The following is a 144,179-nucleotide window of genomic DNA, read 5'->3' as shown; positions in this document are numbered from 1 at the left end:
GGGGCACCCTCCACCAGGCCCCCACACATGTCTCCCAGCACCCCCACCCCCCAGCAGTGCTGGGCACCCTCCACCAGGCCCCCACTCTTGTCTCCCATCACCCCCACCCCCCAGCATCCAGGGGCACCCTCCACCAGGCCCCCACTCATGTCTCCCATCACCCCCAGCATCCAGGGGCACCCTCCACCAGGCCCCCACTCATGTCTCCCATCACCCCCACCCCCCCAGCATCCAGGGGCAACCTCCACCAGGCCCCCACTCATGTCTAAACCACCCCCACCCCCCAGCAGTGCAGGGCACCCTCCACCAGGCCCCCACTCATGTCTCCCATCACCCCCACCCCCCAGCATCCAGGGGCACCCTCCACCAGGCCCCCACTCATGTCTCCCATCACCCCCACCCCCCCAGCATCCAGGGGCACCCTCCACCAGGCCCCCACTCATGTCTAAACCACCCCCACCCCCCAGCAGTGCAGGGCACCGTCCACCAGGCCCCCACACATGTCCCCCTGCACCCCCACCCCCCAGCATCCAGGGGCACCCTCCACCAGGCCCCCACTCATGTCTCCCATCACCCCCACCCCCCAGCATCCAGGGGCACCCTCCACCAGGCCCCCACTCATGTCTCCCACCACCCCCACCCCCCAGCAGTGCAGGGCACCCTCCACCAGGCTCCCACACATGTCTCCCAGCACCCCCACCCCCCAGCAGTGCAGGGCACCCTCCACCAGGCCCCCACACATGTCTCCCAGCACCCCCAACCCCCAGCAGTGCAGGGCACCCTCCACCAGGCCCCCACTAATGTCTCCCATCACCCCCACCCCCCAGCATCCAGGGGCACCCTCCACCAGACCCCCACTCATGTCTCCTATCACCCCCACACACCAGCATCCAGGGGCACCCTCCACCAGGCCCCCACTCATGTCTCCCATCACCCCCACCCCCCAGCAGTGCAGGGCACCCTCCACGAGGCCCCCACACATGTCTCCCAGCAACCCCACCCCCCATCAGTGCAGGGCACCCTCCACCAGGCCCCCACTCATGTCTCCCATCACCCCCACCCCCCAGCATCCAGGGGCACCCTCCACCAGGCCCCCACTCATGTCTCCCATCACCCCCACCCCCCCCCAGCATCCAGGGGCACCCTCCACCAGGCCCCCACTCATGTCTCCCATCACCCCCACCCCCCCAGCATCCAGGGGCACCCTCCACCAGGCCCCCACTCATGTCTAAAACCACCCCCACCCCCCAGCAGTGCAGGGCACCCTCCACCAGGCCCCCACACATGTCTCCCAGCACCCCCACCCCCCAGCAGTGCAGGGCACCCTCCACCAGGCCCCCACTCATGTCTCCCATCACCCCCACCCCCCAGCATCCCGGGGCACTCTCCAACAGGCCCCCACTCATGTCTACCATCACCCCCACCCCCCAGCATCCAGGGGCACCCCCCACCAGGCCCCCACTCATGTCCAACTCATGTCCCCCTGCACCCCCACCCACCAGCATCCAGGGGCACCCTCCACCAGGCCCCCACTCATGTCTCCCATCACCCCCACCCACCAGCATCCAGGGGCACCTTCCACCAGGCCCCCACTCATGTCCCCCTGCACCCCCACCCCCCAGCAGTGCAGGGCACCCTCCACCAGGCCCCCACACATTTCTCCCAGCACCCTCACCCCCCAGCAGTGCAGGGCACCCTCCACCAGGCCCCCACTCATGTCTCCCATCACCCCACCCCCCAGCATCCAGGGGCACCCTCCACCAGGCCCCCACTCATGTCTCCCATCACCCCCACCCCCCCAGCATCCAGGGGCACCCTCCACCAGGCCCCCACTCATGTCTAAACCACCCCCACCCCCCAGCAGTGCAGGGCACCCTCCACCAGGCCCCCACTCATGTCTCCCATCACCCCCACCCCCCAGCATCCAGGGGCACCCTCCACCAGGCCCCCACTCATGTCTCCCATCACCCCCACCCCCCAGCATCCAGGGGCACCCTCCACCAGGCCCCCACTCATGTCTAAACCACCCCCACCCCCCAGCAGTGCAGGGCACCCTCCACCAGGCCCCCACACATGTCCCCCTGCACCCCCACCCCCCAGCATCCAGGGGCACCCTCCACCAGGCCCCCACTCATGTCTCCCATCACCCCCACCCCCCAGCATCCAGGGGCACCCTCCACCAGGCCCCCACTCATGTCTCCCACCACCCCCACCCCCCAGCAGTGCAGGGCACCCTCCACCAGGCTCCCACACATGTCTCCCAGCACCCCCACCCCCCAGCAGTGCAGGGCACCCTCCACCAGGCCCCCACACATGTCTCCCAGCACCCCCAACCCCCAGCAGTGCAGGGCACCCTCCACCAGGCCCCCACTAATGTCTCCCATCACCCCCACCCCCCAGCATCCAGGGGCACCCTCCACCAGACCCCCACTCATGTCTCCTATCACCCCCACCCACCAGCATCCAGGGGCACCCTCCACCAGGCCCCCACTCATGTCTCCCATCACCCCCACCCCCCAGCAGTGCAGGGCACCCTCCACGAGGCCCCCACACATGTCTCCCAGCAACCCCACCCCCCATCAGTGCAGGGCACCCTCCACCAGGCCCCCACTCATGTCTCCCATCACCCCCACCCCCCAGCATCCAGGGGCACCCTCCACCAGGCCCCCACTCATGTCTCCCATCACCCCCACCCCCCCCCAGCATCCAGGGGCACCCTCCACCAGGCCCCCACTCATGTCTCCCATCACCCCCACCCCCCCAGCATCCAGGGGCACCCTCCACCAGGCCCCCACTCATGTCTAAAACCACCCCCACCCCCCAGCAGTGCAGGGCACCCTCCACCAGGCCCCCACACATGTCTCCCAGCACCCCCACCCCCCAGCAGTGCAGGGCACCCTCCACCAGGCCCCCACTCATGTCTCCCATCACCCCCACCCCCCAGCATCCCGGGGCACTCTCCAACAGGCCCCCACTCATGTCTACCATCACCCCCACCCCCCAGCATCCAGGGGCACCCCCCACCAGGCCCCCACTCATGTCCAACTCATGTCCCCCTGCACCCCCACCCACCAGCATCCAGGGGCACCCTCCACCAGGCCCCCACTCATGTCTCCCATCACCCCCACCCACCAGCATCCAGGGGCACCCTCCACCAGCCCCCAACTCATGTCTCCCACCACCCCCACCCCCCAGCAGTGCAGGGCACCCTCCACAAGGCCCCCACACATGTCTCCCAGCACCCCCACCTCCCAGCAGTGCAGGGCACCCTCCACCAGGCCCCCAATCATGTCTCCCATCTCCCCCACCCCCCAGCATCCAAGGGCACCCTCCACCAGGCCCCCACTCATGTCTCCCATCACCCCCACCCGCCAGCATCCAGGGGCACCCTCCACCAGGTCCCCACTCATGTCTCCCAGCACCCCCACCCCCCAGTAGTGCAGGGCTTCCTCCACCAGGCCCCCACTCATGTCTCCCATCACCCCCACCCCCCAGCATCCAGGGCACCCTCCACCAGGCCCCCACTCATGTCTCCCATCACCCCCACCCCCCAGCATCCAGGGGCACCCTCCACCAGGCCCCCACTCATGTCTCCCACCACCCCCACCCCCCAGCAGTGCAGGGCACCCTCCACCAGGCCCCCACACATGTCTCCCAGCAGCCCCACCCACCAGCAGTGCAGGGCACCCTCCACCAGGCCCCACTCATGTCTCCCATCACCCCCACCCCCCAGCATCCAGGGGCACCCTCCACCAGGCCCCCACTCATTTCTTCCACCACCCGCACACCCCCGCAGTGCAGGGCACCCTCCACCAGGCCCCCACACATGTCTCCCAGCACCCCCACCCCCCAACAGTGCAGGGCACCCTCCACCAGGACCCCACTCATGTCTCCCATCAACCCACCCCCAGCATCCAGGGGCACCCTCCACCAGGCCCCCACTCATGTCTCCCATCACCCCCACCCTCCAGCATCCAGGGGCACCCTCCACCAGGCCCCCACTCATGGCTCCCATCACCCCCACCCCCCAGCATCCAGGGGCACGCTCCACCAGGCCCCCACTCATGTCTCCCACCACCCCCACCCCCCAACAGTGCAGGGCACCCTCCACCAAGCCCCCACACATGTCTCCCAGCACCCCCACCCCCAAGCAGTGCAGGGCACCCTCCACCAGGCCCCCACTCTTGTCTCCCATCACCCCCACCCCCCAGCATCCAGGGGCACCCTCCACCAGGCCCCCACTCATGTCTCTCATCACCCCCATCCCCCCAGCATCCAGGGTCACCCTCCACCAGGTCCCCACTCATGTCTCCCATCACCCCCACACCCAGCATCCAGAGGCACCCTCCACCAGGCCCCCACTCATGTCTCCCACCGCCCCCACCCCCCAGCAGTGCAGGGCACCCTCCACCAGGCCCCCACTCATGCCTCCCAGAACCCCCACCACCCAGCAGTGCTGGGCACCCTCCACCAGGCCCCCACTCATGTCTCCCACCACCCCCACCCCCCAGCAGTGCAGGGCACCCTCCACCAGGCCCCCACACATGTCTCCCAGAACCCCCACCACCCAGCAGTGCTGGGCACCCTCCACCAGGACCCCACTCATGTCTCCCATCACCCCCACCCCCCAGCATCCAGGGGCACCCTCCACCAGGCCCCCACTCATGTCTCCCATCACCCCCACCCCCCAGCATCCAGGGGCACCCTCCACCAGGCCCCCACTCATGTCTCCCAGCACCCCCACCCCCCGGCAGTGCAGGGCACCCTCCACCAGGCCCCCACTCATGTCTCCCATCACCCCCACCCCCCAGCATCCAGGGGAACCCTCCACCAGGCCCCCACTCATGTCTCCCATCACCCACAGCATCCAGGGGCACCCTCCACCAGGCCCCCACTTATGTCCAACTCATGTCCCCCTGCACCCCCACCCACCAGCATCCAGGGGCACCCTCCAGCAGGCCCCCATTCATGTCTCCAATCACCCCCACCCCCCAGCATCCAGGGGCACCCTCCACCAGGCCCCCACTCATGTCTCCCATCACCCCCACCCACCAGCATCCAGGGGCACCCTCCACCAGGCCCCCACTCATGTCTCCCACCACCCCCACCCCCCAAGAGTGCAGGGCACCCTCCACCAGGCCCCCACACATGTCTCCCAGCACCCCCACCCCCCAGCAGTGCAGGGCACCCTCCACCAGGCCCCCACTCATGTCTCCCATCACCCCCACCCTACAGCATCCAGGGGCACCCTCCACCAGGCCCCCACTCATGTCTCCCATCACCCCCACCCCCCAGCATCCAGGGTCACCCTCCAGCAGGCCCCCACTCATGTCTCCCATCACCCCCACCCCCAGCATCCAGGGGCACCCTCCACCAGGCCCCCACTCATATCTCCCACCGCCCCCACCCCCCAGCAGTGCAGATCACCCTCCACCAGGCCCCCACTCATGTCTCCCATCACCCCCCCCCCCAGCACCCAGAGGCACCCTCCACCTGGCCCCCACTCATGTCTCCCATCACCCCCACCCACCAGCATCCAGGGGCACCCTCCACCAGGCCCCCACTGATGTCTCCCACCACCCCCACCCCCCAGCAGTGCAGGGCACCCTCCACCAGCCCCCCACACATGTCTCCCAGCACCCCCACCCCCCAGCAGTGCAGGGCACCGTCCACCAGGCCCCCACTCATGTCTCCCATTACCCCCACCCCCCAGCATCCAGGGGCACCCTCCACCAGGCCCCCACTCATGTCTCCCATCACCCCCACCCCCCAGCATCCAGGGTCACCCTCCAGCAGGCCCCCACTCATGTCTCCCATCACCCCCACCCCCAGCATCCAGGGGCACCCTCCACCAGGCCCCCACTCATATCTCCCACCGCCCCCACCTCCCAGCAGTGCAGATCACCCTCCACCAGGCCCCCACTCATGTCTCCCATCACCCCCACCCCGCAGCACCCAGAGGCACCCTCCACCAGGCCCCCACTCATGTCTCCCATCACCCCCACCCACCAGCATCCAGGGGAACCCTCCACCAGGCCCCCACTGATGTCTCCCACCACCCCCACCCCCCAGCAGTGCAGGGCACCCTCCACCAGCCCCCCACACATGTCTCCCAGAACCCCCACCCCCCAGCAGTGCAGGGCACCGTCCACCAGGCCCCCACTCATGTCTCCCATTACCCCCACCCCCCAGCATCCAGGGGCACCCTCCACCATGCCCCCACTCATGTCTCCCAACACCCCCACCCCCCAGCATCCAGGGGCACCCTCCACCAGGCCCCCACTCATGTCTCCCAGCACCCCCACCCCCCAGCAGTGCAGGGCACCCTCCACCAGGCCCCCACTCATGTCTCCCATCACCCCCACCCCCCAGCATCCAGGGGCACCCTCCACCAGGCCCCCACTCATGTCTCCCATCACCCCCAGCATCCAGGGGCACCCTCCACCAGACCCCCACTCATGTCCCCCACAGCCCCCACCCCCCAGCAGTGCAGGGCACCCTCCACCAGGCCCCCACACTTGTCTCCCAGCACCCCCACCCCCAGCAGTGCAGGGCACCCTCCACCAGGCCCCCACTCATGTCTCCCATCACCCCCACCCCCCAGCATCCAGGGGCACCCTCCACCAGGCCCCCACTCATGTCTCCTATCACCCCAACCCACCAGCATCCAGGCTCACCCTCCACCAGGCCCCCACTCATGTCCCTCATCACCCCCACCCCCCAGCAGTGCAGGGCACCCTCCACCAGGCCCCCACACATGTCTCCCAGCACCCCCACCCCCCAGCAGTGCAGGGCACCCTCCAACAGGCCCCCACTCATGTCTCCCATCACCCCCACCCCCCAGCATCCAGGGGCACCCTCCAGCAGGCCCCCACTCATGTCTCCCATCACCCCCACCCCCCAGCATCCAGGGGCACCCTCCACCAGGCCCCCACACATGTCTCCCAGCACCCCCACCCCCCAGCAGTGCTGGGCACCCTCCACCAGGCCCCCACTCTTGTCTCCCATCACCCCCACCCCCCAGCATCCAGGGGCACCCTCCACCAGGCCCCCACTCATGTCTCCCATCACCCCCAGCATCCAGGGGCACCCTCCACCAGGCCCCCACTCATGTCTCCCACCGCCCCCACCCCCCAGCAGTGCAGGGCACCCTCCACCAGGCCCCCACACATGTCTCCCAGCACCCCCACCCCCAGCAGTGCAGGGCACCCTCCACCAGGCCCCCACTCATGTCTCCCATCACCCCCACCCCCCAGCATCCAGGGGCACCCTCCACCAGGCCCCCACTCATGTCTCCCCTCACCCCCACCCACCAGCATCCAGGGGCACCCTCCACCAGGCCCCCACTCATGTCTCCCATCACCCCCAGCAGTGAAGGGCACCCTCCACCAGGCCCCCACTCATGTCTCCCATCACCCCCACCCCCCAGCATCCAGAGGCACCCTCCACCAGGCCCCCACTCATATCTCCCATCACCCCCACCCACCAGCATCCAGGGGCACCCTCCACCAGGCCCCCACTCATGTCTCCCACCACCCCCACCCCCCAGCAGTGCCGGGCACCCTCCACCAGGCCCCCACACATGTCTCCCAGCACCCCCACCCCCCAGCAGTCCAGGGCACCCTCCACCAGGCCCCCACTCATGTCTCCCATCACCCCCACCCCCCAGCATCCAGGGGCACCCTCCACCATGCCCCCACTCATGTCTCCCAACACCCCCACCCCCCAGCATCCAGGGGCACCCTCCACCAGGCCCCCACTCATGTCTCCCAGCACCCCCACCCCCCAGCAGTTCAGGGCACCCTCCACCAGGCCCCCACTCATGTCTCCCACCACCCCCACCCCCCAGCATCCAGGGGCACCCTCCACCAGGCCCCCACTCATGTCTCCCATCACCCCCAGCATCCAGGGGCACCCTCCACCAGACCCCCACTCATGTCCCCCACTGCCCCCACCCCCAGCAGTGCAGGGCACCCTCCACCAGGCCCCCACACATGTCTCCCAGCACCCTCACCCCCCAGCAGTGCAGGGCACCCTCCACCAGGCCCCCACTCATGTCTCCCATCACCCCCACCCCCCAGCATCCAGGGGCACCCTCCACCAGGCCCCCACTCATGTCTCCTATCACCCCAACCCACCAGCATCCAGGGGCACCCTCCACCAGGCCCCCACTCATGTCTCCCATCCCCCCACCCCCCAGCAGTGCAGGGCACCCTCCACCAGGCCCCCACACATGTCTCCCAGCACCCCCACCCCCCAGCAGTGCAGGGTACCCTCCACCAGGCCCCCACTCATGTCTCCCATCACCCCGATCCCCCAGCATCCAGGGGCACCCTCCACCAGGCCCCCACTCATGTCTCCCATCACCCCCAGCATCCAGGGGCACCCTCCACCAGGCCCCCACTCATGTCTCCCACCGCCCCCACCCCCCAGCAGTGCAGGGCACCCTCCACCAGGCCCCCACACATGTCTCCCAGCACCCCCTACCCCCAGTAGTGCAGGGCACCCTCCACCAGGCCCCCACTCATGTCTCCCATCACCCCCACCCCCCAGCATCCAGGGGCACCCTCCACCAGGCCCCCACTCATGTCTCCTATCACCCCCACCCACCAGCATCCAGGGGCACCCTCCACCAGGCCCCCACTCATGTCTCCCATCACCCCCACCCCCCAGCAGTGAAGGGCACCCTCCACCAGGCCCCCACACATGTCTCCCAGCACCCCCACCCCCCAGCAGTGCAGGGCACCCTCCACCAGGCCCCCACACATGTCTCCCATCACCCCCACCCCCCAGAATCCAGGGGCACCCTCCACCAGGCCCCCACTCATGTCTCCCATCACCCCCACCCCCAGCATCCAGGGGCACCCTCCTCCAGGCCCCTACTCAAGTCTCCCACAACCCCCACCCCCCAGCAGTGCAGGGCACCCTCCACCAGGCCCCCACACATGCCTCCCAGCACCCCCACCCCCAGCAGTGCAGGGCACCCTCCATCAGGCCCCCACTCATGTCTCCCATCACACCCATCCCCCAGCATCCAGGGGCACCCTCCACCAGGCCCCCACTCATGTCTTCCATCACCCCCACCCCCCAGCATCCAGGGGCACCCTCCACCAGGCCCCCACTCATGTCTCCCACCACCCCCACCCCCCAGCAGTGCAGGGCACCCTCCACCAGGCCCCCACACATGTCTCCCAACACCCCCACCCCCCAGCAGGCAGCGCACCCTCCACCAGGCCCCCAGTCATGTCTCCCATCACCCCCACCCCCAAGCAGTGCAGGGCACCCTCCACCAGGCCCCCACACATATCTCCCAGCACCCCCACCCCCAGCAGTGCAGGGCACCCTCCATCAGGCCCCCACTCATGTCTCCGGATCTCTGCTTCTAAATGCAAACAAATCCTGTATGCACCAGAGCTTGCATGAGAATCTGACATCATTCGCAAAGGACGGTTTCTCAGCAAAGCACAAGGCACCCTTGTACTGTGCAGGGGACCCCACTTCAAATCTAGCAGTATTGCAACCAGAGATATCTTATGGCAATTGACAAGTTCAGGCTTTTTGTGTTTTAATCCACTGTTTATCGTTCACAGCCTCATGCCGGGCATTTTATCCTCCAATTCACTAGTTGAATTAGAGTCTGATATCCCTTCATACACACGCACTATTCGACTCGTGTTCAGGACTCCTCCCATACAATATCCCGTTCTATTTCAATATTATGTAGCGTATCTCGGATGCTTTTGGCCCTCATTGCCAAAGCACCTGCTTAGTCAAGATTTAGGGGAGGAGGAAGCAGGGCCAAATATCAAAAGGATATGTACTGTGCATTGTAGGGTATTTTGTGGAGATTTGGGGCCTGACGGTATTTTATTACCGCCGAAAAATAACTTAGCAATAATCACTCCTTGTATTCAGATTTGGCCATGTGCAACAATAATACAGTGGACATGCATTATTTCAGCACCTAGACATGCATATTTGGTATGCGTGGTTGGTATGCGTGGTTGGTATGCGTGGTTGGTATGCGTGGTTGGTGGTATTTTGGTGAGCATAATTCCCTTGTTTTATTTGTGGCCCCAATGTCCAGAATCCCTTATCTTTGCTTAGATTTTTCGTGTAATCACTAGAGAGACCTCAGACCTACATTTTAGGAATACCACATTTTCAGTGTTAGTGTTAGTGTGCCACCATGGGCGATCTCACTGACTTATTTACGACAGAGAGCTATATGTGATAATTTTGTGGTAATTTCCACTACCTTATATACGGTAGGGAACTATGTTCAGAGAGTCCCTCTTCCCGTTGGCTCATGTACCTCCAACGAGCTATGCTACAAACAATCACTCTCAACTGTCCATACTGAATATGATCATGCACACATCTGTCTTAAAATGACAATTGCATTGTTTAAAAATCTCCCCTCATCATCAGCACTGTATTGGTAAATAGAAGACACACCACCCGTCTAATTTCAAATATTTTTCTGTATTATAAAAGTTGCATTTAAACACGATCTCACTCTTTACAGAAATAAATAAAACAGCACATTAACAGCATTGTCTGTAATACACTGAGAAAAAAATGGCGGAGAACAGAACACAATTTGCAACATTAACGTGTGATTAAGGCACCGGAATCTCCTTTCCTACTCTGACTGAACATTCTCGTACACAGTCAGCTCCCACACTTATGTAATTACCTTATCTGTTCAGAGTTTTCTTCAGCTGTTCTCTTTCTGAATGTGGCTCCCTTGAAGATTAACCCCAGTGAAAAGGAGCGCCTTTCCTTCTCAAACCGGGGTCATTGCCTGGAATTCTCAGCTTTTGCAGATAGGAATGCTCCAACCAGGAAAAAATAGGTCCTTCTCCCTGCTCTGCCAAATCTTGACTGCCCTTCTCTCTCCTCAAACTCCCCCCAGCAAAACTCTGATCACTCCCTCTAGCATGATACTTGCTATGACGCTGCTCCAATCAGAATCAATCATGCCATCTCCTCCTTCTCTACACAATGGCTCATTTTTATAGTAATACTTTGTAACCAACTGATTTCCTGTTCTTTCGAGCCCTTTTGCTTCCTGAATTTATGCGGACAGGGCAGCAGAGAAAAGAAAAAAATGGATGTGCGTTTAAAAGTTCACTTTCAGAATAGGCCTAATTCTGCAGTGGAGACACATTTTTATTAGTGGATTATGTTTCATTAGTCAGGTTAGTTATAAGTAATGTTAGTTATTATTTTCAAATGTGTCTCTTGCACCATAGGCATTTCAGGTGAAAAATAGTGTGCATTTTTGAATGTGCACGTGTGCTTTTAACTGTAAAAATAGATTTGCATCTTATATGTTAAAATCGTTTTTGACTGAATGGCCTGTCTTTCCTTGTTAATCTGGTAACACATATAGCAATGCACCGCACCCTTGTGGTGGTGCTGCAGAAAAATTGCTACCTCTGCAGTAGTGCTGTACTCTATGCTGTTTGCTACCTGTGCAGTAGTGCTATACTCTGTGCTGTTACACGCCAAATATCCTTACATACCCTCCTTTTGTTTTTAGAATCTGGCTACGATCTAAGCCAATTCCTAAAAATAATTTGTTCTTTTTCTTCTTTTCACAATATAGCAATCCAATAAAATGAATATTCATGTGCATCAATGAAAAAGTTGCAATCAATACAGTATTCATCTGAGTTCATTAGTTTACAAAATGTTCTACATTTGCCTTCTCAGTGGAAGTGGCATTACTCTAAGTTTAGATTTTTCAAGTCAATTAAAAACAATGAAATAAAACAACTAACCAAAACAAATAATTAATATAACAAATTAAAATAAATAATTAAAATAATAAATACGTGGAACTCCATATGTCAGCACTCTTGTCTGTCTCTGATATGTCCCGACCAGCGATGTTATTTGGTTCATTCGAGTACACTTTCATCTTGGCAATCTTAGATCCATAGGAGTCATTTTTTTTAGCATTCTGGTTATCTTGTCTTCACCTGGAGGCAGGCATCTTTTGGTCTTCATCCAGGGGACTCCAGGACTCCATCGTCTCCCGTGGCCTCTGATCCCAGAACCTCCGACCAAATAATGTTAATTTTCTAAATCAAATAGAAAATAAACAAATTAAGTACATAGCACAATACTAACTTCACCCTTTTGCCAAAAATAAAACATGCTTGGTAAAAATATTTTGTTTTTTTTTTTTCCTGAAATTAAACACAAGTTAAAAGAAAACAAGCACACATAAACAGCATTCAATATTTAATACATTTTCTCTCTGCACACCAACCATGAGCTTCCGTTATATGTGCATTTATTTATTTATTTATTTTATATTATATATTTTTACATATACTACAGTGTTTATGTGCCATCATAACAATCAGCTTTTTAACTTTTTTGTCACTGCCTCCTGATTACACCCATTTATTTTCTCTTTTTGTGTTCAAGGGACTTTATCTGTTTCTACATGCTCAAGCTGCCTGATCTCATGTCTGGGATGGCATGGTTTGATTTGATTTACATGGACAAACTGCTCTATTGCTGTTTCACCTTCATTTTTCAAAATTTTATACACTACAGGAGAGACCTTATCTATAATTCGAAATGGCCCCTGCCAGGCTGCTAGAAATTTAGAATTTTTCTGTTTACTTTTTCCAAAATGAAACTTGTATACCTGATCCCCTACACTGTATTCCTTTACTGATGTCTTTTTATCATAATACGATTTTGCACTGTCAGCAGCTCTTTCCAGATTTCTCTGCACAAAAGCAAATGCATGTTGCAAATGCCTCCTCAGTTCATCAATATATTCATGAACTGTGGATGCACTCACAAGGGTTTGCTCATGTGTTCTGTATAGTAGGTGTTGTGGTAACACCATTTTCCTACCTGTTAAGACCTCATGGGGGCTAACACCTGTTGCTTTGGCAGGAGTCGACCTGATTGCCATCAAAACCAATGGTAAACGCAAATCCCAGTTGGAACCTGCTTCTGCCACAAATTTCTTTAAAATATCCACAACAGACCTATTGCTTCTTTCAACTGTACCTGAAGACGCCGCCCGATATGCGATATGTAGTTTCCTTTTCACACCTAGTATTTGCCATACCTTACTCATTAGAGTACTTTTGAAATGACTTCCTCTGTCTGACTCAATTCTTTGTGGCAACCCAAACCTTGAGAACACATGGTTCACCAGCAATGTGGCTGCTGTTTGCGCACTACAATCTGGTGCAGGAATGCATTCAATCCACTTCGACATCAAACATACCACACTCAAAATATAACGGTGTCCCCTGCTCGACCTTTTTAAAGGACCTACATAGTCTATTTGCAAATCTGACCATGGGAGAGTTAGGCCTCTTTTCATCAATGGTGCTCTATGCATTGGTGAAGCAGGTTTAAATTGGGCGCATACTAGACATCCTCTAGTATATAATTCAACATCTTGGGACATATGTGGCCAGTAAGCATAATCTTTTAGTATTTCTAATGTTTTTTGTGAACCTCTATGGCCTGCGGTTATGGCATCATGTGCATGGTGTAGCATTAGTCCTCTGAATGAAAGGGGTACTACCCACTGTATTTGTCCTGTTATGGACTCTCTAATCATGAGTCCATCCTGTAATCTAATTCGTGTTTTGTTCTTTAATAACACCCTCAACTCTTCTTTTCCCATACAGTCATTTTCTGTTAAAGGATTTAGTTCGGGATCTATCAAATGATTATAATAGATTCCCAAAATTTGATCATTCTTTTGTGCCTCAATCAAATCTTGGTCTGGCGTGTCATGACTCCACTGCACCACCGGTTGATCTACCTCCTTTGGTGCTTTAGAACGTGTGACTGCATCAATTTGTATTTCACCCATTAAATAATCAATAGGTAGCAATTCTCCCATCACAGCCCCAATCTTAGCCAGGTGGTCTGCCTTATCATTTCCCTCCTTATCCTCTCCTGGTGTTTTTAAATGCCCACGAATTTTTCTCCAGTATATTGTTAACTCATTCTCTGACACCAATTTGTCTATGGCTTGTATCATTTTTCCATGCTTGAGTGGCTTTTTGTTATATGTAACCATGCCTCTTGCTTTCCAACCAGGCAAATACTCCACAAAGCTATTCCGTGCATAGTCAGAATCAGTCACCAGGACAATTTCACTGAACTTTTTATCAACTGCAGTAGCAATTGCTTGATAAATGGCTGCCAATTCCGCCACCTGACTGCTCCTATCTCCAATCCTCATCCCTATACTGGGGACACCTTCAAATTTCAACCAGACATTTCCTATTCCTGCCACTAACTGTTTATTACTGTCATTTTCAATGTGAAAAGCACAACCATCCACATATACAGTTGGCAAATCCTTGCATGTTTTTTCATCAAAAGCTTTGTGTGGTGATTGTTCAAATTCCTGTAAACTAGTTTCTACTTCCATTTCATTTGGTATTTATTCAGCTGCACAGTCATGTAAGTCAGCTAACCCTTGAGCAATTGGGTTCTTTTTATTTTGTCCATATCTCACTTCTACGGGAAAACCTTGTAATGCCAGCGTCCATGAAGTGATTCTGGATTGCGCTAGATTACCTGATCTAATTCTTTTACTCTCTAAAAATTGCAAAGGTTGATGATTTGTTTCAATAATTACCTTTTCTCCCTGTACAATGGGGCGGAAATGTTGTAGTGCCCACACAGTGGTTAATAGGGCCTTTTCACATTCATTAAATTTCATTTCAACTTGGGAAAATGCCTTACTTGCATATGCAATGGTTTTGTGATTCAAATCGTGTTTTTGTGATAACACTGCTGACATACAATGTTCAGAAAAACCTATTTCTATAAAGAAATCCCTGTCCTTTATGGGGTATGCTAAACATGGTGTCTTTACAAGACATTCCTTTAATTTAGCCACTGCATCAGACTGCCCTTCTTCCCACTTCCAGGGAGTATTCAGTTTAAGCAGTTTAGTCAATGGTTGAGTGATTTCTGCATAATTTTCAATGAACTTTCTGTTATAGCCTGTCATCCCTAATAAACTTTTTACTCCTTTCACATTTTTAGGATCTTTTAATATTTGTATGGCCTCTATTTTCTTCTTTTGTGGATTTAGCCCATGTTCAGTCACTTCATGCCCTAGAAAGTTCACTTTTTTCTTGCACCATTGTGCTCTTTTGCAAAGATACTTTGGCGCCTGCTTTCTGCAATTGGCCAAGTACATGTCTTATTTCATCAAAATGGCTTTTCAGGCTTTCATTTTTTATCAGGACATCGTCCACATAAACTATTGTTCCTCTTTCCGCTGCATCCGGCATGGCCTTTCTCAAAAATATGCCAAATTCACTCCCACTATTGATGTACCCGAACGGAGCTCTAAGCCAGGCATATTGAGTCCTGTCAAATGTAAAGGAAAATAAATGTTGTATCTCCTCTGCCAATGGCACGCACCAATATCCAGAGGTGAGATCTAATGTGGTAAATACATTTGAACCATGTACCTGAGCTAGGCCCTGATCAATGAATGGCAGTGGCCATCTAGATATTGGTACTCTTTTATTTAACTCTCTCAAGTCTGCACACAGCCGCCATTGACCATTTGGCTTCAATACACCTAAAATAGGTGTATTGGATGTGCTATGAATGGGCCTGATGATTCCCCGTGATTCCAAATTTTTAATAATCTCTGCCAATGATTCTAAACATGCCAGCGGTAGTCTATACTGGCGTACAAACACTGGGTTTCTGCTACACCCTTCTGTTAGTGTGGCCACATGTAAATCAGTTAAACCACAATCATAAGCATCTTTTGCAAATACATCCTTAAACTCCATAAATATCTCCCTCAGATTGTCCCTCTCTTCATTGCTTTCACATGCATCCGCTAAGGAGATCTGCTCTTCTACCATTTTGGAAAATTCTGGAAAATCTTCTGGTAAAGAAATCTCGGCGCTTTTTTCTAACTGTGTGGCTGTGTCTTTTTGTAAAGCTGCCACTTTTAAATATTTTGGCATATCAGCTTCCACTTCAATGGGCTGATTTTCTGTTTCATTTTCATTTAAATTAAATATTATGCAATCCTCTTGATGGCAGCACACTGTCTCATTTGAATCATAAGGATACACAGAATGAATTTTAAATATTCCTTTGGGCTGAGAGTCCAGGTGTTCTGGCAACTCGCCCTTGGCATCTACATATTTTTCAGGAATATTCCCAATCACCATGTTATTTAAATCTGCCGTATAATGTGATTTTTGTATGGCCATTCCTAATGGGGAGTTTTCCTCTAAATGAATATCCTGACAACCTTTATTATTTACCATGATTTTTACAGATCCCTCACCAATGTCTACCAATGGAATGTATTCATAATCCAGGCCTTGCTGTTTTATGGATTCATTCAGGCATACAAATGCATCAGAGCCTTTCATCTGCTGTCCATTTTTGCATTTCAGTGTTATTGCAAACTGTTTTGTAAATGCAGGAATAATAGTATTTTTCCTCATTTGTAATTCGATTGCATAAGGAACCAGTTGTGCACAATGATAAGCCCTTCTTTTGTCTTCAAATTCACGTGCCGGACCACCTAGGCGTGACCATATTTTTTTGATTAAGGAAATCTAACACCATACACATTCTGTGCATGATGTCATTTCCCATGTAAAATTCATTTTGTGCTCCACTCACTATCCATACATTATGGTAAATTGTTTTCTGCCCAATGCTAATTTTAAGCATGCATCTGCCTGCAATTTGGTTTTCAAAGTCTGGACTGTCCAAGCCAGAAACATATTGGTTTTTAATCCTAAATCTCGGGATTTCTTCCCTTTCCATTATTTTTTGCAACAATTTCTCATTAATGAAACTCCTTTCATGTTCAAGCGCTAAAGTGGCTTTTATTGTTTTAAAATAATCATTTAAAAATGACACAATCAGCACAAAAGTGTTCGATACGAAATGCTTCCTGTAATGACAATTGCTTTGTAACCATCTTCCTTCCATTGTAACCAGACTATGTATGTATTCATGTAACAGCGCCACGATGCCCCCGGGCTGATGTGCGCTTTAAATAAATCTGAATAAATAAATAAATAAATAAATAAATAAATGTATACCAACATGAACCCATGGTTGCTCATCTTCCATGTGTATTTCTGCCAGAGTGGTAATGTGTTTTTCTGAATCTGTTTTAGGAGCAATATTCTGTTTGCACGTTTTCTCTTTTAGATAAAAACATAATGTGTGCTCATCTATGGCAGTCTGCCAATCTTTCCTTGGGTCCAAGTATATTTGTACAGGTAGTTTTTCATTGTCGCTCTGCATTTTGTCTTGACACATTAATATGACAGTGACACTAGGTATGCAGCTATTCTGGAGATATACCTCCACAGCATCATTTGTTTTGGGAACGGTGTGACATTCATTTATATTGCTTTTTTGTGATTTTAGTTTCTTAGACCTCAATGGTTTTTTGGTTAAGGACCACAGCACTCCATTCACCCCATCTATGAGAGGAGACAATCTTTTCAGGCAATCTGTCCCCATCAGAAATGGAATTTCACAAATAGATGTGATCAATACCTCTTGTTTCATTCTGTGCTTTCCTATTTTTATGTCAACCTCAGTTACACCTATGATGGGCACCTCCTCCCCATTAAAGTTATGCACTGGGCCTTGATTTTCCTTCACTGTGATCTGACTCTGTGGGGGTCTCCCTTCATTAATACTCTTTACCAGCTCCTTGGACATAATTGTGGCCTGTGCGCCAGTGTCAATCATAGCAAAGGTGTGGCATTTTTCTTCTACAGTGATGGGTGCATAATATCTGTCCTCAACTTCCTCTAATACACATAAGAAATGTGAATTCTTACTGATTTCAGGGCTCACCTTTCTCAGGTCTTTTTCACTTTTGGCTAAGCACATTGGTAAATGGAAAGACATTTTCCCCTCCTTTTTACCCATTTCTGCGCGAGATTTTTTATTCATTTCTCCATGATCAGAGGTTTTTTGGAGTGTGGCCACTGTTCGCCCATCCATCTGGGTAACATCAGAGACCACATTACAATCCTCCAACTGAACATGTGTAACAACATCATTCAGCAATTTGTCATTTTTTAATTCTGTGCATTTGTGATCATTTAGTGTGATACCAGCCCTTTCAGCCTCTTCAAAAATATGTGGCTCAAAGAATTCTTCAGGTGATTGACTTGTACCCTCCTTGTGAGTATTTCCTTTTTCTGTCTGTGTTTGGTCATTGTTTTGCTTGCCCAGGGAAGGAGCTATAGCATCCCCACTTACTCCCTGTTCACTGGTATTCCCCATGCATGAGTCATTTTTCTTAAATCTGTTCCTTTGTTCTTTTGGAATTCCTAATGTTTCTTTTTCATTTGTGCAAATCTTTACTGTTTTATTTAGCTCTAAGTTAAACCGTACCTCTTTTTTAGAAGTATTTGCACTTTCTGTCACAATTTCATTTACTGGTACTTTCATTTTTAATCCATTAGGCATCTCAGAGTCGTTATGCAAAATTATATCAGAGCAATCTGTCATTTTGGCACTGCAGTTATCATGAGTACTTAGTCACTTTTCGGAAGCCCCCCGGTCATTGCTATGGCCATCAGCCCCCTCTTTGGAAGGTTGTTTTTGCGCTGTATAGAGCTTTCCTATTTGCTCAGCTAACATTTTCACTTGGGCCTCAAGGCACTGGAACCTTTCCATCTCTCTAGGATCCTCTTTCTGTGGCCTAGGTCGATATTGGTTGTTTTCCCCCTGATTGGATCTATTCTGATACCTCTCAGGTGATTGATGTCGGTTGGGATGGTTTCTGAACTCTTGATTCATTTGTGGAGGGGAGCGGGTTGCACCCATCCTTTGATTATAGTCCCCTGGTGGGGAATCATTGTACTGGCGTGGACTGTAGTTCACGTTTTGCCTCATGTCCTGTCTCTCAGATTGTGGGTACTGGCCCCTATGTTGATTTCCATTATCAGTAAATCGATCCACATATCGGGGCCTATCCTGATTACCATATATCATGGTGCTGGGATCAAATCTGCTCTGTGTCCCCAATGACTGGTAGGGACCATCATTTCTTTGATCTTGATTTTGTCTCTGGTTATTGTTCATACCTGCTATATCAGGCCGGTATCCTACCCGGGGTCTGTCCCCTAAATACCTAGGGCTGATGTAGCTCTCTCTATTACTAGGATCATGTGATTGGAACATTGGTACAGGAAATGGCGATCTTTGTTGATTACCCCTTTGTTCAGGTGTCACATTATTTTTACCTTGGCTTTGAGCAGACTCAAGGGACATTTTGGCTGACCTGATTTCCATTACTGTGGCTGAGGGTTCTTTAGATTTAGGTCTAGTATCTTTCATGTTATCACTTTCTCTACCCTGACAATAGAGTACCTCATATAGTTTTGTGCTTTGATGTACAATCCATTCAAGGGACTTGTCACGGTCAAATTCACGGACCAATTGGGATATGATGTCTTTCTGTAGCCCATAGAAGTATGCAGTTTTAAACTCATTGGAATTTGAGTCAAAAGATACATCAAAGCGAGAAAATGCTCTTTTTAAGTCTTGTAAAAATTGGCGAGGGGATATATTAGGTCCAGCAGTAATTGTGTACGCGACTTTCTTTGCCTCCTGCAATGACTGAAAAGGAGAAAAATGACGCCTAATTTCTTTTTCAAACTCCAGCCATGTCATATTCTGCTGTTCATTTAATCCCCTTATGATGCTGGCCGTCGGGGCATCTAAAGTTAAATGAAAATATTGTCTGTACTGTTCCTTAGGTATCTGGAGTGCTTTAAAAATGTCATGCACCGCTTCTAAGTGATCCTCAATGCAGCATTCACCTCCCTTTTTAAATGGTTTGATCAGGGCTTTAATGGATTTCATTATTTTTATGGGGCTACTTGTTGCAATGCATGGAATTGCACTATTTTGTGATTCACTCCTGTTTTCAGGTGTATGAGATTAATGGCCGCCCCCAATGGGAGTATCAAATCCCCCAAGGGCGCTGCAACCAACTTCAGTCACCGGCCCAGTCACTGGAGCACTAGCTCTTTGGGCAGAGCTAGAATTCACCTCCACTCCATTGAATGTGGTACCCTGCCGCCTCTCCTGGGACCTGGGAATGCACATTTGCTGTTCTAAGTCCTTACACTTTTTAAGGAGTCTGTTGGCTTCATCTTGCAAATAGTTGTTTTCACCATTCATTTTATTAATCACCTCCTGCATGTTGCACATTTGCATTTGGCATTCATTGAACTCTTTATTTCTCTTGCTTTATTTCTCTTGTCTCTTTCTTGAATCATTTTAATCATTTCTTGTTCTGCATTCTGGAGATCACCTTCTTTTTCACAATGTTCTTTTTGTAAAATCTGCATTTCTGAAACAACCTCATCTTTATCCTGCCTAATGTGATCCACTAAGGCTTTTAAGTGTGCCAATTATTGCTCACTATCTTCAAATTGTTTCTTGCTTTTGGATAACTGAGTATCAAAGTCTCTGCATTTTAATTGCATGTCTTTTTGGCATACATCCAATTCTGCTCTCAACATTTCCTGATTTTTACTTGCCCCATCTAATTCAGTCTTTAACCTGTTAATTAGCTGAGTATCATTCTCTTGCATTCGCAGGGACTTGTTTAAAATAAACCATATTTTGCCGCATAGCCGTATTAAACAGTCTTTCTCTGCACTTTTATCGGCTGCATTCAATAATCTTGTAAGGCAGACCTGAATTAAGCTGCCTTCTGCAAAAATATTGTCTAGTTTTTCATTCTGCCCCTCACCCTGAATGCGGTTACTCCATTCTAACGTGCTATTTGACGACCAATTCCCATGTGCAAACAACTTTGCCTCTAAATATTGCACTAGATCTGAGAATGTGGTTTCCCTTTGTGACATTCTGAAATTCGTTTTTAGTGGCACACTGTTATTATAAAATGGGTTCCCTTTAATGTGCAAATGGCAGTGTGAGACACACTTGCCACGCCCAGTAGGTACTCTATGATCACTTTCCCGGCCTGCAACGCACCATAAATATGTAGGGTATTTTGTGGAGATTTGGGGCCTGACGGTATTTTATTACCGGCGAAAAATAACTTAGCAATAATCACTCCTTGTATTCAGATTTGGCCATGTGGAACAATAATACAGTGGACATGCATTATTTCAGCACCTAGACATGCATATTTGGTATGCGTGGTTGGTATGCGTGGTTGGTATGCGTGGTTGGTGGTATTTTGGTGAGCATAATTCCCTTGTTTTATTTGTGGCCCCAATGTCCAGAATCCCTTATCTTTGCTTAGATTTTTCGTGTAATCACTAGAGAGACCTCAGACCTACATTTTAGGAATACCACATTTTCAGTGTTAGTGTTAGTGTGCCACCATGGGCGATCTCACTAACTTATATACGACAGAGAGCTATATGTGGTAATTTTGTGGTAATTTCCACTACCTTATATACGGTAGGGAACTATGTTCAGAGAGTCCCTCTTCCCGTTGGCTCATGTACCTCCAACGAGCTATGCTACAAACAATCACTCTCAACTGTCCATACTGAATATGATCATGCACACATCTGTCTTAAAATGACAATTGCATTGTTTAAAAATCTCCCCTCATCATCAGCACTGTATTGGTAAATAGAAGACACACCACCCGTCTGCTTTCAAATATTTTTCTGTATTATAAAAGTTGCATTTAAACACGATCTCACTCTTTACAGAAATAAATAAAACAGCACATTAACAGCATTGTCTGTAATACACTGAGAAAAAAATGGCGGAGAACAGAACACAATTTGCAACATTAACGTGTGATTAAGGCACCGGAATCTCCTTTCCTACTCTGACTGAACATTCTCGTACACACTCAGCTCCCACACTTATGTAATTACCTTATATGTTCAGAGTTTTCTTCAGCTGTTCTCTTTCTGAATGTGGCTCCCTTGAAGATTAACCCCAGTGAAAAGGAGCGCCTTTCCTTCTCAAACCGGGGTCATTGCCTGGAATTCTCAGCTTTTGCAGATAGGAATGCTCCAACCAGGAAAAAATAGGTCCTTCTCCCAGCTCTGCCAAATCTTGACTGCCCTTCTCTCTCCTCAAACTCCCCCCAGCAAAACTCTGATCACTCCCTCTAGCATGATACTTGCTATGACGCTGCTCCAATCAGAATCAATCATGCCATCTCCTCCTTCTCTACACAATGGCTCATTTTTATAGTAATACTTTGTAACCAACTGATTTCCTGTTCTTTCGAGCCCTTTTGCTTCCTGAATTTATGTGGACAGGGCAGCAGAGAAAAGAAAAAAATGGATGTGCGTTTAAAAGTTCACTTTCAGAATAGGCCTAATTCTGCAGTGGAGACACATTTTTATTAGTGGATTATGTTTCATTAGTCAGGTTAGTTATAAGTAATGTTAGTTATTATTTTCAAATGTGTCTCTTGCACCATAGGCATTTCAGGTGAAAAATAGTGTGCATTTTTGAATGTGCACGTGTGCTTTTAACTGTAAAAATAGATTTGCATCTTATATGTTAAAATCGTTTTTGACTGAATGGCCTGTCTTTCCTTGTTAATCTGGTAACACATATAGCAATGCACCGCACCCTTGTGGTGGTGCTGCAAAAAAATTGCTACCTGTGCAGTAGTGCTGTACTCTGTGCTGTTTGCTACCTGTGCAGTAGTGCTGTACTCTGTGCTGTTACACGCCAAATATCCTTACAGCATCACGCCTCGCAAGCGCATACCCCATTTCCTTACTAGATTCTCTGTCACTCATTAGAATAGCGCGCATCACAATCAGACATTACGCGGTGTGCACTTCTCCATGCCCTCGTGATTATCTCTAAGCGCTGATGGCTGGCCACAGCGTCATCCGAGTGAAAGGGATTCCATGAACCTTTCATATGAAAGCTTTCCAAGCCATTTCAGCTACTGCAATGTTAAACTTCCTGATACACAGTGAATTAAAAGAAAGGACCCTTGAAAAGTCACGTTCACTTCGGAATGTATTCAAACATGTACTTTTACAATGGCAATTTCACAGTTTCAAAAGTAAACCTCTCCATTTTAACCCTCTTCTTGCTTAAACGTTAATTAAAAGTTACACAAAATAAAAACATAGGAGATTTCTGGGGCCATAAACTCAGCTCACCTCTTCTCAGTATTTGTTTCCTGCTGGAGCTTAACAACTTACCCGGTTTAGAGTCTAAATCTTTCAGAAAAGAGATTGCTTTCAGGTGATCTGAAAAAGAGTGCACCACTCCATCCACAGTGACTCTTATCACAGCTGGGTAAACCATACAGTAGGACGCTTTTTTTATCTCTTGCAGGCCTTTATCCTCTACAAATAGTTTTCTCTGTGCCACTATCTCTTTACTAAAGTCATTAAATAACATACTAGTACACTTTGCACCCCACTTAAGCACACCTAATTCCCTGGATCTTATCTTCTCAACAGCATTTATTTCACAGGATATCTCAAAATCTATCACAACTTGTTTTCCAATGGGAATCTATTCTTAATTTGTTTTCTCATATGTTGAACCAGTTCAACTTATTTACAGCTAATAATGAGGTTTACTCTGTTCTTTGGGCTGCTGTGACCTCCATAGTAATCAAAAAGACATTAGTTGGAATGATGCATATACAGCAATCAGTCTTTACTAGGCTGCCCTTCTAAATCAGTAAGCCACTTGTTATCTTACATCTTGTGATAGACAACCCGGGAAATATTTTAACCTTTCTTCTCATTCCAACTGACCCTAATTAAGTGGGAAGGTAGTATCTGCCCATAAGTGGCATGTTCTAGCACCACCTAAGTAGTCAGGGCCCTTACCTGAGTACCAATTAGACCTCAATGAAAGGAGTGTGGTATCCCATTTAAATACAATGAGAACAAAAGGTGAGAGAGCAGAGCTAGTGATAACCCCAAGAGGTATATATATATTACACGTCTCATGGTAGCAGCCGTGTAGTTATGGTTAAGTTGCTGAACTCAAAGGAAGAGCACTTTTTCCGCGGCTTATAACATCGCTCCACCTGGACGAATCCTCACCAAACTTTGCAAAAGAAGTATCTGGCCGGCTCTGAATTTGGTCACCAAGTTGAACAAGTTTTCGTGCGGGGGTGGGAAAGGTATACGGGGGATCCCAACACTTTTTTCCCATAGACTGAATTGGGAAAAACGTTGTGCACGGCTACAGGCCGAACGGCTGGTCGGATTTTTGGCAGATTTGCAGCAGGAGTGGGGGCTTGGGGCAAAAAGTGTGCTTTTGTGTGTTTGGTGGAAATCTGACCAGTACTTTTTTTGCAAATTATTGAAATGTACATCCCAAAAATTTGTTATAAATGGGTCTACTACACGGACCCATTTCCCTATTTACTCCACAGACCGAAGTGTCATTGGCCTGTGGTACGCCTTGATGTAGGAGAATGTTGGACACAGCAGGTGATTGGCTGGAGGGAAGCATGCCGTGCGTCAACATTTTTGGGAAATGCTGCCATGGTGTATCAGAGGACAGTGCAGCGGTTGAAGGGTGTATAAAATGTACTGTACGGCATGTGTTGGTGGCAAGAAGGGAGGGAACGGGTGGGGGAGAGAGAAGAGGTTCATGTGAAATATGTGTGTAGGTGGAAAAAGACAGAGGAGTGCCTGTAGTATTTGTGCATACTGCTTGAAGTCGTGGGTACCTACAAAGGTGAGTACTTTGGGCCTCATTATGACCCTGGCGTTGGACCATGGTGCTATTAGCACCATGGTCCATGCCGGATTCCGCCATGGTGGATGGTGGAATTACCACCCCATTACAAGGTTGGCGGGGCGGTAATTCCCCATTCACCATGGCCCCTTCCCCATTCCCATTTTTGGCCCATAGGGCACAATGGGAATGGGGAAGGTGCTAATTACGGCACCGTAAATTACGGTGCCGTAATTAGCACCAAGGTCGCTTAGCAAAAAGCAGGCGTTAAAGTGTGAATCTGGCGTTAAGGGTTTAACGGCGCCGCAGCCTTTTACGGCGCCGTTAACCCCTTAACGCCAGGGTTGTAATGAGGCCCTTTGTGTGGTGATTGGAGGCAGGTGCCGCAACGGCCACATAGAATGTGGTGCCACCTGTTTGCGGCCACCTCTTTCCATGGTGAGTGGTAGCAGGTACATTTTATAAGGGGAAGAATTTGCACATGACATAGGTTGGGTGGGAGTGCAGGTGTGTGTTCTATGCGGATGGAATGCAGTAGTTGGGCACATGGTAGGATGCATGGTTTAAGGAACTTGCATTGGGTTTGTGGAAGGATTACAATATTGGCTGCATGTTAGTGTTGCAAACTGAATGCAGCTACTTTGGCAGTGGCACTATAGTTTGGGAATGGAAGTGGGGCCGGCCATAGTATGTGAATGAAAGTGCACAGGGGTGCAGGAGACAGTGGGCTCATTACAAGTTTGGTGGTAGCCTTGCCGTTAAAACGGGCATGCTGCCACCAAACTTGCAATATTTTCCGGCACCCGCCAATGGGCGATTCTTGGGTCATTACGACCCAGCCGGACCCGGTAATTGCCCATTTGCGGGCACTAGAGAAAAGACGCTTCCCATTCCCGGGTGCATCTGACATGCTGTGCTTGCGGGTGCCTTTCTGGTCCAAACTGGCAGGCAAAAAGGCACCCGCGAGCACAACTCACAGTTTGCCGGTTCGTGAACTACGGTACCAGCAAGCTTACCAGTACCATAATTCCCGGACCGGCAAACTTGTAATGAGGCCCAGTGTTTTGTTCCTACAATATGGTAAGTGGTGCAATTTGTTGCTATATAGGTACATGGCAGTGCGCATGTTGGGTAGTAGTGTGGGTGGTACTGCTGTGTATGTGGATAGGCAAAGTTGGTCACATGGTCAAATGTATGGTGCGATTATGCAGCAGTGACAGTCTTGAAGGTCTACACTGTTGGTTTCATGAGCGAAGGCTATAGGCCGTAGGCCATGCACTGAAGAGGCTAGGACTGTAGGACACCCACGGCCCAAATGGATTTCAGAATCTGCAGCAGTTACAGGCTTTTGAATGGATGGTGCCATTATGTAGAAGTGAGACTGTTGAAGAGCTTGACTGTTGGGTGCATGGCCGAAGACCGTAGGCCGTAGGCCATGTCCTGAAGATGCTACGACTGGACTGACACGGTAGTAATGCATTTTGGAATCTGCAGCAGGTAGAGGGTGGTGACCTGTAAAGAATGGGTGTGTAGTACATTTCCAACGCTATAGAGCAGAACAAGTGGGCTGCCATGCCTGCATGTTTGGTTTTGCAGTTGAGGACACTGTTACAACATGGTAAAGTTTTTGATGTGTATTTGGAGATGGTGATGTGAAACGTGATGCAGTGTGGAAACTGGGTGCTGGGTCTCCATACTGTCACTATGGAAGAGGATATGGTAGAAGTGCACCTGAATTGTGCTTGGTAAATATGCTGTGTGCTGAATTGTTGCACTAGGGCCAATGTTGTGAAACAGTTGTGGTTAGGTTGGTAGTGGCACAATATTTGGTAAAGGGTTTGGGCAGCTGTGGTGGAGGCTGTGTTGGGAGCATGGCCAAACACCATAGAACAAAGTCCATACACTCAAGAGGCTAGGACTTTAGGACATACACGGTAGTAATGCATTATGGAATCTGCAGCAGGTAGAGACTGGTGACCTGCAAAGAATGGGTGTGGAGCACATTTAAGACGCTATAGAGCAGAACAAGTGAGCTGCTATGCCTGCATGTTTGGTTTTGATGATGAGGACACTGTTACAACATGGTAAAGGTTTTGATGTGTAGTTGGATATGGTGATGTGAAAAGTGATGCAGTGTGGGAACTGGGTGCTGGGTTTGCATATTGTTAGTATGGAAGAGGATATGGTAGAGGTGCACCTTAATTGTGCTTGGCAACTATGCTGTGTGCTGAATTGTTGCACTAGGGCCAATGTTGTGAAACAGTTGTGGTTATGTTGGTAGTGACACAATAGTTTGTGAATGGGTCTGGGTAGGGGTGGTGGAGGCTGTGGTATGTTTGTGGATTCTGCTCATAGCAACCTGTTTTAGTGAATGGGTGCAATGCAGAGGTTCATTATGTCATTGGCGAATGAGTGTGCATGTCACCTGTCTGCGGCCACCTCTTTCTGTGGTAAGTGGTGGAAGGTACATTTTAGAAGGGGAATTTATTGCACATGACATAGGTTGGGTAGGAGCGCGGGTGGCTGTGCTATGCGGATGGAATGCGGTGCTTGGGCACATGGCGGAATGCATGGGTAAAGGAAGATGCGTTGGGTTTGTGGAAGGATTATAATATTGGCTGCATGGATGAAGGCTGCAGACCATAGGGCATGCAGTGAAGAGCATAGGCCTTTACCATATTCACTGCAGTAAACCAAGTGTGGGTGTACATCTGGTGCATGGTGGTGCTTGCATAGTGTGGTGTGTGCACATTGATTGCAGTAGGCTAGTGTTGCAAACCAAATGTGGATACTTTGGCTGTGGCACTATAGTTTGGGAATGGAAGTGGGAACGGCCATCATATGTTAATGAAAGTGCACAGGGGTGCAGGAGAAAGTGTTTTGTTTCTACATTATGGTAAGTGGTGCAATTGGTTGCTGTATAGGTCCATGGCGATGTGCAGGTTGCGTAGTAGTGCTGGTGGTAGTGCTGTGTATGTGGATAGGTGAAGTTGGTGAAATGGATGGTGCTATTATGTAGCAGTGACAGTCTTGAAGGTCTAGACTGTTGGGTGCATGCCCGAAGGCCGTAGGCCATGTACTCAAGAGGCTAGGACTTTAGGACACACACGGTAGTAAGGCATTTTAGATTGTGCAGGAGGCAGAGGCTGTAAAGAATTGGGTGTGGAGTACATTTCAGATGCAATAGCGCAGGATAAGTGAGCTGCAGTGCCTGCATGTTTGGTTTTGCTGGTTAGGGCACTGTTACAACATGGTAAAGTTTTTGATGTGTAGTTGGAGATGGTGCTGTGAAACGTGATGCAGTATGGGCACTGGGTGCTGGGTTTGCATACTGTCACTAGGGAGTTGTGGTGCATGTGCTAAAGGTGTAGCCTATTTGGTGTATGGTCGAAGGTGGTAGGCTGTAGGCCTTGGATTGAAGAGCCTACGACTTGAGGAAACCCATGCCACTAATGCAATGTTGCCTGTGCATCTGGTAGACAGTAATGACCTGCAAAGGATGGTTGTGCAGTACATTGCAGATGCCATATAGCAGTGCAAATGAGCTGACAGGTGTGTATGTTTGGTTCCGAAGGTGAGGTAGTTGGTAGAATATGGTAACATTTTGGATGTGTGATTAGAGATGGTGCAATGAAAAGTCATGCAGTGTGCTCATTGGGTGCAGAGTGTGCATACTGGCAGTATGGCACATCGTATGGTTGAAGTGCAACTTCTATGGGTTGTTTACTATGATGTGTGCAGAATTGTTGAGGTAGGGGCAATGTTGTGACAATGTTGTGGTTAGGTTGGTAGTGAAAAAGTACTTTGTGAATGGCAGTGGGTAGGGTTCATGGAGGCTATGGTATCTTTGTGGATGGTGGTAATTGCAATCTGTTTTCGTCAATGGGTGCTTCATGGTGTGAGGGAGTTGGGTTGAAGTGCCGCTATGTATGTTACATTTGTGCACAATGTTAGCTGCCTACATGTTCATATGGATGCATTCACAGTGTTGTTGTGGGTGTGGGCAAGGGTGGAGTGTTGTGTGCATGCCAAAAGGTGTGCTGGGTGTGCAGCAAGATCATTGTGGATATAGGGTGTCCTGTAGGAAAAGTTTCTGGTGGAGGGGCTTTGGAAGCAAAGAGAACGTGTTCACAGAGAGTTAAAGGAGACATATGGAGCTGTGTACAGAAATGATAGTGTGCAATGCAGAGTTTCAGTATGTTATTGATGTAGGCATTTTTGAAAATGTAATAGTTGTTAATAGTTGCCAGTAAGGGACTGTTGGAGAAATGGAGTGCAAATGGAAGAAGTATTGTGTCTGATTAACTGGGGTGTGGCCCTAGCTGTAGCTGGGAAAGCGCATATGCCACTTCACCGGTTTCTTGGAAAATTCAAGTGCAAATGGAAGAAGTATTGTGTGTGCTTTACTGGGGCGTGGTCCTAGCTGTAGCTGGGAAAGTGCACGTGCCTCATTGCTTTATGAGCCTGGATCCTTTGAAAATTGAATTGTGGGATTCTCCAATGAGGATTGGAGGGTGTGGTTTACCTGAAGGGGCAGTGACATATTTACCGAACGGTAGATATTCTGAGGTTGGCAGACATGGAGAGACGGTGAGTGCTTATAGTCGGTCATAGCATTGTGTACGATCTGCATAGGTATGGCGTGGAAAGAGCCTTTCGATACTGACTTTCAGTTGGAAGGAGTTCTGTTTTTTTGGGCTACAGTTTATTAGTGGGTTTTCGGCTGCATGGATCTCCTTTGCAAATATGTGGCGTCTGTTGGTACTGTACATGTCGTGGTCGTGCATTTTGGAAGACTACATTTGGGGCACATGTCGTGTTTATGTTGGCTTGCTTATTTAAAGAAGTTGATGAGAGCTGTGATGCAGATATTTCTTCTGCAAATGTGATCTTCTCATCAATGACACCAATAGGACAATGGAGCATGCTGGTATGAGTTGTCAACATCTAGAGGTTGAGAGATGTTAGATAAACAGAAGCATGTGTGACTTTATGTGAAGTGTTGGGACGTTCTGCATGGACTATGAAGGCATCAATAACCTGCAAGAGTTCCAGTGGTTCCAGGGAAATGGCATTCTTTTTTACTTCCATTGGCAATGGTGTTGTGTCTACCACTGTGTACGAAACATTGCAGAGAATCCTGTAGAAATGTAAGATAACAGTTTATCTTCAGTGGAGAAAACTGTGAGGAGGAGATGCAAACAGACAGTGAGCAAAAGAGAGAAAAACAAGAAAAAAAAAGTATGAACGCACATATATAACAAAACATGACAAAAAGGAAAAAATATGTGTTTTTAAACACCATTCTAAAGACACAAACCCCACCCCTTTAGTTCATTCCCCCTACAACTCCCAACACCCTCTCAACCCCTTCCCCCTCCAGTGTCTAGCATGGTAATGCTGCACAATCCGCAGTACTTTGAGGATTAGACGTGGCATATCCAGTTGTTTTTAGGATGGCAGCTATAGCATTGCCACTGTGGAGGCAAAGCAATTGGGCAATGTGGTTACTGGTTGTGGTCATCAATGTCATTTATGATGTCATCTTTGATGTCATGGGTGTTAGTCCTTGCAGTGCACAGTGGTAGCGTGAGTTATATGTGTGTACCATACCATAACTTGCACATTTCTAGGGTTTTTAGGTTTTACCTGTAACCCTAACGACCCTGTAGCAATGTTTTTCCATTGAATTTCATAGGTTTTTAGTAGGGCACTTTAAGCATAATATTGCTTAAGGGTAGTTTTTACAGTAAAGGCAAAATGTTTTTAATAGTGCAACTTAACCATAACATCCCTTTAACAATGTTTTTTCTTAGTATACATATATATATATATATATATATATATATTCAGTGAAAAAACCTTGTTAAAGGGACGTTATGGTTAATTTGCGCTACTAAAACCTATGAAATTAAGTGAAAAAACTTTGTTAAAGGGACGTTATGGTTCCAAGTACAACCGAAAAAACCTTGAAATTCGCCAGTTATGGTAAGCTAAGCAACCATAACTCGCGCCACCACCGTGCACTGCTAAGACTAACACCCACGACATCAAAGATGACATCACAAATGCCATTGATGACATCACTGATGACATCACATGTGTATGTACTTTTCATGAAATATGCGTACAAGGGATTCTTATTATAATGTTGCGAAAAAAGTGTCAAGGATCATTGCAATAAATTTCATACCCTAATTAGTGCTTTAAACTATGCATTGATATAAATAGCATTCTATTATGGGGTTCTATCTAGTATACTAAGCTACTCATGCAGAAACATAGCATTGTGTGCAGTGCACAAGATGAAGGTATAATATTCATAATGTCAATATGTTGAATAATGAAATGATAATTGTTTTCTTAATAGATTTTTGTGTACTGTGAAATATGTAATAAGTACCTAATAAAACCCATGTATTACATAATTGCATTACTATAGACAAAACACAAAGAGACAAGAACACATACCAATATGGGTATATACAGGGAAAGTGAAGTTAGCAAAAAAACACTAGTAGCAGAAACAATTCATAACCTAACTGATTATTTTCATGCAAATAAATGATTGCTGTTTCAAAGCTGCTATTTACCCTATGTATATGTATCACTTGATGTGATTGGACCCTAAGGAAAGTAGTGTGAGTACAATGTATACAAATATGACCATATACAGGGAAAGTACAGCCATAAAAAAACAACAGAACTATCAGAAAGTGCTGATAAGTCTATTGATTATCTTTATGCACAAAAAGGATTGCTGTCTTTCAAGCTTGTGTCTTCCTCTATGTATATGTTTTATATGATGTGACTGGACTCTAAGGGAATTACTGTAAGAACCTACTTGAAGGATAGGTCTACAAATAAAATATTTTTTTTAGTTTCTGACTGTTACTGAAGAAAACCATGTGGCCTAGATATGTCAGCAAAAGAAAAAAGAGTGAGCCAGACATTTGATGTCATCAGTGATGTCATCAATGACATTTGTGATGTCATCTTTGATGTCGTGGGTGTTAGTCTTAGCAGTGCACGGTGGTGGCGCGAGTTATGGTTGCTTAGCTTACCATAACTGGCGAATTTCAAGGGTTTTTCGGTTTTACTTGGAACCATAACGTCCCTTTAACAAAGTTTTTTCACTGAATTTCATAGGTTTTTAGTAGCGCAACTTAACCATAACGTCCCTTTAACAAAGTTTTTTCATTGAATTTCATAGGTTTTTATTAGTGCAACTTAACCATAACGTCCCTGTAACACAATTTTTTTTTACTGCATTTCATAGGTTTTTATTAGTGCAACGTCACCATAACATCCTTTTCAATAGATGAAGACCACTAGCATCTTAGGTCCTCAAAGTGGGAACCGGCGTCCCGGTGCAGGAAGTAAAATCTTTTACCAAGATGGCCACCATGGAAAGGGAAGGTGGGGTGTATAAAGAGAACACAACAGGGCATGACCGGGGGGTGGGGGGAACAGGAGAGAGACACGGGGCATGAGCGGGGGTTGGGGGGCAACAGCAGGGAGACACGGGGCATGAGCGGGGGGTGGGGGGAACTTGAGGGAGACACAGGGCATGAGAGGGGGTGGGGGGTAACAGGAGAGAGACACGGGGCATGAGAGGGGGTGGGAGTAACAGAAGAGAGACGTGGCATGAGCGGGGGGTGGGGGGATACAGCAGGGAGACACGGGGCATGATCAGGGGTGGGGGGCAACAGGAGAGAGACACGGGGCATGAGAGGGGGTGGGAGGTAACAGGAGAGAGACACGGGGCATGAGAGGAGTTGGGGGGTAACAGGAGAGAGAGACGCGGGGCATGAGCAGGGGGTGGGGGGCAACAGCAGGGAGACACGGGGCATGAGCGGCGGGTGGGGGGCAACAGCAGGGAGACACGAGGCATGACCGGGGGGTGGGAGGCAACAGGAGAGAGACACGGGTCATGAGAGCGGGGTGGGGGGTAACAGGAGAGAGACACGGGCATGAGCGCAGGGTGGGGGGCAACAGCAGGGAGACACGGGGCATGAGCGGGGGTGGGGGGTAACGGGAGAGAGACACAGGGCATGAGCGGGGGGTGGGGGGCAACAGCAGCGAGACACGTGGCATGACCAGGGGGTGGGGGGAACAGGAGAGAGACACGGGGCATGAGAGGGGGGTGGTGGTAACAGGAGAAAGACACGGGGCATGAGAGGGGGGTGGGGGGAACAGGGCAGACACAGGGCATGAGTGTAGGGTGGGGGGAACAGGGCAAACACGGGGCATGAGCGTGGAGTGGGGGAGAAAAGGAGGGAGACCCAGCATGAGCGGGGGGTGGGGTGGAACAGTGGAGACAAGGGGCTTGAGTGGGGGGTGGGGGGCAACAGCAGGGAGACACGGGGCATGAGCGGGGGGTGGGAGGCAACAGCAGGGAGACACGGGGCATGAGAGGGGGTAACAGGAGAGAGACACGGGGCATGAGAGGGGGGTGGGAGGGCAACAGCAGGCAGACACAGGACATGACCGGGGGTGGGGGGCAACAGAAGGGAGACACGGGACATGACCGGGGGCCTGGAGGGGCAACAGCAGGGAGACACAGGGCATGAGAGGGGGGTGGGGGTAACAGGAGAGAGACACAGGGCATGAGATGGGGGTGGGGGTAACAGGAGAGAGACAGGGGGCATGAGAGGGGTGTGGGGGGTAACAGGAGAGAGATACGGGGCATGCGAGGGGGGCGGGGGGTAACAGGAGAGAGAGACACGGGGGGTGGATGATCGGGATAGAGACACACGGGGCATGAGCGGGGGGTGGGTGGGAGGGATCGAGATACACGGGGCATGAGCGGGGGGGTGGGAGGGATAGAGACACACAGGGCATGAGTGGGGGGTGGGTGGGAGGGATAGAGACACACCGGGCATGAGCGGGGGTGGGTGGGAGTTATAGAGACACACGGGGCATGAGCGGGGGGTGGATGGGAGGGATAGAGACACACGGGGCATGAGCAGGGGGTGGGGGGGAGGGGAGAGACACACGGGGCATGAGCGGGGGGCGGGGGGAGGGGAGAGACACACGGGGCATGAGCGGGGGGTGGGTGGGAGGGATAGAAACACATGGGGCATAAGCGGGTGGTGGGGGGTAACAGGAGAGAGACACGGGGCATGACCGGGGGTGGGGGGCAACAGCAGAGAGACATGGGGCATGACCGGGGGGTGGGGGGCAACAGAAGGGAGACACGGGCGTGACCGGGGGTTGGGGTGCAACAGGAGAGAGACACAGGGCATGAGAGGGGGGTGGGGGGTAACAGGAGAGAGACACGGGGCATGAGATGGGGGTGGGGATAACAGGAGAGAGACACGGGGCATGAGAGGGGGGTGGGGGGAAACAGCAGGGAGACACGGGGCATGATCGGGGGGTGGGGGGAACACGAGGGAGACATGGGGCATGAGAGGGGGGTGGGGGGTAACAGGAGAGAGACACGGGGCATGACCGGGGGTGGGGGGCAACAGCAGAGAGACACAGGGCATGACCGGGGAGTGGGGGGCAACAGAAGGGAGACACAGGGCATGACCGGGGGTTGGGGGGCAACAGGAGAGAGACACGGGGCATGAGAGGGGGGTGGGGGTAACAGGAGAGAGGCACGGGGCATGAGATGGGGGTGGGGGTAACAGGAGAGAGACACGGGGCATGAGAGGGGGGCAGGGGGTAACAGGAGAGAGAGACACGGGGGGTGGGTGATCGGGATAGAGACACACGGGGCATGATCAGGGGGTGGGTGGGAGGGATCCAGACACACAGGGCATGAGCGGGGGTGGGTAGGAGGGATAGAGACACACGGGGCATGAGCGGGGGGTGGGTGGGAGGGATAGAGACACACGGGGCATGAGCGGGGGCTGGGTGGGAGGGATAGAGACACACGGGGCATGAGCAGGGGGTGGGGGGAGGGGAGAGACACACGGGGCATGAGCGGGGGTGGGGGGAGGGGAGAGACACACGGGGCATGAGCGGGGGGTGGGTGGGGGGATAGAGACACATTGGGCATAAGCAGGGGGTGGGGGGTAACAGGAGAGAGACACGGGGCATGACCGGGGGTGGGGGGCAACAGCAGAGAGACATGGGGCATGACCGGGTGGTGGGAGGCAACAGAAGGGAGACACGGGGTGTGACCGGGGGTTGGGGAGCAACAGGAGAGAGCCACGGGGCATGAGAGGGGCTGGGGGGTAACAGGAGAGAGACACGGGCCATGAGATGGGGGTGGGGGTAACAGGAGAGAGACACGGGGCATGAGAGGGGGGTGGGGGGAAACAGCAGGGAGACACGGGGCATGATCGGGGGGTGGGGGCAACAGGAGAGAGACACGGGGCATGAGAGGCGGTGGGGGGTAACAGGAGAGAGACACGGAGCATGAGAGGGGGGTGGAGGGTAACAGGAGAGAGACACGGGGCATGAGAGGGGGTGGGGGGTAACAGGAGAGAGAGACACGGGGGGGTGGGTGATCGGGATAGAGACACACAGGGCATGAGCGGGGGTGGGAGGGATAGAGACACACAGGGCATGAGCGGGGGGTGGGTGGGAGCTATAGAGACACACGGGGCATGAGCGGGGGGTGGGTGGTCGGGATAGAGACACACGGGGCATGAGCGGGGGGTGGGTGGGAGGGGAGAGACACATGGGGCATGAGCGGGGGGGAGGGATAGAGACACACGGGGCATAAGCGGGAGGTGGGTGGGAGGGATAGAGACACACGGGGCATGAGCGGGGGGTGGGTGGGAGGGATAGAGACACACGGGGAACGAGTGGGGGGTGGGTTGGAGGGATAGAGACACACGGGGCATGAGCTTGGGATAGAGACACACAGGGCATGAGCGGGGGGTGGGTGGGAGGGATAGGGGCATGAGCGGGGGGATGGTGGGAGGGATAGGGGCATGAGCGGGGGGTGGGTGGGAGGGATAGGGGCATGAGCAGGGGGTGGGCGGGAGGGATAGAGACACACGGGGCATGAGCGGGGGGTGGCCGTGTGTGATAGAGACACACGGGGCATGAACGGGGGTTGGGGGGAGTGGATAGAGACACACGGGGCATGAACAGGGGTGGGTGGGAGGGATAGAGACACACGGGTCATGAGCGGGGGGTGGGTGGGAGGGATAGAGACACACGGGGCATGAGCAGGAGGTGGGGCGTGGGAGGGATAGAGACACACGCAGCATGAGCGGGGGGGCCGGAGGGATAGAGACACACAGGGCATGAGCGGGGGTTGGATGGGAGGGATAGAGAAGGACGGGGCATGAGCGGGGGTGGGTGGGAGGTATAGAGACACACAGGGCTGAGCGGGGGGTGGGGGGGAGGGATAGAGACACACGGGGCATGAGCGGGGGGTGGGTGGGAGGGATAAAGACACACGGTGCATGAGCGGGGGGTGGGTGGGAGGGATAGAGACACATGGGGCATGAGCAGGGGATGGGGGAGGGGAGAGACACACGGGGCATGATCAGGGGGTGGGGGAGAGACACATGGGGCATGAGCGGGGGGTGGGTGGGAGGGCTAGGGGCATGAGCGGTGGGTGGGTGGGAGCACTAGAGACAAACGGGGCATGAGCAGGGGTGGGTGGGAGGGCTAGAGACACACGGGGCATGAGCGGGGGGTGGGGGAGAGACACACGGGGCATGAGCAGGGGGTGGGTGGGTGTGACGGGCTAGAGACACGGGGCATGAGCGGAGGGTGGGTGGGAGGGCTAGAGAGACAAGGGAGCTTGAGCGGGGGGTGGGTGGGAGGGATAGAGACGCACGGGGCATGAGCAGGGGGTGGGTGGGAGGGCTAGAGACTCACGGGGCATGAGTGGGGGATGGGGGGAGGGACACACGGGGCATGAGCGGGGGGTGGGTGGGAGGGCTAGAGACACACGGGGCATGAGCGGGGGATGGGTGGCAGGGCTAGAGACACACGGGGCATGAGCGGGTGATGGGTGGGAGGGCTAGAGACACATGGGGCATGAGCGGGGGGTGGGGGAGGGAGAGAGACACACGAGGCATGAGCGTGGGGTGAGCGGGGGGTGGGCGGGAGGGAGAGAGACACACGGGGCATGAGCGAGGGTGGGGGGAGGGGCGAGAGACACACAGGGCATGAACGGAGGTGGGGGGGAGGGAGAGACACACATGGGGCATGAGCGGGGGTGGGGGGGAGGGGGAGAAACACACAGGGCATGAGCGGGGGTGGGGAGGAGGGAGAGAGACACACGGGGCATGAGCGGGGGTGGGGGGGGAGGAAGAGAGACACACGGGGCATGACCGGGGGGGTGGGGGGGAGAGAGACACACGGGGCATGAGCAGGGGTGGGGGGGAGGGAGAGACACACACGGGGCATGAGCAGGGGGTGGGTGGGATAGGGAGAGACACACACGGGGCATGAGCAGGGGGTGGGTGGGAGGGTAGAGACACACACGGGGCATGAGCGGGGGTGGGTGGGAGGGCTAGAGACACACGGGGCATGAGCGGGGGATGGGGGAGAGACACACGGGGCATGAGCAGGGGGTGGGTGGGTGTGACGGGCTAGAGACACGTGGCATGAGCGGAGGGTGGGTGGGAGGGCTAGAGAGACACGGGGCATGAGCGGGGGGTGGGTGGGAGGGCTAGAGACACACGGGGCATGAGCAGGGGTGGGTGGGAGACCTAGAGACTCACGGGGCATGAGTGGGGGGTGGGGGGAGAGACACACGGGGCGTGAGCGGGGGGTGGGCGGTATGGAGAGATACACACGGGGCATGAGTGGGGGTTGGGGGGAGGGAGAGAAACACACGGGGCATGATGAGCGGGGGGTGGGTGGGAGGGCTAGAGACACACGGGGCATGAGCGGGGGATTGGTGGGAGGGCTAGAGACACACGGGGCATGAGCAGGGGGTGAGCGGGGGGTGGGCGGGAGGGAGAGAGACACACGGGGCATTAGCGGGGGTGAGCAGGGGGTGGGCGGGAGGGAGAGAGACACACAGGGCATTAGCGGGGGTGGGGGGAGGGAGAGACACACATGGGGCATGAGCGGGGTTGGGGGGGACGGAGAGACACACTTGGGGCATGAGCGGGGGTGGGGGGAGAGAAAAACACAGGGCATGAGCGGGGATGGGGAGGAGGGAGAGAGACACACGGGGCATGAGCGGGGATCGGGGGGAGGGAGAGAGACACACGGGGCATGAGCGGGGGGTGGGGGGGAGAGAGACACACGGGGCATGAGCAGGGGTGGGTGGGATAGGGAGAGACACACACGGGCCATGAGCAGGGGGTGGGTGGGAGGGGAGAGACACACACGGGGCATGAGCGGGGGTGGGGGGGGGGAAGAGAAACACACGGGGCATGAGCGGATGTGGGGGGGAGGGAGAGAAACACACAAGGCATGAGCGGGGATGGGGGAGGGAGAGAGACACACGGGGCATGAGCGGGGGTTGGGTGGAGGTCGAGAGACACACGCGGCATGAACGTGGGGTGGGGGGAGGGAGAGAGACACATGGGGCATGAGCATTGGGTGGGGGAACAAACAAAAACATGGACATGCCGCACGGACATGAGTTTGTGCGGCATATCCCGCTCCTCGGCCCTCCGCTGGCCACCGTGTGCGATGGCGTGAGCGGGGGACTGGAGGAACAGGGGACACACGGAGCATGAGCGGGAGGTGGGGCAGACACGGGGCATGAGCGCGGGTGGGAGGAACAGGAGACAGACACGCTCCTGCTGACATGACAAAGCCTCTCATGCGGGAAAGAAACATGGCGAGTGTCTCTGAAGCAAGACGCACTGCACGCTTTCACCGCATCCAATGAGAGAGCACGTCAGATGTCCGCAGACATCACGCAAGCTGCTGGCCCAATCACCGTCCTGTCCGCGGAGCGAACAGGGAAGTCCGTCTGCGGACCGAACACAGATATCACTCATTTTTTTTGCCCTACTTTTTGGTCATTTTTAAAAAACTACTGGATGGATTTTCACCAAATTTGCAAAAGCATGCTTTCGTGACCAAGCCGCTGCTCCTGGTCCACATTTGGTGAAAATCCGTCCAGCGGTTTGGGCTGTAGGCACGAGCAAAAATGTTTTCCCATTCAGTCTATGGGAAAAACTGAAGTTTTGGGACTGCCCTATAACTTTTCCCCCCCTGCACGAATCCTCACCAAACTTTGCAAAAAAATTCAGAGTGGGCCATATACTTTTTTTGCAAAGTTTGGTGAGGATTCGTCCAGGGGGAGCGAAAGTAATAGGCCGCCCAAAAAGTGCTCTTCCTATGGAAACAGCAACTTAACCATAAATACACTGGCACTATCTTGGCAGTGTAATATATGTATATTTGTATATATATATATATATATATATATATATATATATATATATATTACTAACAAAAAGCATCGTTAAAATTCAATGGAAAAATGTTGTTACAGGGTAAACCAATAAAACAAAACGAAATTTGCCATTTATGGTAAGCTAAGCAACCATAACTCGCGCCAACAGTGTGCACTGCAAGGACTAACACCCATGACATCAAAGATGCGATCACAAATCTCAATGATGACATCATGACATGATGTTTGTGATGTCATCTTTGATGTCCTGGGTGTTAGAGTTAGTAATGCAGGTAGATGGTGTGAGTTATGGTTGCTTAGCTTACTATAATGGGGGAATGTGCAGTGGTATTTCGTTGCACTGTGAAATATAACATTCCTTTAGTGAATTTTTTTTACTGAATGTACATATATATGTATGGCAGGGAAGGAAAAGAAAGGGGCTAAACAAGTGATGTCGTCATTGATGTCATCATTGACATTTGAATTGACATTTTCCATGGTCTGGGTGTTAGTGTTAGCAGTACACAGGGGTGGTGGCAGGGTTGGGGGCTTAGTTTACCATAACTGTCGAATTTCAGGGGTTTTTCAGTTTTAATTTGATACATAAAGGGGAGGTGGAAAGTTTTTTTTTAGTGAAGTGTACAGGTTTTTGTTAGGGCAACTTAACCATAACGTCCCCTCAACAAAGTTTTTTTTGTAGTGAATTGCACTGGTTTTGGGGAGGGCAACTGAACCCTAACGTCCCCTTATTAAAGTGTCCTAAGGACACTGGAACTGTCCGTACAGTCAACATAGCATGCAAGCACATGCACAGTATAAACGAAAGGATTGCCAACATTGCACCAGTTCCTAACTGTCTGTCTCACTTGTGTCGCACTTTGAAGTACTTTGAGAACCCGAACACCGTCCGTAGGACACTTGTGCGCATGCGCATGTGTGATTCTTTGTATTTGCTGTCCAGGGGACTTTCATGAAGGGGGCGGATGTGTTGAGGACGTCATCTTGTGACCGCACCTACGCTGAGCGTGGGGACTAGTTTCCGCGGTTTGTGTTCTTCCGCAACACTAACAATGAACTTGTAGACACAAGGCAAAGTATTGTGGAGTAGGAAAATGTAATTTCACACATCCCAAACAATAGGCCACCTCAGGAGTTGCTGTGTAAAATTGAGTGTACCGCTTTGTAAGGATGAAGACGGTCACGAGGCACTCCCCTGCACCCCTTCAAAAGGCCACACCCCCGAAGCGCATCTTCATTGTCTTTCTAGGTATAGCAGATAGAGGTGCGTTGCCTTTACTGCTGTAGTGACGAAAAGGAAAAAAAATACTATGGCTTCCATGGCTGCTGTTGGGTTATTAGCCTCTGCACCTCCCCAAACCCGCCATCATCACCACCTCACAAAGGGCCTGCAGAGAGATATTTGGGTGAAGATGTAAAGATTGAGGAAGAAGAGGAGGAAGAGAATGAAGTGGAGGAACTGCACACTAGGAGCACTCGGCGGGAGTCGTCGGTGTGGCAGTTGTTTTCCGTTTATGGGAAAGTACCAAAAGCACGAGCGAACCTGGTGAAGTGTAACCAGTGCGATGTGGTGTTGAGTTGCGGGAGATTTGGAGCGTACAGTTTTGGTACGGCAACCATGAAGTGCCACCTCACTTCGTTCCACACTGCGGACATTCGCAAGTTGGTGCCATGTGAAGAGAGTAGTCATTTGAGTTCCTCCACAGCATCCTCGGAATCTGATCCTCCCACCACAAGAGACTCTCCTGTGGGGGAACGCCACCCTCCAGCTGCTTCACAAGCCATTTGCAATGCTGTGGACCCTTACCTTTCGAAGGTGACAGTAGAGTGCACGTATTGTGACGCAGTACTATTCAGGGGGGAGAAGATTTGCTCCTTACCTAAATAAAGATCACCCTTAATATTTCTCTGTTCAGTTGCCCTTTCTTACCCCCGTGGCTCGTGTCCCTGCCTTACACTCCTCTTGCCTCTTCTCCTAGTGTGTGGAGTGCTGTTAATCAATGAACGTAAAAACAACAAAAATTACAGAAAAGGCTCTTTTCAGAGCTGCCTTTCTCAGTGTAACAATAGAACTATGAAGTGAAGGCCATAGAGCCCTGCAGAGTTCAGCAAAAGTTTGCGGGCAGTCGTAGAGGGCAAAAAGGGAGGGTGCAAGGAGAGCAAATGCAATAAAGTGTACGTTAGGAGTAAGTGGCGGCTCTGAAAAGAGCCTTTTGGTGGAGTGTTGTGTGGGTTAAAAATCAGTGGATTGGGTAAAACGGATTGTCAAATAGGTTAGTGTGATTGCAAAAGAGGGCACAATGCATTTTGTATATTGTGAAGAAACATCTGATTGCCTGCATATGTGAGGTGGACTCCATCTCTGCGGAAAATGAAATTGCTACGAAACAAAATGTTTTCATTGTGGAAAGAGGACATACCAACATCTCTTAAAAAGGCAAACGCAGCCTTATTCACATTGCGTCTCGCGTTCTCCATTTGTGGACCAAATGCAGAAGAACGCAACAATGTTTGTCTTTGGGCAATACGGGAAAAAAGTATTTCACAATTTGGAAACATGTCCATGAGCTTCGTGAGTCCTTCCTTCATGGCAAATTGTAAAGAAATTCCAGATACATGGCCTAAACTGTTTCCGCCACAATGAATGATGAGTATATCTGGAGGACGCTCTCTCTGTAAAGTAACACAAGGAGGTACCAAGTCCAGCCATCTCATGGCACGCACGCCATGCCAGTGCACTTCTGCATGTGGAACTCCGAGATTTGTAGATAAACTGCAGCTTTCGGCATGCACCTTCAACCAATGTATCCATGAGTCTCCCACAATCCAGAAAATCTATTTTCAACCATGGAAAGCCATGGCTGTGTGGAGTCCTGTGAGGGAGAAGACGGTCTTACTAAAGTACGTTGGTCAGAATACACCTACTGAACGTTATGGACCAATCCCTAGCTCCACTCATTCTCATTTAGATGCAGCTCCACCCTTCAATCACCAATGGTGATATGTGCTGGCAGTTAACTACCGCCATGTTCACAGACATGTAGAGGAGCAGAGCGTGATGACGGTACATTAAAGTACTAATCCCCTTTTTCCCCTTTAAGGTATTCTCTGAGAAGAGCCTTATTTTTATTTTTGGCCATATATCGTACAGACATGTGGTATTTTATTCATTTGTTTGTGGTTTTTGTCATTGCTTTACTCATGCAAACATTACTGAACCTTCTCTAAAGCAAGCCTTATGTTCCAAAAGAACATCGCATTTCCCAAAGAGGATTGTGGAACGCAATCTCCTTCAAAGTTATGCGCATTGATGGGAGCAATGTTATCATGGCTACAAAAAAAACATACCAACTCCAGCATGAATGCATGCATGCTGTGATTGATGATGCACCTCCCGATGCTTTGATCTGAACAGAAAACAGAAGTGTTGGTCCATTGTAGTCTGGGGAGTAAAGCAGAAAAAATAACTTTGGATGTTGGGAAGATGGTCATGATTGCTTCAACCAACTGTGCCACATCTGCCAACAAAGTACGTGAAGTCAGGTATCCCAAGTGGCAAGCACCGTAGTGCAAAATTACCACATGAGGAGTGGTCATTCTACGCATGTCTCTGCAAACTTGCAGAATTGCCACAGCATCGGCATCAGTGTCAGCGCTCCAGACCACCTCCACTCCTCGCACATCGAAATGGTGTGCCACATGCCTACTCTCGGCATAGTGTTGTAAGCCTTGCACAAAAATGTCTCCGAGCAGCAAAACCCCGACCCGCTGCACCTCTGCCATTTTCAGTGTGTGCACAGTCTTTCGACTCAAAAGAGTAATGTGAACATCTGATTGGCTGATGGCTATAGTCGTCTTTCCATGCAGGATTAACTGTAGAAACCTGTATGTGACACGCCCTACCCGCGGACAAACGTTGCCTACGTGCGGCACGTAACTCTTACCCAGTCCTTCCACCCTTTCTACAGCGGTACCAAAGCGAGTCCATCATTGGACACAACTAAGCGGGCGCACAATCAGCCACCAATCACATAGAACCTCGCTAATTTTAACTCTGTCATCAACATTGCGCACTTCAAAATTATTCTTAATGGAAATCGCCTACAATTGCAAAGCACCTACTTTACAAGCTACTGTGCAAGGAATGCGAATTTCTACATACTTGCATAAGTATAGAGTACAGGTATGTTCATTCTAATCAGAGTACACATGGGAGCCTTATGATTTAAAATAGACAAAATAATGTCAGTAAATTTCCATAGGAAGCACATAACAACGCTCCCCCTGGTAAAGTGCAAGATTGCCGATTCACCATTAAACAAAATTGCACGACTGCTTAATTTCTTCTGCATAACCTGTACATACGTTGCAAGCACGGCTATTTAGGCATAGCTCTCAACCATTTTTGTGTGAAGTGCGGGTGAAATGAGCTGATTTTGTTTTTGGCGGGTGACACGCCCATTGGAATGAATGGCAGTGCAGGAGGCTTGGCGGGTGAGTCTGCCCTTTACAAGGCGGGTGACATCCGGCAAAAGCGTGTGAGTTGAGAAGTATAATTTAGGGCAGACCTTATTTTTGTATGTGAAAATGTTGCAGTTCTATCCTCTGTACTGCCAACAGCAATGCTACTTGCAATGTGATCGTATGAGAATAGTAATCGCTCCCGATTGTGGTGCTGACATGTCCTTCGGAGGGTCTCCCGATTTTTGCACATTGTGCTTTTCATTAAGAAGTACAAAATGTTTGCCCATCTACTACGTTGCGCTATCGCTTACAAACCTCTCGCCTATGCATACTACACTTTGTAAAGAACAAGGCATTTCCAAACCCCTAAAATTATAGATATTTTGAAGGACTTTGAAATACCGTATTGAAAGTAGTATACAAAGAGTGCGCAGAGAGAAGTGAAATGTGAACGTGGATTGGGTTGAAACATAAAAGTTGAATCGTATGACGAAAGAAGTACAAGTAAAAGCTACAGTATCATGACGGCTGAAAACACACAAATTAATTGATATTGTTTTTTTAATTCACAGTGAAGACTACTCTCCTGAGAATCAACAACATCTACACTGCAGATGACATATCCGAAGAAACCTTGTCATCTTGCACCAAAATGTAAGTACAGTACAACCTTCATATTGTAACTTCTCCTTAAAGAGGCTGTGTGGGCTATTTGTTTATTTTGGGCACCAAAGGAAGAATTCATTTGTAAACCATTCTGCCCACAAATATCCATTTATAGGACAAAGATTAACAGGTGTAACGGCTGACAAATGGCTGTGTGCTTGGTACTGAAATGACATAGGTAATCCGTAGAAGGTTAGATTGTGAAAATAAGTGGTGGTAGTAAGTTTTTGCCATTTTGGTTATTAATAATAGTTCTCGGCACTAGTAGGGCACTGTGTACTCACATCTAAAGCACATTGCACAACTATACAAACAGTAAAGTAGCCTTATCAAATGATAATTAGAGGTCACTGTGCGTTTACACACCGTGCCAAAGAGTTTCCCCATCACACTTATGCACACATGCACATAGCACACATACATTGGACCACAGACCAAAGATTTTTTTTTTCTCAACAGACACCAAAGAATGCCTTCCAAAAAGCAGCTCAGTAGAAAGGAACGCAGAATTTGAGCAAATAAAAATAAAGGTACCAATGTAAGCATCCACCTGTCGTAGAGTTAGGGGAGATTCTTGGTACAAACCACCTAATGCAATCGAGTAACATAATAAAAGAAGTCTGAACTACCGAAACTGTACGTCCTCCATCAAAAAGTATCACAAAACACAGAAATGATGTCAAAGAAACGGCTGCCAGTACAGCTAACAATGTTCCTAATAATCCTGATAGTGTAAGAAGAACCCATAGTAAAAAAAGTATTTTAGCAAAAATGTTTATCACAGAGTCCTTCAGAATCTACTAGGAAGAGGACCAAAGTCATCCTCACCTCTTAAAACGTACCATAGAAAGTTAATTCTGCAAACATTCGTGGACAGTGCAATCCTTCTCAAAAGAAAGTTGTTCATATTAGTGTTAAAAAGGATGAAAGCACTAACAAAAATATGTACCAAACTACAAATGAAACTCAGCAATAAACGGAATGTGAACAAAAATTATTTTTTGCATGTTTGTGGTGGTGAATGGAGTCACACAACAACCACAGACCATATTTCAATGAAGAAGCATACAAACAAAATAAAACAAACACAATTGCCATCCATAGCAGTGGACGTGGGTATGAGAAAATCAATATTACCATCATGGAACAAGAAACATTGCTCACAAAATTGTCTTCTGAAAACTCAGAATTACCTCTCGTTTCAGCAGAACCACACCGTCCATTATACAAATGGCTGTGCACATCAATGTGTGCCATTCCAAATAAAGCTTTCAAATCTTTACGTGTGTTTCTCAATCAATATGTAAAAGGTAAAGACAAAGGTAAAATCAAAGTGCTGCAAAATGTGGATATTTGTGTAGTGCGAAAACACACAGGACTAAAAGGACATTCACTAGCCTGCATTTCTGGGCCTATTTGCAAAAGTACCTTCCATGATATCTAAAGAATATCAGTACATCATTCTAAAGTAAGAAAGTTAGTGTATAAAATATATTGTGCAAAAAGTCCAGCTTCAGAATTAGGCAATTTAAATACCACTCTTCTGCATGGTACACCCAAATACTTTACAAGAAGAAATGGACCGTATTCAGAAAAAGTATTTTGTAAGTGAAAGCCACGTAGAAAATGCAACAGTTTTAGAGCATAGTAGCGACAATTCAGCATATAACAACTTTCTATTACACACATCCAGAAAAGAAATACTAAAATGTAAAAGGTAATCGGCTGAAGTACCAAACCATGTGTGTGTATGTTGCCATAGAACATTTTACAAAAGGAACACAAAAAATGTGGACATATCATACAAAATAGAAAACAATGAAGACTCTAAATAGTTTGAATTAGCTTTGTACCTTATAGCTGAAAGAAAATATGAAGTAACTGAACGTCTAATATGTCGCAGTTACTGTACTGCAAAATTAGACAACAACCACACTCCTTCACATGCAATTACAAATAATTTGGAATTGTTTCCATTACCAAAAATCCTACAACAGCTCAATTTGTTTGAGAGCATAATAATTCAAACAGTTCACCCATTTCAAGCAATTATACGCCTTCATCCAAAAACAGCAAATTTACCTCCCTCTGAATTGGAGAAAGGCATTTGAGGCAAAGTAGTGTACTTGCCATTAGATCTAACGGAAAATGTGCAAACTCTAGCAGTGGAACGTTCAATAGAGCATTCTTTAATAGTCTTGGTAAATAGAGTACCAATAAAGGACAAAAGAATTTGGCAACAATTAGTAGACTTACACAAAGTTACACAAGCATTGCAATATCTAAAAGACAACAATGAGTACTACAAGGAAATATTTATTGATGAAAGCTTAAGGCAAACAACTGAAATAATTAAAGAGCCATCAGAAACTGGACAATTCAAACTTCTGGATCCAGCTACAGTATCCGCTCTCTTAGACCATTACACAATTCATCCATTGTATTCGAATGAAAGTATAGATGATGCACTAACCAAATGCGACAAAGGGTCACCAATGAGTATTTGGGAAAAAAGTATAGAAGCACGTGCTTTTCCACTGCTATTTCCTACTGGCAAAGGTGGGAGGTACAATGATAGACCCATCCAGATTGGGGCATCAGAATACCACTCATTACGAATGTATTCCCAAAATCCCAGATTTAGACAAAATGTGGAATACATATTCCACCTACTCTACGAAAGTGAATTAGCAACACTATGTTATGGAGTTGCACACATTCTTAAATCTGGAATGCACTTTCAAAATATGTCAGCTATGCAGTTAATACAAAAAGTACAAGAAAAAGATGAGGATTTACAATCAAGTATAACAAATCTTTTGCAAATATGTGCAGTACAAAGGAATACTGGTTTAGACGGCACGGAGACGTGCATTGCATGATCAGAAACCTTGGACCACCAATTTGGTTTGTTACGCTAAGTTGTGCAGAATACGCATGGGAAGATTTGCATGAGTTCCTACGCATAGAAAACAGCAACAAAAACAACGTAGATATATTAACCCCTGGAGAACTTTGCTCTCTAGATCCAGTTAATGTCTCAAGATATTTCCATCATCGTTTGATTGCAATGCTACACTTTATTTGCAATAAAAGTGTTCCTCCCCTTGGAGAAGTGCAACACTTCTTTTGGAGAAAACAATATCAAGCGAGAGGAGCACCACATATTCACATGCTGTTATGGATCAAAGGTGCACCGAGATTTGGGCACGACAGTGATAGCACCGTTTTGCAGCTTATCCAAAAATATGTCACATGTGAAATCACTTCACAACAGAGTCATAGTGAGCTGCATGGGCTGATTTTACAATTTCAAAGACACAAATGTGGCAAATATTGTTGCTGTCAATACAAAAAAAAAGATAAATACTACACCAAATGCTGCTTTGGTTTCCCCAGACCAGTTACAGAAACAGGTGAAGTAAACAACTTCATGTCTTCAGTTTGATATAGTGTTAAAGGTAAATCACCTAAAAACACGTATTAGATAAAAAGAAGGGAAGAATCAAAATATATCAATGATTATAATGCAATCATTGCCCTATTATGGAATGCAAACATGGATGTTCAGTACGTTGCAGACAATTCAACTGCTGTTGCACGATATGTTACAGCCTACTTAACAAAAGCAGAAAAAACAGAGCTTCAAGACCTCTGGGATGACCTAGCATCAGACAAAACATTATCACAGAAATTGTACAGCCTAGGCATAAAAATGCTCTCTCATGGAGAATGTGGGGCCTATGATGCAGCAGATCGTTTAACTGGCACTGCTTTGTACGGAAAATCAGACAACATAGTATGGCTCAGTCTTGGTCCTGCAAAATCTAGAAAAAGAGTGCTAAAATCATATGAGGACATAGAAACTATTGCCAGAAATGATCCCAACAGCCAAGACATTCTGAAAAACAATTTACTGGACACATACTATCCGAACAGTAGTACCACTCTGGAAAGCATGTGTCTGTACCACATAGCTCAAAACTTTTCATACAAAAATAATGTAAAACCCGATGAAAGTTAACATGGATATAGAGTGACCGATTGTGAAGGGAGCTTAGTGAAGCTTAAATAATTATGTGAAGTTGTCATTAAAAACTCCTCAACAGAAAGAACTATATTACATGTCTCTTTTACAATTTTTCAAACCATGGAGAAAAGAGGAAGACATACTGGATAATTATGAGTGCCATGAAGATGCTTTCAAAACAAATGAAAGCACTATCACCGATGTTAACTTTATGCAGTACAAAACAATGTTACACAATGGGCAGCAACAAGAAGAAGAAATTCAGGCCCAACTAGATAAAGACTCTTCCGACAGTTGTCAACCTTCTGTAACAGGAAGTCAAGAGCCATTAGGACAACAACCAATAGCAAATGAGGCTGAAGTTGCTATGGCAGAAGTAGAAGACACCATGTATCAGTATCAAGAAGATACAGAGGACTTAACTGTGCAACAAGGAAAACTTAACAACGATCAGCACACCATTTTTGAAGAGGTAACAAAACAAATTGTGCATGGCGTACAGCACGAAAATAAAGAATGTACCTACCAAAATTACAAACCTATACTGCTGTACGTCAGTGGTGAAGCTGGATCAGGGAAAACATGCCTAATCAAAATTATTAGCAAGTTCCTGCAGCAATTCACAAACAACAAACTGTCAGCTGTTGTAACAGCCCCCACAGGTTTAGCTGCCTACAACATAGGCGGTGTGACTTTACACCAATTAGTACTGCTTCCAGTAGAGCATCAAAATAAGTTAGACTACTACAAACTTTCTGCAGAAGCTGCAATCGAATAACGGGGAGTATTGAAGCAAATGAAAATGCTACTAATAGATGAAGTGAGCATGGTCTCCAATCTAATGTTGGCTTTGATTCATCTCAGATTGCAAGAAGTACTTAAAAGTAATAAGGAAGAACTCATTGCTGGGAAACACATTATCGTTTTCGGAGATCTTCTACAATTAACACCAGTAAAAGGTGAACCGATTTTTAAAACCTTAGGCCACAAACTCTGCCGGAAAACCGTTGGTAGCATAGGTAATGTTAACCTTTGGCAACATTTCCAATACAAAGAATAAACTGAGAACATGCAGCAATCTGCAGATCTCACTTATGCCAACATCTTAAAAAGTATTAGAGTTGGTGTATTATCGCAAGAAGCACAAGCTGTATTGAAAAAGTGGCATGTACACGCACTTTATGGCGATAATGCATGCGCAACTGATGTTATGGAACAAATAGCGCGCACAAATGTCAATTGTATGGCCTTAATGCCAACTCTTGCAAGCTGTTTCAAATTCAATGAAACAATGCTAAAGAAAGAAATGTAAACAATAATAGAAATTAGTGCCACAGACAAACTAGACGTACATGGTTTGACAGTACCCATGTGTGAGCAAGCCACAACAAGACTAACAGGCCGATTCATGGAATAATTAGCGCGGCGCAAGTGGGCAAAAACGTGCGAATCGCAGTGGAATAGCGAAAATCGCAGTGCAATTGCGAAAATCGCACGAAAAGCAGCGCACGTCGATTCATGGAAGGCCGTGCGCGAGAAAACCAGCGGATGTGCGATAAAAAAGTGTGCGGCGCACGTTGGCGCACAGGCCCTCTAACAGCGTGCGCCAGGTCACAGCGAAAATCGCACAGGCCACAGCGAAATTCGCACATAGCGCGGCGCACGCAACAAAAGTAGGCGGAACACGGGCGTAACACTCGGAATGGGGAACAACTTGCCAAAACGTGGGCGTCACGGGGAAAGTACAGGGCACAAGTGCGCGGAACGCCCACACGCTCGCCTACAACACGTATTCATGGAATAGAATAGGGCAAAAAAGCGCACGCTCAAACCAGCGCACAGGCACAAACACGACCGCCACAAGAAAGCAGGCGGTAGCGTCTCTGCGGCTGTAAGAAATGTGCGCCAAAAGGTGCGCCAACAAATAGCACCTATATACTGCCATGATGAATGTCCCATACTGTGGCCCTCCAGGGAAAATGACGTGCAAAGGGGTACCCACAAACACGGACACCCGCTGACAAAAAATACGTGTGCGTGTATACCGGGGTGCGCGGGAAGTCTAACACGCGATTTCAGCAGGGTACGTGCATCACAGGGGTTCGCGTGAAGTTATTCACGCGATCGGGCCTGGGGGAGCGGGCTACGTGTATTTCAGGGGTTTGCGTGAAGTTTCACACGCGATCGGGTCTGGGGGAGCGGGCTACGTGTATTACAGGGGTTCGCGTGAAGTTCCTCACGCGATCGGGCCTGGGGGAGCGTGCTACGTGTATATCAGGGGTTCGCGTGAAGTTTCACACGCGATCGGGCCTGGGGGAGCGGGCTACGTGTATTACAGGGGTTTGCGTGAAGTTCCTCACGCGATCGGGCCTGGGGTAGCGGGCTACGTGTATATCAGGGGTTCGCGTGAAGTTCCTCACGCGATCGGGCCTGGGGGAGCGTGCTACGTGTATATCAGGGGTTCGCGTGAAGTTTCACACGCGATCGGGCCTGGGGGAGCGGGCTACGTGTATTACAGGGGTTCGCGTGAAGTTCCTCACGCGATTGGGCCTGGGGGAGCGGGCTACGTGTATATCAGGGGTTCGCGTAAAGTTTCACACGCGATCGGGCTACGTGTATTACAGGGGTTTGCGTGAAGTTCCTCACGCGATCGGGCCTGCGGTAGCGGGCTACGTGTATTACAGGGGTTAGCGTGAAGTTCCTCGCGTGATCGGGCCTGGGGGAGCGGGCTACGTGTATTCCAGGGGTGCGCGGGAAGTTCCACACGCGAATAGCCTGGGGGCGCGTGTATTCCAGGGGTGCGCGGGAAGTTCCACACGCGAATAGCCTGGGCGCGTGTATTTCAGGGGTGCGCGGGAAGTTCCACACGCAAATAGGCTGGGCGCGTGTATTTCAGGGGTGCGCGGGAAGTTCCACACGCGAATAGCCTGGGGGCGCGTGTATTCCAGGGGTGCGCGGGAAGTTCCACACGCGAATAGCCTGGGCGCGTGTATTTCAGGGGTGCGCGGGAAGTTCCACACTCGAATAGCCTGGGCGCGTGTATTTCAGGGGTGCGCGGGAAGTTCCACACGCGAATAGCCTGGGCGCGTGTATTTCAGGGGTGCGCGGGAAGTTCCACACGCGAATAGCCTGGGGGCGCGTGTATTTCAGGGGTGCGCAGGAAGTTCCACACGCGAATAGCCTGGGCGCGTGTATTTCAGGGGTGCGCGGGAAGTTCCACACGCGAATAGCCTGGGGGCGCGTGTATTTCAGGGGTGCGCGGGAAGTTCCACACGCGAATAGCCTGGGCGCGTGTATATCAGGGGTGCGCGGGAAGTTCCACATGTGATTTGACAGTGTGGGTCCTCCCAGGTGTACCCTGTACACCCTCCACGGCCCCTGCAGGCAGCCCACACCACAGGGGACTACCCTGCATCCCTGGTCATGTCCCGCAGGCAGCCCACCCACCATGAGCATGCCCCCCAGCAAAGGCACATGTCTCCTTGAACTAATGACCACCAACTCATGTCCCCTTGCACCCCCACCCCCCAGCACTGTGGGGCACCTGCCAGCAGGCCCCCACCCATGTCCAACTCATGTCCCCCACCACCCCCACCCCCCAGCACTGTGGGGCACCTGCCAGCAGGCCCCCACCCATGTCCAACTCATGTCTCCCACCACCCCCACCCCCCAGCCACCAGGGTCACCCTCCACCAGGCCCCCACTCATGTCTCCCACCACCCCCACCCCCCAGCCACCAGGGGCACCCTCCACCAGGCCCCCACTCATGTCTCCCATCACCCCCACCCCCCAGCCACCAGGGTCACCCTCCACCAGGCCCCCACTCATGTCTCCCACCACCCCCACCCCCCAGCCACCAGGGGCACCCTCCACCAGGCCCCCACTCATGTCACCCACCACCCCCACACCCCAGCAGTGCAGGGGCACCCTCCACCAGGCCCCCACTCATGTCTCCCACCACCCCCACACCCCAGCAGTGCAGGGTCACCCTCCACCAGGCCCCCACTCATGTCTCCCACCACCCCCACACCCCAGCAGTGCAGGATCACCCTCCACCAGGCCCCCACTCATGTCTCCCACCACCCCCACACCCCAGCAGTGCAGGGGCAGCCTCCACCAGGCCCCCACTCATGTCTCCCATCACCCCCACACCCCAGCCACCAGGGTCACCCTCCACCAGGCCCCCACTCATGTCTCCCACCACCCCCACCCCCCAGCCACCAGGGTCACCCTCCACCAGGCCCCCACTCATGTCTCCCACCACCCCCACCCCCCAGCCACCTGGGGCACCCTCCACCAGGCCCCCACTCATGTCTCCCACCACCCCCACCCCCCAGCCACCAGGGGCAGCCTCCACCAGGCCCCCACCCATGTCCCCCTGCACCCCCACCCCCCAGCAGTGCATGGGCACCCTCCACCAGGCCCCCACTCATGTCTCCCACCACCCCCACACCCCAGCAGTGCAGGGTCACCCTCCACCAGGCCCCCACTCATGTCACCCACCACCCCACACCCCAGCAGTGCAGGGGCACCCTCCACCAGGCCCCCACTCATGTCTCCCACCACCCCCACACCCCAGCCACCAGGGGTACCCTCCACCAGGCCCCCACTCATGTCTCCCACCACCCCCACACCCCAGCAGTGCAGGGTCAGCCTCCACCAGGCCCCCACTCATGTCACCCACCACCCCCACCCCCCAGCCACCAGGGGCACCCTCCACCAGGCCCCCACTCATGTCTCCCACCACCCCCACACCCCAGCAGTGCAGGGTCACCCTCCACCAGGCCCCCACTCATGTCTCCCACCACCCCCACCCCCCCAGCACTGTGGGGCACCTGCCAGCAGGCCCCCACCCATGTCCAATCCATGCCCCCCTGCACCTGGGTCCCAACATTCCCCAATCATGTCCGTAATGCCCATCCTCCCCTGCCAAAAGGCCCAACCAACTATCACACCCACCCACATATCAAAGGCAATTACATGTTACAACCCCAATTTAAATAATGCAATTGAACACATGTCTGTCACACACAATGGCTGCAAGTGAATGACAAAACACCCAACATGACATGCCTGAAAGCAATGAGATGATACGACACATTGAAGATTAAAAAAATAATATGTATTGAACAGCAAGTAGAATGGAAATGAAATAAGAAAAAAAACAAAACAAAACAAAACAAGATGAATGTCCAAGAAAATAATCTGAAAAATTAAAATAAGCCAATGAAGAACCATGAAGAAGATCATCCTGGGTCCATGAGCCCAACCAAATTAAACCTAACTATGACTACTAACTAAAAACTGAACTATATACAAAAAAGTGGTGCATTGTCCAATCGCAACCAAAAGAAAAATCAAAAAAACAAAGGAAACCTAACCCTAACTATACAACTATATACAAAGGCAGCGGGCTATTCGGACGGCTCACTGGTTGTTGTCATGGGCCAGGGCATCATCGAACTCCTGGTCAATGGCTTGGAGGCGGGCATGTTCCCTGGCCCCGAGGTCCCGCAGGGATAACGCAGTGTCAAGCTCAAACTCCCTGCGAAGACCCTCGAGGCACTCAGCCCGCCTCAGCGCCCTCCGCATGGAGTCCTCCGCCCTGACCATCGTGAGCCGTTCCTCCTCTGCCCGCTGCTGCTCCGCACCTATCCGCTGGCACAACCGCTCCCACACGGAAGCCACTCCCATTCCAGGGTTCTCCTGCCCTCCGGCCGATGCCTGCACCCCTGATGTTGATGGCCCCGAGCCATGATGCCTCCCACGTTGAGCCTGCTGCTGCCTCCGACGCAACTGCCTGTGCCAGCACGACGGCATCCAGGCTGATGGAAACCACCGACGCCGTCGTGCACGTGCCCTGCCCGATGATGCCGTCACATCCTCCATCTGCTGGGGTCCAGTTGCTCTGGTGTCCACCCCTGCTGGATCTCTGACTCCCGACTGTGGCAGGGATGGGATCCCCACCGAGCTGGCTGCATTGGTCGGGGCAGGTCCACAGGGGGCCCTGGTGGCATCTGGGCTGGAAGACTGCAAGGAGAACGACTGGTGGATAGCCTGCACAGAGGAGGAGAGGGCCGCCACATTGGCCAACACATGCAGGAAACCCCCGAACATGGCCGATCCCAATTGGGCCACGTCGGCACGGTGCACTTCGTGAAGACGTGCGTGCTCCTCCCGGGAAGCACGCACGGCATCACGAATCACAGCCGTGTGCATCGCGACCCCAATCAGGACCTTCTCCGCACGGCCAGGGGTTCCCACGTCCGCAGGTGGAGGGGAGTCAGGTGACATGGACATCCCCTCTACCTGCGGACAGGCCTGGGACGGGGCATCCCTGCTAGTGCATGGTGGTGCACTCACAGGGTCAGGTACAGCGACATGCACAGGCCCCTCCACGGTGACCTGTGCTGCCTCCTGCCCCTGGCCCTGGACTGCACCACTTGCACCAGCAGGGATGCCCCCACCAGGCCCCATGTGTGCCCCAGTGGCGGCCTCCTCCTCCTCTGTGCAAACCACCAACCTGGATGGCTCCTCACCGTCTCCCACCGTAGCAGGCCCCTGTGGGGGCTCACCCACCCCTTCCGCTGCAGCCGTGGGGGCATCCCCGCCGCCTTGCTCCACAGCGCCGTCTCCGCCCTCTTCTTCACTAGCCGCTGCGTAGAGGGAGACAAAGAACACAAGCATCAGGGCACTGTACAATGGTCCCCTAGACAGGAAGCAATAGCAGATGAGCACCACTGTCAAAGTACACTTCCATCATGTCCCTCCACAACACATGGGTCAGTCCAGGCAAAACACACAGAGTAACAGGCATGGTGCATGCCATGGACATTTCCATGCATGTCCAATGGACTCTTGAAACATTCAATGATATGTAACTCACATGCATCATGGCTCATGCCCATCACATGTACACAGTTCACCTCAGTCACATCCATCCTGCCCCAAACACACCAAACACAGCGGATACAAGGGTAATTTGGCTGCTTTACTGAATCTGTGCATTGTCACACACATGTGTCATGCATCCATGGCATGCACAAGTCACAGACACGCAGGTCAGGCACACAGACATGGCTACCATATATGTACCTGGCATCAGCACCCATCCCTCACCCCCACCCATGTTCAGGTACAGAGACTGGCATGCTCTCATGTTCAAAATCTGCATAGGGCTCCCCATGTGGCATTTCAACACATGCAACAACCATGTGCATCACACATCACTGGTCGCACATGCATTACCATGATGTCCCTGCACACATACATGCATACATGGCCTATGGCACACATACAGGCAAGTATCATAGAACCAGCACACCGCAACATGCCCTGTCTCACACAGTAATGCATGGACACTTACCGCTCAACTCCAGACGGGCCTCCCTCTCAAGGATCTGGGCGTGGAGCGCTGGGCGTACGCGTTCCAGGACCCTCATCTGGATGGAACTCATGCGGCCCCGGCCCCCCTCCACGAGGCGCCGGGCCTTCACAAGGGTCCTGGACCTCAAGTCCTCCCAGCGCTTCTTGATCTTCAGGACGTCGCGGGTTGCCACCCCCTCCGCGTTGATGGCAACCACACAGTCGGCCCAGATCCTCTGCCGTCCTTCCTTGCTGGCGCGGGACGATCCAAAGAGGGCATCATACTGCCCCAGGACATGCTCCACCAGGACACCAACTTCGATGACAGTGAAGCTGGTGCCCCTCTGCCCCTCTGGCCTGGGGTTGCCACTGGTGCCAGATGTGGAAGTGCCCGACATGGCAACCCCAGAGGCAGGTGTGGGTGGGCAACTGGGTCCTGGGGCTGGGCTTTGGAGCGATGTAATCCCAGTCGGGAGTCTTCAGTTCCAGCAGGGGTGGACACAGCAACTGGACCCCTGCAGATGGCTGATGTGCAGGCACCAAATGGCAGGGCACGGTGGCAGCAGGCAGGCAGGCAGGCAGGCAGCAGCAGATGGCACGTGGGAGGCTGCTCGGGGCACTGGGGGGCAGTAACTCGGCCTTCTGGGCAGGAGCGTGGGCTTCTGTGTGTTTTCGCGTGGCCAGCTTGATACGGAGTGATTTGGCACGTGAAAATCCTGCACGTCAGCGTGAAATCCGAGGAAAGGCCCTTAGCGCGTAAGCGCGTCAGCACGCATACGCGATTCTATTGGACCAGAGTCCCTCAGCGCGTAAGCTCGTCTGTGACGTGACTCGCACGGGTGTTCCCCACTCAGCACGTGATGACGGGGCACACATGGAGATACTGCACGTCAGAGTGTCATCGCGTGTAATTGGACAAAAGTGCGTGTACACGCGATTGGCCTATGTACGTGTATTTAATGGGTGCGCGGGCACTTACACACGCAAGTACGTCAGCGAACCTGTATCCCGTGGTGCGTGTGAATTTCCACACGCTTTTGGACTGGGAACTGGATTCCAGGGGTGCGCGGGTCACACGCTGTATCCCGTGGTGCGTGTGAATTTCCACACGCTATTGGACTGGGAACTGGATTCCAGGGGTGCGCGGGTCACACGCTCGCCTAGAACACGCGTAAAGCATAAATTTGCGGACTTTAACAATAACAAGCTCAGACGGCAGGATGAACATACCGTTCCTAGCAGCAGTGGCAGTGGGCTACCAAAGGAGGAGGAGGAGGAGGATAGTCAGGGCCAGAATATTCACACCCAGAACCAGCCTTTCCGGGATGCCTGATGACCAGGTGTATGGGAGGTACAGGTTTCCACCACACATCATACTGGACCGGGTGAGTGAGTGGGAGGATGACCTCACATCACCCACCCTGTGCTCCCAAGCACTCAGCCCCCTGGAGAAGGTCCTCAATGCACTGCACTTCTTAGCCACTGGATCATTTCAGCGGACAAGTGCCATAGTGGGTGGGGTGTCACAGGCCACCCAGTCACGCTGCCTACACCAGGTCTTGAACATCATCACTGCACGCCCATCAGTCCGCAGGCACATATACCTGCCCAGAACACCTGCAGAAAGGCATGCTGCCGCCCTGGATTTTTACGCTGTGGCACGATTCCCCAAAGTGCTAGGTGCCATCGACTGCACCCATGTGGCTCTACGTCCCCCCAGGGCATCTGAGCACATCTATAGGAACCGCAAGCACTGGCATTCCATCAACGTGCAGGTAGCATGTAATGCCAAGGGAATCATCACCTCAGTATATGCCAACTATCCCGGCTCCACCCACGACAGCTTCATTTACCGAATGTCCACCCTAAGCCGGGACCTAGAAGCTGGGCGGCATGGCGATACATGGCTGCTTGGTGAGTATGTATGCCACTGCACATGCATGCATGTTGGATACTGAGCAAGGTCACAACCCCACCAATGATACCAATCACCACCTCCACAGGGGACAGTGCCTACCCTCTCAGCCCCCACATGATGACGCCAATTCGGAACCCCACCACGCCACCCCAGGTAAGATATAACACAGCCCACATTACAACCAGGGGCATAGTGGAGCGCACATTCGGAGTGCTAAAGTCACGCTTTCGCTCCCTTGACCGTTCTGGCGGGCAGCTGTTATACGCTCCCCCAGTAGTGTGCAGGATCATAGTGGCAGCATGTGTCCTGCACAACGTTGCAACACGCCGGGGCCTGGCCGTGGACATGGTGGTGGCCCCACATCCCCAACCACATGCACAGCCGCTGCGCATGGGAGGGGAAAGGGCACGGGGGAGGCAGCCCGTACACAGCTAGTGGCTAATTACTTCACATAGAAATCACACCCCTGTGGAGAGCACACTGCCCTGGCACATTCCATCTGACAATCAATGATGACTCAACCTGACACTGATCCTGAATGTCTGGAGAATGAACCGGGAATACCATGTCAGCCTGAGATTGTTCACCTGGTAGTGTCACAATGTGTGCATCCCTACCCACACAGACACCACCAATGCAGTTTTGTGAAGTTACACATTGAAGCAGCTAAAATGAATACCCACTTGCAAAATGCAACAAGAGGACAGTGCCATGTCAGCCAACCCAACCCCAGCACCGCCACACGACACACCGTGCCATGTCATGCTAATTGCAGGTAAACAAAGTAATCCCCACAACATGACATCAGTCTCACTATGTACAGTGGCACTATTAGAAACCTGCAACACCTGAAGTGCTCACAGCAATGCCGGACCAACAACATACTTGAGCACGTAGTACCATTAACATGACATCACAAATGTTACATATTAGTAGTCTCACCACCTGGAAATGCCTGCACTCCCACCACTACCAACTGTGCAGTGTTGTCGCCATGTAGAGTTGTAGGTGCACTGCTGCCAACATGGTCCCCATCTCCAGACTAGAGGTCCTTGTGTGGACATGAGGAAGGGACCTGCAAATTGGGAGGTAGACACAGAAGAAGAGTTACACATCAATGCAACATGCAGTGTACAACACAACAGCAATATGCACTATGAATGTATACACAGTATTGACTACAGACTGGCCACACAGCTCATGGGAGTCCAACGTCACTGTGTAATTCACTGACACTTGGGCACACCCTTTGCAAGCCCATGGAAACGGGAAGAAGGAGGGGTGTGTGTGACTCAAACCCAAGCATCTGAACCAAATACATTACAAGCTTGCATGTGCCCAGCCACAATGCAGCGTATGCCCACAGGAACCACGGAAGCCAACAGATCGTCCCAAAAAAATTGGGAATAAAAGAAATCAAAATAAAAATAAAAATAAGAAACAATCAAAAATGGCCATTGATGGGCCCGGGGGGGTTGGGGAGGCCACCCAGGAGGTCCGAGGACAGGATGCACACCAGAACCCACCTGCGTGGATCCTGGGAAGATAAAACACCTCCATGGGCTCATGGCCCACACGGCTACCCTATTGTGGGAGTATCACTGCTGTCGCTATTATCACCCTGTGCAGCTGCATCCGGAGGTGGTTGCACTATGGGAGGCAGCCCACGCAAGGCCCTAGTCTGCTCCTCCATGGCTGCAAGCATGCGGGTGTGGTAGGTCTGGTTCTGGAGGATGAGTGTGCGGAGGTCCCCATGCAACAACTCACGGGATGCCCGGACCTCCGCCCTCGTTGCCTGCATCTCAGCTGAGAGCGTACGGGTGAGACGCTCCAGCTGATGTTCTGTCCTTTGGTGTGTTGAAGCCTCAAGCTCAACAAGAGTCGTCCTGAGGTGAAGGAGCTCCTGCCTCAGGGCTTCCCTGTGGCCCTGGGACTCAATGGAGATGGCCTCCTGCAGAGTCGCCAGTGCCGCCCGCCTGTCCCTGTTGGACCCCAACATGTCCTCCCTGTGTGACTGGCAGATGGAGTCGGTTGCCTGCTCTAGTCGCTCCATCAGCCTTTCTGGGGGGACAATGGAAGTGGCCACCCTATCCATGGCCTGAGCCATCATCTCGGATGATGCAGCCTGTTGGGTTGCCATACCGTAAATGGATTGCTCCCATGCGGTATTGCCGGGTGGCGTACGGCCACCACGTCGGCGGGCACCACACCTGTCTGGGGCAAGGCGAACTGCGCCTTGCTGTGCCGGCACTGCCTGAGGCTGCAGGACTGCATTCCCCCTCTGATCTGCTGGCCCAGGAACAGGATCAGATGTCGCTGACTGTGACCCTGCATCCGTAACCACCGAAGGCGTAGCTGCCAACACTGACATCCCCATGGAGGGTCCTGACCCTGGTGCAGGTGGGTGAGACAGAACAGAATCACTCCCTGGAACACTCACCTGCGACGGCACGTAGGTCTCATCCGAATCAACACCTGAGTACAGCTCGGGGGAGGTGCAGCCAGAGACAACCCTTGAGAGCACGACCTGCAGCACTTGTGGGTTCTCCCCCACCACCACACCACGTCCCTCACTGGTGGTTGGTCGGCCCTCGGACCCCTCCTGGGTCTGCACCATCTCCACAACCCCAGCAGTATCAGGTGCGTCTTCCCCTGCAAAGACATGAAAACAAAGAAATGGAAACAGGCATTAGCACCATGGCACACAATGAGGGCTGAGAAGCAAGAGAACCAGTACTTGATTGACACATGTCCCACATGACTAAAACCCTCCCATGCATGCACCCTTACTGCGTATGAAGTGCAGGCAAAAGGCACACACTGATGACACCAAGATGGAAGATGAACACATTTTCTGCATGCTGCCTGGCAGTGGCATCATACATTGGCCTGTGATTGCCAGGTGAAACACACATGCCATCACACAGATGGCATGTACCATTGCTATTGAGTGAAGATGGAGAGGAGGGCAGCACCTATTCATTCAGTCCAGTTCCCGCATGTAATTGCTTTTCTAATTCTAACAGGTCAGATTTTTCACCTGGAGCTGCCAGTCTGAAATGGTCCAATTGCACAGGGACATGTGTGTACAAATGATATCCAGGTAACAAAGTCACTCCACTTTACCATACCCATGTCAGACATGTGACTAGTGGACAGCGACATGCCTAGTGAAAGTGGTGGAATGCAAACAAACTGACTGAATGAACAGTGAAAAATAAGCAAATATGTTGTGGCAAGGTGACACTTCAAGGGCAACTGGCGTGCAGTTGGGCTAGATGTCTACTGTTGGCAGAAGGGATACTGCTATGGCCAAATGCAGCTGCGAAGGAAGGATTGCATGAAGCACATGGCTGACCCATACGACTCAGGCGCACACACTCTCACCTGGCACACAAACAGAAGCCCTCACACACACACCATGCACATGGATGACACACACATGCATGTGCACTCACCGGACAATGCCTCGTAATCAGCCAGATCTCCCACGCCTTGGATCTGTTCCTCCGTGACGTAGGTCCCAGCGACTGACTCATGTGGAGTGAGTTCCATGTCTACTACTGGAGACCCACCTCCAGTCACTAGAGTTGCGGCATGACTTGAGGCCAGCTTACTCTTTGCCCTGCGCTTTAGGTCATTCCAGCGCTTATAGCAATCATTGGCTGTGCGCCTCACAATTCCAAGGGCACTTACGATGTCCGCAACGGTCTGCCAGTGTGCCTGGCGTTGTGCAGGTGTGGTCTTGGATCCTGCAACAATGACCATCTCGTTGTCATGTCCGGACACATACTCGACAAGTGCATTCAGTTCGTCATCCGTGAAGCTGGGCTTCCTGTATGGGCCGGACTGTGTAGCCGTGTCTGGGGCATCAGCCTGTGCCGGACGAGCACTCTTCCTCTTCCGCTTGGAAGGTGGTGGTGATCCTGAGTGTCCTGCGCCGCTCTGGACACTAGGGGCAGGAGCCCTGGTGGACTCTGTATCAGTGGGATTGCACACTCAGCATGGGAGTTGGTGCAGGCATTGGCTCTAGTGTGATGGTGTCAGGGGGAATGTCAGCAGCATGGACTAGGACCAACACTGTCCTGGCTGGGTGTGTGAGGGCTGGGGAGGATGGAGCCGCAGCTGCCCCTGCAGCCTCTCCGCCCTGCCTCCTTGGTGCAGCAGATGACCTTGATGCCCCAGATCCACGTGGCATGATGGCATCAACGTGCACCAGCGCACGTGTCGTAGCCCTGCTGACCTGGAAGTCAGCCATGGAGTCAGCCAGGTCTGGTGCCACAATGGGCTGGTCCAACAAGGGCTGAGCATGGATGGTGTCAGCCACATCAGCCTCAATGGGAGGGGGGAGGGGGGGATTATGGGTGCCCGTGACTGGTCCTCCACACATGGGGGGACAGGCTCACCCTGCAAGTTACGACCACGTCCCCTACCGGATCCACCACGGCCACCACTTGTGGCTCTTCCACCTTTGCCACCCTTACGGAATCCTCGCCTCCCAGCCATGGCACGGATGTTAATGTGCGTATGGGAGTGGATGTAGACTATTGTCCTGGGCAATTGGGGGTCAAAGGGGTTGGGTACCAGATGGTAATTGTACCCTAGTGCTCTAGCAAGGCTGAATGTAACCCCTGGGGAAAGATGACGGGTCACGCAACGCACAGGAGGCCCAAAAAAGGGAGATGACGTGCACGCAACCCCTCCTAGACCACGTGTGCAGAAAGAAAAACCTGCACTACGCTGTGGCACCCAGAAACACAAGAATGAACGTATGCGTGTCACACGCAGCCTAGAATGACCTCTGAAGGGGTAGGCTACACACGGGGCAAGCACAGATGTTAGATACGTGCGTGACTCACCGTCTGCCTTTTAAACGAGCGTGTAAAAGGAGCACGTTTCGTTGGCAACACCCCCGCCAAAAGAAGATTTGTACGCTGTCTGAGGAGACAGGACAACAGTAGAAGGGAACACTGTTTGAGGGAACAGGCCCAGGTAAACCAGTAAAAGCGAAAGAAGAGAAAAAGCTGTCAGAGGTAACAGGGAATACGAACTTGAAACGCTGTGAAGTAAATCGCGTGTGAAACGACAAGAAGTACAGAATTCACCCACTCGCTCTCCACGAAAAGCACGTACAAGGAAGTGGTGTTCTACGCGTACCTTTTATACAGGCCCACACGTCCAACGTCACTTACGCGGCGTGTACGCGCTAGGGCCATTTCCACCAATTACACGCTTTGTCACTTCTGCGTGTAGGGACATTTCCTCCAATTACACGCTTTGTCACTTCTGCGTGTAGGGACATTTCCTCCAATTACACGCTTTGTCACTTCTGCGTGTAGGGACATTTCCTCCAATTACACGCTTTGTCACTTCTGCGTGTAGGGACATTTCCTCCAATTACACGCTTTGTCACTTCTGCGTGTAGGGACATTTCCTCCAATTACACGCTTTGTCACTTCTGCGTGTAGGGCCATTTCCACCAATCACACGCGATGAGACTCTGACGTGCAGTCTTTCCACGTGTGCTCTGTCATCACGTGCTGTGTGGGAAACACCCATGCGGGTCACGTCACAGATGCGCTTACGCGCTGAGGGCCTTTGGTCCAATAGAATCGCGTATGCGTGCTGACGCGCTTACGCGCTAAGGGCCTTTCCTCGATTTTCACGCTGACGTGCAGGATTTTCACGTGCCAAATCACTCCGTACCAAGCTGGCCACGCGTAAGCACACGGAAGACCACGCTCCTGCCCAGAAGGCCGAACTACTGCCCCCCAGAGCCCCGAGCACGCTCCCACCTACCATCTGCTGCTTCCTGACTGCCTGACTGCCTGCTGCCCACGTGCACTGCCATTTGCTGCCTGCACATCAGCCAGGGGTGCTGTTGCTGTGACCACCCCTGCTGGTTTTGAAGACTCCCGACTGGAATTCCATCGCTCCACAGCCCAGCCCCAGGACCCAGTTGCCCACCCACTCCTGCCTCTGGGGTTGTCATGTCGGGGCAAACACCATCTGTGACCACTGACAACCCCCGGCCAGAGAGGCAGAGGGGCACCAGCTTCAGTGCCACCGAAGTTGGTGTCCTGGTGGAGCAAGTCCTGGGGCAGTATGATGCCCTCTTCGGAAGTTCCTGCGCCGACAAGGAAGGACGGACTCGGATCTGGACTGACATCGTGACTGCCATCAACGCGGAGGGGGTGGCAGTCCGGGACTTACAACATGTTAGGAAGCGCTGGGAGGACTTCAGGTCCAGGACCCTGAACAAGGCCCGGCGCCTCTTGAAGGCAGCGGATGCCAAGGGGCGCCGGGGCCACTTGTCGGAAGAACAGATGGGGGTCCTGGAACGCATATCCCCAGCGCTCCACGTCCAGGTCCTGGAGAAGCAGACCCGTCTGGAGTCGAGCGGTGAGTGTACATGCATCCTGATTGTGAGCAGTGCGTGTGGTGATTATTCGGTAGTGTGCAGGTTGCACATCTGTTTGTATGGGGTCGAGTATGGGTGGGGGTGTACAGGGCCATGGGGCTGACACATGCGAGGGCTGTAATGTGTGAGACATGGATGGTGCTTGTGTGTGTAGGCTTGCATGGCAAATGCAGTTGTGCGTGCACACATGTTTGTATGTATGTGTATGTAAGTAGACATGTCCGTGATGTCACGCATGTATGTTGTATTGGGCTGCATGTATGAGCACTGTGTACATGTGCATGTGTGTGTATTTGACAAGGGTGCAACAGTGATGCAACATGGATGCATGTGACTGCGGTATGTGTAAGCCTGATTGGCAGATGTGACATGGATGCCCGTCTGAACAGTGCGACACTTGGCCGAGGTGTACACATGCATGCAAGTGTGGTGGTGTGTGTACATGTGTGGTGCACTTCCTGTGTTGCATGTGATGTCTGGGTCACCTTTGGCTGCTCATGCTGTTGTATGTGTATGGATGGTGGTGGCAGTTGCGATATGGCTGTGGTATGGCTCATGTGTGCGAGTTGCAATGACATGTGTGTTGGGGATTGTGATGACATGTCTGAGGTTTGCCAATGCCACTCATGTGCAACTGTCATGTGTGTATGTGTCCATTGTACAGTGCCCTGATGCCTGTGTTTTGTTTCTCCCTGTGTGCAGCGTCAACTGATGAAGAGGGCGGAGAAGGTGCTGTGGAGCACAGCGGCGGGGATCCGACCGCCAGCCGGAGACGCAAGGCCCGGCTCCCCTCCCGTGTTGTCATCTCGTCGGGGAGTGAGGAGTCCGGTGCCGTGTCCCAGGCCGCAGCTGCCGGGGGGAGGTCCAAGAGGCGGAGGTTGGAGTTGGACTCCTCGGCAGCAGAAGGGGCAGCTGGGACCCCACAGGGCCCAACAGGGGAAGATGGCACGGAGTCATCCAGGTTGGTGGGGGTCTGGTGGAGGAGGAGGCCGTGCAAGCACCAGAGACGGGGTCTGGAGGTGGGGATCCCACTGGTGCTAGTGGTGCAGTCCAGGACCAGGGACAGGAGGCAGCACAGGCCGCCGCGGAGGTGCCTGTGTGCAATCCTGTCCCCGATCCTGTCCCTGCATCATCTTGCACCAGCAGGGATGCCTACGTCCAGACCCGTTTCCAGGCAGGGGATGAGCTGACGTCAACTGGCCTTCCTCTGCCTGCGGACGTGGCTATCCAGGTCCGGGTTGAGCCTGTCCTGGCTGGTGTGGCGTTGCGTCAACGGGCCATGCGAGGTGACCTGCAGTCTTTTCATGGAGAGACTGCACGTCATCTCGAATGGCTCGTTGACCACGTCAGCCTGCTGGGACAGGTCACCCAGCCCGGATTCCTCCGTCTGATGGGGCTTGCTCCGACCGCCTCCTCAACTGGACCCCCTACGCGCCAGTCGTCCTCTGTGCCATCTTCCCACCCATCAGTCACCTGGGTGCCCTGTGGAGCTGCCTCTGACGGTGCGGCCAGGCTGGTGGAGGAGGCATCACTGCCACAGTCGGGAGTCGGTGGTCCAGCAGGGGTGGCCACATCAACAAGTGCACCCCAGCCGGCGGAGGATGTGCAGGCAGCAGGAGGCAGTGCACGGGTAGAGGCAGAGCAGCAGCAGCAGCAACATGGTGGGAGCCATGAAGGCTCGGGGCTTTCGACATCGGAGGGGCAGGCATCGGCCGGAGGGCAGGGGGACCCAGGACAGAGAGTGTCTTCTGTGTGGCAGCGGTTGGGCCACGCCATAGGTGCGGAGCGGCGGCGGGCGGAAGAGGCGCGGCTCACAATGGTCAGGGCGGAGAACTCCATGCGGAGGGCCCTGAGGCGGGCCGAGTGCCTCGAGGCAATCCGCAGGGGGTTGGAGGAGGACACAACGTCGTCCCTGCGGACCCTCGGGGCCATGGAACTGGACCGCCTCCGGGACATCGAACAGGAGTTCGATGATGCCCTGGCCCGGGACACCACAGAGTGAGCCGCTGGACTTGCCCGCCGCCTTTGTATATAGTTCTTTAGTTTTAGGTTTCCTTTCTTTCGTATTATGATTTGGAGTCGACGGACACTGCTCCACTTTTTGTATATAGTTGATTTTTAGGTAGATTTTTTAGTAGGTTTCCTTTGTTCAGTTGGGCTCATGGACCCTTGTTATTTTTGTACATAGTTCTTTATTGCATGGAGATTTTTTTACATTTAACTTTGGACAAAATTTTTTTCTATTTGGATTTCAAGTTTCATTTTTTCATACGGACATGCAGCTTACTTTTTTCGCATTCACATTGTAGTTAGTTTTCTTTCTTTAGCATTCTTATTTTTTTTCAATACAATTTTGTTTGCATACTTCACTGTGTGGTATCATCTCATTGGTTTCATGCATGTCATGTTGTGTGTTTTCCCATTCAATTGCAACCATTGTGTGTGACGGACATGGCTTCATTAGCTTCATGAACATTGGGGGTGTAACATGTGATTTCCATTTCCATGTGGGTGAATGGGTTACTTGGTAGGGCTTTTTGGCTGTGGAGGCTGACCATTACGCACATGATTGGGGATTGTGAGGACCTGGTGGGGGCTGCCCATGGTGGCAGGGCGGTGGGGGGTGGTGGGAGACATGATTGGGGGCCTGGTGGAGGATGCCCCTGGTGGCTGGGGGGTGGGGGTGGTGGGAGACATGAGTGGGGGCCTGGTGGAGGGTGCCCCTGCACTGATGGGGGGTGGGGGTGCAGGGGGACATGAGTGGGGGCCTGGTGGAGGGTGACCCTGGATGCTGGGGGATGGGGGTGGTGGGAGACATGATTGGGGGCCTGGTGGAGGATGCCCCTGGTGGCTGGGGGGTGGGGGTGGTGGGAGACATGAGTGGGGGCCTGGTGGAGGGTGCCCCTGGTGGCTGGGGGGTGGGGGTGGTGGGAGACATGAGTGGGGGCCTGGTGGAGGGTGCCCATGCACTGCTGGGGGGTGGGGGTGCAGGGGGACATGGGTGGGGGCCTGGTGGAGGCTGCCCCTGGTGGCTGGGGGGTGGGGGTGGTGGGAGACATGAGTGGGGGCCTGGTGGAGGGTGCCCCTGGTGCCTGGGGGGTGGGGGTGGTGGGAGACATGAGTGGGGGCCTGGTGGAGGGTGCCCCTGCACTGCTGGGGCGTGGGGGTGCAGGGGACATGAGTGGGGGCCTGGTGGAGGGTGCCCCTGGTGGCTGGGGGGTGGGGGTGGTGGGAGACATGAGTGGGGGCCTGGTGGAGGGTGCCCCTGCACTGCTGGGGGGTGGGGGTGCAGGGGGACATGAGTGGGGGCCTGGTGGAGGGTGACCCTGGATGCTGGGGGGTGGGGGTGGTGGGAGACATGAGTGGGGGCCTGGTGGAGGGTGCCCCTGGTGGCTGGGGGGTGGGGGTGGTGGGAGACATGAGTGGGGGCCTGGTGGAGGGTGCCCCTGCACTGCTGGGGGGGGGGTGCAGGGGACATGAGTGGGGGCCTGGTGGAGGGTGCCCCTGGTGGCTGGGGGGTGGGGGTGGTGGGAGACATGAGTGGGGGCCTGGTGGAGGGTGCCCCTGGTGGCTGGGGGGTGGGGGTGGTGGTTGACATGAGTGGGGGCCTGGTGGAGGGTGCCCCTGCACTGCTTGGGGGTGGGGTGGTGGGAGACATGAGTGGGGGCCTGGTGGAGGGTGCCCCTGCACTGCTTGGGGGTGGGGTGGTGGGAGACATGAGTGGGGGCCTGGTGGAGGGTGCCCCTGCACTGCTGGGGGGTGGGGGTGCAGGGGGACATGAGTGGGGGCCTGGTGGGGGCTGCCCATGGTGGCTGGGGGGTGGGGGTGGTGGGAGACATTAGTGGGGGCCTGGTGGAGGATGCCCCTGGTGGCTGGGGGGTGGGGGTGGTGGGAGACATGAGTGGGGGCCTGGTGGAGGGTGCCCCTGGTGGCTGGGGGGTGGGGGTGGTGGGAGACATGAGTGGGGGCCTGGTGGAGGGTGCCCATGCACTGCTGGGGGGTGGGGGTGCAGGGGGACATGGGTGGGGGCCTGGTGGAGGCTGCCCCTGGTGGCTGGGGGGTGGGGGTGGTGGGAGACATGAGTGGGGGCCTGCTGGAGGGTGCCCCTGGTGGCTGGGGGGTGGGGGTGGTGGGAGACATGAGTGGGGGCCTGGTGGAGGGTGCCCCTGCACTGCTGGGGGGTGGGGGTGCAGGGGGACATGAGTGGGGGCCTGGTGGAGGGTGACCCTGGATGCTGGGGGGTGGGGGTGGTGGGAGACATGATTGGGGGCCTGGTGGAGGATGCCCCTGGTGGCTGGGGGGTGGGGGTGGTGGGAGACATGAGTGGGGGCCTGGTGGAGGGTGCCCCTGGTGGCTGGGGGGTGGGGGTGGTGGGAGACATGAGTGGGGGTCTGGTGGAGGGTGCCCATGCACTGCTGGGGGGTGGGCGTGCAGGGGGACATGAGTGGGGGCCTGGTGGAGGCTGCCCCTGGTGGCTGGGGGGTGGGGGTGGTGGGAGACATTAGTGGGGGCCTGGTGGAGGGTGCCCCTGGTGGCTGGGTGGTGGGGGTGGTGGGAGACATGAGTGGGGGTCTGGTGGAGGGTGCCCCTGGTGGCTGGGGGGTGGGGGTGGTGGGGGACATGAGTGGGGGCCTGGTGGAGGGTGCCCCTGGTGGCTGGGGGGTGGGGGTGCAGGGGGACATGAGTGGGTGCCTGGTGGGGGCTGCCCATGGTGGCTGGGGGTGGGGGTGGTGGGAGACATTAGTGGGAGCCTGGTGGAGGATGCCCCTGGTGGCTGGGGGGTGGGGGTGGTGGGAGACATGAGTGGGGGCCTGGTGGAGGGTGCCCCTGCACTGCTGGGGGGTGGGGGTGCAGGGGGACATGAGTGGGGGCCTGGTGGAGGGTGACCCTGGATGCTGGGGGGTGGGGGTGGTGGGAGACATGAGTGGGGGCCTGGTGGAGGGTGCCCCTGGTGGCTGGGGGGTGGGGGTGGTGGGAGACATGAGTGGGGGCCTGGTGGAGGGTGCCCATGCACTGCTGGTGGGTGGGGGTGCAGGGGGACATGGGTGGGGGCCTGGTGGAGGCTGCCCCTGGTGGCTGGGGGGTGGGGGTGGTGGGAGACATGAGTGGGGGCCTGCTGGAGGGTGCCCCTGGTGGCTGGGGGGTGGGGGTGGTGGGAGACATGAGTGGGGGCCTGGTGGAGGGTGCCCCTGCACTGCTGGGGGGTGGGGGTGCAGGGGGACATGAGTGGGGGCCTGGTGGAGGGTGACCCTGGATGCTGGGGGGTGGGGGTGGTGGGAGACATGATTGGGGGCCTGGTGGAGGATGCCCCTGGTGGCTGGGGGGTGGGGGTGGTGGGAGACATGAGTGGGGGCCTGGTGGAGGGTGCCCCTGGTGGCTGGGGGGTGGGGGTGGTGGGAGACATGAGTGGGGGTCTGGTGGAGGGTGCCCATGCACTGCTGGGGGGTGGGCGTGCAGGGGGACATGAGTGGGGGCCTGGTGGAGGCTGCCCCTGGTGGCTGGGGGGTGGGGGTGGTGGGAGACATTAGTGGGGGCCTGGTGGAGGGTGCCCCTGGTGGCTGGGTGGTGGGGGTGGTGGGAGACATGAGTGGGGGTCTGGTGGAGGGTGCCCCTGGTGGCTGGGGGGTGGGGGTGGTGGGGGACATGAGTGGGGGCCTGGTGGAGGGTGCCCCTGGTGGCTGGGGGGTGGGGGTGCAGGGGGACATGAGTGGGTGCCTGGTGGGGGCTGCCCATGGTGGCTGGGGGTGGGGGTGGTGGGAGACATTAGTGGGGGCCTGGTGGAGGATGCCCCTGGTGGCTGGGGGGTGGGGGTGGTGGGAGACATGAGTGGGGGCCTGGTGGAGGGTGCCCCTGGTGGCTGGGGGGTGGGGGTGGTGGGAGACATGAGTGGGGGCCTGGTGGAGGGTGCCCATGCACTGCTGGTGGGTGGGGGTGCAGGGGGACATGGGTGGGGGCCTGGTGGAGGCTGCCCCTGGTGGCTGGGGGGTGGGGGTGGTAGGAGACATGAGTGGGGGCCTGGTGGAGGGTGCCCCTGCACTGCTTGGGGGTGGGGTGGTGGGAGACATGTGTGGGGGCCTGGTGGAGGGTGCCCCTGCACTGCTTGGGGGTGGGGTGGTGGGAGACATGAGTGGGGGCCTGGTGGAGGGTGCCCCTTCACTGCTGGGAGGTGGGGGTGCAGGGGGACATGAGTGGGGGCCTGGTGGGGGCTGCCCATGGTGGCTGGGGGGTGGGGGTGGTGGGAGACATTAGTGGGGGCCTGGTGGAGGGTGCCCCTGGTGGCTAGGTGGTGGGGGTGGTGGGAGACTTGAGTGGGGGTCTGGTGGAGGGTGCCCCTGGTGGCTGGGGGGTGGGGGTGGTGGGAGACATGAGTGGGGGCCTGGTGGAGGGTGCCCCTGGTGGCTGGGGGGTGGGGGTGGTGGGAGACATGAGTGGGGGCCTGGTGGAGGCTGCCCCTGCACTGCTGGGGGGTGGGGGTGGTGGGAGACATGCATTGTTGATCAGTAGTGCAAGGTGACATGTGGGTTGGCTGGGGGGCATGCCCATGGTGGATGGGCTGCCTGCGGGACATGAGCAGGGGTGCAGGGTAGTCCCCCGTGGTGTGGGCTGCCTGCAGGGGCCGTGGAGGTTGTGGAGCATACACCTGGGAGGACCCACACGGCCAATTCACGTGTAGTACTCCCCAGAACCCCTGAAATACACATACCCTGCAGAAATCGCGTGTGGAACTTCCCGCGCACCCCTGGAATACACATACCCTGCTGAAATCGCGTGTGGAACTTCCCGCGCACCCCTGGAATACACGTACCCTGCTTGCACGGGGCCAATCGCGTGTGGAACTTCCCGCGCACCCCTGGAATACACGTACCCTGCTTGCACGGGGCCAATCACGTGAGAGACTTCACGCGAACCCCTGAAATACACGTAGCCCGCTCCCCCGGCCCGATCGCGTGAGAAAGTTCACGCGAACCCCTGTAATACACGTAGCCCGCTCCCCCAGGCCCGATCGCGTGAGAAACTTCACGCGAACCCCTGAAATACATGTAGCCCGCTCCCCCAGGCCAGATCGCGTGAGAAAGTTCACGCGAACCCCTGTAATACACGGAGCCCGCTCCCCCAGGCCCGATCGCGTGTGGAACTTCCCGCGCACCCCTGAAATACACATACCTTGCTCGCACTGGGCCAATCGCGTGTGGAACTTCCCGCGCACCCCTGAAATACACGTTCCCCGCTTGGCGTTTGCTGTTTGCCAGCCCGGTGAACTGGTCCAGGGTTAGCGCAGCCCTTTGCGATGATTTAGCGATTTTGATGGCTTTTCCTTGCGCGAGGGCGTTCTTCGGGGCGTTACTGGCGCTGCTGCAGGGTCGCTGCGATTCTCTGCGCCACGGCTGGTTTGGGAGCCTAAAATCCATGAATACGCTGTGCGCAGAAATCGGTTTTAGCGCACGTGCCTGGCGCAGTCAATCGCACGCGGACACTCTGCGCCAGCCGCTTGCGACACTTTTCTGCGAAATTCTATGAATTACCCTGTAAATAGTTTAGAACATTCAATCTCCAACACAGCTGGGTTGGAAAAAGTATTGAAATTATCATTAAATTGTAGAGTAATGCTTAAACGTAACATTGACGTAGAGCAAGGGCAAGTTAATGGAGCACTGGGCACAGTTGTTGGCTTTCAATCATACCCACGTGATAACAGCATTCAGTTTGTAAATATTCGCTTTGATAAAGTTTCAGAAGTAAAAAGGATAGGGCACTCAATGGCTCCATTCCTTCTCTTCACAGATATGTATGTACGTAGAGAGCAATTTTCTCTAACTCTTGCATATGCAGTTACCATTCATAAATCCCAAGGTCTTACCCTAGATAAAGCATTGATATATATATATATATAGAAAAGACAGTGTTTAAGGAAGGCATGTAAAGTCAAAGCTGATATTCCTTGCATTCTAGAATACAATAGATTGCGTTCACTCTACAGCCCTCATCTGAAACAATACCCTGTTCCAGATAAAGTGAAACGTGGCAAAAGAAAAGTAAATGAAACAGAAATGCAACAGAATGCAACAGGAAATTCTGCAAAAAAAAAGAAAAGAAGCTAAAGTTGCATCAATTGCCGCAAACATAGAAGAACCTATTAGGGAATGTAAACCAGGCATTTTGGCAAAGAAGCAACAGAAAAAACGAAAAAACGAAAAATGCACTCAGGTACAGAACTTGCTGGCCCATTCAAATTTACAAATGAAAGTGGGGTAAATTGCTATGCAAATGTAGCAATGAATATTCTATTTCAATTGACACCAACTGTTAACAATATTTACCTGCACAGCACAGACCAATTGTGTTTGCAAATGTTAGTACTGCATAGAAATGCAACAAGCAATCCTGACAACACATACATTGTTTATGGAGTAAGGCAACAATTGGACGACTGTGCTGGAATGGTGAGATTCACTATGAACTCACAAGAAGATCCACAAGAATTTCTAATGTACATACTATTAATATTGGAAAACAAAAGTATACCTGTAAATGAAATCTTCCAAATTTCCTACATGTGGAAACATACATGCACTCTCTGTAACAAAGTGATACAGGAAGAAATCCCTAATGAGCGATGTGTGTATATTTCCATACCAAATTGTGAGAGCATTCCTTTTCAGCAACTTGTACAAAATGCAAACCATGGCAGATTATGTAGTATTTGCAATTCAGACAATCGTTCTACCTTACTGATACAATCACATAGTGCCTACATAATACTTATGCTTCTACGTTATAATGCAGATGGCACCAAAAACAACTGCAAAATAACTGGATTTACACACGGTCAAGTGTCACTTGGAAAGAAAACCTTTACAACAGTAGGAATAATCCACCATGCAGGAGCTACGACCAATGCAGGTCACTACACTGCATACAATAAAAAGAATTGTGGATGGTTTGAATGTAATGATAGCACCATTACTCTAAAGCAGTGGTTGCCAGCTAACCTAACAAATGCGTATGTACTGTTCTTGAAGCCAAAATTTACGAAATAATGTGCACATCAGAATTGTGAACAAAATAAGTGAAAGACTACAAACAGTGAGAATACGCCCACAGGTATCTAACTACCCCACAGGATGGAAGAATGACACAAATAAATGATTGTCACAGATTGCTGGAAACCAATGTACAGGCAGAATACGCCTATACGTATCCAACTGTAGTTGAAAATGGGCACGAAGGCAACAAAGAAAACATTAATGGGAAAGATACAGGAAACAGGATATGTCAACAACACAAATGAATGAGTATCACAAATCTGTAGGAACACATGCAAAGTTAGAATACGCCTACAGGTATCTAACTACCCAACAGGATGGAAGAATGACACAAATAAATGATTATCACAGATCGTTGGAAACAAATTCACAGGTAGAATATGCCTATAGATATCTAAGTGTTGTTACAAATCGGCAGGAAGGCAACAAAGAAAACATTAATGGGAAAGATGAAGGAAACAGGATGTAACAACAACACAAATGAATGAGTATCGAAAATCTGTAGGAACAAATGCACAGTTTGAATACGCCTACAGGTATCTAACTGTTGATAAAAATGGGCAGGAAGGCAACAAACATAACATTGATCAGAAAAATGAAGAAAACACTGAAAGAAAAAATGAAGTACTTAGTTGCATAAGAAATGACGTTTTGTTTTTAATCTGACAAGGATTTCTTTCCCCAGACCCAAGGATTAGAAAAGCAAACACAGAAACTGAGCGCAATGCACAGTACACTGGTTTGTAAAGTAAAAATGAGGGTCTAAAAAAAATAAATAACTGTCTACTAAGCAATGTGGTAAATGTGGAAAATCTGCAAACATTAACACACCCTTTTCTTTCATCACAGAAATGGAAAAAGTGATACTTCCGCCAAGTACGAAAACCAAACATAAAAAAAGTTTCTGGATTCTGAACAAAGTAAGGAGTAAGTATATTGGCAGGCATGTTCTACACATGGGAATGTACTCGCCCAATGTGTGGTAGTAATATGCTGCAGTGCCTGTAGGCTGGCCTTTCGTCTGCGGTGAGTAACCTACCACCTACGCCTTACAAACAAGTTGCAAGGAGTAAAGGTCCTATCCACAACCATCACTGCATATGCGAAACATGGTCATTGTAAATTAGCTGCTTATAAATTTACTTTTCGGACCATCGTCTGCAGCCATGAAATGAAGAAACTAGGGAATCAAAACAATAACCACAATCCACCACATCCATATTAAGTTGTAACTCCACTGCTTATGACCTCAGTATTGCGTGCATGGGCTTTAGCCATGCACCCAAGCCTGCAGGGTCTCCCCACAACCACCTCAGTGATGTGTGGTAGTGGGAGTTATTCTATAGGGGTATTATCCTGCTGTACCTCTGCCCAGAAGCTTCCCTCCTAGCTGTATGTCTGTAGATCTTACAAGGGATGGGTGTGCAGTGTTTTCCAAGTGTAGTACTTACCACTTTCTTGTTGGGGCATGGGCTTCGGCCATGGACACAACACTGCACACACTCCCCACAACTTGCCAATGAAAATGCAACACAAGGGGTGTATGCATGGTTGCCACATGTGGCGGTGGTTGTGGCCAGGGCCTAGAGTTTTGGAAGTAAGGCCTTCGGCCTTTGGCCGACGGCCATGCATCCAACACTCTAGACCCTGGCCACAACCACCATAGCATGTGCCAACCATGGCAGCGTACTAATGAATATAATAATAGCCATTGGAAACAGTAATGCACGTGTCCCTACAAATCTAACAAATCCCCCGTGCACTGCACGGGCTGAAATATTGGTCCTATTGGACCCCTCTTTTTCTGTGCGCACAAGGAGGCCACAGAACATATGTCATAAAGTATGTATAAGTGTATTATTAGGTGCATGGCCTTCAGCCTTGCACCCAAGAATGCAGGATGTTCCCACAACCACCTCTTTGCCAACCATGGCAGCGTACTAATGAATATAATAATAGACATTGAAAACAGTAATGTATTCACAGCATGTACGCAATTTCAATGTTCCCTAACACCAGACGTGTCCATACAAATGTAACAACTCCCCCGTGCAATACACGGCCTCAAATACTGCCCTTATTGGACCCCTCCTTTTCTGTGCATACAGCATACAAGGAGGCCATAGAACATACGTCCTTACGTAGGTATAAGTGTACTGTGCGTACAAGATGTCCATACACATTAGATCATGATGACCGACCCCCAGAACAAGTGCATTAATCACCCATATGTGAAGATTGTAGCCCCTGGCCACTACCGCCGTAGCATGTTCCACCCATGACGGCGTACTAATGATTGTAATAATAGGCATTACGAAAAATAATTTGGTCACGGCATGTCAATTTCAATGTTGCCTACCTATACTCGTGTGCTTTCAAGAGTTACAAATTTCCTGCCCACTATATGGACGGAAGTGCTATCGTTATTATCCCCCACATTTACTGTACGTACAAGGTGTCCATAGAAATTACATCATGACGGCTGAGGAACAAATGCATAGATCCCCCATTTCTTACTGTGTTAACCTTTCCCAATGCTCTGTGCCACAGCAAAATAGGGTAATGAAAAAAGCATTTGTACGCTGTGTGTTACTTCGCTTTCCGCAGATCCAAGATGTCGGGCGCATCCAAACCATCTGACGCAGAAGACGTCTCGCAGCAGCCAATGGACAGAGATGTTGCGTGTACGCGGTCATGACGGCAGTCCCTTAGCCAATCGGTTTCTTGTTCGTCGACCGAACAGGGAAGTGTGACCGCGGAGCGAACATAGATATCACTAATTATTTCAGACCTACTTTTTCATAATTATTAATGAACGTACTGCATGTATGGTGACAAAATTTGCAAAAGCACGCTTTCTGGACCAAGCCCCTGTACCTGCTGCAGATTTCGTCAAAATCCGTCCAGCGGTTTCACCTGTAGCCATGCGCAAAGTTTTTCCCCCATTCAGTCTATGGGAAAAAAGACGTTTTGGGACCCCCCCTATAACTCCCCTCCCCCTGGACGATTTCTCAACAAACTTTACAAAGAAATTTCAGAGTGGGCCATATACTTTTTTGCAAGGTTTGGTGAGGATTCGTCCAGGGTGAGCGGAGTTATAAACCGCCCTAATAGTGCTCTTCCGATGGAACAGCAACTTAACCATAACTACATGGCCACTACCGTATATATATTACATGACCTACGGCTGACGTGTAGTTATGGTTAAGTTGCTCATCTCATAGGAAGAGCATTTTTTGGGTGGCTCATAGCTTCGCTTCCCCTAGAAGAATCCTTACCAATCTTTGCGAAAAAGTATATGGCCCACTCATAATTCTTTCAATAAATTTCGGAGGTTCTTTGAAGGGGGAAAAGTTGTATGGGGGTCCCACTTTTTTTTCCATAGACATAATGGAAAAGAATTTTGCTCATGCCCACAGTTCAAACCATGTGAAGGAGAGGGTCACATAAAATTTGTGATATCTTACTCCGCTCTGTGGACCCATTTCCCCGTTCACTTTGTGATCAGGACTCTGATTGGCCCAGAGGGCTGTGTTATGTCAGTGGACATGTGATGCGCCCATTGATTGGCTGGATGGAAACGTGATGTGTGTCATATTTTCCCTAAATGCCCATCATGTTGTATCCACGAATATCCACGGATAGCAGGGAGGGGAACAGGGATGGGAAACATGTTTCGAGGCATTTGGTGTTGGGAAGACGGGCTTGGAAGGGTGGGGGAGTGAAAGATGGTTGATACCCCGATACTGCATACCAGGTCCGGGTTCCCTGAATGGGGACTTACCGGGTCATTCCAACCTTGGAGGACCCGGAATTTCCCCATTCAAGGAACCCATCCCCATTCCCATTTGAGCCCCCATAGGGCTCAATGGGAATGGGGAGGGAGCTAACATGGGCACGTTAATAACTAAGGGACCTCGTTATGTGGCGGTAATAGGTTAACGGCACCAGCATCCTTACTGGCGCCATTAAACCCTTACCGCCAACCTCGTAATGAGGCCCTATATGTGTGGGTTGCGGTCACTGGCAAGATTCTTGGGTGCATGACTGTATTATGCTGTGGTGGTTGTTGCCAGCCACTGCACCCAAGAGTCTGCACACTGGCTGCAAGTAGTGTTATAGAAGTGTACAGAAGTGGACAAGGCTTTTGGAGGCTGGGTTAAGTGTTGTGAGCACTGGCCAGATTCTTGGGTGCATGGCTGTATTATGCAGAAGTTTGTGGCCTGCTCCTAGAATTTTGGGTACATGGCTGGCGGCCATGGACCCAAGAGTCTGTGCACTGGCTGCAAATAGTGTTATAGTATGTGTACAGAGTGGAGGACAGGGCCTGTGGTGGTTGTGGCCAGCCACAAGACATTTGTGTGCATGGGCGGAGGTCCTGGGCCCAAATGTCTGCGCACTGGTTGCAAGTATTGTAATAGTATGTGTACAGAAGTGGATAGGAGCTCTGGCGGCTGGCTTATGTTTGTGGGTCGTGGGCACTGCTCACTCACTGCAAGTAGTGTAATAGTATGTGTACAGAAATGGACAGGGCATCTGGTGGCTGGCTTATGTGTGTGGGCTGTGGGCACTGGCCAGATTCTTGAGTGCATTGCTTTACTATGCTATGATGGTTGTGGCCAGCCACTAGACTCTTGGGTGCATGGCCGGATGCCATGGACACAAGGGTCTGCACATTGGCTGCAAGTAGTGTAATAGTATGTGCACAGAAGTGGACAGGGCCTTGGGTGGGTGGCTTATGTGTGTGGGTTGTGGCCTCTGGCCAGATTGTTGGGGGCATGTCTGTATTATGCTGTGATGGTTGTGGCCCGCTCCTAGACATTTGGGTGCATGACATTCTGCCCACTGTTTGCAAGAACTGTAATAGTAGGTGTACAGAAGTGTACCGGTGCCTCTGGCAGATGGCTTATATGTGTGGGTTGTGGGCACTGGCTAGATTCCTGGGTGCATGGCTGTATTATGCTGTGGTGTTGTTGCTAGCCACTGCACCCAAAAGTCTGTGCACTGGCTGGAAGTAGTGTAATAGTATATGTACAGAATTGGACAGGGACTTTGGCGGCAGGCTTATGTGCGTGGCTTGTGTGCATTGGCCAGATTCTTGGGTGCATGGCTGTATTATGCTGATGGTTGTGGCCTGCTCCTAGACTTTTTGGGGCATGAGAGTGTGCCCACTAGTTGCAAGAACAGTAATATTATGTGTACAGAAGTGGACAGGGCCTTGTGCGCTTGGATTATGTGTGTGGGGTATGTCTACTGGCCAGATTCTTTAGTGCATGGCCGTATTATGTTGTGGTGGTGATGGCCAGCCCCTAGACTTGTGGGTGCAAAGCTGGAGACATTAGGCCATAGGCCATGCACCCAAGAGGCTAGGGGCTGGACACAACCACCACAGCATAATACGGTCATGCACCCAAGAATCTGCACACTTGCATAAGCATTGCACAAATATGTATATAGAAATTCAATTTGGCAATTGCAAAGAAGCATGACACCAACAAGTGTATACTCACTGCACATATTGTTGAGGCGCTGCATACTTTTTGGAACATAGTGACAGAATACCATTTAAGTAGAAATAGCACATTTTAATATTGTGCCACTGCTGCATACAATTTTTTTGTTGGATATGGAAATGCAGAAGAAATCTTTGTTTCATTGTCTGTGATAAAAAAAGAACCATCACATGTTAGGGAAAGTAATTTATAATGTCGTATTGTACACAATTTCAGACTTTCATGCACTTTGTGGACTGATTATAAGTACATCACAAGTACTATGCTTCAAACAAGTGTACTGTGCAATGTGCTCAGTCCCTGTGTTGGTTGCATAATCATTGGTTCTGTGGGAAAAAGAAGTCATGCAGGATAATAATAAAAAAAAAAAACAAGTTCATTTATTTGATGTTACGTGTCACACTATGTTTTATTGAAGTGTGCAGTACTCACAGGAATGTTTAAGGTGCACATCAATGGGTTTTTGCTGTTACAAGCACTGTTGCAGTAGGAGGAATCGAAATGGTGTATGTTCTTTGCTTTTTGGATGTGGTGGTGGTATGGTTGCACTTAGATACCAGTTGGCATATTCTAACTGTTTATCCATTTCCCCTTTTTAACTCTATCTGTTTATGCAGTTTGATTCCTGTTGCTGTATTATAAGTACTGTACTATTGAAAACTAGCATTGCAATATTGTGGGGGCAATTATATACCTGTTGGCATATTCTAATGGTTGCTAGTTTCACGGAGCTCCAGGGTATCTTTTGAAGCAGTTTCATTCTTGAAGGTGAATGTTAGCAATTTCACAGCTGAAAGTAACATTGTAGCACAATGGGTTTGTTTGTTTGTCTATTTTTATTATATAGTGCACCTGGCCCAGGGGTATCTGGGTGCTCAATGAATAAGAATACAGTTACAGCATACATGAATATAGTCTAGATTAAATACAGGCATGGGTAGAGAGGTACAATTACTTTACAGTGGTAGGTAACATGGAATGTGGTCCAGGTTCTTTAGGAGATTACATACAGGCATGGGTAGAAAGGTAAAATTACATTACAGTGGTAGGTCAAATGGAGTGTGGTCCATGTTAGTTCTTACTGAGTAGCCATGCGATGACACTTCTCCTGAAGTTGGTAAACACTTGTAGGTATTTGATGTTATGTGGGAGGGAGTTACACAGTTGGGCTGCCAAGACTGGGATGCTAGATCCGCCTGCTCGCTTCAGATTGTATCTGGGGACCACTTGTCCTAGGGTGTTGGAGGATCTGGAAATTCAAGAGGAGGCTCTCCAAGGGAATTTTTCAGTGAGATACGGAGGGGCTGTGTGGTTCAGCACCTTGTGGGTAAGACATAAGGTTTTTAGTTCAATCTTCTCCTGTATAGACAGCCATTTACATTGTTTTCTCATAGCTGAAAGTTGCTCTCTTCTAGGTATATTTAGGGAAGCTCTAAGAGCATTATTTTGCATAATCTGGAGTTGATTGGTTACCATCTTGTTAGCACCTAAGTAGAGGCCATTACAGTAGTCCAGTTTGGATAATATAAGTGCTCTGACTAGAATCAGACAATTTTTTCGGGGGAAAGCAGGGATCTGCAGGCCCTTATCAACTTGACTGTATTTGCAGTAGATGAAGAAGTCATGTTTACTTGTTTAGATAAGTTGGAGGAAGCATCAAGATAGAAGACTAGGGTTTTTACATCTTTGGCAACAGGGATGTTATTTATTTCTATATTGATGTAGGTGTATTTGGAGCTGAGTTTGTTTAAGTTGATGGGTGAACCGACTAGGAGGAGTTCCATTTTATTGTCATTCAGGCAGAGGCCGTGGATGGCTATCTATGTCTGAATGACTGTGTACATTTTGTTCACTCTACGTACGTCAATGTCATAGTTACCTGTCAAGGGTAGGAGTATCTGGGTGTCATCTGCATAACTAGTGTAAGTGACACCCATGTGGTCCAGTTTATCAAACAAGGGATTTGTAAAAATATTATACAAAGTAGGCGAAACGCAAGAACCTTGTGGTACGCCAGCAGTAATAAGTATGGGGTTGGCCGCTGCAGTAGGCAAGAAGACCTGAATGGTCCTACTATTGAGGAAGGATTGAATCGAGGTGATGGCAGACTCAGAGAAGTGCACTGCCGTGGCAAGGTGATCGCAAAGTACCTTGTGTTCGATGAGGTCAAATGCCGCCGACAGGTCCAGGAGCAGTAGGATGGCAAGGTTCCCTTTATCTTTTAGTTTGTCAATCTGACTTGTGAGGTCAGCAGGCCGGTTTATGTCCCATGTTGATGTCTAAAGCCAGATTGTTGTGTTCCCAGGAGTTTATTGGTTTCTAGATAGTCTTGGATTTGCAGATGTGCAACCTTAACAAGGTTAACTGAGATAGCACTTGGTGTATTCTGCATGTTGGTACTACAAGTCTTGAAGGGAATCTTCAGAAGAACTTTCATATTTGCAGGTGGATTTTAACTTTTGAAGTAATGAGAAGTAATATTGTAGTATTATGGTTGCAGTAACATACGAGTTGGCATAATCTAACTGTTCACAGTTTCACAGTTTTGCAGGGTACATTTCGAAGGACTTAATTCCTGTTGGCGGATTTAAGTTTTCCACTATTGTCAAGTGACATTGTAGTATTATGGGTTCAGTTAGATGGCAGATGCCATATTCATTGCATTGGTATGGGCTCAGTAAGAGAACAGTTGGCTTATTGTAACAGTTGGTAGTGTTACAGGTTAGTGAGGACAGTTTGTAGACCCTCATACTCAGTACTTTTTAAGTATTATGGGTGAAACAATGTTAGTGTGTGTTTTCCACAGTTGTTGTTTCTGTGTGTATTATCATGGGGTCATTGGGCAAAAAACTGTACAGCAGCACAACTGATGTACTCATGGGCCAGTTGGTGTATGCTAAATTGTTACAGTTTCACAGGCTAGAAGGGTATTTTTCATGTGCAGTTACATAACTGTTGGTGGCTATTGTGTAGTAGGCTATGCTATTTTTATAGATCAGTGAGTACATTTTAGATTCAGTAATATTAAGTAGACATTTGCTAGATTTGCTGGTAATCCCCGCTTCAAAGTAATGGAAGTATCATTACATTCAAACCACCCACATTGATGTTTAATGTATGCAGTATTGTGACCTGCACTGCTTGTGGCACCAGTGTGATAGATTATGCCTATGTCTTGTGAAGTATTTCTTGTCAAGCGATACTTCCCCATATGTGAAGCTAGTAACCTTACAGTTGTTTTGGTACCGACTGCATTGTATCTTAAAAGCTTTACTATGATTTATCGGCTATGTGAGTTTATGTATAAGGTGGAATGCTTGTCTGAATTGCAAACAGTGCATAATATGCCATGATTTGCATTTTGCAGCTCCTGCTGAAATGGGATGGATTCACAATTAGGTATAGATACATACACAAAGCACTCATTAGGGATTTCCTCAAGCGCCACATGGCTGCAGAGAGTGCATGTATATTTCCACACATATGAAATCTGGAAGATTTCATGTATAGGTATGTTTTTACTTTTGAGCACTTGCAGTAATTACAATAGAAATTCTTGTGGATCTTCTTGTCTGTTTATGGTGAATCTCACCATTCCCACACAGTAGTCCAATTCCAGCCTTATTCCTGAGACACTGTAAGTGTTGCCAGGATGTTTTTTTGCATTTCTATGAAGGAGTAGCATTTGCAAACACAACTGGTCTGCACCGTTTAAGTGAATGTTTTGAACAATTGGTGGCAATTGGAAGAGAATATGTATTGATACATTTGCTAAGCAATTTACACCAGTTGGGTTGGAAAATATTAATGAAGCTGACATTTCTGTGTCTGAGTCATTTGCTGGAGCTCCACTTTTTTTTAAGAAATGTTTTTCTGTGTTTGTACTGTTGGATGTGAATTTGAGTATTCACTACATCATTTTGTGGTTGTGCTATTTGATAGAGTAGCAGCTGTTTTCAATTTCATTGGTGGTACTTTTGGAAGGTCTCTTGTAAATTCTGTTGGCATTAATTTTCTTTTCACAAGTTTTCCTTTTTGAGGAAAAGGGTACATATTGAGATGGAGTGTGTAGAGTGCAAGTAGTATGTTGTACTGTACAATGCAAGGAATGTCACCCTTGACTTTGTTTACATCAGACTTGACTCAAAATAGTCCTTCAGTTGTACATAGCCGTGACAATGCTACGTAACTCATACCTTCTTTGAAGACTGTGCTGCCAATGTCAATTAATGCCTGATATAGGATTACCTTCTGATTTTTTAATAGTGACCGCATATGCAAGAGAAAGAGAACAATGTTCTCTGCGTACATACATGCCTTTGAAAAGAAGGAATCAGGCTGTTGAGTGTCTTATCCTTTAACTCCTGAAAGATTGTCAAAGTGGATGTTGACAAACTAAATGTTGTTGTCACGTGGATATGTCTGGAAGCCAAAAGTGTACCAAGTGCTCCATTAACTTATCCTTGCTCCACATCAAGGTTACATTTGATCATTACTCTACAGTTTAAACACAAAGCTAACATTTTCTCCAAACCAATTGTGTTGGAGATACAGTTTTCTAAGCTATTTAGTTGTGTTGTGGCTTGTTGACACATAGGCAGTGTCATACCATGCACGTCCAGTTTGTCTGTGGAGTTAATTTGCACTATTGGTTGCAATTCTTTTTTTGTAACATTGTTTCATTGAATTGTGCACAGCTTTCTAAGGTTGGCATTAAGGACATACATTTAAAATGTGTCTGTGCTTATTGTTTCATGACATCAGTAGGAGATGTGTTATGCCCGTATGGCTCATGGATGAGTCTACTATTTAAGAAACACTGTGCATCCTTAGAAAGGACACTAATCCAAATGCTTTTCAAAATGTTTGCATAGGTGAAGTCTGCCGACTAACAAACGTTTATAGTTAGTTCTCTATATTGGAAATGTTACCAGTGATTTACATTTCCTATGCTGCCAAATGCATTACGGCACAGTTTGTGTCCTAAGGTTTTAAAAATAGGTTCACCTTTCACTGGTTTAATTGAAGATGATCTCCAAAAACAATAACATGTTTTCCTCCAAAGTCTTCGTCGTAGTTTGTTTTAAGGATCGCTTGCAATATAAGGTGAATCAAGGCCAAAATTAGGTTGCATACCTCATTTATTAGGAGCATTTTCATTTGTTTCAGAATTCTACGTAGCTCCGTAGCAGCTTCTGCTGAAAGTTTGTAGTATTCTAATTTGTCTTGGTGTTCTACTGGAAGGCGTAGCAATTGGTGTAAAGTAACACCACCTATTTTGTAGGCAGCTAAACCTGTGGTGTCTGCTACAACAGCTGAAAGCTTGGTGTTTGTTAATTTTAGGAGAAACCTGCTGATGGTTTTTATTAAGATTGTTGTGCCTGAACCAGCTTAGCCACTTACATTCAGGAGTACAGGTTTAAAATGTTCACAGCTACAAGTGTTAGTTTTGTGCTGCACACCATGTTCAATTTATTTAGTTATTTCCAGGAAAATGCTATGTTGTTCATCCTTGAGTTGTGATTTCAGTAGAGCAAAGTTTTCTTCAGATTCCTCGTACTGACACATGGTGTTTTCTACTTTAGTCATGGCTAATTCTGCTCATTTACTATGAGTGGTTTTCCAAGTGGTTCTTGGTTTCCTGTAAGAGAAGGTTGACTGCCCTCAGGAGTGTCTTCATTTAGTTGTGCCTGGACTTCTTCCTTTTGTTGGGGTTCATTGTCCAACATGTTTTTGTACTGCTTGAAATTCATATCTGTTATACTGCTTTCACTTGCATTGAAAGCATATTCATAGGAGCCATGGGTGTCCAAATCTTCTTCTTTTCTCCATGGTTTAAAAAGTTGGAGTAGGGAGTTGTAGTACAGTTCTCTATGTTGAGGATTTTTAAATGGGTTTGGTAAGTTTAACCAGACTGCCTTCACAATGTTTGACTATGTATTTACCTTTTTTCATCTGGTTTAACATTCTTGTTTGAGAAATTTTATTTCACACTGTGTCTAACAGAAAACATGAAGCTGGTTACTTGTCCTTTTGCTGAAAATGGTCTAGGGAAACAAAAGTGGCATTTGGTGTAGTATTTGCCTTTGTTTTTATATCTGCATCGTCAATACTTGCCACATTTATGTTTTTGAAACCACAAAATGTGTGCATGTCACTCACTATGTGCACTTTCAGTAGGGATTTCACAAGTGAAATATTTGTGAATTAACTGCAAAAAATGGCATCACTACCCTGACCAAATTTAGGAGCATTTGTTATGAACAAAATCATGTGGATGTGTGGTGTTCCTCTGGATTGATATTCTTTTCTCCAAAAAAAGTGCTGCACTTCTGTGAGGGGAGCAATTGTTTTATTATATATGTAGTGCAGCATGGCAATTAAGTGGCAATGGAAGTGCCTTGACACATTTACAGGGTCAAGAGAGCAGCTTTCTCCTGGTGTTTTCATGTTTATCCCTGCTATTTTTTTTGTTTGCTATGCGCAGGATGTTGTGTGAATCTTCCCATGCAGACTCTGCACAACTTAAAGTGACAAACCATGTGAGTGGGCCATGGTTACATAGCATACACCATACATCTGCATGCTTTAGGGCGCACTATTGTTTCATAACATGATGTTTGCCAAGAAGTTTGTGATACATGACTGCAAAACTTCATCTTTGTCTTGCACCTTTTGATGAAGCTGCGTAGCAGACATGTTTAAAGAATTGAAACCTGCTTATAATGTGTTTGCAACTCTGTAACATAGAGTTGCTAGTTCACACTTCAAAGAGGAGGTGGAATATGTATTCAAGGTTTTGTCTGAATCTGGGGTCTTCAAAATACATTTGCAAAGTGTGGTTTTCTAATGCTGTTATTTGTGTGCATCTTTCATCATACCTTTGACATTTTCCGGTAGGAAAGAGGATAGGAAAGGCTTGTGCTTCTGCATTTTTCCCATATGCTGATTGGAGAGCCTTTGGTTTCCCACATTTGATATGTTTCTAGTGCATCATCTACGCTGCCTTTGGAGTGCAGTGATTGAATGGTATAGTGGTCTAAAATATTGCATGCATAGGATTTACAAGGTCTAACTGGCCCGTTGATGAGGAATCCAGACTTATTTTGGTGGTTTTTCTCAGGTTTTTTCAATGTTTATTTATTTGTAGTGTTCATTGTTCTGTTTAAGATATTGTAGGGCTTCTCTAACTTTGTTTAAGTCTACGAGTTCTGGGATTTTTGTTTGTCTTTTGTAGGTACTCCATTCACTACGATAATCAAAGATTGATCTACTGGCCGTTGCACTCCCAGAGTTCCACATTTTCTTAAGATCCAATGGCATTACACTTCTTTGCCACAAATGCCTTTTAGTAATTCAGAAGGAGGTAACTTGGCTGTTTTAGGCTGAAGGCGTGTTATAGCTTGAAATGGGTGTATTCTTTGGATTATAATACTCTCATACAAATTTAGCAGTTGGAGTGGTTTATAGCCTGTGAAGGCATGTGGTTATTATCAAGCTTAAAGCATTGATGGTTTAGTAATTTCATATTTGTCTTCTGCTATAAGATAGAGAGCTAATTGGAACCATTAGGAATCCTCATTGTCTTCTATTTTGTAACCTTTATCTACAGTTTGGGTGCACATTTGTATAAAAAGTTCTGCGGCAACACATGCATACTTGGTTTGGTACTTAGCAGATGTGCTTTTAAACTTTGCTATTTCTTTTTTGTATTTTGAGTATTAGAAGGTTGCCACCTGTGAGGTTGTTGCTAGTCTTTTCTAAAGTTACTGTATTTTGTAAGTGCTCTTCACTTCCAAAATATTTGCTTTGGATGTGGTCTATTTTTTCTAGGAGTTCTTTGGCTGTGCCATGTAGGAGAATGTTATTTAAATGTTCAAGCAGGACTTTTTTCCATAATACAGTCTTTGGATGAGATTCCACACTGTGGAATAGTGTGTTGCTAAAATATTGATGTGGTGGAAGGTTCTTTTGTAAGCAGGCTAAAAAATGTCCTTGCAGTCCTGTGTATTGGCGCACTGGACAGGAGTCCATGGTTAGCAACATTTTCTTTCTCATTTTCTCTTTTGCTTTCACATACTGATTTAGTAATTGCCATAAAGATTTAAGGATTGTTTTGGTACATTACACATTTAGGTGCACGGCCATTTGTAGACGGGACTAGAGAATTGATTGTATGTTTGTTGGGGATGTTCTTTCAATGAGTGTTTCATCTGCCATAATTGTGTTGTCTACCATTTCATACCCTCTGCCACTGCAATGTATGGCAATCCGGTTTCTCTGCTCTTGTTTGTACGCCTTTTCAATTGAAATAAAGCTGTGTGCTGGTTGTGTGAATCCACTCACCTGAACAGAAGTTTCAAAGTATCTATGTTGATATTGTGCATGTTGCAAAGTACTTTTTGTAGATAAGTAATTCATTTTGTTAGTGGTTTCATTCCATTTATAATTAATATTAACAATTTCCTTGCGAGGAGCATTGCGCTGTCTATGAGAGCTTACAGTATCATTTTCCAGCGTGACGTTTTAGGGGCTAAGGGTTGAGTGTGGTTTCTCAGCTGTTTTATAAGGTTCTAAAGGACACTATGGTGGAACATTTTTTTGTAAAATGTATTTTTTGGAATGCTTACCTGTGGCTATGTAAACATTGGTAGATGCAATGTTAGCACTACTGGTAGTTGTATTCTTCTTAATACGTTTTTTTTTTAGTTTTCATTTTGGAAGAGGGGTCACACTTTTTTACCGGCCAGCTGGTTCAGTTTTTCTCAGTGACTGTATTAGCTGTTTTGTTTTGGACTTTTCTTACACACTCTGCACGAGGCAGATGACTATTTTGCATAGTTTCAGTTTTGTCTGTTCTATTTCTGTGTGTTTTTTTCTATGGAGTTGCTTTTTGGTAGGCATTCTCTTGTGTCTGTTGGAGAACAAAGGAAAGTATGGGTTTGGAAGTTGTGCAATATATTTGTGTGCCCTGTGAATAAGTGTCTGAATATGAGGATAGGCATACAAAGAGGGATGTGTGATTGTCGAATGGGCTGTTACTACTGGTTCTGAAGAAGGCTGTACTGGTATTTGTGTGTCTTGATGTTTGAAAGGTTTGCTTCAGTGTGTATGACAGTGTTCTGTGCATGAATAAGTAAGGACATTACCATTTGTTCACAAAACTAGTGGGTGTTACCATACTGGTGTTCAAATGAGAATACAAAGAGTGGACCTACTGAGGTGCATTGAGTAGGAGTGAAGCCAATGCTGTTGGGTTGGATAGAATTTTGTAGGGTAGAATATAACAACACAACACTGTCTGAGTAACATGCAGAACACTAGTACAGTTCTGCACTTATTTTGTTGGATGTGAAGAGTAGGTTTTTTCTGGGTTTTATCAGTTTCTTATGGATTTTATCTTCCACTGGCGACGTTACTGGCTTACAGGAGGATATTCTTCCCTGCAATTGCGAAAGAAGGAAATTAGTTGTTATGTCTGATCATGGCACAGTAATTGCACTAGGAAACCACATTTTTAAAGATTTTAGGAGGGTGTGTTTGACAGGAAAAGTTAGTGTGTGTGTCCCATTGTACAGCACTGCATAGGAATGGGGACCTGGGAGGATCAGCATTGTTGCTATGGTGGCCAGTGGTGTAGTGATAAGCATGCCTTATGGGGCTGCAGTTTTGCAAGTGTGTGAGTTGCTGTTGTACTACTTGCTTTGGAAATGCACTTGTGCAAGTCGTAGTGGGGTGAGATAAAGGCTCAGAAAGATGTGCAGATTAGAAAGAAGAATGTTACCGTGTGTGGAATTTTATTAACTTTCCCACACATAGATGCTTGCTACATGAGTGCAGAAATCCTTTCCTGTTCTTTCATTTTTTTATCCAGATAGCACTTTCACCAATGTACACATGCATTTCTTTGCTTTACTTCCAATGGTGCATTTTGTCAATTGTGCAATGTATGTACATGCCATGCTTTGCTAACATACATGCAGTTTCCCTTTATTGTACATTCTGGGCATTTCACATAGGATCTGGCACTTGAACTTGCCATGCAAATGTTCCCAATGTGTTTTTTTACAAAAGAAATCACAGAGAGTGCTGCTAAAATTAAAATATGTGGTTTGCAGCTGTTATGCAAGTGGGCATTGAAAGAAACATTTTGAAAGCACACAGCATTGTAAGTAACTGCCACTTGATGTCAGGAGATGAGAAAAATGAGAGTATGATTATTGAGTAGGTTGTGTGGATAAGGGTCAGGCACTCTGTTCACATGCATGCAATCTATGCACTTGCCATGCTTTGGTAAAATACATGCAGTTTCTGTTTTCTGTGTGCATTCAAGGCATTTTAAAGCAGGTGTGTTAGTGGGGGAAGTGGTTGTAAAAGTAACAGAAGGAAAGAAGAAAAAACTGCACATTACAATGGGTGATATGGGAAAGCATGCATGTCATGGTAATATATTGGAGTTTCACATAGAATCTGACACTTGAACTTGCTGTGAAAATGTTCCTAATGCAGATTTTTACCAAAAAATCACAGAGAGTGCTGCTAAAATTGAAATATGTGGTTTGCAGTTGTAATGCAAGTGGACATTGAAAGAGCACGTGAAAGCACACAGCATTGTAAGTAACTGCCACTTTATGTCAGGAGATGGAAAAAATGAGAGTATGATTATTTATCAGTTCATTAATAGTAAGTGGCAGGCACCCTGTCCACATGCATGCCATCTATGTACTTGCTATGTTTTGGTAATATACATACAGGTTTTGTTTTTTGTGTGCATTCTGGGCATTTTGCAGTAGGTGCGTTAGTGGGGGAAGTGGTTGCAAAAGTGACAGAAGGAAAGATGAAAATAACAGTTTGCACATTAGAATGGGTGATATGGGCAAGCATGCATGTTGTGGTAATATATTGAAGTTTCACATACGATCTGGCACTTGAACTTGCTGTGCAAATGTTCTGAATATGTTTTTTACAAAAACATGACAGTGCTGTTAAAATTGAAATATGTGGTTTGCAACTGCTATGAATGTTTCATTAATAGAAAACTTTGAAAGCACACAGCATTGTAAATAACTGTCACTTGATTTTAGGAGATGGGACAAATGAAAGTATGATTAGTGAGTAGGTTATGCAGGGTAAGTGACAGGCACCTTGTTCACATGCATTCAATATATGTGCTTGCTATGCTTTGGTAACATACATGCAGGTTTTGGTTTCTGTGTGTATTACAAAATATATGCCTACCTATAGTTTGTGTTGATGAATGAAGATGTGGATGAATCTGGAAGTAGAAATCTTGGAGAGTATTACAGTACTTTTTTAATGCAGGTGCTTGGGAATCACAGGAGACCTGTACACTGAGTATTGAACAGTACATCTGCAGTGTTGTATTGAGATGACAGAGTTAGATGTATAGATCTTGGATGTCATTGGTGGGTGGGTGTGTAACTGCTTAATAGTAGCCAATGAGGGAGTGCTGCAAAGGGTGAAGTGGAAAGGGAAGAAGGGCTGCCCCTATGTTGCAGGGTCCATGGCCCATGGTAGTCTGCGGACAGGGCTTACCACATCCAGGGCTTTTCAGCATGCCTGGCATAGAAACAGAACTGTGGGGATTAGCCAATCAGGTGTTCAGGTTGTGCTTTACAGGAAGGGAGGGTAATACTTTTTCTGTGCTATGTTGGTTGTGTAGTGAAGATGTCTGGAGCTACTGTATGGATAGTCGGAAATTCCTTTGTATGTGATCTGGAGTGGTATGCAATGCAAGAGTTTTTTCTGCTGATCTTGGATTTCTAGGCCTGCAGGCTTTGTGGTACAGTGTGCCTGGCTGCAATTTGCAGGTACTACTTGCACTTTGTAGAGACATGGGTACTTTTGGAACTCCTGATGTTCTGGTGGTGCACTGTGGGGGAGAGCATTTGGGTTACATCAGTGCTCGAATTCGATGACCTCATGCTCTAATGAGAACATTGATTCTCTTCATGTGCACTATTTCACTGCAGATGGCATTTATCTGTCCATCCTCGGAAATGCTTGTGTTTTCCAAAAAACAAGGATGCATTGCAGAGGTTGAAGTAAGGCAGTAAGGAGGAAAATAAACCTCCCAGAAATACAAAACAAAAGGTGTTTCTTTACTAGCACCTAAAAAAAGAAACTCTTTTCAGAGCCACTACTTCAGAGGAAATCTCCTACCCTGGGTTAAATTTCTCTCTCCAACCCTTTGACTTGGCCGATGTAACTGCGAACACTGCGGTAGCTCGCAGATCGCACAAGCCACATCAGGACTTTTGAGGATGGCAGGCATGGAAATGGGAATGTGAAGCCAGAGGATAGGCTAATACGTTTTGCTGGGTGTGGTGTACAAGGAGAGAGTGTGACATGAAGGCCAGGGGATTGGATAATAAGGCTTGCCAGAGTGTGTGGCAGAGGGTCTGTTTGCTGAGAGGAGTGCAGATGGCTATGGCTATGGCTGTGTCTTTTATGAGGCAGAGGGTCTGGATTTTGGGGGACTATTTGATACATTGGTTGCAGGTGTATGCAGAGCATTGTGGAATGTCTGCAAATCTTGGATTCCATCATGTAGATGTGTACAGATATGGAGTGCATGACATGAAGTGGCTGGATATGGTTCCCCTTTGTGCCACTTTACTATTATTCATTGTGGAGGGAACAGTTTAGGCCTCGTTGACAGAATCTCACTGCAGTTCGCGATGAAGGAGGCACTTGGGAATGTCATGGACATGTTTTCAAACTCCCAAATAATTTATTTTTGGATTGCTCAGAAACAGATGTGGCTGCGCTCGTCATCATTTGGTCCGTAAATGAAGAAATAAAGCGGCAATGTCAACAAGGCTGTTTTTCATTTTTGCAAGATGTTGGCATGTCATACTTCCACAATGAAAATATTACATTTTGTAGCACCAACATATTTTGCCATGATAGAGTCAATCTTACTGATGCTGGCAATCAGCTTTTTTTTTTGCAAAACATCCAAAATGCTTTGCAGCCCTTTTTGCAACAATAGCAAGCATTTTTTGCAGTAGGTGTTGGCTACTTCAAACCTTCAAAAAACAAAACAATATCACAAAATGCTCTTTTCAGTGCCACCACTTTCTCCCAGAAAAGAGTGCAATGTTTTTGATGGTGCCATCACCTACATTTTTTAAAAGTCGGAGGACTTCCGTGCTGTATGCAGACTTCGTGGACAGCACAGGGGCCTGCACCATTTCTTTGATACTTCTGTTTTTAAACTGAGAAAGGTGGCTCTGAAAAGAGCAGTTTTTTGGGGTGTTTGTTGTTTTATATTTTACTTGAACGAAGGGGCAGGTGAAGAGAGTAAGATGTTGAGTGTGCTTCATCGAGGTGGTGAGCACTTGACCTCGTGCTCCCAGACGTAGTCTCGAAAGCACCCTGGAATTGTTCTCCCTTGCAGTGTACCGCATCGCAGTACATACACAATACTGTGACCTTTGAAAGGTAAGGGTCTGCTGCATTTCGTATGGCCTTTAAGGCTGGCTCAGGGATCCACTGCCCCACAGGAGTGTCCCTTGTAGTGACTGGGGCAGATGGGGAGGGTGCTGTAGAGGAACTCAACCTGCTACCTTGTTCAAAGGGGACGATGCTCCGAACTGCTGCCTTGTGGCTCAACCTCAGGTGTCACCGCATGGAGGTAGTCCCATAACTGTACACCCCAGGATTACCATCTTGCACTCATTGCAGTGAACCTTGGCTGCACGCGACTTGGGTAGCCCCCCAAGGATGGTAAACAGCTTTCACATCCAATACTCACATTGGAAGCTGGTAGTGGGGACTTCCATTACCACATCCTCCTCTTATTCTTGGTCCTCCTCTGCATCAACATGCCTGTTCCCCTTCCCAGGCCCTCCAGAAAATGGTGATGGTGGTGGTGGGGGTGATGCTGAGGAGCCAGCAGCAGCAGAACCAGCAAAGGATGCCATTATTCAGCAAATGAGCAATGCAAGAAACCAGCAAGAAGCAAGCAGCAATCTGGCTCAGTGCTCTGTCCTGGGTTCCAAAACAGAATGAGGAGCAACACTGGGGTGTGGCTGTTTATAGGAGTGCAGGTGAGCACTCCGCAAACAGTCATGCACTCCACTGACTCTTTGAACCCCAAGCTGAGCTGAAAAAGTTTCAAGAAGTCCCCAGATCAACCAGGGCATGTTCTGGGACCTCTGCAAGGGTGAACTTCCAGCTCAAAACACCTTTGATTGGCCAATAAAACACTTTTGTACTATTCGGGGGCCCAGATCCTGTAAGCGAATAAGGGCCAACACTCAGTGTGGGAGCCGTCACATGGTGACATCGCAAACGTCTGCAAATGGGATGGCTGTCCGTATTGCGTGGGATCCATTGTACGCATGCGCCTAGGTGTCCTACGGACATGGTTGGGCTCCCCGAACTAAAGTATGTCACTGCTTTGCACACATGCCGGACAGGCAAAGTGTGTGGTAAGCAGTTCTGAACAGGCGCAGTGTTCATAGGACCAAGGGGATGAGATGCGCATGCGCCCAGGTGTCCACCAGACAGGGGTGGGCTCCCAAACTAATTAAATGTATGCCACAGCTTTGCAGACATGCCGGGGCAGAGACACACACACACACACACACACACACACACACACACACACACACACACACACACTATACCACATACAAACAATTAGGAAATGGAGAGGTTAACAGAAATCGAAACACATAGAGGGGAAATGGGGTTTTGCACAGGCTGGTCATCAGGGGAGGAAGGAATTGAGGTCTCATCATAATGTCTTTGCCTACAGGAAATGTGTGGGTATGGTTGGCTGGCACAGGGGCAAGGAGTGCAGGTGCAAGTGGGGCAGTGGTACTTTATATTTCCCATTATATGCCTTTGTACAAATACTTTAAGTCAGCAAAACAGTTGTTCAATTGGTCAATTTCTGCCCCCAGGCTCACTGGTTCATTTGCCAACCCTGTCAGTTTGGGTTTGTATGTGACCATGCACTTGTGGAGAAGCTGGACATTCCGGGGCCATTTCCTTCATTTCCAGTATGTACTGTTAAAAACATATATGTTTCAGTTACATATCAAGAAATGTACATTCATTTTCAAATTGCACTGTTACTATAGTCACTCATTTCATCAAGAGGGAAATTGTTCTCAAGACACTCCAGGGCGCTTGCCATTTCTGTGTAAAAAAAAACAAAACATTTTTTTACTAGTCATGTACACAGAACAAACTGCACAGTTACAGGAATAAATATAGTGTACTTACCACTTTCTAGTATGGTTTTGATGTTACTATGTTGCACTTCTCCCATTGACAGTTGCTTCTCAATGTGTATGTAAAGCAACACTGAGGTAATACTGTTGGAAGTGCAGGTTATTTTCCTGCTTGGTGCATTCCATTATGTTGCACACCCTATGCAATTGCACTGCTGCATTTATAAGTACAGATTTGTAGACCTACTTCATTTTTCCTTCTAATACACTTATGTGTTGTTCTTTAAACATCTACATTTTCTTTGCTGCATGCTACAATAATGTAAGAAACCCCTGAGCTTTTGGGCAGTGTGAATGCTGCCCGACGTCCGCTGACAGACACATAGTCCGCGGACTCTGTGACTATCACATTAGGCTAGGGAGGGTCAGTATGTTGTAGGGTACATGTACACACATTAAGGGTATCCTGGTAAAAACCTATGTAATTCAGTGAAAAAATTATGTTAAAGGGACATTATGGTTAAGTTTCATTACTAAAACCTATCAAATTCAGTGAAAAAACGTTGTTAAATGGACGTTATGATTACTTGGCACTAATAAAAATCTATCAAACCCAGTGGAGAAGTTGTAGAAAGGATATTACGGTTACAAGTAAAATTGAAAAACCCCAGAAATGTTCCAGTTATGGTAAGCAAATCAACCGTAACTCCAGCCACCACTGTGCACTGCTAAGACTAACACCCATTACATCAAAGATGACATCACAAATGGACTGTTTTTGTTTTTCTCCATCCCTATCTTCCACCCCCTTGTCTAATCACCTTGAAATACATTTTTCTGTATAGGCACATTATAAATACCAACTAAATAAAAAAGACAATGTTAAATAGAAATTGAAAAACAAGTTGCAAATAATATCAAATATTGAATGTGACAACAGCCCACACAACTGCCAGTGTGTCTTTTTTTTAAAGTACGAAGTAGCTGCTATCAACAACGTTTATGGCAGTGGATGCCAAAGCCATTATTAATTCTTCATGTTGCTTTCTATTTTGAAAATGTACAGCTTCTTCTTCTTCATTTTGGTAATTATATATTGCCTACCCGCATCAAACACTGCTAATGGATGATCTTGTTAATTCTCTCCTTGATGTTTGCAAATTCTTTCACTTATTACTCAGACCAAACAATATTCTCATATTGTTCACAGGTTTTATAATGTGTTCAACACCATGGACACATCCATTTATACATCGGTGTATGTGTCTATCAATTAATAATAAAGTAAAGTATTGATCCTTTCCATCAGGGCAAGCAAGCCTACTTATAGATTCAACCAAATATGAATTCCGTTTACTCCCTACACATCTTCCAAATATGATAAAATAAAAAACATGTGGTCACACGCTCATCACTTTTTTGCCATTAAGTCCCCTCAGGCAATCTCTACATGGTGAGAAACCATTGCTGAGTGATAAAGAGAGTAACGCAGGGAGCCAGAAAGTAGACGTGCACACAATCACAGACTCCACTTGTTACTAATGTAAAGAAAAAGGCTGTAAAAATGCCAAAAGGACAATCATGAAGGTAGGGTCACTCTAGTCATCTGTAAACCAGCACTCTATGAATTGACATCCAGCACCTAGCTCCATACACCATCTACTTACAACCTTACCTGAGACTGGGTGATCTGATCTCCATTGTTTCCTCAACTGGTTACTTGTAGGCCCATTGCTGACAATGTCCCTCCCTCCCCTGTTATTAGGTCCCCACTCCCTCGTTTATCGCTCCCTAACCTTGTTCATCCCCCGATAATTGTATAGCACTCTTTCTTCCTGACGCTATGTCTGTGCTCAATAAATACTCTAAAGATAATAATAAATGTGCATCTCATTAGATTAACAAAGCATATCATGGCTCACCTTGTGGATTTAGCAACCTTGATACACTTTGGAAACCTTGGTGGTGTCTGAAAATCTACAGGAAAACTACAAATTACTGGCGTATCATTTGAGGCCATCTTGCTCCCGCAAGCATATTAGTCATGCACCACACATGACAGGTGACCTTTTTAATGCACCAACTGGACTGGGCAGCCCAGTGCAGACAGAAAGACTAAAGTCAAGGTGAACCTTGCAAATTGATCACCAACATAAGAAGTGCAGAGCTACAACAATACTTGTCAACACTCAGATCTTATTGACTCTGTTCCTGTACGACAAAATCAAGTCACAGACAAAGTATTTCGAGCTGCCATTCATTGGGTCATATTTAGTGGTTAAGGGACATCAGAAAGGTGCACATTGAGTCAAGTTTAATGCCTTTTAGTCATATTAGTGGTCATACCTCAATGTTATTTAATGGCACAAAGGCAATGCTTGTAGTGGCAATGGAAAATAATGAATGTAGTAGGGAGTAAATCAATCTCATAGTTCAAAGGCACTAACAGTGCAAATAATAGAGTTACACTTAGCATAAAAAGTACAGATTATTTCAGCAAGATGTTATCAGAGACATTTAGGGAGTCATTGGTCTATTTGTCTGGGACAATCACATGTCCTGTGCATCAAGATGCTTTAAAAGCCAAAGGACAGTAAAAAGACAATCGTAGATTTAGCTTATAAGAGAGACTTTGCCTTAGCAAGTCCATTCATCTGTAAAATTGAGTTATGAGCTTTTTGTGTCATAGATATTGATATACTGAATGTGGCAAGGTCATTAATGGGTCCCTCTCACTCTGGAATGGGAGGACTACCAGGTTGGAAGCCAGAGACTTTCCTATCCAAAAGGAGAAGGTGGCATTTGGGAGTATTCCAGATCCTGTCCATTCCCTAAACTCATGCATGTGTTTAGGCAGTAGCAGAGTAATTCACACCATACCTCTTGATAACGATGCTGGACATTTTCTTTCTTTTGAACAAAAATAGATTAGTTTATATTTTACATATCTGTGATTAAAAGCCTGCAAACATGCTGTACACAGAAATGAAGAAAAAAAAACACAAAGGCCAATGTGTGTTATAATAATATCCTACCAGTACATTTCTGACACACTAAAAGTAATATACAAATTGTAAATACTTATCTTTTAGAATTCAGGTACTACTTGTCCTGCTTTAACAGACAGGCACCACACTCACTGGAGTGTTCTTCACTAAATTAGTGGCAAGTCCTACTCATGGTGTAGTAGGGGAACAGCAGCAACATCCCATCTCAAGTGTTTGGACCACCTAAATGCCAGGTGTACGGCAAGTATAATTCTGTATGCCATGGCAGGCATAAGATGTTGGTTTCTGGAGGCATCATAACATGCCCAGAGCATTTTGGTGTCCCTGAAAATTGTAACAAAAAAACCCTCCTTATTATCTTAATACACATATTCCATGCTATCCTCACCTCCCCTTATCTCTCGATAGAATAATTTCTTAGTCAATCAACCTCACACACCACACACTAACATACATGCCTGGACAGCTAGGGAAAACCTGTTTGCTAAACTGGCCTAAACTACACATCTCTCAAACAAAGTCACACATCTGCCCTAGTAGCCTCAGACAGCTGATAAATGTAACGCTGGATAGCTCCTATCTGGCAACAATGCATGTCCAGGGTACACAACAAAACACACCTCAAAACCCACATAGGCACCTTTCATCCTTCCGAGGTCGATAAATGAGTACCAATTTCGGTTGGGTGATATTGTATGTAAATATGTGCTCTGTAAAGCGCTTTTGATTAAGGCATTATATAAATAACACATCATTATATAACATGACATGTAAAACAGATGGCATATAGCATTTTGCAAGGGGTCATGTTTTTTAGGTCCAGGGACATACAAGCGAGTCTTCGAATATTTTACTGTCCTTGGACATATGAAAACAAATAATTCCCTTTTTTGCCCTTTACTACTTATATTATACCCCAGCCTCACTACCTTCATGAAACCACACCAAACTTTCCCTCAAAGAACATCTGAGTTGAGTAGTTATGGTTAAGTTGCTTAACCCATAGGTAGAGCACCTTTTGGGTGGCTTATAACTTTGCTCCCCCCGACAAATCTTTTTTTCCCATAAACATAATGGAAAACATTTTTGCTCATGCCTACAGCCCAAACCGCTGGACGGATTTTCACCAAATTTGCATCAGGAGCAGCAGATTGGTCCCAAGATCGTGCTTATGTTAATTTGGTGTAAACAACCAAAATTTAAGGCAAAATAAATTAGTGATATCTATGTCCGCTCCGCGGACTCACTTCCATGTTCGGTCCGCGGCATCAGGACGCAGCCACTGATTGGGTGGTGAGAAAACGTGAAATGCGTCGGTTTCAGTTTTTATTAGAAGAGCACAACAACAGTAGACATGTCCTACAAAAGAGAGGAAAATGAAGAATCCCAATGGATCCTATTAGCTTTATATCTAAAAGCAGAAAATAAATACAAAATAACTGATCCCACAATCGTTTGCATGCAATGCAACACAAAGCTTGACTGTAACCAAATTCCATCACGTGCTACCACTAATTACTTATAAATATGACCACTTCCAAAGGATCTCCAACAATTTAACTTGTATGAGAGCATCATAATCTGAACAGCATACCCATTTTAAGCAATAATACTCCTTCAACCAAAAACAGTCAAAATTACCTCCATCTGAGTTACTAAAGGGCATCCGTGGTAGTATATTTGCCATTACATCTTAAAGAACATGTTGAAACCTTAGGAGTACAATGACCAATAGATCAAACTTTGTATTAGTTAATGTTGGGCCAACAAAAGACAAACTATTTGCCTTGAACAAAGTTAGCCAAGCCCTACAATATCTAAATTAAATCAAACCAGTATTTAATTCACCCACTACACTCCAAAGAAAGCATTTAAGATGCATTGGAAACATCAATTGCATCAAGCTAAAGGATCCATAATGAGCAGATAGGAAAAGGTGTAGAAGCACATTCTATTCCTCTATTCATACATACAGGAAAAGGAGGAATATATGACGAAAGGTCCACACAAATGATTGCATCAGAATATCGCTATTTACAAATGTATTCTGAAAACCCCAGATTCAGACAAAATGTAAAATACATTTTCCACCTCATGTTCAAAAGTGAACTAGCAACTCTATGTTATGGAGTGGCAAACACATTAAAAAGTCTAATTTGTTTAAACACCTCTGCTACACAACTACTTAAAAAATAAAGGACAAAGATGAAGTTTTGCAGTCAAGTATCACAAATATGTTGGCAATCATGCGTGGTACAAAAGAATACTGGTTCTGACGTCACGCTGATGTACGTTGTATGCTAAGACACCTAGGCCCACCCAAATGGTTTGTAACTTTAAGCTGTGCAGAGTATGCATGGAATGAATTGCACAACTTCCTATGCACTGAACACAAAATAATAAAGATGGAATAGATGCAAAAACACCAGGAGAACTTTGTTCTCTTCAACCTGTCAATTTAATGAAGGTGTCACGTCCCAATATGATACAAAATAAAACCAAATAAAAGGACGCACCCCAGTAGAGAATGAGACCAGGAGATAGATTGCAAGTTAAACAAACTTTACATCAATAAAGATGAGCAAGCAGAGAACTCTGCTGCCCTGAGAGTGCTCTACCAGACAATACATGGGCAGCACATTATGAACCAAAAAAATCATCATGGGTGACGTAATAACATATCGTACAATATAGTATGTATGCCGAGTGCTCCTCTTACTGCCGCACTCTCAAGAAGCTCTAAATTGCTCACCAGGGAAAATCTCACTCCTTACCTCCTGGTGCCTGCACTGCTCCCCCCCTTCAGCAATGACCCCACTATTCTTGCCAATGATTTTAAAAAGAGCATCACTCTAGCCGTAGACATGGTAGCCCCACTCACCCTTAAAAAAGCTAAGAAAGTCAAACATACAAACGCCTGGTTTACCCAGGAGCTCCTACAGTTGCGATCAAAGACGAGAGCTGCTCATACTTCTTGGAAGAACAACCCCAAAGATTCCACTAAAGCTGCTTTCAAGGCACTGTCTAATGAATATAAGACAGCTATTATCAAGGCCAAAGCCCTATCCTTTAACACAAGGATAGCCAATGCCAAATCCGCTCAAAAGACATTTTTGCCATTTTCAGAGAGCTTGAAACCCCCACCTTCCCTCTTCCCACCCTTGTTAAAGACGAGGCTTGGTGCAACAAAATTCAATCGGCCATGCTCGAGAAACTGGACACCTTGCACTCCAAAATCCTGGCCCACCAAAGGGCTCTTATCGATATCATAGCCAACAACCGTAGCCCACCCTCACCAACCACCGACAGCAACCAACCCCCTCTTTTTGAATTCAAGGACATGACTGAGTCTGAAGTCCTTGCCCTCCTCTCGTCTATCAAACCATCTAACTGTAAAGGGGACGCCTGCCCTGTGCAGGTCATCAAGGACTGTGCAATCCCCCTGCGCCTTTTATCACCGCTTTCGTCAACGCATCCTTCCAGTCTGGCCACGTCCCAGCTGGACTCAAAGAAGGGTGGGTCCAACCACTCCTCAAAAAACCCACCCTAGACCCATCGCTCCCAGGGAATTACAGACCTATCACCACTGTCCCATTCCTACAAAAAAAATGTTTGGACAAAGCAGCTTACCTGCAAGTGCAAAAGTTCCTGGAGGACAACCACCTCCTAGGGCTTCGGCAAACTGGCTTCCGGCCACGACGTGGCACCGAAACGGCCCTCCTTGACCTTAAAAATCAGATGGACGATCTTAGAGATGCAGGCAAACCAGCACTACTTCTCCTTTTGGACCTATCTGCTGCCTTTGACCTTGTTGATCACAAGACCCTATGCCACCATCTCGTCACTGCCGCTAATTTCTCCCCCAGGGCCTGTAAATGGATAACCTCCTTTCTGCAAGAAAGAGTAATGGAGGTTTTCTCCGACACAGCCTCTGCTAATCCCAGAATCATTCAATGCAGCATCCCACAGGGTTCCTGCATTGCCCCCACCCGCTACAATCTCTTCACGAGGGCCCTCTTCAAAATTCTGGACGCCCTGGGCATCTCATACACCAACTATGCTGATGACACTCAGGTGCTCATCCCCCTCTCGGGTGATTACACGTCCAACCTTAACACCCTCAACTCCATCTACTCCACTATCCAATCCTGGATGGCAGAAAACTGGCTATGCCTCAATACTGACAAACCGAACTTCTGCTTATTGGATCCCCGTCCACCCTGGGCAGGCTGGACAAGCAATACAGCTCCTTCACCGTTGACAACATCCCCATCCTAGTCTCTCATACAGTCAAAACCCTTGGTGTTTACCTGGATCCGAACCTGACTATGGACAGGCAGGTCAATGCCATAGCTTCCGCCGCAGCCTACCACTCCAAACTGCTTAATGCCGTGAGGCCATATCTCTCCCAACAGAACTGCCTTACGATCGCCAGGGCAATAATCGGCTCAAGGTTTGACTATTGCAATGCCCTACTCATAGGAACTTCAGCGAAAAACCTTGCTAAACTACAACTCGTTCAGAACAATGCCCTTAGGGCTGCCACTGGCACTTCACGCAGGGATCATATCTCAGGTCTCAGAAAACAAGTCCACTGGCTCCCAGTCAAGGAAAGAATCATATTCAAAACCCTTGCTCTGACGCACAAATGCCTCCATGACATGGCCCCACCTTACCTCGACCGAAGGATCGCCAAACCCTGCGCCACCAGGCCAGCCAGAATAGCATACGCCAACATGATTACTGTTCCAAAAACCAACAAAGCACATGCTGGTGGCACAAGCTTCCCCAACATGGCTGCCACCTACTGGAACGCCTTACCACCACACCTTAGGCTAATTGAATCCCATGGTGCCTTTCGCAAGGGCATCAAAACCAAGCTCTTCGTGTAAATCTGCAGGCCTCATGTGCACATCCCCAACAATCTGTATGTTTACTGCTAATGTATGTACCAATGTGTTCTGTAACATGTAACTTCAAGAATACTTTATGGGCGGCTTTTGTAACCCTTAAATATGCCTTCTTACAATCCGCTTTAAGCGCCTCAATGCCCTCGGGCTGTAGTGCACTCTACAAATGTAAAAAATAAAAATAAAATAAATAGCAGTTTTGTTTGGTTGGCCCACATAGCGTAGTATGGGCTGTAGGTGATGTCAGGCTCCAATTGGTTACTGTGGTGGTCAGTTGACATGTGGGTCGCTGGGCTCATCTTCACAGGCTGAAGGTCATGCTTAGTTGACAACTTGTCACAATCCTAACTAATCTAAGCTACAAAATGACCATTTACATGCAAAGATTAATGTTAGACATGAAACCATTACTTACATGGAGGAGGATATAAAATGTGGACCGACATATGTACATTCTAACGCATGCTTTTATGAGGCACCTTTGGCCCTGCTCTCAGGTGCCTTATTTTATGGGGCCTAATCTGTGATGTATTCTCACTGGTGCCTCATGCTTCGAACGAAATGGATGGATGAATGTTAGTCTAAAGGAGGGTATACGATCACACAGGATTAGGTATATGGTGGGCAATTTAGGGTGGTCCAGGGGGAAGGGTCTTCCAACAGTGACATTCAAAGAGAGTGGGGCATGCGGGCAAAGGGTCTGCAAGCTGTAACTTCCAAAGGTGGGGGGTTGGGGTGGCACAGACAGGTTTGTGGAGATGGATGGGCATGCAGGCCAGGGCTTGCTCCGGTCACACGCAGGGCAATGAGCTAAGAGGAAGAGACAAGGATACTGAGTATTTGCAACAATACCTGGCCAGGTACTAGAAATGGGTCTATGTGGAGCTCCCTGGAGGAGGAGGGGGAGGCTGGGCTCTCTGTGTGCGGCGCTGGTCAGAGGGAGAGATGGCTTTTGAGAAATCATGACAGGGCCTAGCAAAAGATGGTGTTATAGGGTGGCACAAAACTTAATTAAACTTCCCTGCTTCCCATACCGAATGTTCAGCAGGGCAAGGTCTGTGGAGGAAGGGTGAGATGCAGTACACATATTAGTTATTGTTGCAGCGTTTAGCTGTTCTGATGAAGGTTTTAGTGAAATGTAGAATAACGGTGTATGTTATTGAGGAAAGATAGAATACAATAGTTGTGAAGGGCATATTTTAGTGGGAATGAAGACTGAATATTTTGGTGGGAACGAAGACTTGGGTGAAGGAATTGCTGAAGTGTCAAGACTAGATTGTGGTCATACTGCCCCTCAAGGTGTGTTCAGGCAACTGGGTCTGCAATAGGATGACTCAGTAGCTCGAATACATGAGATAAATTAGTTTGCAAGGAGTGGAGGATCAGTTATGCTTTTTATGAAGCCACCTGGTTCGCAAGAGATAGCTTGAAGAATGTGGCTAAGGATAGTAACATGTTTCAAAACAGGAATTGCAAAACATGTTACAAAAGATAACCTCTACAATGCCTGAGAGCCGCCTCAGACTGCCTAGTTGACAGAGCTCATGTGAGAGGATATAGCTATGTCTAATTTGTTGACTTCACTGTTCACACTTTCTGCATTATTTGGTCATTTTGGAGGGACTTCACATCATAAGTTACATGAACTTGCTTTGACCAATTGGGAAATGCCATTTTAGTAAAGGTTACATGTATATCTTTGGCAAACAGGAGGAAGCATTAACAGCTGTCTGCATGATTAGGTAATTTGTAGGGGGCTATTGTTAGGATGGTCATGAGTAAAGAACTAACACATTGGGGGCTAATAATGTGTATTGTGTTTCGATTTATGTATCAGTGGGGGTCAATATTGCATGGGATTAGCATGTACTTGATATATGTAATGTATTCTAATTTTGTAGTTTTTGTCTTTAAATACTGTCACTCCATGTGGGTACATCGAGATTGTTTTCAGTTTTCAGTTTCACAAAGCTGACTGACCTCCCAGGCGTGATTTGCTTGTATTAACACGTGTTTTCATTTCAAATTGTGCACTCCACTATTGCTTCCTTAGATTTATTTTTTCGATTAGGTTTTAGGCCTACCATACAGTGGGACAATATATGCAGTTCTCAGAATCCTTGAGAGCTGCATTTCTTGGGTTGAAAAAAAGACGCACTGCCCTATAGCCAACAACATTTTCATGGAGCAAATGCTTTACATTTCAGCAAACGTACACACCCAGAGTGCATTGATCACCTGGCTCTGAACTGCAGTTGAACTTCCATTGCTGGCTACTGCGTGGTGCTGTACTGCATGTGTCTTGGCTGAAGTTGATAAGTCTGTTTTCTTTGACAAGGATACTACCCGGGCCATGTCAAGAGGGGATGGGAAACACTCTCAGCCGGGGGGGGGGGGGGGCTACCAGGAAGAAATCCAGATCCAGTCCCACCTGGTGGCAGTTAAGTGGGCTAGAATTCCTGGCCACCATTGTTATGACAGCATATTTATTTGCAGTAATCCTTTGTGTCACTCCAAGTTTCATGAACCAAACGCTAACCAGGTTCTTTATTGTTTCCCTAAAGCTAACTGGCCAGACAAAGCCAACAACAAGAGCACAGAGTGAAAGAACAACACTCCAGTTGCACATAAAGTCCGGATGGGGAGCCAAAACCTGATCGAAAAAACACAAATCCAAGTGGGTCAATTAAGCAGTGCACCCTGTGCAAGGAAAAAACATGTTTAGTACATGCAATTACTGCTGGGAGTGTCATTCAGACCCGTAGAACTGAACACTGAAACCATGCCCGACACGACCCATTTCAAATGACATCTTTTATATTGGAAACTCACACATTAACATAAGTAAAACAGAACAGATACAACATAACCCCACATTCTCCAGTGACTAACACCTATACATACATTTAAACATCCCCTATAGTTCATTAACCTATTGGTCACACATATCTAAATACAATCCCTTACGAAAGTGACCTAATATGCAGCCATCAACAATTCTAAAACATGATTGGTTTACCTCTATCAGGCACATTGTTGCAATAACACATTTCGCTCATTGGTTGAGGGTACTCTGACCATCACTTGAAGTGCATCCCCTTGAAACAACCCAATCAGAGAGTTAGTGTGCACAAAATGGTCAACTGTGCTTTGTGATATAATGGTCTTCTCATTATACCAGACACTATGGCATGCACAAATTGCTCCCTCTGCCTTGCAGTTAAATGTATTGGCATCCCTTCCTGCTACTCCTGTCTCAGAACACAGTACATATTCAGCATATCTCCTCCCTTATCTCCCTGGGAACACAGGTGCCCATGAATGATGAGATCGGGGCAACACTCATCAGGCCTGAATTTTGAGTATGTATTTATCCCATTTCTGCAGTCACCTGCAATTCAAATAAGCCAGCCACTTTTCGATGGGAGCAGTATTGCTCCGGAATCTAGTTGTACCGCTTGGAACCTTGAACACCCTTCTTCATTCTTAAAGATTCGGTATGTGCTGCTGCAGCCCTAATCATCAGCCCCTGACCCCTCATTTTATTCCCAGCTCCTCTGAGCTGCACCGTTTGATACAACTAGTCACTATCTGTGCAGCGTGTCTGCCTGTGACCTTGGATGTCTTAATATCCATGGGAGCGAAATGGATTTCATCTAATTAAACATGAACAGCTTCAAATAGGGGCCTGCTCCTATTACCAGCAAAAGGCACAGATTACAACTAGGACCTAGATCCAACATGGTTGGACTCTCGCTAACTCGGCACATACCTCTAATTCACTGCAATACCTCTCACTGTCTTGCTTGTACCTTATTTCAACTACCTGTTTGTAAAATTCTAAAATCATTACTTCAGTCATTATTCTTAAATGCACACAGTGCTACACATCACCCTGGCTCTTTCCTTGATGTTCATAATGTCATTGAATTGTTGCTATCTGTATAAGGCTTTGTGATGCTTCTAATGTTTCCTTCTAATATATATCAATTCGAACTACAAATGACTTGTGCCAAACCCATCATGTTAAACATTAAAATACTAACATTAAAGGCCTTCTAATATATTTTGCACAGCCTGAACCTTTTTCCGTGGTTGGGAACCTGACTGAGTGAGAGCAGCTTTCTGGCATCCAATGCCGAGCCTATTCTGGTGACCGAGGCAGAGAACACACATCAGACTAGAAAGTAGACCGGGAAGAAACTGCTGCACTTACGCATCTGTGAGATAGAATGTACAATGATCCACAGCCTTCACAATGACCGTCCATGGACTGCAGTGAACTCCACAGACCTCCAGGGACAAGAACAAGAACAAGTGGCACAGCCCCCCCACCCCACATGCTGCATTTACCTTAGCGTAATCAAGACCTAGGCCCTCTAACCCAAATTTAGCACTGTATTTTCAGGGGTTCCCATAATGATTCCATGACATGCCCGTGATGAGGAAATAGGTGAGGCTTAGCCCACTATTTAATGTTTTTATGCATATAACACCTCCTGGGAGGGAAAAACAAGATATGATTGGCCAGGGCAGGAGTCCAATGGAAAGAGACGGGTGGATCAAAAAATGGGCAGTAGGAACCTGGACATTTTGGGTTGTTCAATTGAGGTCGTATGGGACGATGTTATAATACCAACACTCCTGCTGGAGGAAGGAAGGCAAAATGGAGTGTGGAAGTGATTTCTGAAAACAGGTAAGGTACTGGTAGGTGAGTGCAAGTGGTACTACAATGTGAAGGTGTGTGGGTGGATAACAAGTGTGTATAGGTAAGGAAAGTATGGGAGTGTAGGTGAGGTGCTTGTCTGAGTGAAATGAAAATGGCTGAGTAGGAGTTCGGGTGGAGTGGTAGTTGTAGTTTGGATGAGGGATTTGCAGTGTGTAGGCAGGAGTTTTAAAGTGGAGGGAAGATTACTACTGTGGAGGAATGTGCAGTAGAGGGGAGGAGAGAGTAGCAACACGGAGGGTGGAGGTATAATATCAAATGTGAAGACAATGCATAAATGGAGAGAAAGACATCAGAGGCACAGAGTAGGAGTAGTGTCAGGGAAGTGGAGGAGGGGAGTAGTGAGAGGTAAGGTGAATGAAACTAGAGCACAACCGTGCTAGAAGGATGACTGAAGCAATCAGAGTACAGTGTCAGGCACAGTCCCCTACCCATACCGAACACTAACACATTGATACAGAATTGACAGTCTTAAGAAGTCCCTGAGGGAGATTAGACAGAAAAACACATCAGCCGTTAGGCCCTCATATGCATTAAATAGAACTTTGGCAGTAGAAGTCAATATTAAATTGCACCTTAATAGGAAAAAGGTGCTTTGCTAGAAGAGAGAGAAAGAGAGAGAAAGAGAGAGAGAGAGAGAGAGAGAGAGAGAGAGAGATAGGGCCCTTTGGAAAACAATTAAACACCATTGAACCATCTCAGAGTGTTGGTGTATTTTGTGAGCCATCTGTGCCATTTCACATTTCAGGTGGAAGATTTTTTTTCAAGCCTTTGACTGGTGTTTGATATCTATCTATCTGATAACCTTGCTGGTGTTTGATATCTATCTATCTATCTATCTATCTATCTATCTATCTATCTATCTATCTATCTATCTTATCGATCCGTCTATGAGGTTAAAGGCCAACAATCTCTCAACACTACCTGCATAATCTAAAAACGTCTAAGTGTCATTGCTCCTGTTGCCACGTTCCCACAGCAGCACAGTGTAATTAAAATGCCATCCATTTTGCTCTGTGATAAGATTCAAACACATGAACTAAATTGCAGCAAAGTCGGAGGAGTTACATGTCTGGAATAACAATATTCTAAAGGTCACTGTGATCACAGTGTATTTTAAGATTTAAAGGTTCCTTAGCCACCCTTTATACAGAACTCTTCTGGTTTATGACATGCTTTCTTAAAAAAAGGTTTATGATTATTAATTGTGCATTTAAATGTGACAGCAGGAGCAACAACGATGAGTGTGCAAACCCCCGCCTGCTAATGGGCTCTCAGCTGCGTAGTACTTGCAATGGCAAATGATGCTGAGAGGAATGGAGAAGAGGTGGGCACTACCATCTGTTCTGTCATGCAACTTGCCTTTATATCAATTGTTTCATATGTGTTTCTTTTATAAGCTGATGCCTATATGTGGAGCTACCAGGTTGAAAATAGCCCAATGACACTAGGGCTATATGCAATCTAATCAAACCGGAAAACAAGGGTGGAATCCACCCCTTAAGACCCAGTGCTCACTCCTTGCTCCTATTAGAAGCTACATGGTTCAATCCAAAGAGTATATTGCTTATGCTTTCACTCAAGTTTTTTCTTCATTAATTTGTTCAATAAGGTAGAATTCCAATCTTAAAGATAAATGAAAATTCCAAAAACTTCACGGAATGTTTTATAAGTAAATTGTGTTTTAATCACACAATATTTCAGGCGAAAAGAAATTCCAATTCCTTAAAGTATAAGCTACTGCCAATGCATTTTGGTGCCTAGCACCATCTTCTGGGCTTAGTTTTTCAAAATCAACATCAATACATTTCAATCAATATAAAATACATAAATTCACATTCAAAGTCATGTCAGAAGTACATACCACCATTTGCAATGCAAATCCACAGTGATGGACATTTCAATTCATAGTAACGTAGGCAGGTAAAAAGAAAGCACAATGCATCCATTAGTTTCCTTGCCATGTAACCTTTAACTACAATAAAGCATTACGAGTTTTTTCAATGCGTGCAAATATAATTACCTTAGCTTTTTACGAACTCTGTTTTTCTTTGCCTAACGTGTTTGCTGGGAAAACCTCCCTGTAATAGCAAAAACAAAGAGGATTGCTGAAACTATGTTACTAGGTCGCTGTCTGTACTGATTCAGCACAATGCCCGTGCTGCTTACCTTCATTCCACGTTTGTCACTCCGCCTCTTTGTACGGGCTGCGAATGTGCACGCCCGCGAGGACTTTTTGTTTTTATGGTTACCATGGTGATCACGGCGACATCCACGGACCAGGATTGGTTGTTCTGGGCACGCCTCCAGTCTCGCTTCCCCAATTAAATGGGTAGGCGGGATATCTGATCACCATTGATCCCACACATAAACTTGCACAGTTTGGATGTTCCTGTGTAGTCAAGAAGACCGTATACTTATAAGTACAGAATCCCATATGTTCATTAAAGTGCAACAATGGTATACAAGCGTACCAATCACACGTGTCTGTGTAGGCTATGTGCGGGTGTAAAACCTTGTTCTTATTAGTGAAGAATCTCATTCCATCTATAAGTAACGGTTACCACTCGATCGCAGCTATGGTGTGTCCCCTCTTCATGTGTATGTACTGATTTATAACAAGAATGTCAATCAAAAATATGGGCGATATTTCATCTCCTAAACAGTTGAGTATATTAAACAAAATGTGTCTTTATATGTCTAAGGCCGGGAATAATAATATCATTACAGTATTGTATATCCCTGTTCATCTCTGAGATAGAACCTAAGGTCGATACATGATGTCACATCCATTTAGGTGGAGGCAAATATGATAACCCTCAATCTTTCTGTGATTTGTAGCTGTGATGTAAGTTACTCCTAGCTATCGGGTGCATACTGTGATCATCTATTAATAACTCAATGTACAAGGTGAATCATCCATTACGTAAAAATGTTTCTTACATAAAGTTCAAAAGAATTCAAAGAAAACAGGCAAAATGAATCTCCTCTTTCAATCCTCTTGGTGATAGTTTCCCAAGGTTGTCTATCCAAAAGGATTCTCTTTGGTTGAGTCTTAGTTGTATGTTCATGTGTGGTTCTCTTTTCTTCACAACCTCCAGTATTTGAAATCTTATCTGTGATAAGTTGTGTTTCTCCGTGTCCCAGTGTTGCGCCACTGCAGAATTTTTGTTGTGATTACTTATACAGGAGCGATGTTCATTCCATCTTACTTTGGCTGTGTGTGTGGATTGTCCTACTTAATACATCATGCATGGGTATTTTATTGAATAAATTATGTTATTCGTATTGCATGTCCCAAAATGTCTGAGTTTTATCTTTTCTCCAATATTGTATGACTTTCATGTTCCCTTTTTGTATATATCCACAATTTGTGCAGTTCAAACATGGAAATGTTCCAATTTTTGTGGTCTCTTTTTTGATGCTCAACCTCCTGGTTTTCACTAGTTTGTCCTTCAAGTTGTGACTCTTTTTGTAAGCAAAAGTGGGTAATTCTTAGAATAATGTTTCAACTCTTTCGTCCAGAGCTAACGTACTCCAGTTCTTTCTGATTATATCCTTCTTCTGTTGTGGGTTCAAAACTTCATCCCTTTCTCTATTCTCTAATCTTGTCTCTGCGTCTTCAATTTCTGATTTCGTGTAACCTCAATTCAGAAATGTTTCACCCATTGTGGCTATAGCTTCCTCGCAGTCTATAGAGTCAATCACAATACTCTTTACTCTTAGCATATGACTATAAGGTACATTTTTTATTAGACTTGGTTGATAAAAACTCTGTTTATGCAAAATGTTGTTCCTGTCCATTGGTTTCTGATATATGTTGGTCTTGTAGCCTGTGGTGCCTTTACTGATCTTCACATCCAAAAAGTGTATTGGTTCTGTTGAATCCGTCGGATCCGTTGGTCTATACTATTTAGACATTGTAGAAACTTTTGTAGTTCTTCCTCTGTATCATGCCAAATACCGAAAATGTCATCGATATAGCGAATCCAAAGTCCAATCTTACTTTTCCACCATTCATGTTTCAAAACGTAATCTACTTCAAATTTGTGCATGAATGTGTTGGCATATGAAGGTGCCATTGTTGCACCGATTGACGTTCCAGCTATCTCCAGGAAAAACTCATCACTTTATTGAAAATAAGAATTTTCACCAATGAATTCCAATAATGCCATAATGAATTATTTTTGGGCAAGCATGTTCTCTTCTTGAAGCAGCAGCCATTCTACTGCTGCCCTCCCTTGATCATGTGGGATCAACGTGTAGAGGCTCTTCATGTCTATCGTGAATAAGATGTTGTTTGCAGCATATTCGGATTCTCTCAGATATTTCAGGAAGTATGTGGTATCTTTCACATACGTTCTGGTTTTTTGTATTAGTGGTTGCATAAAGTAGTCTATATAGATTCCCAATGGCTGTAATATGCTGTTGGTGCCAGTGACCATGGGTCTACCTGGTGGGTTTGTGAGGTCCTTGTGCACTTTCGGTAATGTATAGAAGTTCAGGATTTTTGGAAAATGATTTGTTAGAAATTTCTTTGTGTGATGATTTATCCAGCTTAGTTTTTCTGCCTTAGTTAGTAGTTCTTCCAAATTGTGTTTGATCTCGACAGTTGGATCTGCATCCAATCTTGCGTATGTGTTAGGGTCACTTAAATGCCTCTTGCATTCGGCATCGTAATTCACTGTATCCAATAGTACCAGTGCTCCTCCTTTATATGTGGATCTAATGGTCAATTGTTCATCCCCATACAGTCTCTTTATGAGTTCCCATTCATGTGGTTTCATACTGCCATGTCTTTTAGACTTGAAGTTGATTTTTTCAAGGTCTTTAATGGTTTGTTTTAAAAAAATCTCAATTGATGGCACATTGATGGGTGGAATAAATCCACTTTTGCCTCTGAATTCTTTGAGTTCATCTTCATCTGTCTCTTTCACTTCTGATACCTCCAACTCTTTGAAGAATACTTTCAACTTCATTTTTCATACCAGTTTGAAGAGTTCTACATGTGTGTCCAATAGTGAACATATGTAGGTACAAAGCTTAGTCCTTTGTATAGTGTCTTGATCTCTTGTTCTGTTAGTGTTCTTGAAGACAAATTCACTACTAGACTGTTCTCTGTTTGAGCCTTGTCAAGGTTCTTTCCATTTGTTTTCCTCTTCCCCCTCCTTGTTCTCTTTGTTCTTTTTGGCCTCTTTCTAAAAAAGAGTTACTTGGTGAGGTGCCCGATCTCTGTGTTGGATTCGTATTTTCAGTTTCTTGTTCCTCCTCCCCTGGTACGCTTGCTGGATGAGACCAGGCAATATTCCCATTGAGCCCTATGGGGGCTCAAATGGCAATGGGGAATGGTTTGTGCAATGGGGACTTACCGGTCCCGCCAGGGTCGCACCAGACCGGTAAGTCCCCATTGCACCACACCGGATTCGGTCCTATTATTGGTGGCAGTCATGGCGCAAATAGCGCCATGACTACCATCAATCTTGTAATGAGGCCCATGGTCTGCATTCATCGTATAACATTGGCTTCATTACAAGACCTCCCGTTGAGTCAGCTGTCGCCCTCATAGCCAATCAGCTTAGTGCAATAGCAGTCAGTAAATATATGGGACCAGATTGAAAAATGCGCTCTCAGCACTACATCCGTGCAGGAAGCCTGTAATAAATTAATATCTAATTTAGTGCATTCCCGACACCAACAAATGCAATGATGCTGACCATGGCATATTTTGCACTGTTGTCCAGCCCTCCTGAAATGGGTAGGTCACCATTGAGAATAAAGTGGCCAGTGCATTTCTGAAATGAGCACACATTAAAATAGTGCATACTATGCTTTTTTCTTTTGCATTCATTTTGCAGAATCTGGACATTGTAAATTATGCACCAATTCACAGAACTAAGCAGAGCTAAGCAAAACGGAGGGATATGATGTCTCAAGCATGTCCTTGGACACAGCCCACAATTTGTAACCATCTTCCTGTGTGGGCCAGGAAATCCATTTGCATGCTTTATCTCTGAGTGAGACACCTCAGGGAGATATACCATTCATAGGCTACTGTTTTCCAATTACGACCATGCTGCATCGATCTTGGATTGACACTTGCCAAGGTGGACCACACCTCCTACACCCTCACTGACCAAGAATGATCCCAGAACAAAGTAACGCATCAGGATGACACAACATTTTGAGGTGCACCATGAAGGTATGTTTTGGCAGTACTTTCAGACAATGGCACAGTCAAACCATTGGCAGCAGTGTGCTCTACGAAAACACGTTTTATTGTCATTGCAATTTTGTTATAAGTTTACTTTCTCTGATTTGCAGAACCTGCTGTACTGGAGTCATTGCAGACATACGTTGCGCTGAACACTTAATTGCAAATGTTCCTGTTGCTACCAACATCTTGTCCCTTAGTCTCTGAGAAAGAAGTTGTGTTACATCATACTCCTAGTGCTATCAGTAACTATATACTAAACACACTATTGGGTGAATTTGCAATTGATACAACTTTTTTTAAATGTACTTTTGTCTGTTCTGTCTGTTTGTGGTCCTCAATTTAGTGTGGGCCGACAATCTCACAATGGTAATGCAATTAATAACTTCCTTTTTGGAACGTTCACCCATGAAAACAAGACTAGTGAGCGTGGCAGCCTTTTCAAAGGGCCTAAAGGCAAAGGCAGACACAACTTTCCCTTAGAGCATATTTGGCAGACATATGCAAATGGGTGCATGGTCTCTCAAATCATTATCCATGTTTTCATAAGAAAATGCACACCTGAAATGAAATGAAAAACAGACTCAAGTTTTAAGTACTGTACATACACATATGTCAACATGATGACACTGGTCTAGACCTTTATTGATTTATAATATTTATTTACCATAGTCTGGATGATTGACCCCTAACGGAAGAAGCTGGTAGATAGAAAGGATGTGCTCCCTTAATTGATATTATATCTTTTCATTAAAAAATAATATGTTTCTTACCAAAACTGCATTATATTTTCAACAATATTTCAGTCTACAATAGTGATGGATGAATGTATTATTTCAAACTTTGAACAACCCACATTTCAGGTGGTTCAAAAGGCTCGAACCAAGGTTGAACTGCTGAAAAGTTTGAACCTAAAGTTCACACCCCAGGCTTAATAAGGGAGCCATGTAGTTGAACTTCATGCAGTCTTGGGAAGCATTAAGAGAGGCAAGAGCTTTTGTAGGGGCAGGCTTTGGACATTTCCGAAAGTGATAGCTAGAGTAGTTGAGTGGGGGGAACGGTTGGGAAATGTGGGTATGGTGTGAGGATTTGGAAGAGCCAGATATAAAAATGGGTTTTGAGCAAATGTTTTTTTTGTTTTTTGTTTAAATCTGTTCACATTTTAGCCACATTACGAGGTATACTTTCATCATCCTTCACATTTCTTGGTTACTTGTAATGGATACTGTCTATATTTTATGACACACATCTAACATACTAAACAACAGTTTTCAATACCTCCACCATGAGCTCAAGGTATTGCGTTCTTTATGAGGGACTTCTTCGGCTGTGTCCCATGGTTCTGCGGATTGTACCCACTCCATCCCCTGTAACTATCTCTCCTGTCTCCAGGCATCCATTCCCCTTTCCTAATCATGCAGTACTTTCTCAAATTTCTGTCTCTTTCCAGGCTGCCACATTATCACTCTTTTCCGGATCCCACTGCACACCGCCCTATACATACCACAGACTTGGCCGTGGATCATCACCTTGGGTTGTTCCACCAACAATCTATCTGTGCTTTGCCAATGTGTTTATGTTTATGTTTATTGATTTCATATAGCGCTTTAAGCCAAAGCGCTTTACAATATAACAACAGTTACAAAGTGAGAGAAGCATATTGACAAACATGAACAGGTCATTAGAACAATATATAGATCAATTTACAAGGGGGGTAGAGGAGGGGGTAGGTGAAGGGAATTATGCTAAGTCTATCATCCTTGTTACATACATAGTTCTTGGACATGCTGCTATTTCCCTTCTATCCAACACTACCCCAGGGGCCTCTGTATTATCAGCAGACAGTCTTGGGATGGTGGCCTCGGACATCTGTGCTGTCTTTCTCGCTCAGCCACAGCTACTGCCCGTTAGTCCACTCATGTTGCCATTTTGTGGTTGGCAACCTCATTACACTTCCGTGCACCAAGCTCTGTCTTCGCTTCCCTGTGTCCCACATCCATTCAAAAGCTGTGCCAATCGCAGCGGTATAGAGTCTCCTTGTCCAGCAGTCACTTTGACAAACATTTGCTTAATTTGATTGGCACGGCCAACTTATGTAGATAAGGATCTGTCAGGAGTTCAAGCATCTCACATCTTTGCTCCATTGCCAACCACACCCCCAATGTTTTGAAATGTTTTGATTGTGCAGTGTGACAAATTCAGCTCTTCACCAGTTAACTACACAGGTGGCACGAGGGGTGAATCCTTGAGAGTAAGATCAGCTTGTGGGTCTGGTCTGTGGGATACACACATAAGACGTTTGATTTAGTGAGAGACGTTTTATTGTCTGGAGAAAATATGCAGGCTAAAGTGACAGATCTTCAGGGAGCGAGATGTTCCAATCTAGAAGTTAATTAATTCACAGCAAACATGTTCTAGGAAAACTGGTTCAGGAATAAATAAATAAATACATTTGCTGAAGCCACAGAACAGGTTTTTTCCTGGCCTGGCTTCAAAGGACTTTTCATCCTGGGAACAGGATCTGCATCCCTTCAATTGGACAGCCCCCGGAGCATCTGAATAGGAAAGGGTGGTGGATCTTGCACCCTCTTCAGTCTCTGTGGCAGTGCTACAGCATGGTACAATGGATTTCTGAGACACATAGGTGTGACTTTTTAGCAGCACCTCCCCTCAACTCAAACTGAGGAGCTTCAAAGGCAACTCCAGAGCAACATTCGATTCAGGCTGGCTAAAGCCTGACATTTTGCTGGGGGTTGGGAAGTATGCCCTTATTTGGAAGACAAAAGCTAGCCCATCTGAGGGAAAAGACTGTGCTGAATAAATAAACTTTAAGACTTTTATTTCGGCACCCGGAAAACACAGGAAGGTGACAGTTTACTAATTTAAATGTAATGTTGGTGGCATTAAAACAAGACATTGTAGCTTTCCCTAGCATGGGGGGAACGCAAATGGTAGAAAAATGTAAATCATCGGAAAAGTATACTTGCTGCAACTTTGAGATTTAATGCAAACATGCTTTATGATGATGGGTGCACAGATCTAAAATTGTAGAATTTTAGGTGAAGCGGTTCCCACTAGAAATGGCGAAAGATTATTAGAACAAGAAAACAATATCGTATAAATGTGGGAATTTGAATGACAGGTTCAGTGTAAAAATGTGCAATTTATTTCATAACTAAATTTGGCTAAAAGAACTGTGGGAGGGCCATGGGCATTGTAAGCATACACCATAAAAACTGATGTCATGTCCCTGAAGTCCAACCGGCTGACAAGAAGGCCGTAACAGTCAACCCTGACCAATCTACTTGTTAGAGGCATGTCAAGCCAAAGGTCTGCCCCCAAATTAAATCTGGTGATGTCTCCTGCCTTATAAAAGGTGGAGGCTCAATGAGACAAAATAAAAATACTCTCTTCTGAATTTTCCAGCTCCTGTGCATCCAGATATTCAATATTCACTCTGCAAGATTCCAGACTCCAATGCCAGGCCAGAGCATAGGTGACCCTATCCAGGCAGGACCATTGATCCAGAGAAAACCCACCAAAAATCCCAATAATTCAGGGAGAAAGGGGAAAGGTGGCTGAATCCTCATTGGGATGATCAAGTGCTACCTACTTGCCCTGATACCTGCTCTATCCAGCTGAGGTGCTGCAATGCCGTGACCAGACCTTTGCTCAGCTGTTTTCTTCTCGGAGAGCCAGCCGAGGTGACCAGTGATCAGATATTGCCTTGGTGTCCAGAGACCCGGTCCACTGTCCAAAATGCCCCATTCAAGTGCTCGTTGTGAGTATTCCCTTCCCCAACAACCACAAACTGCATCCCTTGCTCTGTTAACTTGTATTAGGTCCAATTCCATAGAAATCCCATAACTGCCTTAGCAGAAATCCTTAAAACTGTCAGAATCCTCTGTGCCTCCTGTCCGTGATCTCCAAGTTTTAGCTCCACTTTTCCTCTCATTTCTGTCCTTAAGTCCTTAGTACTATTTTGATTAAATAAATGAATTCTGCCTTAAAGTGTCACACAGTGTGAAGGGGTTACAACTTCATCTTAAACTTCTTATTCACGGGTGCCGTTTCTCTTTTCTAGCCACTAAGATCTACACTAAATGAAACTTGTCCACTGCTTTCATTTTTAAAACTAAATTTGCTTTCCTGTTAAGAATTTCATCCAGTCATTCATCTAGAGTTCCCTTTTCACTTTCATAATGCACGGTGATGTGCATTTGTCTCTTAGCATAAAAACCTCATTCCGATTGTGTCTATTAAACCCGTTGTTCAAACCGTTTTGACATTTAAACCTGTGAAAATAAGAAAATGCAATTTCTCCATGTATGATTTGACTGCACTGTGTTTTACTTCCCAAGTCGATTTTCTGAAATGTTTGCCAGTCGTTAGGACATTGGTTGTAATTTGCTAGTGTTCTTACATCCCTGATACTGCTATAACTCATATTTACCTTTTTCATTCAACCGCACATGTAAATTAAATATTTACAAATTCTGAGTGCTATTTTGTTCAATTGCAAAGGCTTTTAAACCCATTTCGTGGGTGAAGGTCAGATTTTAATTCTGTTTGTTGCCTAGTAAACCTGACTCCTTGCTACTCCTTGCTACCCACACACAATTTGGTCAATAGTAGTTTGAGGGAGTATTGCAGGGGGAAATCTTAACTGGGGTGGTATCTACCCGAAAATGTATATTGCTCTCATTCATTTGTGCTTTGTGTATGTTATATTAGAAGGTCAATCTAAGGGCCCGATTCATAGAATCCAACGCAGAAGCAGCACAAGCGCGCGCGCCGAGAAGAAGTGTGTGCCACGCATGCGCCAGCCGTAGTGCAAACAAGCAGTTGCGTGGCACGCATATTCATGGATTTCCCGATGCATCAGTAGCAGTGGCGCAATGAACAGCAAGCAGCACCAGTAATGCCCCCAACAACGCCATGTGCGCAGGAAAAAGTCTGTGAAATGGCCAATACGGCGCAAGGCCCCACACCATCCGTGGCCCAGCACACAGCCCACCTCCATCGTAATCGCATGAAATCGTACCCCGCTCTCACCAGCCAAATCGCATGTAGCAGTTAGCGCATACCACCACTAAATACGCGTACCCTGCTCGTGCCAGCCAAAATGCGTGGAAAGGGCCATGCATTCCACAGCGAAATCGTGTACCCCACTCGCGCCAGCCAAATTGCATGGAAAGGGCTGCACATACCCCGGCAAAATTGCGTACCCTGCTCGCGCCAGCCCAAATGCGTGTAAAGGTCACTGCGTAGCCTCGCAAAATCGAATACCCCGCTCAAGCCAGCCAAATTGTGTGAAAAGGGCCACACGTACCCCCCAGAAATCACGTACCCCACCCGCACCAGCCAAATCGTGTGTAAAGGGCTGTGCATGCTGCCACCAGCCGAGAACAACCCTGCAGGCAGCCCACAGCACCCGTGACCATACCCTGCAGGCAGCCCACACCACAAGGGACCTCCCCATCACCCGTGACCATATCCTGCAGGAAGCACACCTGTGACCATACCCCGCAGGCAGCCCACATCACAAGGGACCCCCCCATCACCCATGACCATACCCCGCAGGCAGCCCACACCATATTTAACCCCATCACCTGGACCATACCCCGCAGGCAGCCCACACCACGAGAGACCTCCCCATCACCTGTGACCATACCCTGCAGGCAGCCCACCCATGACCATATCCCACAGGCAGCCCACACCACAAGGGACCTCCCATCACCTGTGACCATACCCCACAGGCATCCCACACCACAAGGTATCACCCCACCACCCATGACCATACCCTGCAGGCAGCCCACACCACAAGGGACCGCTATCACCTGTGACCATACCCCGCAAGCAGCCCACACCACAAGGGACCCCCATCATCTCTTGACCATACCATGCAGGCAGCCCACCCATGACTATACCCCACAGGTAGCCCACACCACACGGGACCCCCCATCACCCATGACCATACCCCGTAGGCAGCCCACACCACACGGGACCCCCATCATCTGTGACCATACCCTGCAGGCAGCCCACACCACAAAGGTTCCCCCCATCACCCGTGACAATACCCCAGAGGCAGCCCACACCACAATGGACCCCCATCACCCTTGACCATACCCCACAGGCAGCCCACCCGTGACCATACCCCACAGGCAGCCTACACCACAAGGGTCCCCCCCATCACCCATGACCATACCCCGCTGGCAGCTCACACTACAAGGCACCCCCTCATCACCCGTGACCATACCCCACAGGCAGACCACACCACAAGGGACCCCCCATCACACATGACCATACCCCGCAGGTAGTCCACACCAAAAGGGACACCCCAATCACACGTGACCATACCCCGCAGGCAGCCCACACCACAAGGGATCCCCCAATCACCCGTGACCATTCCCTGCAGGCAGCCCACACCACAAGGGTTCCCCCCGTCACCCGTGACCATACCCCAGAGGCAGCCCACACCACAATGGACCCCCATCACCCTTGACAATACCCAACAGGCAGCCCACCCGTGACCATACCCCACAGGCAGCCTACACCACAAGGGACCCCCCATCACCTGTGACCATACCCCGCTGGCAGCCCAGACTACAAGGCACCCCCTCATCACCCGTGACCATACTCCACAGGCAGCCCACACCACAAAGGACCCGCCATCACCCATGACCATACCCCGCAGGCAGTCCACACCAAAAGGGACACCACAATCACCCGTGACTGTACCCCGCAGGCAGCCCACACCACAAGGGATCCCCCATCACCTGTGACCATACCCCACAGACAGGCCCCGAATCATGTCCCCCCACCAGTGACGGCAACCTGCAGGCAGGCCCCGATTTATATCCCCCACCCCCAACCAGTGACAGCAACCTGCAGGCAGGCCCCGACTTATATCCCCCACCCCCAATCAGTGACGGCAACCTGCAAGCAGGCCCCATCTCATGTCCCCCACTCCCCACCAGTGACGGCAACCCACAGGCAGACCCCGGCTCATATCCCCCCAACCCCCACATTTGTACACCATTCAATCATGTAGCATATGTCCACCAAAATCCCACCACCTGCTGCACCCACACGGTGCACCTCAACACTCATGCATTGTTCCCGCTCCTCATTACATGCCCCATGGAATGGTAATTATAAACTCACACATGCATGCATGTTTGCACACACATGAACAACATTGCTCAACAGCAGCGACACGTAATACAGACAAGGGAGATTGAAACATGCACCAAAACACTCTGAGCAGACACCACTTGCACAATAAGGTATAAAAATGTATTAATGATCCTGATTCCAAATGAAACACATTAAAATAAAACCAGTGAAATCATCATTATAATAAATCCAAATGAAATTCAAATCCAAATAAATGATGATAGAAAAATTAAAGACTCCAAATTGTGGTCCATGTCCATTCCAGCACATGAAAATGCAAAGAAAAATGTGAATAAAACCATTGCTCCATGGTAACAGAAAATTGGTCCAGAAACGACAAGATCACAACTATATACAAAGTTCACGGGTCCATGATCCACAAAAATACAAGAACAGCCTAAAAGTACTCCAACACACGCACATGTACACCATGCATGTCCATGATGGTGACATAAGCACCCACATGTCACACCTCGCACATGCCCCAGTGCAGACACAGGAATGCAAACATGTGCACCGGTGCGCATCATGCATTGCAACACAGACACCATTGATGTGGGTCACGTTTGAATGGACTCACATGCAGCACTTTCAGGGACATGCACACAGACATCTGTACAGGAGGCATGCCAGACATGAGACAAAGGTGCACACTCCAGCCACATGTCAACATACACATGCACTATGGTGGACAAGTGCACATGAACACTTACCAGTCGACTCCAGACAGAGCACCAAATCCAAGACCTGGGCATACAGCACTGGGTTGATGAGCTCCAGAACCCGCATCTCGTTGTTGGTCAACCGGCCCTGGTGCCTCGCTCGATCATCACCAGGAGGCGCCGGGCCTTGTTGAGGGTCCTGGACCTGAAGTCTACCCAGCGCTTACGGACATGTCAGTAGTCATAGGGTGGCACCCCTTCCGCGTTGATGGCACCCATGATGTCCTCCCAGATCTTACTCCGTCTTTCCTTGTCGACTCACGATGGTCCAGGGAAGAGGGCATCATAATGCCCCAAGACTTGCTCCACCAGGATGCCAACTTCTGTGGAAGAGATGCTGACAGCCCTCTGCCTCTCTGCTGAGGTGTTGCCACTTGCCTCAACTGGAAATGGGTCAGGCATGGCAACCCCTGAAGGCAGGTGTGGGTGGGCAGGAGGTCCTGGGGCTGAGCTGTGGAGCAGTAAAATGGCAGTTGGCACACAGAGTGGGCTGGCAGCAGCAGATGGCTCTACGAGGCAGTTCAGGGCAGTTGGAGGCAGGTAAATGGCCTTGTGGGCAGGAGCGTGGGTCTTCTGTGTGCTTTCGCGTGGCCAGCCGGAAACAGAGTGACTCTGCATGTGTGGAAACAGCACATTAGCATGTAATCAGAGGAAAGGCCCTAAGCGCGTAAGTTATGTGACACGTGCTGGACATTGGGCGATGCCGTTCAGTACAGGTTAAAGGTCCACGTAGGACAACAGTGCAATGTATGTGCTTTTCATGGAGACCGACGCGTGAGATTCATATTTTTGTGGGTTCACACGCACATTGTTCACTACTGTGGCAGTGCACACTTCTTCTTTTAGCGGGGGAGTTGCCTACACGCACACACTCATGTGTTTTTCTTCTTATTTTTGAGGTAGACATTGAGTCGTGCATGCATTTTTCCCACTGTGGTTGCCCCTGTGTGTCGTGTACCCCATTTTCAAGGTCATAGTAACCTACGTGTTCCTCACATATGCATTGTTTGTGTTGCTGGGTGCCACAGCATACTGCAGGACATTTGTTCAAGACACGTGGGCTACCGAGGGGTAACGTACACATTTATTTTTGTTTTTGGGGACCCTGAGCTTTGCATGGTCTGTTATTTTTCCCCCATGGATATAATACAGCCTTGCTGGAGCACATGTTTTGCATCACATACCCTGCCCCCTCACTCCAATTACCCAGGGCAATTGTTGTCTGCACTTGCCATTGCGCTAGTCCATCAGTGCCATGACTGGGAGGGCAACAAATGGTAAAGGAGGCAAAGCTGGATGACCTCCCAGAGGTGGCCACGGTGGGTGAGGTGGCCATGGTGGCCAGGGTGGACAATGTGGGCAACGTGGCCAGCGTGGTCCATGAGGGCAAGGTGTCCAGGCCCATGCAGGGATAGCTATGCCCCCCACCCAAGTGGGTCAGGGAGATACAACTGTTGCTGACATCCCCAGCACGCGTCAGCCAGCCCAGACTGCAGTGGTCCTAAAACAGGCACAGGGTGACTCAATGACCGTTTTCTGTGTCCGGAAGGCCAAGGCACATGTGGAGCAAGTTGCTGTCACCAGGACACGTGGATCTGGAGCAGCAGTGTCATCTTCTGTCCCGAGCGGCCAGGATGTGGAAACTGCAGGGGCAGCTGCAACTACCACCACCCCTGCTCTGGGTCACCAGCCAGGACTGGATTTGGCCAGGCCCTTGTCACCAAGGCAGGTGCGGCGCAGGGTCCTGGCAACAGCACCCCGCTGCCAAATCCTGCAGTCCGACCTTTGGTTGTCACATCATTGCCTGATTCCATTGGCCAGTCCACATGCACTTCAGCCCCTACTGACCAGAGCGGCACAAGCCACTCAGGGTCCGCACCACCTCACAAGAGGAAGAAGCGTTCTCCAGCAGTACAGGCTGGTACCCCAGACACAGCTCAGGAGTCCCATACAGCAAGGAAGAGGAGTTTCTGTGATGAGGAACTTTTGGACTATGTGTTTGATCACGCCGCGACATGCTGGTGCGGGCAGTGGTCAAACATACACCTGCTCAGCGTAGGGCCCACTGACAGTGCCTCGGGGACCATATAAGTGCCTTGGGACATGAGAGGCGCACAGCAGATGATGTCGTTAAGCATTGGAATGACTTCCAACGCTGAGCGAAAGAGAAGCTGGCTGCAAGGTTCTCCTCTACTCTGGTGACTGGCAGTGGGACACAGTATTGGACAATGAACTCACTGCACACAAGGAGATCGCTGGTGATTTCATCGTAGCGGAGCAGGTCCACGGCATGTGAGACCTGCCAAATTATGAGACAATGTCCGGTGAGTGGTGATGCATGTGTGTCCAGGCCATGTGTATGTTGCTTGTGTGATTTGTTATGATTGTCTGCTAGTTCAGTCTACATTGACATGACTGCCATGTCTGACCCATGTGATGTTGGACTGATATGTGCTGGTTGTCATGCAGACTGCATACAAACCATGTCCTGCACCCAGAGGCAATCCTCATCACCACACCTTCTCCCTCCTTCCATGACAATCTCCGTGCAGCCTCTCTTGGCCCTATTCTTGCTCCAACCTATGGTCGTGGATAGCCTGTGACGATCTTCCACTCAACACTCACTTAATATCGTCACATGATTGACATCACCGTGAGGTCACCTTGCAAGCTGTTCCTCCTCAGAGACATTATTTCTTACCGATCCATCCCCCAGCAGCTCACTGTCTCCATGGGAGTGGTGATTCCAATGGCAGACTACTGCAACCGGCTGTACCCAAATTTCTGTGAATATACACTCTTCCCTCTGCAACCTGGACTGTGTGGAATGCCATTTAGCTTTGGGTCAGGGTATCTCACTCAGACTGTTCAGATGGCACAGGCTCACAGTGGCTATGAGTGTTCATTCCTGGACACTGTACATTCCCAGCAAGTCCATATGGGTCCCGGGCAGCAATTCATTCAAATCCATCTCCAGTATTTGCTTCCTTCTCATGGTATTTGATCATCCCTTCCCTGCTCACTCAGGGTCAGTTGCTCCTCATTGCCATTAGTTTGGGGTTCTCGTCTGTGTCAAGCGGAAGCCTCCCTCTGGTGCAGCCTCCCTGCCTCTAAGCAACTGCTGTTGTAGCTTCTACAGGTCTGGGGGAACTTCTGATGCTTCCTGATGTGTTGTGCTTACTGTCCGTCTCTCCCCTGCTGTAGTCCCAGATGACTGAAATAATGCAATTGACACCTGCCCACACTGTCTGCTACAACACGGTAATCTGAGTAACCATTTTGAGCCATGCACTGCCTCCAAGCCATCCACCACCCTTGGGGGTGGGGTTTACTGTAAACCTACAACCTACTACCAATACTTTACACGGAATGACTGCACTTGCCATTACACTGCCGTCAGTCCACGACATTCACATTACTGCCTCTGTGTTCTCAATGATAGTTGAGGCCGTCCACATGTACTGCACTGCACTCACACACTTCTGATCCCTGTTCTCCCCTTCAACATGCCTATTCACTTGCATGATGTCAAAGTGACCTGCCGATAATGAATCCATGTGCATTCCTTCATTGTATTTCAACACCCAAGTATTGTTGCAGCCTTTGATACGTGTGTTTTATAGTGATTTCAATGAAATGTTATATGACATGCATTGTACATGGCTCATGGACAGTAGTATTGGGCTTCCACCTCGGTCTGGTTTACAGTTCGGGCATGGCTATGCTACGTGCCATCTGTGTGTTGGCATCTGTCATGTTTGTGGAAGGACTATGCCAGTCACAAGCTTGTGTGTGATGTAGGTGCTATGCACCATGCAGTGCATGTCTTATTTCGCCATTTCACACGCATCCATGTCTTCTTTCAGGCTCCCCTTACATTTCATTGACACTGCATGCCTGAGTTTGTATCATGTGTGACATGGCTGGTTCATGTGTTGGCTGTCAACATTGTGAGACCTATGTGTGTGGCCTATGATGTTAACATGTGTGTTCATGTCTTCTTTTGATTTTTATTATTATTTTTGTTTTAATTATTGTAACACGCCAACATGCCCGCAGGCCTCAGGGCGCACACAATACAAGGGACAAGACATACTAAACATGAAACAAGCAGAAGGGAGTGACGATAGATGTTCTTAGTCGAGGTTAAATAGTTTTTATGGCCTTTTTAAAAAGAGAGTAATTCAGAATTTGCCGTATGGCCGTCGGAATTAAGTTCCAAAGCATGGGGGCCTGAGAGTCAAAACTGGTGCCTCTGAACCTGGTAAGTTTGGATCTCGGCTGAACAAGTACCGTAGCAGCAGAAGAACAAGGTTTCTTCAGCTTGATCTTGATGGCTCTGATAGGTATGTGGAACTTGATAGAGACACGCATTTGTGCGCTAATGTGAGCGTTTTGTGTGTTAGTCTTTGTTTTACAGGAAGCCAATGTAGCTTTTTCCTAAAGGAGGAGATGTGGGTGTGACGCGATTGTTTGATGATAGTGCGCACAGCATTATTTTGTGTGATTAGGAGTGCTTGTAGGTTTGCGGAAGTAGTGCGGGTAAGCAGGCTGTTACAGTAGTCCAGCCTGGAATTTATCAGTGCTGTGGACAGAAGAGCGCAGTTTGCAGTAGTCATGAAAGGTTGTATATATTGTATTTGTTTATTGCTGAGTCCACATCATGACCGGGTATTGGAGACATGAGGCTTCATGGAGAGTTCATCGTCCAGGAGAGCACCCAGTGTTTTCACTTTTCTTAGGACAGTTATGACATTGTCTGCTATCAAGAAATTGGAGTAGTCTGGTGTTAGCTTGCTCCGAGTGTTCTTGGTGGAGATAATTATCAGATTGATTTTATTGTTGTTGAGAGCCAGAGAGTTGCAGGCCATCCAATTCTGGATGGCTCTGTAGATGTTATTGAGGGTTTCGGCATCATTCTTGTATTAGGCACTGAGCTGAATGACAACCTGAGTGTCATCTGCGTAGTTCGTATATTGGACACCATGGCTGTTTAGAAGATCTAATAGTGGTCGGATATACAAGTTAAGGAGCAACGGCGACAGGTAAGAGCCTTGTGGAACACCGCAAGTTTGAGAGATGGGAGTGGAGTGGTTGTTGCCAAAACAGACTCTCACCATGCGTGGTCCCAAGAAGGAGGCAATCCATTTGGATGCCAGCGTGGAGCAGTTTGCGACCTCTCCGAGCCTTGTCACTAGTAGGGTGTGATCAACAGCATTGAAGGCTGCAGAGAGGTCTAACAGCATCAACAAAGTGGCTTGATTTTTATCCACTATGCCAGCTTTTGGTGGACTTCAGGTCAAGCATGGCAGTTTCTGTGCCTTGATGGGCCCTATAATCGGATTGACGAGTGCCGAAGATGTAATGCTTTTCAACATGATCTTGAAAATGAATATATGCTAGCTTGTATAGAATCTTCAGAATAAAAGGAACATTAGTCATGGGTCAATAATTGTCTTTATTATTGGGGTCAAGATTTTCTTGTTTCAGCATAGGAGTTATCCATGCTGATTTCAGGACATCTGGAATCATGCCCTCATAAAATGATAAATTGATCAGTTTGGTAAGCCATGGGACGAGAAGATCAGGTGATATTTTGAAAATGCTGGTGGGCCAATCGTCCCCTGATGTAGCTTTTAGATCCTAAATCACTTTAAGCACCTGTTTCTCTGAGTAGTGAGAGAATGAAAATTGTAGATTTTTTATTTCTAGGTGGTTGGTAGGTGAATTTGTGCTGTGGGCCGAGAACAGAGGGTCCATGTTGTTGAAGGAGTTTTTGAAATTTTCCTTGTGAGCTGACATTTTGGATAAAAACCCATTGTGAATATTTTAGCACCATACTGAGTCCTTAATAAGACTGTTTGAGGGAATTGGTTGGTCTTGAAATTCTTCCAGCATTTTAAACAGTTCACCTACATTGGACTGGGAATTTATGTTTCTTTTGTTATAGTGAGTAGCTTTGGAAGAGGTGATGAGTGCTTTAAATTCTAGTATAGATTTTTGTAAGCAGCGAGGGTGTCTGTGTTGGGGTTTTTCTGCCAGAATCTTTTCAGGTACCTTTTGGATTGTCTAGAAGTTATGATTTGTTCTGAAAACCAGGTGTTGTTGATGACTTCAGGTTTATTCTCTTTCATTCTCAGGGGAGCTAGTTCATGTATTACTGGCTTGATGGCATAAGTGAGGTGGTCGACTAACAGAGGATTCAGCAAAATGATCCAATGGCTGCAGGTTAGATGATAACAGGGTGGAAAACTTGGCGGTGGTAATGTTTTTTAATTTCCTTGTCAGTTGAAAAATGTGCAGGTAGGAATTGAGTTTAGGGGGAGAATTAGGCAGAGTGACTTTTGCCTGGATTAGAGCATTGTCAGCCCAAATACATGGGACCACTGTCAAATGGGAGATGTCAGCATTTTGCGAGATAAGCCAGTCAAGTATGTGACCACTTTTTTGTGTAGGTGTGTTGACCCATTGATTTAAGCCTATGGAGAAGATGGAGTCTAATAGTCTGGTACCAATTTTGTCAAGCTGATTGTTTACCCAGAGGTTGAAATCACCCATTTTTGATTTCAAGATGTGTGGAATCAAGTCCAATAGTTGTTCCTCAAAGAGAGGCATGTCCTGGGGTGGCCAATAGATTGTGAGCACATTTAAGGATGTGTGAGGAGTAGTTTTAGTCGTAACCCTTAGGGATTTGCATCCATCAGGTGAAATGTGAGTCAAGACGTGGCAATAGAGGCATTATTTGCACATTAGCGCAACACCTCCTCCCTTACCATGTGTGTGATCCACTCTATAAAGGGTGTAATCATCAGTGTTGGAAAACATGGCTTGAGTAGGTAGATTTGAATTGAGCCAGGTTTTGGTTATTCCAAAGATGTCCGGGTTATGTTGAGCAACATTTCTACGCCATGTTTGAAGAGGGAACGAGTATTCAGCATTGTCAAAGACAAAACTAGCAAAGGTGCTATGTTTGATGCTTTGTCACTGTGAGAGTGCAATGTTTGTTTGAAGCACATAGTGATTAGGAACACGTACAATCGTGAATAGTGAGGAACCATGAGGGAAACCTACCAGAGCTGTGAAGCAAGGCGTGCTGATAGCCACCAGAGTAAGCCTCTGTGTCTGAGCGGCGAGTGGGCGAGCTGCGTTGATGCCCGGCGAAGACCAGCACGTTGCAGAAACGCTGGCGCTGAAGCGCCTGCACTCCCAATAAATTCCTGGTGATTATGGGTAATAGTCGCAAAGACTACAGCACACACACGTGATAGTTCTTGCTCTCTGACAATCACACCAAAGTTAGCAGATTAGCAAAATAGCTGCATACAATTGTGGAATCAAATTACAATTTCCTAAGAGTTGGAAACAAAAAGTTCAGTGAGGAGAAGTAATGCCAAGCAGTCAGTAGCTTGCTAGGAGCACATGTCAACTGTCTGATGACTGATTTGTCTAAATGACCCCCGTTACCTGCAGGGGAATGCAGAATGGTGAGGAAAAGTCAGCTTTTGAAGATCGCTGCAGCGTGACCAGCGAAGACCAGTATGTCGCTGAAGCGCCAGCACTGAAGGGCATGGCCTCCCAATAAATGGCTGGTGATTATGGGTAATGTAGGCTCAAAGACTATGGCACACACAAGTGATAGTAACAAACAATAGGGGAGCCCCTGTGTGCAAGTGTGAGTGGGGGCAAAGTATGTAGTCTTTACAAAAACCAAAAAACGGGTACTCCCACTCGAGACGGTCCTAGATTCTGTCCAACATTCAAGTTAAATCTCCATAGTAGTTTAAAGGCTAGTGTTTGCGAGGCAAATCACTGAGGATACACCAAGGAAGCAGTCTGAGAAATGCTAGCCATACATTTATTATTAAAAGCACAGTTTTTTGAGATTTTACACAATTTCTAAAACAAAAGTTAAGTAGAATAGAGCAATTGAACAAATAAAGAAAAACAGAACATTCATCACAAATATATCAAGTGCAAAAGAAGAGATAACATATTAATTACATCAAGATAAAACAATTATTACAGGAAGGCTCTGACTACTGATGCCAGTTTGGCATGCAGAAACGTGATTTATATATATGTTGTTCCCTTTAGGAACAAACTTTTGATTCTTTCCTACACGTTGGCAGATTAAATATACAAACTCAGCTAAAATAATATTATTTTTGCATACCTACCAGGGTAATTTTTTATACACCCTGGAAGGCCTTATGTTGCAGGAACTATGGGTAGCCTGTAATAATTGTTTTATCTTGATGTGATTAATATGTTATCCCTTCTTTTGCACTTGATATATTTGTGATGAATGTTCTGTTTTTCTTTATTTGTTCAATTGCTCTATTCTACTTATCTTTTGTTTTAGAAATTGTGTAAAATCTCAAAAAACTGTGCTTTTAATAATACATTTATGGCTAGCATTTCTCAGACTACTTCCTTGGTGTATCCTCAGTGATTTGCCTCGCAAACACTAGCCTTTAAACTACTATGGAGATTTAACTTGAATGTTGGACAGAATCTAGGACTGTCTCGAGTGTGAGTACCCTTTTTTCGGTTTTTGTAAAGACTACACACAAGTGATAGTTCTTGGTTTCAAGCAATCACACATGAGAGTTCTTGTTCTCTGACAATCACACCAAAGTTAGCAGAGTAGCAAAAGAGTTAAATACAATTGTGGAATCAAATTACAACAATTTCGTAAGAGTTGGAAAGAAAAAGTTCAGTGAGGAGAAGTAATGCTGAGCAGTCAGTAGCTTGCTAGGAGCACAGGTCAGCTGTCTGACGAGTGATTCTGGCTAAATGACCCCAGTTACCTGAAAGGGAAAGCCGGGTGATGCAGCATGGTGATGAGGCACTTGATGCAGTGGAGGTGGACGTGGAGGAGGATGAGATGGTGGAGGGTGTGACATATTCAGAGCCCCAGCCAGGTACCAGTGGAGGCTGTGGTGTGGTGGCCCATGAAAATCTATTGGTGCTCCAGACCATCCTGTCCAGGGGTGTCTCTGAGTACACCTCTGAGGAGCCCTATGCCTCTGGTGTGGAAACGGACATTCAACCCTCATTGCTGTTGCAGGTGAGTGATTCTGCTGTGGATGCTGTTCTGCCCGACACACCTGCAGGGGGGTAGACCCCTCACGGGGCCAGACAGTATTGTTACGTCCGTCTGGGGTGGTTACAGATGCAGGGTCATGCTCCACACTATTTGCTCCTGTTCCTGGCGAAGCTCAGCAAGAGAAGAATGCAGTCCTGCAGCCACAGGCAGCACCAGCGCAGCAAGAGCCAGGTATCCTTGGGCCCGACAGTTGTGGTGTCTGGCAACACAGTGGCCATGTGCCATCCAGGAATACTGTGCAGGAAAATTCCATGTATGCCATTGAACAGCAACAGGGGGCATCAGGTGAGATGTTGGCTCAGGGTGTGGAAAGAGTGGCTAATTCCATTCTCCCCCTGAAAGGCAGATGGAGCTCCAACAGCAGGCAGTGTGGACCACATGCCTCTCGCACAGGCTGGAAATGATGTCCGGCAACAGGGACCGACGGGCTGAACTGGGGCTCTGTGCACAGCCATAGCTGCATAGGCAGAGGCCCACAGGGATGCCCTGAGGGAAGAGAACACCTCCCTGTCATGACCACTGTGAGGGGCACAAGTTGTGCCACAAGCAGGTTCTCACCAGAACCCTGAGGGCCTTAAAACAACTGCAAAAGGGCTCCTGGACCCTGTCCTGATGCCTTTGGCACCAGGCTCAAATGTAGGAAGGACGGGCTGTTCAAACTAGGTCCCATTTATGTACATGGGCCTTTAAATCCAACATGGAAGCACCCACACAGTCTAGTTCTAAGAACCAAGCCATGTGGTCTGGTGTTTTGGGTGTGGCAGGCCTGGAACTACTTTCCCTGGTACTACTTTACCTGGGCTATATAAACCACACCCTGACTGCAGAACAGGCTTCGTGTTATTCTGCAACCAGCAGCATGACGCTCACCGTGTCCAGCTCCTGGTCTTCAGCATCTACCTGTAATCCTGCAAGAACAAGAACAAGATTATTCTGTCTTACCTGAGAAAACACCATCCAGCACTCAGCATCTCAACTAGGCTGCAATCAGAGGAAACCGAGAGAAGAGGAAACATCACTCACCTGTGAGTACTAGCTTAAGGACATCCGGCGAACCGCTACCACAGCTGCTGTTCGAACATTGCGACCTGCAATAACGAGAAAGGGAAAAACAATATTACAACGCGCGCTTCCAAAACATTGAATTCCAAAGTCACTGGCGTAACAGGGGCCCCTGCAACCCCCGCAGTGCGGGGGGCCGCCAGCACATGTCCTAGGAGGGGGCCCCACTGGAGAAAAAATATATATATTTTTTTTAAAAAAAACATTTTTTTTCTTTTTGAATTCAGTCTTCATTCAAAAGGAATTATTTCTGTAACGGAAATAATTTCTTTATGAAGGCAGAGTGACTACAAAAAGAAAATTTCTTTTTGAAGTCTGAGGGCTCCAGCCTCCCCATAGCATGGAAGACGCTAGGCTCGAGGCCTCCATGTCATGGGGTGGGGGGAGCCCTATGACTGCAAAAAGAAATAGTTTATTTTTGAAGTCACAATGCCTTCACAAAGAAATTATTTCCGTTATGGTTTGGTCCTTAACGGAAATAATTTCTTTATGAAGTCAGAGGGCCTCATTACGGGTTTGGCGGTAACCGTGCTGGTGCTACCGGCAGGTTGCTGTCGGACCCGTAATGATTTACTGGTGCCCAACTTCCTGGAAACACCAGGGGATTACAACCCCGGCGGTCCGGGAAGTCAGGCGCCAGCAAATGGTAAGTCCCAATTTCTATTGGACTCTATGGGAAAGGGGACCACGGAAGCACCGGCACCGTTAATAATGGTACCGATGCTTCCATGAAAACTGCGGGTGGGGCCATTCTGCCCGGCAGGTCTGACCTGCCGGGTGGGACAGCAACCGCCCGCAGAGCTGTAATATGCCGATCTGGAAACAACAGTGCCGATAAGCTTACCGGCACCGTTGTTTCCAGACTGGCATATTTGTAATGAGTTCCAATTTCATTTTGAAGTATTAGGGCTCCCCTTAACCCCATGATGTGTGCGTGTTAGAGTGTATTGTGAACGGGCGCACACTTAAATGTATGTGTTGGTGCCTTGGTGTGCATGTCTGTATGGTGAAAGGGTGCACACTTAAATGTACGGGTGGCTGCCTGGTTGTGAATGCATGGTGAAAGGGTGCACACTTAAATGTATGGATGGCTGCCTGGGTGTGACTGTATGGTGAAATAATGCACACTTAAATTTATACATGGTGATTGGTGTGTGTGCTTGCGTTCAGGGGCGCAACAAAACCTACATTTCGGGGGGCTAACCCTTCAAATGTTTCAGAGGCGCTAACTTCATGGGTTGTGAGGGAGGGGCAAACTTATTTGTTTGGGGGCATTTAATTTCTTTACTCATTTTAATGAGACTATTCTAGTGCAGCTTCAATGTTACAAGCAGTTAACTCTCTCCTTTAAGGTTGAAAGCACCCACTCATGGACTGCTGTCAGAATGAGTGGTTTCCTGTTCCCTCTCTACCCTTCCAATCACTCCCCTGGAATGCAAGTATTAAACCCACATCACGATTTCAATTGCATAAAACATTTGGCATTTGAAAGCAGGTACTAGTAGTGAAATGCTTTTTGTTAGTATTACCTGGGCTCTTGTTAACAGCGAAACCCAGGTGCCATTTAACATCTGCGCCCTGTTCTGCCTGGCAAATGCTCTAAAGGTCAGCCAGGTCGAATCAACAAACATAGCCCAAGGTTTCAGGGGGAATGCTGAATCACAGTCAACTCAATTGTATTTCACCAATACTTGTGTTTAATGTCTTGATTACTCATTACTCCTAGCCCTATTCTTCCTCGTCCCAGTGTGTATGAGAAAGTACTTGTGTATAAGGCACTCTGCCTCATACACAAGTACTGGGATGAGGTAGAGGTACATGGAAGTAATGCCGGACTTAGCTACCTGTACTCTTCATTACTCCTAGTCCCACTCTTCCTCATCCCAGTACTTACCTGTGAGGCAAAGAGCCTCATACGTAAACTCTGGGACAAGGAAGAGTGACATGGAGGTAATTCTGAGCCGAGGAGATGATTTTGGAGGTTGGGGTAGGTGTGGTAGGGAGAGTGCATGTGTGGGGGGGCAGGATTGTGCAACAAATCATAATGCTGTCCATGTCCAGGTTAAGCAGGCATAATATGTGGTATTAGTGGATGGGGAGGCATTTTGGTGCAGCCAGTCTAGTCATTCCTCAGTTTGGTATGACTTTTTTTAACTGGGCATTTCTGATAAAGCAGTCCTGCTAAGTGAATTACCTGGCTAGACTGCCATTTGGGTGCTGCCAGTGTAGCCTTTTCTTACTGCGGCATTGTATGTTTTCCTGGGCATCTGTGATCAAATGATATGATATACGTCATTTATAACGCGCCAGTACACACGTGTTTCTAGGCATGACAAGAAAAGGGAGGGAAGATAGAGGGAGGACAAGACAAACAATCTTACTAAGCCTTGTGTCATTCAAATCGTGCAAGTGCGAGAACGAGAAGACCAAGGGGAAAGGGAGGGGGGAAGTGCAAGGGAGAGGGGAGGGAAAAGCAGGGCAGCAATGCTCAGAGTAAGTGCAGCCAGGGCAGCGTGGCTCTGGGTATTGCAAGGCAAACAAGTCACTGTAGGGTTACAGTTACAGCCCCTAAGTGCTTGGTAGGCCCAGAGGCAGTGCAAGGGTGACTGATCAAGAAAGAGTCTGGACTCAGTGAGACTCTGAGGGTAGCCAAGCAACCAGTCAGTACAGCGGACAGGTAGGTCAGGTAGGCCAGCAGGGGAGGGAGAGAGAGAAAGCAGAGGAGAAGAGGAAAGTTTTGAGCTGTTTCCGGAATTTCAGGTGGTCCAGCTCAAGTTTGAGAGGGACAGGGAGGCTATTTGAGAAGTGTTTAACCCTTAGAGAGTTGTAGGTAACTGAGTGAAGGGCTTGAGAAGGAAGATATTTTGGATGAGAGCGTTGGATCTATTGCGGCCCCCAGGCCCAGAAAGCCATGTGGACAATGCAAAGGGTGTTGAACTTTATTCTTGCAGCAACTGGGAGCCAGTGGAGATATGTCAGGGCTGGAGAGATAACATCTCTGGGCTTGAGGCCAAGGATAATTCTTGCAGTCCTGTTCTGGGCTAGTTGCAGAGGGTGGAGTGTAGAGGAAGGCAGATTGAGAAAGAGGCTGTTGCAGTAGTCCAGCATAGAGAGAACCAGGGCTCTGGAGACTGTGAGCTTCTGGGGGAAAGTGAAAAAGGGAAGAGTTCCTTTGAGGAGGAGCAGCTGGTAGTGGGACTTCTTGGCAACGTCCGAGATGTGAGGAGAGAAAGAGAAAGAGTGAGTGAATTAAAAGATGACACCAAGGTTGTTTTCCTGACAGGAAGGGCCCAAGGCGGGCAGCCAGAGTGAGAGAGGGAAGGCAGGGGCATGAGCCCAAATGAGAAGGATCGCCATCTTACCGACATTAAGGCACAGATCATTGGAGGCACACCAATCCTGAATAGCGGATAGACAGTCAGGAATGAGTGAGAGAGTAGAGGAGTCTGAGGGGAGCCAGAAGGAAAGCGGAGAGTAGGCCGCATAATACTGTAAGTTAGAGGAGAAGGTAGAGTTCAGGTGGGCCAAAGGGGCCAAGCAGAGGTTGAAAAACCATGGTGAGAGAATGGAGTGGAGAGAAAGGGAGCAAGTTGGTCCTGGGAGGGGCTGTCCAAGAGTAAGGAGGTCAGCCACTCAAGGGCCTGATCCGTGATGGAGTCCATTGATCAGGATTGATCAGGATGGCATGGTTGACCGTGTCGAAAGCAGAGGAAAGATCAAGGAGGATGAGGACAGAAGGAATGCTGGAATCAAGGTTAGAGAGCAGATCTTTACAGGTGTTCAGGAGAGCAGTTTCCGTGCCTCTGGCAGCTCTGAAGCCAGACTGAAGGTCATGGGGACAACCAACAGATCCTGTGTGGAGAGTAAGCTGGGAGATGGCCAGCTTTTCCAACAGTTTGCCCAGGAAAGGGGTGATGGAGATTGGGCGATAGTTTGCCGGCCAGGCAGGATCGGCAGATGGCTTCTTGAGGGGTGGGTGCATGAGGGAGTGGTTAAGGGGAGAGGGAAATGTTCCAGTGGCAAAATAGTGATTACAGAAATTGGCCAAGGCTGGAGCGAGGTTGTGAATATGGTCCTTGATGGTTTTGGAGAAGCAGGGGAGCACCTGTTTGGATGACACGTTCATAGATCGGACTTGTCTAGAAAACTTGTAAGGTGTTGTCAGAGAGTAAGAGGAGAAAGGAGGAAGAGAGGTAGAGATGGCCAAAGAGGGGCCGAGAGAGGAAGAGGGAGAGGAAGGAGAGGAGATGAAAGACAGGAGTTTTAGCCGGGAAGTGAGATGACAGAGCCATACAGAGGGCCTGGGAGGGAACAGGAGAGGTAAAGGCTGCAACAGGATTGATCAGTTCCTTGCAGATTTTAAAGAGTTTGGCCGTGTTGTTAGAGGCCACAGGTTTGAATGTGACTTCTTTTCTTGATGAGTGTTAATGCTTTGACTGGCATTTTGGTGTAACCAGTCTATGTATGTCTAAATGTGGCCCGGCATGCTTTACTGTAATGATATTGTGTGTCTACACTGGTCGATATTAACATTCAGGGGTTACCCCAACTTAAGGTGATATTCCCTCCTACCAAGTGAGGATATATTCTATATATTTAAACCAAAGGAAGGAATAGAAACAATCCTCTATATCAAACAATTAATGTACCCTCAGCTGCATCAACAAACAGCCATTTAGTAAATATAAGCTGTATTCTATGTTCTGTACACTCAATAAAAACAATGTTATCAAAAAATATCATTTTTAATTCATTTTTCTCTTTTCAGCACAAGTAATACAAACATTAAAACACATACACGCATCACATAGTAATATACACAATAAAATTATTCCACCTCACAAAATCAAAGTCACCAGATACTTGATCACAATAACACCAATGGCAACTTAATTAATCCTATTCCCCATTGTGTTGAACAAGCCCTACTTATATAAGTTTCTGTCCTATATGTTGCAGGTAACTGGACATTCTTCAGGGGCAGAAGTTAGTCTTGTGCTTCAGGCAGATCTTTCTCATTCCTAAACAACATATTTCTATATCTAAGGGTACAAAAAAGAACATACACATTACTAGATGGGCATTATAGGTCTACTTAATCAACCTAGCCAATCCCTAATCACAAGTAGGGGGGACAAGTATACAATAAATAATATACCTGAGCCAATAGTCAGAAGAAGTAAATGTCTTCAAACTGGATAGCAAAACCAATTTTTGCTCTTCACTTATCAGCAGATAAAAATTGCTCTTCACTTATCTGCAAAAATTGGTGCAAGGAATGGTACATTCATCATAGCTGTATACGAGCGTTTATTGTTTGCGTGCACTGTTATGCATTTGTTTTGGTGCACGGCGGCGGGGGCTTTCGTGTGGCATATGTGTTTCTGGTTTTGCAGGTCTTTTCCTGCGCGCCGGTGAGCCCTTTTCGATTCCATGAATATGTGTTGTTAGCACGCGTGTGGGCTTTCGCGAGGATTTTACTGCTGTGCTTCCCCCGTAACACCCACATTTTTGCTTGTTGTTCCCCATTCCACGTGTTCCACCCCCTTTTTGGTGTGTGCGCTGGACGGTGTGTGCCTTCACTGGCCTTAGCACAAGGCGTTCATGGTGTCGCAGTGATGTGTTGGGCCCGCGCGGATTCAGCGCACGTCTTAGGTAAGCCACGCACAATGTGTTCCATGAATCGGTAAACGGGCGCTAGCGCAGGTTTTGCACGCTTGCGCCCCGTTTTCAGTGCACATTTATTCCATGAATCACTGTGTTAGTGTATTCTGTAGTGTAATTATCACCCTACTGGTGATTGCTGCCCAATATTAAATTTGTGATTTCCAAATAAATATTGGATTGCAAACCACTGGCCTGGTTCATGGTCTATTGTGGCATGGGGTTTCTGTAAAAGGGGGAGTGAGACGGGTTGGGTGCCAGCTCAATCTGAATTCTTAGGAAATAAAGTAAAAGTGTTTTAATTGTGTGCTGCATCCTAGGCCAGTGGCAAGAGTCCTGGGCCAGTGTGTGATTCCCGATTAGGATCCTTAACATTCAGCTCTTAGACTATTGCAACATACACAGCAAAGCACAATATGGAATTTTATTAAAGACCAAGCCAGTGGCAGTTGTTCTCCAATATCTGCTCTGTGCTACAACCTTTTGAAGAGGCTACAAAAATGGTTAGCAATCACAGTTCAATACTCAGAGAGATTCTCCCCTTACTATACCTGCTTTAAATAAAACTCTCCAAAAAACAGAAGTTAATGGCTTGAAGGATTAGAATAAATTGTAACCTCTGACTCAGCTCTGGGCAAACCTCCAAACCATCGTTCTTCAACCTGCCTAGCTATTACAGAAAGTAGAAAGTGTAACTGAGTCTTTCCCATATGGAGAGAGAACTCTTTGAAACCCTGTGTGCAGTCTTTCCTGGCTGCTGTTTTCATCAGGACGTAGAGTCGGAGCTCCATCGTTAAAATCCACACTGTCGATGTGGAGCATCATGGAGTGTCACTGAGCGTTTTCCCGTTTGGAGAGAGAACACTTTGAAACCCTGTGTTCAGTGTTTTCTTGTTGCTGTTTTGACCGGGAGCTTGAGGCAGGGCTCCATTGTTAAATTCCATACTCTGGACACAGAGTCTCACTGAATGTTTTCAGTGTGGAGAGAGAACACTTTGAAATCCCGTGTGCAGTCATTCCTTGCCGCTGATTTGATCGCGAGGCAGAGCTCCATTGTTAAAATCCACACCCTGTACGCAGAGTGTCAGTCAGTCAAACAACTTTATTCGGCCAAAAAAGGCCATTAAAGTACATCCTACGAATACAATTCTGAAAATAAATATACAATTCAGGTGCATCATTTCAAAAGACAGAACAAAAGGGAGAACTACAGAACAGTTTAAAAAGGCCACACCCTCCGTGGGAGACCCTGAACAAGTCTTTGTACCAATAGTCAAGTAATGCCAGCCCCTGGCCTCGGCCGATTCCTGTAACGCCTCGGGCCCAAGGCTATCAGATTTGCCCCTGAAAGGGGACTGTTGCTAGAGGGGTCCCCAGAGTGACACACAAGGGCGTGAGTCAGGAATGCACTGGCTGTAATACCACAGTTCCTTGACCGCCCATGGCCATTTCACTTTTCCAGGATGGTCCTTGCCATGAGGGTGTCCCCAAAGACCAATTTACCAGTGTCCGTTTTGGCTAAGGTATTAGACTGTTTGATACACTCCAACAGAGAGCCCCTGGACACAAACTCACAATCCCCCACCTCCCGCAACCAGTGGAGACATTTGTTCCGAAGGGCATCCCTTGGTTCGCTTGAGTCGATGGAGAGTTAAGAAACACCATGGAGAATGGAGAAACACACCGGTCTGCTACCGCATACAGGTAGATGATGTCCAGGCAGAGGCCTGCACAGACCAGAGATTGAGGCCCCAACCCCCCCTCCCCTGACCAAATGTTGCCCCGGGCTCTCCCTACGGGGTTGCGCAATGGTAAGGGCTCAACCCGCGAGTCCAAGGACCTGGTGGTCTCCCTCCGAACAGATGACACTGGCGGGTGGACCAGCTCTGGTGGACTCCTCAAAAAAGGGGTAGGTCCATCCACTGGGGGAGTGGGCAATCCAGGGTGCGAGGGATGTGTTCCTTTAACACAAACTGGCTTCAATCCCCCCTACCCAACCCCCTGTGGACCCATTCCACCCCTTCCATATCTCCTTCATCCCTGGCCCCCAACACCCTCTTGATCAGGACATATAGGAGATTTTTTTATCTCGGCCAGTTCAGGTAGCAGGAGGTGACAGGGGCAATCTCACATATTGGTGGAAGCTGATGAACAGCGTTCTACATTTGTGGGGGGTTTGGAGGCCCAAAGAGGTCTAAGACGAAGGAAGGAACCAGCCCCTGAGGGAGCATCAGACATGAGCTGACTCCCAATAAAGGATGGGGGACTCTACTTCTCTCCCAAGCATGAGCCAAAGCCAACTTTTTCCACACCCCCTGGAACTGGAGAGATGGGCCTGGGCAGCGGGAGTAAGTGTGCATCAGGAAGGGCCAAGGTCGACTGCAGAGCTTGGATGTCAGAGTTAGAGCCAGAGGTTGAAGGAGGGGGGCCGGGTCCAAAAAGGGGGCACAGGGTGGTGCCAAGGGTGGGGCTGGCAAAACAACACCACTCGTCAGCTTCAAGATGCCCATTGATATCCTCTCACAGCCATTAGCCAGATTGTTCAGATAGTCGGCCGTAGCCACACAGTCAAAACCACCACCGGGGTGAGCAGGTAAGCAGAGGGTTGAGACCTTCCAGGGCGGGGTTAGCCAGACTGTTTGTAGTGCAAGGAAACAGCACGGCACCACAAGACCAGGTGGGCCATAATAGGGGCCCTGCCATTGTGGGCTCCTTGGGGACTCCCATTTTGTCTCTCACTTTATCTATGGCAATGGCCAAAAGTGCCCCAATCCCACAGGGGTTCCTTAGACATAGTCTGTTTCCCTGCATGGCCTCTGAAGCCAAACACATCAAGCCCCTCCTCAATCTTCTTCCTTGAATATGTTTGCGGTGTGCCAAAGGGACACGGGGACCTTGAATGTTCGACAGGAGGGAGGATTGCAGAAGGTGGTGGGGGGGGGAAAGGGGAAGCAATGTCTTCTTCTTCCGGAGCTCCTAAGGTGGCACCACAAGGAGGACCAACCATCATGTAGTTGGTGACGAGATAGTGGGGGACTCTGGAGAACCGTTCAGAGGTACCAAAAGGAGACAAGAGTTTACTAAAAACCAAAATCCAAAAGTTCCAAGATCCAGGGGGGACAAGGAGAAAGGTCATGTTCCCCCTCCTCCCCCAAAGCTGAAGACGCACAGCAGTGGCTGGCTCTCCTCTCATTCCAGTGCTAACAGTTCCAAAAAAACCCAAGCGGCTCTAATCCAGTCTGGCTCTACCTTGCTTGAAGCCTTGTATCCTTTAGTGCTTCAGAATCCCCACTTCTTTTCCTTCCTTCCTTCCACGTGCTAGCGCCGAACACCTGCGATGCAAAGGGACCTCACTCCATTGGACTGGGCTAACTTTGTGCCACCCCTCCAAGCGCCGAACTCCCTACTGGCACGCAACACCCGCGCCTTTGTACCCCTCAAGCTTCCGGCCCTCTGTGTAGATGCTGGTGGTTTTGTTGGGAGGGGGTGTGGCCTCCCCTCCACTGGTATGCTGGCCCTCCTGGGCTAGTGAAAATGCTGAAAATCGGGGCGCAACACCCGCGCCCTTGCACCCCACAGAGTGTCGTGGAGTGTCACTGATTGTTTCCAGTGTGAAGAGAGAACACTTTGAAAACCCTGTGTGCAGTCTTTCCTTGCTGCTGTTTTGATCGGAAGCGGAGGCAGAGCTCCATTGTTAAAATCCACACTCTGGACTCTGGAGCGTTTCCCCTATTCCCCAGATGCTCGGGAGTATGGGAGCATGGCGTTTGTGGTGAGAGGACTGATTTCCATCAAAACTCCCAGGTAAACAGAAAGAGTAAGATATTGACAAGTTTTCCGTTTAGAGTCATTCCTGCTTGTTGAAGGGGCTGAACTGTTGATTAGTCTGCACGGAGGCGTGTCAACCTCACGGGTAACATTGAGAGGGTCAAGAAATCAAGCCTGATTCCAAGTGGGGGCAAGACTGATAAAACCTAAGAAACGAACTGCACAGGTGACGGAGTCAGCCCTAGATCCAGGGTTACAGGCAGATTCCATGCATTGCTCTTCACGTGTGGATGTTAAAGATGTTAAAGACACGGACCCGTGAAGGAAAGATTACCTTCTTATCAGAATCGTTAATTGGACCAGTTAAAACGCACTTAATTTCATGTTCATCCTGAGCTTCCTCGTTGGATGAATAATCGGTCAAGGACCAGTGAACCCACTAAATTCTGCGGCCTTTCAAACACACTGTAATGTGATGTCTACACTAACCATCTCTGTGTCACTTTTTAAAGCTATATGAAACTATGAACACAATGCAAACGAGAGTGGATCATGAAGCAGAAACATATTTGCAACTGCAACAAATCATCAAGATGCTTTGGAATTAGAACGGGTTGGCAAAACGGTCATATGTTGTTCACTGTTGTACATATTACATGCGAAGAAAACAGTACATGGGCAAAAACCAGCGAGCAGGAGCACTTATGGACATTAATGTAAAAACAACATCTTCAACAAATGGGCTAAAGCGCCTTTCAAAGGATAACCCAGTCTCCAGGGCACTGAGGTCCAATCCACAGACTACTACATCGGTAATAGAAGAACAGAGCCCTTTAAGTTTTAAAAAAGGCATTCGTAACGTGCCAGCAATTGTCACAGACCCAGCCCCTGATGATCCACTTGAATGGGGTAAAGGAAGTAGCTGGCCTGTGGTGGAACATGCAGACAAAGATGAAGATGTATCAGTCTCTTCCGCACTATGCGTTCCAATTTTTCAAAAAAGAAAGAAAAGGAAACTATTTAATATAGGCTCTAATGATCTTCTGGAAGGGAGAAAGCCAAAAAAATATAAGGTTGCACAGGGGCTCAATATTTTGTCCGTGGAGCCCTGATTGTCAGCTGTTGATGGCCTGATTTTAAATCGCTATAAAGTTTATTCCATTATATTCTGCTACTTTGATTTGCGGACACATATGATGTTAAAATCGTGCAATATGTGAACGAATCACAATTTGACAAAGTGTTCATTCACTTAAAATCTAATGTGATCAGTTAATCTTTCCTCCGGCTAGCCCTTTTCCTTCTTCCTTTGGGGTTTGAGCTGGGCGAAGCCTCATCTAATAGAAAAGTGGTAAATTGTAAGCTGGATGAGGAAAGGAAAATAAAGTTGCTACGGGACACATTTCATTAAAATTCACACCCAACTAATTCCTATACTGACAGGAAGTGGCGAATAGGCAAACAATGCCTGTGGATAAAGATCTACGTAGTATAAATATAAAATCAAAATGCCCTTCAAAGATCATATTTAACTGTTCCAACAGTGGCAAACACAAGGTTATAGAAACTTCAGAACCGCTTGCTAACCTAGTTCCCTCCCCCAATGGTCATGGAATGTGGCCCCGGATTCCCATGTAGCAAATAACAAGAGGTAACCAATAGAGCGGTTGGTTTATAGCCACCTGCACCCTGAGAATTGTAATATACTGTGTTTGCAGGAATCATGGTTGCAAATGTCCCTTATTTGCGACCGTTGCAGATCCTACCTTAAACCTGCCTATAAAGGTACCAGGGGTTGCCCATCTTTGGGACTACTGACACGTGTGAGAAACAGGATCAGGCTTACCGGAGTAGACACATGGAATCCTAACCCCTTTCTACAAGCACTTTGGGTAAAAATAGATCAGGGTTCCCTTGAATCTTTTAATTGGGTTTTAAGTGTATTGTGGAATCCGGTGGCAGTATCAGTTGGGAAATGTATGGAATCTGTAATCGACATTATTGGCAGCCACTATATACTACATAATGTCCAATTTATTACTGTTTGTGGAGATTCAAATATCACCTGTATTAACAGAATGAGGAAAACCATAAAAGAAGCCAATAGTTCCATTGGTAAAGGGCACGAGAGAGCGGTGAGGTGGTCAAATGTAATGAGCTTGAGAGATCTCTACATGCTCAATGGCCAAACTAAAGAGGAAATCCAGGATAAACCGAATTCGACCAATGGATTGCAGTCTAGAACAGTGGATTACTTCGTTGTTTCAGGATCAATGATCAAAATGCAATAAGTTTAGAAGTTTTGGAAAAGAAAAAGAGTGATCACTATCTTCTAAAAGGCCTATGGGTGATAACTGGCTAGTAAACTTAGACGTTTTGCAAGGCCGAAACCGTCTGCGTATGAACTGTCAGGATGTATATGTACAGCTGGCTAATAATAACAAACAGCAGGAATGATACCCTGACATAAATTATGCTTCGCTCTTCCTGTACTTTACTACCAGTGAGAAAAGAGGGAAGAAACCAGTCTTTTCGCCTGGGCATAGATTTGATCAAGGGATTGTGGCAGAAAAAAAAACTTCTCCTCAAAGATCAGCAGATAATTAATTGTATAAACAGTGGATTCCGATCTGTTCTCAGAAAGTGGAAACAAAAATATAAAAATTGGTTAGCTCTCCATAAAGCTCAAATGTTGCAGACTGATGGCGAAGGTATGTCACTCACCTTAACAAAAAAGTTTCTCGACAAATCTGGCAATAGATCAATGATCGGTCTACTCTGCAACCAGCCTTGTTGTTAAATGTGGTCAGAGAGGAAGCCTGTATAGAATTGTATTTGACATTTTTTGGCCCGGGGGAGAAGTGGAGCAACAGGCGTTTAAAAAAAACTAACACGGCATGGGCCTTGCCATTGGATCCAGTAGATATAGAGCTTCTAATTAACTAGCCTTATCGCGTCCAGAGTGCCGGGCCCTGACAGCCTCACTAACAATATGACGCCTGGAATCCCTTCATTTTTAAGCTCTTCGACCAGCTGAGGAAGTTAGATGATGTGCCTAACACCTGGAGGTCAGCTACAACAGTCCCCATATTCAAGAGAGGCAATAAGACAGACCCTGCCAACTACCGTCCTATTGCCCTCTTGGATACCCTGGGTAATCTATTTGCAGCTATGCTTTTAAAACATCTCCAGAGGTGGGTAAACACAGCTAAAAGAGATGACTATTGCCTAACTGGTTTTATCGGGGTGTGGTGACAGACCTGAATCCGTTTCTCCTGAATATTTTGAAGGGGCAATTGCTAAAAAGCAGTACCTAAATCTATTGTGCATTTGTCGACTTGAAGAAGGCTTTTGATACTGTCGACAGACAACTATATGGTCTAAACTGGAGGCCTGTCATTGCCCCTGTGCCTTTCTATCAGCTATCAAGGCCTTGTACACTTTAACTAAGGTCCAAATTAGACTAAACAGACAAGTCTGTGGACCAAGTAGATCACCATCTACACCATCTACAGAGGCTTGACACAGGGGTGCCCATTGGCACCCACTCTGATTAACTTATTTGTATCTAACCTCCACATAACATTTAATGCAGTGAGACCCTATCCCAAGATTGGTTACCAGAATTGAGCATGGATCCTATATACGGACAGCCTTGTCCTGATTAAACAGAATTCTATAGGTCTGCAGTGTAGGATGTCTGGGCTTCAGGAGTATATGACCAAAAACAGCCTAGAGATCTAAAACCAACATTCTGGTTTTATGATCTATGAGGAGGATGGAATACATCTGATTTGATGGTACTTAGGGCGAGAAAAACATACAAAAGTTTCATCAATGACCTACATGGCTTCATGCATAAACGCTAGTATGTGTGACGTGCTGGGTCAATTGGACTTAAAAAGGATGGCCCAGGGACTATCAATCCATGAACAATATGGTAAATATTCCATTCTTCCAACGCTGACCTTTCGATAAAACAAAAGTTAACTCCATTTTAACTCATGGTGCAGAAGACATTCTATTCACTCCTGGAAAATATGGGCTTCATTAGATGGGGTGTTCCGGAAAAGGATACTGAGACTACCAATGGGAGTCCCTACCTGAATTAGGTTTAACATCACTGTGTGCAAGAAAAGAATGGAAGGCGCTCTCCTTATTCTTAAAAAAGCAC

Source organism: Ambystoma mexicanum, chromosome 11 (assembly GCF_040938575.1).
Source record: "Ambystoma mexicanum isolate Mex_15411 chromosome 11, UKY_AmexF1_1, whole genome shotgun sequence".
Lineage (NCBI taxonomy): Eukaryota > Metazoa > Chordata > Amphibia > Caudata > Ambystomatidae > Ambystoma > Ambystoma mexicanum.
This window is presented reverse-complemented; position numbering follows the sequence as displayed.